Source organism: Schistocerca gregaria, chromosome 9 (assembly GCF_023897955.1).
Source record: "Schistocerca gregaria isolate iqSchGreg1 chromosome 9, iqSchGreg1.2, whole genome shotgun sequence".
In the NCBI taxonomy this organism is placed as follows: Eukaryota; Metazoa; Arthropoda; class Insecta; order Orthoptera; family Acrididae; genus Schistocerca; species Schistocerca gregaria.
The window spans coordinates 181,296,622-181,440,800 of NC_064928.1; the positions used below are offsets into that span (position 1 = coordinate 181,296,622).

Genomic DNA, 144,179 nt, shown 5'->3' on the forward strand with positions numbered 1-144,179 from the left:
TTTCGTTGATAAATTACTAGTTTTATGAATTTATTCATGGAAATGACGTTATTTCGAAATTTCCAGTTTCCCTGCGCCACCCTGTACCATTTATATCGAGTATTGATATTAAATTTTGCTGTAGTGCTGTTAATCAGTAAGACTTCATAACAGCAGATTCCAGTGGAAGATGCAATTCTCGTTAGTACTTACACGCCCAGCTGCGAGTTAACAGGTTTAGAAAAGCATTTTGTCTGCTGAGCTGAGCGAGCGAGCGAGTACAGGACTATCTTCGTGACGTACGAGCAGCGGCCTGCCTTTCTCGTGGGCCTCGCGTCGGACCATGTGACGTTTTCCACTGATTACCGGCCAGGATTTATGCTCCCGACACCATGTTTTACGCTTCTTTGCGTTGGTTGTCGTCACTAATGGTTTCGGTACAGCTGCTCGTCCACATCAGGATCCATATGAAACGTCCCCTTTGAAGAATTAAGAATGACTGTGCTGGTAAACTTCTAAGTTATTTCCAGAATGAGATTTTCACTCTGCAGCGGAGTGTGCGCTGATATGAAACTTCCTGGCAGATTAAAACTGTGTGCCGCACCGAGACTCGAACTCGCGACCTTTGCCTTTCGCGGGCAAGTGCTCTGCCAACTGAGCTACCCAAGCACGAATCACGCCCCGTCCTCACGGCTTTACTTCTGCCAGTACCTCGTCTCTTACCTTCCAAACTTCACAGAACTCTCCTGCGAACCTTGCAGAACTAGCACTCCTGCAGAGTGTAAATCTCATTCTGGAAACATCCCCCATGCTGTGGCTAAGCCATGTCTCCGCAATATTCTTTCTTTCAGGAGTGCTAGTTCTGCAAGGTTCGCAGGAGAGCTTTGTAAAGTTTGGAAGGTAGGAGACGAGGTACTGGCGGAAGTAAAGCTGTGAGGACGGGGCGTGAGTCGTGCTTGGGTAGCCCAGTTGGTAGAGCACTTGCCCGCGAAAAGCAAAGGTTCCGAGTTCGAGTCTCGGTCGGACACACAGTTTTAATCTGCCAGGAAGTTCTAAGTTATTTGATATTCACACAGCAGAGCAAAACTGAACGTACTCAGACATTTCTCTCTTTACTTACTCTGATCATCACTAAACTGACACACAAAATTTTAGCGCGACGCAATCTGACTTTCAATAATCCCTACAAAAGAATGGCCCTGACTAGCAATAATCTATACCTTTCATGAATCACTTATCTCACAAAAATCTTCGTTACTCGAACTACTGCAATACAGCGAGCGCCAGTACTGCCAGCTAAATAAGATTCTAACTACTGAAAGCACTGACTACAGATAGGTATATAGATAGCAAATTAAACATTTTGATAGATAACGAACAATGTATTTACCTTTATAGCGTTCAAAAGTCTTTATATATATATATATATATATATATATATATATATATATATATATATATATATATATATATATTCGTTACATCCATCTTCACAAATTTCCTTTTTCCGGCGGACACACGTCCAGATCGTCCGCTTATAGCAACCTCTCAAAACTCTGGCATCTCTCTCTCTCCCTACATCCACCACTGCTGGCGGCTCACCTCCAACTGCGCAACGCTACGCAGTGTTCACATCCAACAGCCCAACACTACACAAGCGAATATTCAACAACGAGTTCAACCAGCCACAGACCGCATATAGCGCAGTCAGCGATTTTCATACAGAGCGCTAAGTGGCGTTACCAACATAAAAACCTAAACAGCCTACTTACAATGGGAAGTGGCAGAAACGAGAAGAGCAATGAAGTTAACATCAGGAGTGGTGATCGCGAAGTAGATTAGTTTACGGAATTCTTCTTCCTAGGCAACAGAATAACCCATTGACGGATGGAGTAAAAAACATACTAATACCGGCAAAAAAGGCATTACTGGCCAAGAGACACTACTAGAGTCGAAAATAGGCCTTAATTTGAGCAAGAAATTTCTGAGAATGTATATTTGGAGCACAGTATTGTATGGTAGTGAAACATGGACTGTGGGAAAATCGGGGCAGAAGGGAAGAAGCATTTGCGGTGCTACAGACAAATGCTGAAAATTAGGTGGAGTGATTAGGTGAGGAATGAGGAGGTCCATAGAATCAGCAAGGAAAGGAATGTGTGGAAAACACTGACAAGAAGGAACAGGATGACAGGACATCGGTTAATACACCGGTTAAGCCACCGGTGTCTAACTTCCGTGGTACTAGAGGGAGCTGTAGATGGTAAAAGCTGTAGGGGAAAACAGAGATTCGAATACATCGAGTACATAATTGAGAACGCAAATGCTACTCTGATATGAAAAGGTTGGGACAGGAGAGGAATTCGTGACAGGCTGCATCAAATCAGTCAGTGGACTTATATGTTGTTGTGGTCTTCAGTCCTGAGACTGGTTTGATGCAGCTCTCCATGCTACTCTATCCCGTGCAAGCTCCTTCATCTCCCAGTACCTACTGAAACCTACATCCTTCTGAATCTGTTTAGTGTATTCATCTCTTGGTCTCCCTCTACTGTTTTTACCCTCCACGCTGCCCTCCAATGCTAAATTTCTGATCCCTTGATGCCTCAGAACATGTCCTACCAACCGATCCCTTCTTCTAGTCAAGTTGTGCCACAAACTCCTCTTCTCCTCAATTCTATTCAATACCTCCTCATTAGTTTTGTGATCTACCCATCTGATCTTCAGCATTCTTCTGTAGCACCACATTTCGAAAGCTTCTATTCTCTTCTTGTCCAAACTGTTTATCGTCCATGTTTCACTTCCATACTTGGCTACACTCCATACAAATACTTTCAGAAACGACTTCCTGTCACTTAAATCTATACTAGATGTTAACAAATTTCTCTTCTTCAGAAAGGCTTTCCTTGCCATTGCCAGTCTACATATTATATATACTCTCTACTTCAACCATCATCAGTTATTTTGCTCCCCAAATAGCAAAACTCCTTTACTACTTTAAGTGTCTCATTTCCTCCCGCAGCATCACCCGATTTAATTCGACTACATTCCATTATCCTCGTTTTTCTTTTGTTGATGTTCATCTTACACGCTCCTTTCAACACACTGTCCATTCCGTTCAACTGCTCTTGCAAGTGCTTTTCTGACAGAATTACAATGTCATCGGCGAACCTCAAAGTTTTTATTTCTTCTCCCTGGATTCTAATACCTACTCCGAATTTTTCTTTTGTTTCCTTTACTGCTTTGCTCAATATACAGATTGAATAACGTTGGGGATAGGCTACAACCCTGTCTCACTCCCTTGCCAACCACTGCTTCCCTCTCATGCCCTCGACTGCCATCTGGTTTCTGTACAAACTGTAAAATAGCCTTTCGCTCCCTGTGTTTTACCCCTGCCACCTTTAGAATTTGAAAGAGAGTATTCCAGGCAACATTGTCAAAAGATGGTAGACTCATAACTGAAGGGAAAAAAATGTACGGTGACATACGAATAGTCGTTTTTCCCTCGCTTTATTTGTGAGTTGGAAAAGGAAAAGGAATGGCTAGTTTTGGTGCAAATTACCCTTCGTCGCGCACCGTATGATGTCTTGCGGAGTATGTGTGTAGATGTAGATGTAGAAGCGGAAGCATGGCGAGTGAGTGTCTGCCCTCTCCCAGCAACGGGAGGGAACGCACATAAAATTTTCAGGTGCCACAGCCCCCCTCCTCCCCCCCTTCCCTCGGCCGCATTTGCACCTCTCCGCGCATCGAAGGGGAAGCGCAAATCTGTTCTTTATGCGGCGCCATATTGTATATATATGTAAAGCGCGCTAAAAACTATTTTATATGTATATCGCCGTGGCGGGAACGTGAAATGCGAGTTATATACGCGTGGGACGGGATTACGGCGCGCGGCGTTTTTTACTTCCTGTGGCCGCTCGCGCGCGCACACGCACACACACACACACACACACACACACACACACACACACACACACACGCATACTTAGGCGGCACGTACGTCCTCACACTCGGGACGCAGTATTTCGGCATCGGCTACGCGCCAGTGGCAGAACGCGATGCCCTGGTTTGCTACTTCCCGTGGGGGTTCCAAATCCTCTGCTGCTACAGATTCCTGACTGGCGTGCAGTCATAATCTTAACTCTCCAAAGGTGAGCGCCTATGCCACTTATTCTGCTTTTCGAGTTGCGATATAGTCACAGCAAAAATTCACGACGAACCTGGAACAGCTATTTTGTGGTCAAATAAGTAACGGGCATACAGGCGGGTGCCCGATATTTCGAGACGAGCACACCTTGCTACGAGGGGAGTTTGGAAAGTCCGCGCAAAAATAAAAACTACATACTTGTTTGGGGTAAACCTTTTTTATTTTACGACATAGTCTCCTTTTAGACTTATACACTTTCTCCAATGCTGTTGTAATTTCTTGATTCCTTCAGAATAATAGGAATTGTCCAAGTCTGCAAAATAGCTATTAGTTGCTGCAGTCACCTCCTCGTTTGAATAAAAATCTTTGTCTCGCAGCCATTTCTTCAAATTGGGGAGCAAATAGTAGTCCGAGAGAGCCAAGACTGGAGAATAGGGGTGGGATATGAAACGAGTTGGAATCCTATTTCTATTAATTTTGCGACCACAACTGCTGAGGTGTGTGCTGGTGCACTGTCGTGATGGAAAAAGACTTTTTTGCGGTCCAATCGCCGGCGTTTTTCTTGCAGCTCGGTTTTAAAACGGGCCAATAACGATGAATAATATGCACCTGTAGTAGTTTTACCCTTTTCCAGATAGTCAATGATCATCCCTTGCGAATTCCAAAAGACAGTCGCCATAACCTTTCCGGCCGAAGGAATGGTCTTCGTCTTTTTTGGTGCAGATTCTCCCTTTGTAACCCATCGCTTAGATTGTTGTTTAGTCTCAGGAATATAGTAATGTATCCGAAACGACGCTTAAAGTCCTGCGGATTTTTCCTGAATAGCTGCAAACCATCCTTGCAACAGTTTACACTATTCCGTTTCTGGTCAAGCGTAAGCAATCGCGCAACCAATCTTGCGGGTAGCTTTCTCATCTCCAAATGTTTATGCAAAATATTATGTACCCGTTCACTCGAAATGCCCACAGCACTAGCAATCTCACGCACCTTAACTCTTGTGTAATCCATCACCATACCATGGATTTTATCAATGATTCCTGGAGTCGTAACCTCCACAGGGCGTCCAGAACGTTCAGCATCACTTGTGCCCATATGGCCACTCTGAAAATTTTGAAACCACTTATAAATTGTTCTACTTGAACCTGCAGAGTCACCGAAATGTTTATCAAGCTTCACTTTAGTCACCTGAGGCGTTTTGCCTTTCATAAAGTAATGTTTAATCACCAGAAGAAATTCATTTTCGTCCATTTTTTTTTGACAATCACTTTATTTCCTTGATTCACAAGAATGCCAAACACAAAGAAGTAGACCAATGTGGCTGAAACTTGGAGTGTGTTCTTTCCATAGATGCTACTAATTAAACTTGACCTCGAAACCTGTCGGTGGTGCCATCTCTGGGACTTTGTACGCACTTTTCAAACGCCCCTCGTATATTCAAAGCAAAACTGCACCAAGGAGCAAGTTCGAATCCTGCCTCGAGCATGGATGTGTGTGATGTCCTTAGTTAGGTTTAAGTAGTTCTAAGTTCTAGGGAACTGATGACCACAGATGTTAAGTCCCATAGTGCTCAGAGCCATTTGAACCATTTTGCACCAAGAAAGCGCTGGGCAAGCGGATTTAAAACCTCGGTTTTCAGAAACACGGTTAAGTTTTCCAGTGGTTAATTTTGTTAGTTCTATTGAACAGGCTGCTTTTGAAGTGATTACAGGCGTTCCCTAAGGTTGTGCTACAGGCCTTCTGCTGTTCCTTATCTGTGTGAACGATGTAGGAGACAAACTGAGCAGTCGTCTTAGGTTGTTTGCAAACGACGCTGTCGTTTATCGTCTAGTAAGGCCATCAGAAGATCAAAACAAATTGCAAAACGATTCAGAAGAAATATCTGTATTGCGCGAAAATTGGCAATTGACCCTAAATAACGAAAAGTGTGAGGTCATCCACATGAGTGCCAAAAGGAATCGTTAAATTTCGGTCAAATCCAAAGGCCGTAAATTCAACTAAATTCCTCGGAACTATAATTACGAACAACTGAAATCAGAAACAGATACGGCCTTGCTGAAGTGGATACACCGGTTGCCGTCAGGTCACCGAAGTTAAGCGCTGTCCGGTGTGGCCGGCTCTTGGATGGGTCACCATCCAGGCCACCATGCGCTGTTGCCACTTTTTGGGGTGCACTCAGCTTCATGATACCAATTGAGGAGCTACTCGACCGAATAGTAGTGGCTCCGGTTAAACAAAAACCATCGTAACGACCGAGAGAGCGGTGTGCTGACCACACGCCCCTCCTATCCGCATCCTCCTCTGAGGATGACACGGCGGTCGGATGGGCCCGATTGGCCACTTGTGGCCTGACGACGGAGTGCTTCTTATATTTTTAAATCGGAAAGGACACGTAGAAAATATTGTGAGGCAAGGCAAACCAAAGACTGCGTTTTATTGACAGAACACTTAGACAACGTAATACAGCTGCTAAAGGGCCTCTCTACACTACGTTTGTCCCTCCTCTTTTGCAGTACTGCTGCGTGATTTAGGGTCCCTACTAGACAATGTTAACGGAGTAGATGGGGAAAGTTCAAAGAAGAGTAGCAAGGCACGTTTTACAGGGGAGAGAGTGTCACAGACATGATATAGGATTTAGAGTGGACATAATTAAAACAAAGGCATTTTTTGTAGCGGCGGCATCCTCTCACGAAATTTCAGTCACCAACATTCTCCTCCGAATGCGAAAATACTTTTTTGACGCCGGCGTGCATAGGGAGAAACGATCATCACAATAAAATAAGGGAAATCAGAGGTCGCACGGAAAGATACAGGTGGTTCGTTTTTTCCGCGCTCTGTTCGACATTGGAATAAGAGATAAATATTGTGAAGGTGGTTGAATGGAGCTTCTGTTAGGCACTTAAGTGTGATCTGAAGAGTATTCATTTAGATGTACATGTAGATGTAGAAACTACTTCCTGATGATGCAGAGGGTGTTAGGAGGGACGCATGTCGTGCGTTCACTGGGTACGTCCAGCCAAGAGTAACACCGCGGCAGCTGAGAGGGTTGCTTTGTGTTACGGATGATCCGGATGTTGTTATTTTACCAGCAGACAGCGGCAATGCTACTTTTGTTTTGTACAAGTAGGATTGCGACACTTCCTGGCTGATTAAAACTGTGTGCCGGACCGAGACTCGAACTCGGGACCTTTGCCTTTCGCAGGCAAGTGCTCTACCAACTGGGCTACCCAAGCACGACTCACGCCCCGTCCTCAAAGCTTTACTTCTGCCAGTACCTCGTCTCCTACCTTCCAAACTTCACAGAAGCTCTCCTGCGAACCTTGCAGAACTAGCACTCCTGAAAGAAAGGATATTGCGGGGACATGGCTTAGCCATAGCCTGGGGGATGTTTCCAGAATGAGATTTTCACTCTGCAGCGGAGTGTGCGCTGATATGAAACTTCCTGGCAGATTAAAACTGTTTGCCGGACGGAGACTCGAACTCGGGACTTGCGCCGTTAACTGGCAAGTGCTCTGCCAACTGAGCTACCCAAGCACGACTCACGGCCCGTCCTCACAGCTTTAGCTGTGGCTAAACCATGTCTCTGCAATGTCCTTTGTTCCAGGAGCGCTAGTTCTGCAAGGTTCTCAAGAGAGTTTCGGTAAAGTTTGGAAGGTAGGAGACGAGGTACTGGCAGAAGTAAAGCTGTGAGGACGGGGCGTGAGTCGTGCTTGGGTAGCTCAGTTGGTAGAGCACTTGTCCGCGAAAGTCAAGGTCCCGAGTTCGAGTCTCGGCGTGGCACACAGTTTCAATCTGCCAGGAAGTTTCATATCAGCGCACACTCCGCTGCAGAGTGAAAATCTCATTCTGGAAGCAGGATTACGTTCAAAAGACGCAGTGTTTGCTGTCTGATTCAGCGTATCGCAAGATCGGTGCATACACCACTGAAAGTGGCTGGAGAAAGACTAACAGCCTCCAGAAAAGTTCCGTATCACAGGAGACTATAGAGAGTCTCAGTTCTTGTACGGCTTTTCACCCTAAAAATTACGCTTCCCTTACGTCTCCAAGGAAGGTGTTCCTCATTGGTGCTCAGCCATACCGTGTAGCAGAACACCTTGCTACTGTGTTCAGTCCTATAGTAGGTCGGTTTGAACTCAGTATTACATACACGGCAGACTTTTTACTTAGATTAGAGCGAATGCGTTTGAATGTGATATTCTGGTCTCTCTCTTCACTCGGGTCCATCTGATTCGATAAGATTGACTGAGGTTAGTTTTTGTGCTGAATTAACGAACCTATTTCGATATGCGTTGGCTCCTCTTACTTTTCATTCAGCGACCAGTACTACGAGCTGACAGATGAAGTTGCGCCAAGTCCGTCGTCACCTATTGTTGCCAGTTTGTTTATGGAAGATATCGAGGAAGGTGCCTTCCGAGTCGGCAGCTGGAAACCTGCGCGATTTTTCAGGTATTTAGACGATACGTTTGTTGTTTTGCCCTATGGCAGTGAGAATTTGATCGGTTTTCTAGAGAAGCTGGATTCAGTCCATTGGAATATTCGTTTCACGACGACGGTGAAAAAGGATGGCCGTCTTCCTTTCCTTGGTGTGTTGGTCAGGAGGAAAGTGGATGGTACAATGGGGCATGCCGATGTTAGGAAGCTTGTTCACACTGACTTGTATCTTCAGGCTGACAATTGTCACAATCCTGTTCAACGTGGAGGGGTATTTCGTGGCTTGGTTCACATGACGCATGTCATTTCGAACCCTGAGAGTTTTTCAGCTGAGTTATCACATTACGAAGTCCTCTTCCGTCAGATTGCTTACAGTGAAATACGGATTAGAAGTGCGTTGCGCTATCGACCAAGTGTGTGCGAGGTGAGCGATGATAATACCGTGGTGGCTTCCAACTCTTTCTGCCTGGAACCGCGCTGCTGCTGTGGACGCAAGTTCGAATCCAGCCTCGCGCATGGATGTGCGTGATGTTCTTAGGCTAGTTGGGTTTAAGTAGTTCTAAGTTCTAGGGGACTGATGACCTCAGTTGTTGAGTCTCATAGTGCCTAGAGCCATTTGAACCATATGACAACTAGGGTCCATGGCTTCGTGGGACCTGCGCCACACTTGAACACTTTCATCTGTTCTTGACAACTGAAATGGGAAGTCTTCTGACCAGGCCACGGTTTTCCAGTCGTCTGGAGTCCAACTGAGATGCTCACCAGCCCAGGGAAGACGCTCCAGTCGATGTCGTGCTGTTAGCAATGGCACTCGCCTCGGTCGTCTGCTGCCATAGCCAGTTAACGGCCAGTTCCGCTACACTGACCTAACGGATACGTTCTTCGCACGTCCCACATTGATTTCTGCGGTTGTTTCACGGAATTTTGCGCGTATGTTAGCATTGGCCACCCTACGCAATCTCCGCTGCTCCCCGTCTTTAAATGCAAGCCGTCGGACACTGCGTTGGCCGTGATGAAAAGCAATGCCTGAGGTTTGGTATTCTCGGCATGCTCTTGACATCTACATCTACATCTACATCTACATCTACATCTACATCAGTACTCTGCAATTCACATTTAAGTGCTTGACAGAGTGTTCATCGAACCACAATCATACTGTCTCTCTACCATTGCACTCCCGAACAGCGCGCGGGAAAAACGAACACCTAAACCTTTCTGTTCGAGCTCTCATTTCTCTGATTTCTCTTATTTTATTTTGATGATCATTCCTACCTATGTAGGTAGGACTCAACAAAATATTTTCGCATTCGGAAGAGATAGTTGGTGACTGAAATTTCGTAAATAGATCTCGCTGCGACGAAAAACGTCTCTGCTTTAATGACTTCCATCCCAACTCGCGTATCATATCTGCCACACTCTTTCCCCTTTTACGTGATAATACAAAACGAGCTCCCCTTTCTTTGCATCCGTCAATCGCACCTGGTAAGGATCCCACAGCGCGCAGCAATATTCTAGCAGAGGACGAAGGAGTGTAGTGTTAGCTGTCTCTTTAGTGGACTTGTTGCATCTTCTGAGTGTCCTGCCAATGAAACGTAACCTTTGGCTCGCCTTCCCCACAATATTATCTATGCGGTCTTTACAACTGAAGTTGTTCGTAATTTTAACACCCAGGTACTTAGTTGAATTGACAGCCTTGAGAATTGTACTATTTATCGAGTAATCGAATTCCGACGGATTTCTTTTGGAACTCGTGTGGATCACCTCAGACTTTTCGTTATTTAGCGTCAACTGCCACCTGCCACACCATACAGCAATCTTTTCTAAATCGCTTTGCAACTGATACTGGTCTTCGTATGACCTTACTAGATGGTAAATTACAGCATCATCTGCGAACAACCTAAGAGAACTGTTCAGATTGTCACACAGGTCATTTCTATAGATCAGGAACAGCAGAGGTTCCAGGACGCTTCCCTGGGGAACACCTTATTTCACTTCAGTTATACTCGATGATTTGCCGTCTATTACTACGAACTGCGACCTTCCTGACAGGAAATCACGAATCCAGTTTCACAACTGAGAAGATACCCCATAGGCCCGCAGCTTGATTAGAAGTCGCTTGTGAGGAACGGTGTCAAAAGCTTTCCAGAAATCTAGATATACGGAATCAACTTGAGATCCCCTGTTGATAGCGGCCATTACTTCGTGCGAATAAAGAGCTAGCTGCGTTGCACAAGAACGATGTTTTCTGAAACCATGATTACATATCAATAGATCGTTCCCTTCGAGGTGAATACAATATATGCTCCAGAACCCTACTGCAAACCGACGTCAATGATATAGGTCTGTAGTTAAATGGATTTCGCCTACTACCCTTCTTAAACACTGGTGCGACCTGCGCAATTTTCCAATCTGTAGGTACAGATCTATCGGCGAGCGAGCGGTTGTATATGATTGCTAAGTAGGGAGCTATTGTATCAGCGTAATCTGAAAGGAACCTAATCGGTGTACAATCTTGAGCTGAAGACTTGCCCGTATCAAGCGATATGAGTTACTTCGCAACCCCTAAGGTATCTACTTCTAAGGAACTCATGCTAGCAGCTGTTCGTGTTTCAAATTCTGGAACATTCCATTCGTCTTCCCCGGTGAAGGAATTTCGGAAAACTGCGTTCAATAACTCCGCTTTAGCGGACAGCCGTCGGTAACAGCACCATCGGCACTGCGCAGCGAAGGTATTGACTGCGTCTTGCCGCTTGTGTACTTTACATACGACCAGAATTTCTTCGGATTTTTTACGAAATTTCGAGACAATGTTTCGTTGTGGAATCTATTAAAGGCATCTCGCATTGAAGTCCGTGCCAAATTTCGCGCGTCTGTAAATTTTAGCCAATCTTCGGTATTTCGCGTTCTTCTGAAGTTTGCTTGCTTTTTCCGTTGCCTCTGCAACAGCGTTCGGACCTTTTTTGTGTACCACGGGGGATCAGTTCCATCTCTTACCAGTTTATGAGGTATGAATCTCTCAATTGCTGTTTCTACTATATCTTTGAATTTGAGCCACATCTCATCTACATTTGCATAGTCAGTTCGGAAAGAATGGAGATTGTCTCTTAGGAAGGCTTCTAGTGACACTTTATCCGCTTTTTTAAATAAATTTATTTTGCGTTTTTTTCTGGCGGATTTGGAAGTATTGAGCCTAGGTACAATGACCTTGTGATCACTAATCCCTGTATCAGTCATGATGCTCTCTATTAGCTCTGGATTGTTTGTTGCTAAGAGGTCAAGTGTGGATCTCGGAACATTGACTTTCCTAACGAATTCCAAAGTGGAATGTCCCATGCATCTAGTTACAGCTAGTGTTGCGCGTTCAAAGTTTTAATTCCTGTCGTCCGGCCGTCATCGCGTCGGAAACTCTTTCACACGAATCAGCTTAGTACAAGTGACAGCACCGCCAATGCACACTGCCCTTTTATACCCTGTGTACGCGATACTACCTCCATCTGTGTATGGACATATCGATATCCCATGACTTTCGTCACCTCGGCGTAGATCTTCCTCCTCTCTTGTCTATTTGCTGTCGTCTGTGTAACCTTCAAATCAAAACATTTGTGAATATTTGTTTTTCCAAAATTAATAGAGTCCTCCAGTTTGCTAGTGTCAAATTCCACAGTGATGATGTTGACCGAGTGCTTGGTGTGTTGCAGGTTCCCTGACTGGTGAGTTCGAGCGCAACGTGCCGGGTCTGTGGGGTCGACGCTATGCCTGAACTCAGGACACCGGGGTGAGCAGCCGACACCTATAAGTGGACGCATTGTTGTCTGTGTGTGTGTGTGTGTGGTTTTCAGGCGCTAAACAGCGTGGTCATCAGCGCCCAAACGCATAGAAAAAACTAACACATGCTGTGAAGGGACGGAGACGGACAGCGAACAAGGAGAACGGCTAAAACACACAGACCTGACGCAGTTCAAAATCCTCACATACAGAGGCAAAACAAGAGGAGAAGAAACGCACTAAAAAGGAAAGGAAACACGAGGAAAAGAGAACAGAAATTGAAGTGAAACAAGTAGGTAATCGTGACTGAGGGCCTCTTACCTGAAACCTGGGTGAGCCAGTCACCCAGCAGCACATTAAAATCCTCTCTCTGAAATCCGAGGCAACAAATTGGACAGGACACAAAATCATAAGACCTTAACCACAGTCGTTGCGTCGTCTTGCAAAATAGAGGGCAAATCCGGTGGCAAAGAAGCCACCGCCCTCTGGTCAGAGAATAAAGGACAGTCAAGTAAAATGTGGCGGATAGTAATTTGGACGCCACAAGCACTGCAGATTGGGGGGTCCTCCCGCCGGAGTAAAAAACCGCGCGTTAAGGGACTGTGCCCGATGCGGAGGCGAGTCAGGAGAACCTCATCCCGCCTGCATGACTGGTGGGACGTACGCCATGGCCGCGTGGTGGCCTTGACCAGACGCAGCTTATTTCCACCGACTGTCAGCCACTCCTCTTCTCATTGACGCATAACACGAAAACGCAAAAGGGAAGTAACAGCATGGAGGGGGCGGCACATTCAACAACGTGAGAAAGGGAACATGCATCTTTGGCAGCCACATCCGCCAGTTGGTTTCCCCTAATACCCACGTGTCCCGGCACCCAGCAGAAAGAAACCTCCTTCCCCTGCCGTTGCAGGTGGAGTAGGGCATCGTGGATGTTCTGGACTACCGTATCCGCTGGGTACGAGTGTTGCACGGTCTGAAGGGTACTCAGGGAGTCAGAACAGATGAGAAACGTAAGACTGGGAACACATCTCATCTGCTCCAATGCCCTCAAGATCGCAAACAATTCGGCATCAAAGATGGTAAACGCTGCAGGAAGCCGTAACTTGACGACCCGATCAGGGAAAACAGCAGCACAACCAACAGAGTCCCCCTGTTTAGAGCCATTCGTGAATACTGGTACATGGTCGGGATGCTGGTTTAAAATATCGTAAAATAAGGAGGTGAAAACAAACGCAGGAGTGCAGCTCCTCCGGTACTCTGACAAGACTAAAAGGACGCTGGGCCTCTGGAGCAACCAGGGAGGCAGACAGGTAAAACCTTGGCGTTGGGGGGGCCACACGCTCCACACCAAGGGGCTCGAACAAATGCTTGGCACGAATCCCAAATGGTCTCGTTGCCCTGGGATGACTGGAAAAGAGACGTTCCATAGGCGGTCGGGCAACGGTAGGGTACGCAGGGGAGGTAGGACAGGCAAGGAAATGACACACCCGTCGCACCATGAGGAGTTTCCGCCGGATGGCGAGCGGCGGTTCCCCTGCCTCAGCACACAGGTGGGGATGGGACTGATACGGAAGGCACCAGTGGCCAGCCTGATACCCCATGCTTTTCTGATGACTTACGTAACATACGGCTTGCATACTAGGATAAGACAATTACTCCAGAATGAGATTTTCACTCTGCAGCGGAGTGTGCGCCGATATGAAACTTCCTGGCAGATTAAAACAGTGTGCCCGACCGAGACTCGAACTCGGGACCTTTGCCTTTCGCGGGCAAGTGCTCTACCAACTGAGCTAGCGAGGCACGACTCACGCCCGCTACTCACAGCTTTTCTTCTGCCAACACCTCGTCTCCTACTTTCCAAACTTTACAGAAGCTCTCCTGCGAACCATGCGTTCTGGAAACATCCCCCAGGCTGTGGCTAAGCCATGTTTTCGCAATATCCTTTCTTTCAGGAGTGCTAGTTCTGCATGGTTCGCAGGAGAGCTTCTGTAAAGTTTGTAAGCTAGGAGACGAGGTACCGGGCGTGAGTCGTGCTTCGATAGCTCAGTTGGCGGCGGTCAATTTAGCAATATCTCGGGTGCGTTGGCCGACGTACTAGCGCCCACTTCCATGCTGCCGTCAGTCAATGTGGGCCATATTTCACCGAAGCTGTCATATTTCAAGTATATATTTTTTTTTTGGGGGGGGGGGGGGGCTTAGCTATGTCAGAGATTCCTTCCCACCAACACGACTACCGACGACGCGGGATGTATACCAACTCTTACTGCGCCGGTGCCCCAGGAATACCCTGGAAAAGAAGTACCCAAACAAGAACTGGCGACAGATATGGCGCGTTATACGGAACGTTTACCTCCCAACGTCGGTATGCTCAACATGGTATGTGGTGGTAAATAGGAAGTTCGCAACGAGTCAACGGCGGCACGCGATTCATTTGGCAGACACTCCACTATGTTTAGGCTGCGCAACGGTGGACACTGATGAACATCGTTTAGCATGTAGTGGGACGGCTCCAGTGTGGCACTTGGCACAACAGATATTAGCGCTCCTGTTACGCTCCGCGCCTCACACAATTTCTTCAGACATACTTTTTTTCCCCCAAGAATCTTATTTTCCGGTCCAAAAAAAAAAAAAAAATGGTGGTGGGCTACGTGTATAACGAATCGCAAAAGGACAAAATGGATTTGTGGAATTTTCTCCTGGATGGACACACTAAGCTGCAACAGCATAAGAAATATAGGCCAGACTTCGCTAATTACTTGCGACTTGCATTTACCGACCCGCAGGCCAGATGGGGTGTGACGGGTAAGAAATGAGATAGACGAAGAAGCCGAGATAGATATCGATCACACTTACGGACCGTTAGTTAATTTCGACAAGACGACCCAGTTTTACACCAACGTCTGGAGAACGAGTCGATAGATGGCTCTCTTGCTCTATCGAACGTCGGGTCGTGAGCAGGTGTCGCCCCCGACACTAATTTCATTTCATTGCTGCAGGAGCATGTTTCTTTTGTATTTGTACTACCCGCAATGCTTTCATGTCTTTCATTTGGGCATTTTCAGTTTTATTCATTTCCTTAATTAATTAATTTTCTAATTAGCTACTATTTGTCAACATATGGACATTGTAGACACTATTTATGCGGTAGTAAGAGAAAATGTATGTCAGCATTAAAAAAAAAAAAAAGTTGGTAGAGCACTTGCCCGCGAAAGGCAAAGGTCCCGAGTTCGAGTCTCGGTCGGGCACACAGTTTTAATCTGCCAGGAAGTTCGAAGACAATTACTATTCTCAATGGAGTTATAAATTTTATTGCAATCAAATAGGAAACTTACAAGAATATCATTTTTCGACACACTCTCCTTGCCTTTCTAACGCACTTGGTCCATCGTTGTACAAACTTTCCGATGCCCTCGTAAAAGAAGGTTCTCGGTTGAGCTGCCAGCCAGGAATGCACCACTTCTCTCACTGCTTCGTTCGAGGCAAATCGAAGGCCCCTTAATGCCTGTTTGGGTGGACCAAACAAGTGATAGTCAGAAGGGGCGAGATCGGGACTGTATGGAGGATGATCCAGTACTTGAATGCTGAAAGTTTTAAACATGGCTGCTTGGTTCAGTGACCGTTTCTAAATTAAAATTGAAATAAATGAGCACTCGGTCACAATTATATTTATAGTCTTATTGACCAGATTTCAACTAGAGTCCGTTGCAACCTGTAGCTGTAGAGGTACGAGCACCCCATAGTGGCCTTCACGCATTCCTTTTTATATATTTTGTAACTTAAGCCAGTCTGGCCTGTTAATTATTTTATATGTGACATGTAAGTACTGCCTCTGCCTTTTATTATTAGTCAGTACTCACACTTTTCGTATAAAAAATGTCTTTTCCCATAAATTTGTAACTATGTTATAGGCAGTTGTAATTGTTTTAATTCTGATAAAGGTACTTTTAGAAGTGTTGAAACCTGGTCAATAAGACTATAAATACACTCCTGGAAATTGAAATAAGAACACCGTGAATTCATTGTCCCAGGAAGGGGAAACTTTATTGACACATTCCTGGGGTCAGATACATCACATGATCACACTGACAGAACCACAGGCACATAGACACAGGCAACAGAGCATGCACAATGTCGGCACTAGTACAGTGTATATCCACCTTTCGCAGCAATGCAGGCTGCTATTCTCCCATGGAGACGATCGTAGAGATGCTGGATGTAGTCCTGTGGAACAGCTTGCCTTGCCATTTCCACCTGGCGCCTCAGTTGGACCAGCGTTCGTGCTGGACGTGCAGACCGCCTGAGACGACGCTTCATCCAGTCCCAAACATGCTCAATGGGGGACAGATCCGGAGATCTTGCTGGCCAGGGTAGTTGACGTACACCTTCTAGAGCACGTTGGGTGGCACGGGATACATGCGGACGTGCATTGTCCTGTTGGAACAGCAAGTTCCCTTGCCGGTCTAGGAATGGTAGAACGATGGGTTCGATGACGGTTTGGATGTACCGTGCACTATTCAGTGTCCCCTCGACGATCACCAGAGGTGTACGGCCAGTGTAGGAGATCGCTCCCCACACCATGATGCCGGGTGTTGGCCCTGTGTGCCTCGGTCGTATGCAGTCCTGATTGTGGCGCTCACCTGCACGGCGCCAAACACGCATACGACCATCATTGGCACCAAGGCAGAAGCGACTCTCATCGCTGAAGACGACACGTCTCCATTCGTCCCTCCATTCACGCCTATCGCGACACCACTGGAGGCGGGCTGCAGGATGTTGGGGCGTAAGCGGAAGATGGCCTAACGGTGTGCGGGACCGTAGCCCAGCTTCATGGAGACGGTTGCGAATGGTCCTCGCCGATACCCCAGGAGCAACAGTGTCCCTAATTTGCTGGGAAGTGGCGGTGTGGTCCCCTACGGCACTGCGTAGGATCCTACGGTCTTGGCGTGCATCCGTGCGTCGCTGCGGTCCGGTCCCAGGTCGACGGCCATTTGAACCATTTGTTTCAATTTTAACTTGAAATCTGAATTTCTGGAGAGTTTCAGCAGTGTGGGCATCAGTATGCGGACGGGCGTTGTCGTCCAACAACAAAACACTTTTTTAACACCAATCCTCGGTGTTTGCTTCTCACTGTAACGTACATTGTTTATTGTTGTGCGCCTTTCCTCATAATGTTCCAGTACTGGACCTCGTGCGTTCCAAAAAACCATAAGCATCAGTTTTCCTGCAGACGGTTGGCTGTTGACCTTCCTCTTCCGCGACGAATTTGGATGTTTCCATTCTATTCTCTGCCGTTCACTCTTCGGCTCGTAATGATGGATCCGCTTCGTCACCAGTAATGATCCTGTCTAAGAAGTTGTCTCCTTCTTTGCCAAATGTTCTTCTGCAGATGTCCAAGCGCGTTTGTTAATGCAACTGTGTGAGTTGTTTTATGAAACCCAAGTCTGTTGTCGATGATTTCGTAGGCAGAACCGTGAGAAATTTGCAGGCGATGTGGCACTTCGTCAACAGTTAATCGTCTGTCTCATAGAATCATTTCACGTGAACGCTCAATGGCTTCTTCATTTGTGGCGGTAAATGGTTGTCCGGATCCTTCATCGGGGGTAACACTTGTGCGACCATTTCGGAACTTTTCAATCCACTCGTAGACACTCCGTCCTGGCAAAACAGTGTTCCCGTACTCTACCGAACGTTTTCGATGGATTTCGGCCCCTGATACGCTTTCCGCACACAAATAACGGATCACTGTACGTTGCTCTTCTTTGTTACTAATAGACAGCGGAGCAGCCATGACTAACAGCACGACAGCGATAGCGAAACTAGCTTACCAGCTTGAAAATTGCAAAGATATAACAACAAATAAACAAAGCATACATCATCAACGTATCGAGAGGTTGCAACAATGGAAAATTGTACTGAAATGCAGGAGGATCTGCAGCGAATTGACGCATGGTGCACGGAATGTCAATTGAATCTCAATGTAGACAAGTGTAATGTGATGCGTATACATAGAAAGAAAGGTCCCTTATCATTTAGCTACAAAATAGCAGGTCAGCAACTGGAAGCAGTTAATTCCATAAATTATCTGGGAGTACGCATTAGGAGTGATTTAAAATGGAATGATCATATAAAGTTGATCGTCGGTAAAGCAGATGCCAGACTGAGATTCGTTGGAAGAATCCTAAGGAAATGCAATCCGACAACAAAGGAAGTAGGTTACAGTACGCTTGTTCGCCCACTGCTTGAATACTGCTCAGCGGTGTGGGATCCGCGCCAGATGGGGTTGATGGAGAAGATAGAGAGTATCCAACGGAGAGCAGCGGGCTTCGTTACAGGATCATTTAGTAATCGCGAAAGGGTTACGGAGATGATAGATAAACTCCAGTGGAAGACTCTGCAGGAGAGACGCTCAGTAGCTCCGTACGGGCTTTTGTTAAAGTTTCGAGAACATACCTTCACCGAAGAGTCAAGCAGTATATTGCTCCCTCCTACGTCTATCTCGCGAAGAGACCATGAGGATAAAATCAGAGAGATTAGAGCCCACACAGAAGCATACCGACAATCCTTCTTTCCACGTACAATACGAGACTGGAATAGAAGGGAGAACCGATAGAGGTACTCAGGGTACCCTCCGCCACACACCGTCAGGTGGCTTGCGGAGTATGGATGTAGATGTAGATGTAGAACACGACAGTACCACCAAAATAGACTGAAATATAACTAAATTGCGTGTAGTAATTGACTTGGACTCGTATAACTTAAAAAAAAAAAGGTTCAAATGGCTCTGAGCACTATGCGACTTAACATCTCTGGTCATCAGTCGCCTAGAACTTAGAACTAATTAAACCGAACTGACCTAAGGATATCACACACATCCATGCCCGAGGCAGGATTCGAACCTGCGACCGTGGCAGTCGCGCGGTTCCGGACTGAGCGCCTAGAACCGCGAGACGTATAACTTCAGCTTCAGCAGCTGTTAACGCGGCGACCACCAATGCCGCTTTATACATAACAAAACTGTCCGCTCACAGAAAAGAGCAGTGAGTTGGTCCCACGGCTTGGATGTGTAGTTTATCTCAGGAATGTAATTGCTGTCCCACCAGCGCTATCAACACTGTATTCTACCACGCGCGCAACGTACAAGTTGATGGGGCGGTTAATGTTGTGGTCCTCATTCCAAAGACTTGTCTGACGCAGCTCTCCACGTTAGTGTATCCTGTGCGAGCTTCTTCACCTCTCCACCACTGCTGCAGTACACTACATTTCAACCTGCTTCCCATACTCAAGCGTTCGTCTCCATCTTCAATTTTTACCCCCAGTACTTCGCTGCATTACTAAATCGCCGATTGCTTGATGTCTCAGGATGTGCTCTACAAACCGATCACTTCTTTTAGTCGATGCAGTAACTCCTCATTAGTCGTCCTATCTACACACCTAATCTTCATCATTATTGTGTAGCACAACATCTCAAATCCCTCTATTTCCTTTCTTGTGTGAACTGTTTATCGTCCACCTTTCACTTGCTTACAAGGCAACACTACAGACAAAATTCCACAGTCTTCGTAGCATTTAAACAAATTTCTCTTTTTTTCATAATCGGTTTTCTTCGTAGTGACAATCCCTGATTAAGGTCGTCTGTACTGAGCTCACTGTCACTTATTTTCTTCCCCAAATAAAGAATCCCATCTACTACTAGTAGTGTCTCAGAGAAAAAACTTAAAACTGAAAAAAATTAACAAATCAAACAAATTAATGAAAGTAAAAAATATATGGGGTTGTCCAGAAAGTAACTTCAGATCGGTCGCGAAATGGAAACCACAGTGAAAACCAGAAACGTTTTATTTGTAACAGTTAGGTACACCTTCCGCCTACTTCTCTACATAGTCACCGCTCCAACTTCGAATGTTGTCGTAGTGTTGTATCAACTTTCCAATATCCTCGTCATAGGAAACAGCCGCCTGCGCTTTTGGCCAGTTATCTGCACTGGTCTGCAGCTCGTTTTCTCTGGAAAAATTTTGCCTTCATAGCCAACGGTTCTTGTGAGCAGGGATGAGACTCAAGGGGAGCCAATTACGGACTGTATTGTGGGTGATCAAACCCTTCTCATCGGAAACGCTGCTGCAGTAGCGTCTTCATTGCCCCTGCAGTGTGCGACCGAGAATTGGCACGAAGAAGGAACTGCTCGACAGTTGCGTTACGTGGGCTCCATGACACAGGCGAAATCTCTAACCAGGCCCTTACACTTGGTGGCAGACGCTATTTCCTACGCATCTTTACGTGCTCACTGTTCACTCAAAACTGAAAGCGACGCGACACGATCGACGGGCATACTAGATACACTGCCCCACACCTCTGTGCAAAGCTTTACCGGATTTTCCCAGTGGTTTCCATTTCGCAGCCGATCGGAACTTACTTTCTGGACAACCCTAGTATATCTAATATGGTCTGGTCAGAAAGTCATGTCACCCCCTTTTTTAAGTCATTATGTGTATCTATTTACACTCTTGGAAATTGAAATGAGAACACCGTGAATTCATTGTCCCAGGAAGGGGAAACTTTATTGACACATTCCTGGGGTCAGATACATCACATGATCACACTGACAGAACCACAGGCACATAGACACAGGCAACAGAGCATGCACAATGTCGGCACTAGTACAGTGTATGTCCACCTTTCGCAGCAATGCAGGCTGCTATTCTCCCATGGAGACGATCGTAGAGATGCTGGATGTAGTCCTGTGGAACGGCTTGCCATGCCATTTCCACCTGGCGCCTCAGTTGGACCAGCGTTCGTGCTGGACGTGCAGACCGCGTGAGACGACGCTTCATCTAGTCCCAAACATGCTCAATGGGGGACAGATCCGGAGATCTTGCGGGCCAGGGAAGTTGACTTACACCTTCTAGAGCACGTTGGGTGGCACGGGATACATGCGGACGTGCATTGTCCTGTTAGAACAGCAAGTTCCCTTGCCGGTCTAGGAATGGTAGAACGATGGGTTCGATGACGTTTTGGATGTACCGTGCACTATTCAGTGGCCCCTCGACGATCACCAGAGGTGTACGGCCAGTGTAGGAGATCGCTCCCCACACCATGATGCCGGGTGTTGGCCCTGTGTGCCTCGGTCGTATGCAGTCCTGATTGTGGCGCTCACCTGCACGGTGCCAAACACGCATACGACCATCATTGGCACCAAGGCAGAAGCGACTCTCATCGCTGAAGACGACACGTCTCCATTCGTCCCTCCATTCACGCCTGTCGCTACACCACTGGAGGCGGGCTGCACGATGTTGGGGCGTGAGCGGAAGATGGCCTAACGGTGTGCGGGACCGTAGCCCAGCTTCATGGAGACGGTTGCGAATGGTCCTCGCCGATACCCCAGGAGCAACAGTGTCCCTAATTTGCTGGGAAGTGGCGGTGCGGTCCCCTACGGCACTGCGTAGGATCCTACGGTATTGGCGTGCATCCGTGCGTCGCTGCGGTCCGGTCCCAGGTCGACGGGCACGTGCACATTCCGCCGACCACTGGCGACAACATCGATGTACTGTGGAGACCTCACGCCCCACGTGTTGAGCAATTCGGCGGTATGTCCACCCGGCCTCCCGCATGCCCACTATACGCCCTCGCTCAAAGTCCGTCAACTGCACATACGGTTCACGACCACGCTGTCGCGGCATGCTACCAGCGTTAAAGACTGCGATGGAGCTCCGTATGCCACGGCAAACTGGCTGACACTGACGGCGGCGGTGCACAAATGGTGCGCAGCTAGCGCCATTCGACGGCCAACACCGCGCTCCTCGTGTGTCCGCTGTGCCGTGCGTGTGATCATTGCTTGTACAGCCCTCTCGCAGTGTCCGGAGCAAGTATGGTGGGTCTGACACACCGGTGTCAATGTGTTCTTTTTTCCATTTCCAGGAGTGTATTTAATTATTTCTTTCTTTCGAACATGTCCTAGCAGATGTGTGAAAAATGTTGATACTTTACGCTCTGCTTGTTCGGTGATCCAGATTATCAGTGCCAACACCGGCCGAAATGCACGCGTTTAGCTCACGCAGGCCGGCGTGAGGAGGGAAGAACTATACTGATGTGAGATCTGGAACATGACAAGGAATAAGAATTCAGAAAGCGCATGTAATTATTTTGATACTTAACTTTAATCCATTAATGATGAACGTCGCTCTTGACGGTACATGATTCACAATATTATCTGTTCAGACTAGTAACTGAATATGGCGCCTTGCTAGTCGTAGCAAATGACGTAGCTGAAGGCTATGCTAAACTGTCGTGTCTGCAAATGAGAGCGTATGTAGACAGTGAACCATCGCTAGCAAAGTCGGCTGTACAACTGGGGCAAGTGCTAGTGTGTCTCTCTAGAATAGAGCTGCCGTGTGGCGGCGCTCGGTCTGCAATCACTGATAGTGGCGACACGCTGGTCCGACGTATACTAACGGACCGCGGCCAGTTTAAAGCTTACCACCTAGCAAGTGTGGTGTCTGGCGGTGACACCACAGCTGCTAAATTTGTTGTCGTGTTAATGGTCAACGTGCCATCGCTCCATCCAAAATGGATTCGCTTATGAAGAGTTTCTGTTGCCATCGCAGTATCGTTCGCTTTGGCGGGGCTTCTTTATGCGATAGTGACGCAAAATCGCGTAGCAAATCTCTTATGGCTTTACCGGCGTGTGCACGTTCATGAGCCCATGCACTTCCCAGAGCATGTTCTCCCGTACTGTAGGTACTTGAGTTCTCCATATGAAAAGAAAGAAAAGCTATATGGAGTATAAATACACTAATCAACCGGAACATTATGACCACCGACCTATTGTTGATACAAACCCGTTCAGGCGATAGGCGCTTCACCTGACAAGTAAAGACTGCTAGTTAGACTCACGCACGGTGCATGTAGCATCAGTGAGCCTGCTGTTCGTGTGTAGAATAGAGAGGGCGCCAGATCTACACTCCTGGAAATGGAAAAAAGAACACATTGACACCGGTGTGTCAGACCCACCATACTTGCTCCGGACACTGCGAAAGGGCTGTACAAGCAATGATCACACGCACGGCACGGCGGACACACAAGGATCCGCGGTGTTGGCCGTTGAATGGCGCCGCCGTCAGTGTCAGCCAGTTTGCCGTGGCATACGGAGCTCCATCGCAGTCTTTAACACTGGTACCATTCCGCGACAGCGTGGACGTGAACCGTATGTGCAGTTGACGGATCTTGAGCGAGGGCGTATAGTGGGCATGCGGGAGGCCGGGTGGACGTACCGCCGAATTGCTCAACACGTGGGGCGTGAGGTCTCCACAGTACATCGATGTTGTCGCCAGTGGTCGGCGGAAGGTGCACGTGCCCGTCGACCTGGGACCAGACTGCAACGACGCACGGATGCACGCCAAGACCGTAGGATCCTACGCAGTGCCGTAGGGGACCGCACCGCCACTTCCCAGCAAATTAGGGACACTGTTGCTCCTGGGGTATCGGCGAGGACCATTCTCAACCGTCTCCATGAAGCTGGGCTACGGTCCCGCACACCGTTAGGCCGTCTTCCGCTCACGCCCCAACATCGTGCAGCCCGCCTCCAGTAGTGTCGCGACAGGCGCGAATGGAGGAACGAATGGAGACGTGTCGTCTTCAGCGATGAGAGTCGCTTCTGCCTTGGTGCCAATGATGGTCGTATGCGTGTTTGGCGCCATGCAGGTGAGCGCCACAATCAGGACTGCATACGACCGAGGCACACAGAGCCAACACCCGGCATCATGGTGTGGGGAGCGATCTCCTACACTGGCCGTACACCTCTGGTGATCGTCGAGGGGACACTGAATAGTGCACGGTACATCCAAACCGTCATCGAACCCATCGTTCTACCATTCCTAGACCGGCAAGGGAACTTGCTGTTCCAACAGGACAATGCACGTCCGCATGTATCCCGTGCCACCCCAACGTGCTCTAGAAGGTGTAAGTCAACTACCCTGGCCCGCAAGATCTCCGGATCTGTCCCCCATTGAGCATGTTTGGGACTGGATGAAGCGTCGTCTCACGCGGTCTGCACGTCCAGCACGAACGCTGGTCCAACTGAGGCGCCAGGTGGAAATGGCATGGCAAGCCGTTCCACAGGACTACATCCAGCATCTCTACGATCGTCTCCATGGGAGAATAGCAGCCTGCATTGCTGCGAAAGGTGGATATACACTGTGTTAGTGCCGACATTGTGCATGCTCTGTTGCCTGTGTCTATGTGCCTGTGGTTCTGTCAGTGTGATCATGTGATGTATCTGACCCCAGGAATGTGTCAATAAAGTTTCCCCTTCCTGGGACAATGAATTCACGGTGTTCTTATTTCAATTTCCAGGAGTGTACATGAGTTTGACCGAGGGCAGATTGTGATGGCCCTGAGGCTGGGCACAAGTATTTCGGAAACTGCACGACTTGTCGGGTGTTGGAAGAGCCCTGTGATGAGTGTTTTCAACATGTGGCGAAACCAAGGTGAAACCGCGACCAGACGTCGTGAGGTTGGGCGGGCACCCCTCATTACAGATGTCAGACGTCGTAGGCTGGGCAGACTGGTCAAACAGGACAGGCGGCGAACTGTGGCGGAGCTGACATCAGACGCCAGGGGGGGAGGGGGGGGGGGGGGGTTGGACGTCAAACGGGCCGACGTGGAGCAGGAGAGGCACCACAGGACATTTTAATTTCCACTGTCCATACTTTCACAAGTAAATTCATAAAACTTTGTCAGCATGACCAGGAAGGATTCAGGATTCACACTCGTACCAGCGGAAGTGCAAAAACATAGCAAAATAACTTTTTTTACGTGTGAAATTTCATCATTTTTGCTGCATTTGTTGCTATAGGTACACTTTCCTTCATAAGTAAGAGATATTTTTCGATGAATTTTGCACAGCATACAAACCATACCTACAAGTGTCTGAAACTCTAGAATCTATTTAATTTGTGACAAAGTGAATGAGCCGCCGAAACGCTTTGTGCTAATAGCATATTAGTAACAAGTGGCTGTTGCAACACACATTAATTCATAAATTCAGATAATGTTGTGCCTCTTAGCATACCGTACAGGCACAGTAACCGAAATTTTCGCTACGTGCTACCTCTCCTAGTGCTGCCAGCTGTGTATTACCAAGTACACTACTGGCCATTAAAATTGCTACACCAAGAGGATGACGTGCTACAGACGCGAAATTTAACCGACAGGAAGAAGATGCTGTGATATGCAAATGATTAGCTTTTCAGAGCATTCACACAAGGTTGGCGCCGGTGGCGACACCTACAACGTGCTGACATGAGGAAAGTTTCCAACCGATTTCTCATACACAAACAGCAGTTGAATGGCGTTGCCTGCTGAAACGTTGTTGTGATGCATCGTGTAAGGAGGAGAAATGCGTACCATCACTTTGATAAAGGTCGAATTGTAGTCTATCGCGATTGCGGTTTATCGTATCGCTAACCAGCTGTTCGCGTTCGTCGAGATCCAATAACTGTTAGCACAATATGAAAACGTCTGGTCAATGGTGGCCGAGCAACTGGCTCGTCACAATACGCCAGTCACTACTCTCACTGAACTGCGGTATGATGTTGAAGCAGCATGAGCAGTCATCCAAGCTCTGTTTGACTCAATGCCCAGGCGTATCAACGCCGTTATTACGGCCAGAGGTGGTTGTTCTGGGTACTGATTTCGCAGGATCCATGCACCCAAACTGCGTGAAAATGTAATGACATGTCAGTTCTAGTATAATATATTTGTCCAATGAATACCCGTTTATCATCTGCATTTGTTCTTGGTGTAGCAATTTTAATGGCCAGTAGTGTATATGGCTGTGCGCCTTAAGACTTCGGGTATCGTGTGAGACTAGAGAAGGGTGCCGGTTTAACGAGAGCTGGCGTTAAGACAGGGACGGGGGGTGCGCGCAGGAAATTGGATTTAACGTCGTAAGGTTCGGCTAACAGCCGGGGAGGCGGTTTCGAATTCTCCGTCGTCGCTTAGTGGTCGGGGCGTCTCGGATACTGCTTTATGACACAAAGACAGAGGGAAGGGAAAGGGAAAGGGTTGCAGCGGAGTTTGCGCGCCCTCCCACGACAGGCGATGGCTGCCAGAGGAAGGCAGCACTCACTGGCTGTCGCCCCAGGGGGACCCGCCGTTCGCCGCGCCATGGCACAGTCGAGACTTCAGAGGGTGAAATAAGGGGTGTTACAGAGAGTAACGGGGATTCGCGCTTTTCTTACACAATCTTTATTTATTCATCAGCGTCAGCTTTGTCCCCTTCGCAGTAATCCCCACCCCCCACTCCCTCAGATATAATTGACTTGCGGCAGCGCATTTTCCAATCTAGGAAGCCCTTCTGGAACTCAGTTTCCTTTATAGTGTTCTGCGGCTTTAGTGATTGTTTTTATCTCATCAGTGATAGAAAAACGACATCACATCCCTTCACGGTTCTCTTCAGATTCTACATCTACATATATACTCCGCTAGCCACCAAGCGGTGTGTGGCGGAGGGCACAATTCGCACCAAAGTCATATTTCTCCCCCTCTGTTCCACTCGCGGATCGCGCGAGGGAATAACGACTGTCTGAGCGCCTCAGTACGAGCTCTAATTTCCATTAGCTTTGACGGGTGATCATTACGCTATTTTAAAGTTGGTGGTAATAATATATGCTCTACATCCTCGGCGAAGATCGTATTTCGGAGTTTAGTGAGCAGCCCCTTCCGTTTAGCGCGTCGTCTATCTGCAAGTGTAGTCCACTTCAAAATTTCTATGAGATTTGTAACGCTCTCGCGATGGCTCAATGTAGCAGTCACGAGTATTGCCGCTCTTCTTTGGACGTTCTCAATCTCTTGAATCAGACCCAACTGGTAAGGGTCCCATACAGACGAACAATAATCTAAGACTGGACGAACTAACGTATTGTAAGCTATTTCCTTTGTTGAAGGACTGCATCGCTTCAGGATTCTACCAATAAACCGCGATCTAGAGTTCGCCTTATCCGTTACTTATGTAGTCTGATCATTCCATTTGAGATCATTTCGAATAGTTACACGGAAATACTTGACTGATGTTACCGTTTCCAATGACTGATCATTTATTTTGTACTCGTACATTAATAGGGATTTTCGCCTTGTTATATGCAGTAGATTACACTTACAAATATTGATATATAACTGCCCGTCATTACACCACGTATTTATTTTCTGCAAATCCTCATTGATTTCTTCACAACTTTTGTGTGATACTACTTTCCTGTAGACGACAGCATCATAGGAAAACAGTCTAATGCCGCTGTCAGTACCATCAACCAGATCGTTTATGTAAACTGTAAAAAGCAGCGGACCTATTACGCTGCCCTGGAGCACACCTGAAGTTACGCTTGTTTCTGTTGAAGTCACCCCGTTCAGGACGACAAACTGCTCCCTGTCTGTCAGAAAACTTTCTATCGAACCGCATATGTCGTCGGATAGACAGTAAGCGCGCACTTTTTGGAGCAAGCGACAGTTCGGAACTGAGTCAAACGCCTTTCGAAAGTCGACAAATATGGCATCAACCTGGGAGCCGTTATCTAGAGCCTGTTGTATATCTAGCACAAATAGGGCCAGCTGTGTCTCGCATGATCGCAGTTTCCTAAAACGTACTGGTTTCTCCAGATGAGCTTAGCTGTGTCTAGCAAGTTAATTATGTTTGCACACAAAATTCATGATTCTACAACATATCGATGTCAGTGAAATTGGTCGGTAATTATATGCATCCGATTTTCTACCCTTTTTATAGATTTCTATGATCTGGGCCTTCTTCCAGTCCCGTGGAACTTTCCGCCATTCCAATGATCTCTGATAGATGATGGATAAGAATGGTGCTATATTTGTAGCATAGTCAACATATAATCTTACTGGGATACCGTCTGGGCCAGATGACTTCCTGGCGACTACGTATCTTAACTGTTTTATAATCCCAGATACACTAAACACTATGTCCGCCATCCTTTCGTTTGTTCGATAGTTGAAAGGGGGAATGGTGCTGCAGTCCTCTACCGTAAACGAGTTTTTGTAAGCAAGGTTTAGAATTTGGGCCTTCTGTTCATCATCAACAGTTACATTACCCGTACTGTCAGCAAGAGAAGGTATTGAATTATCTGTAGCGTTCATATATTTTACGTACGACCATAATTTTTTGGAGTTATTTTTAGAATCTGCAGATAAAATATTGCTTCCAAATTATTTAAAAGAATCTCTCATTGGCCTTCTGACAGCTGCTTTCATTTCGCGTAATTTGTTAGCGGGGCAGTGACTACGTTCAAAACGGCTGTGCAAAATTCTCTGCTTTCTCAGCAACATCCTAATATGTTTGCTGTACCAAGGCGGATCCTTTCCCTCCCCTACACTTTTGCTAGGCACATACTTCTCTAGTACATGGTGGACAATACCTTTCAATTCCGACCAAAGATGCTCAATAATTTTGTGTCCCGCGGTGAATGCTTGGAGCTGACTATGAAGATATTCATAAATGACACTTTCATTTCATTTACCAAACAAGAAAACTCTACGCTGTTTCTTTGGTTTTTCCTGCAACTTCCACTGACATAGAAGCCACAACGACATAACGGTCGCTAATACCTTCTTCTAGATAAACTTCCTCAAAAAGATCAGGTCTGTTTGTCGCCAAGATATCTAATATGTTCGCATCTCGAGTTGGTTTTCTAACCAACTGCTCAAGGTTGTATGTTGAGAGCGCTCCTAGAAATAGGAGAAAGAAGTCGCAGGGCACCAAATCCGACTAATATGGTGGCTGAGGCAACGAACCGGTTTTGTTTTTGGCAAAGAATCATGAACAAGCATTGATGTGTGAGAGGGAGCATCATCGTGACGCGGTTTTGCACGAGTGGTTTTGCGAGAATTTTGGCCGCTGTCTTCAGGTTGATTTATACAGACGGCGGATAACTTGCAGCTAGTATCCCTTATTGACCGCACGACCACAAGCCAGGTACTCATGATGCACTATCCCGCTGCACTCGGAGAAAACGGTGGAAAGAACCTTCACATGTTACCGAATTTTTTCCGGTCTTAGCTCTTCAGGTAGTTCCCGTTGTTACGACTAGCCTTTGTTTGGACGTCATACCCGCATACCCCCCCCCCCCCCCCCCCCTGCACATACACACACACACACACACACACACACACACACACACACACACACGGAAAAGTGGTAAAAAGTGGTTCAAATGGCTCTGAGCACTATGGGACAACTGCTGAAGTGATCAGTCCTCTAGAACTTACGTTAGTTACATTTAAGTAGTTCTAAGGACATCACACACATCCATGCCCGAGGCAAGGGTCCAACCTGCGACCGTAGCGGTCGCAAGGTTCGAGACTGTAGCGTCTAGATTTGCTCGGCCACCCCGGCCGGCCCGCAAAACCCATTTTTCATCTAAATTTATACCCCGCAAGCCACCCAACGGTGTGTTGCGGAGGGCACTTTACGTGACACTGTCATTTCCTCCCATTAATGTTCCGTCGCGTATGGTTTGCGGGAAGAACGGCTGCCGGAAAGCCTCCGTGCGCGCTCGTATCTCTCTCTAAACTTAAATTCGTGATCTCCTCGGGAGGTATAAGCAGGGGGAAGCAATATATTCGATACCTCATCCAGAAACGCACCCTCTAGAAACCTGGACAGCGAGCTGCACCGCGACGCAGAACGCCTCTCTTGCAGAGTCTGCCACATGAGTTTGCTAAACATCTCCGTAACGCTATCACGGTTACCAAATAACCCTGTGACGAAACGCGCCGCTGTTCTTTGGATCTTCTCTATCTCCTGCCAACCCGACCTGGTTCGGATCCCACACGAGCAATACTCGAGTATAGGTCGAACGAGTGTTTTGTAAGCCACCTCCTTTGTTGATGGACTACATTTTCTAAGGACTCTCCCAATGAATCTCAACCTGGCACCCGCCTTACCAACAATTAATTTTATATGATCATTCCACCTCAAATCGTTCCGTACTCATACTCCCAGATATGTTACAGAAGTAACTGCTACCAGTGTTTGTTCCTCTATCATATAATCATACAATAAAGTATGCTTCTTTCTATGTATGCGCAATACATTACATTTGTCTATGTTAAGGGTCAGTTGCTACTCCCTGCACCAAGTGCCTTCCGCTGAAAATCTTCCTGCATTTCGCTGCAATTTTCTAATGCTGCAACTTCTTTGTATACTACAGCATCATCCGCAAAAAACCGCATGGAACTTCCGACACTATCTACTATGTCATTTATATATATTGTGAAAAGCAATGGTCCCATAACACTCCCCTGTGGCACACCAGAGGTTACTTTAACATCTGTAGACGTCTTTCCATTGATAACAACATGCTGTGTTCTCTTTGGTAAATACTCTTCAATCAAGCCACACAGCTGGTCTGATATTCCGTAGGCTCTTACTTTTTTTTCGTCCCTTGCTATAACTTCTTCAGAAGTTGTAGATCGTTGTCGACTTGCCAGCAGTTCCTGAGTGATGTCTACGCCTCGTCGGGTTTGCTCGAAACTCAACGATTTCGAAACAAACATTGCTGCTGACGTTCCATCCCCGAAACATACTAAAAATTTCTTGGCATGAGCCTAAGGATATGCCGACTCATCACTCATCAATCCCTCTGAGGGTGATTCGGCGATTTTCCAGAACCATTTTCTTCGCTTCCTCCACATTCTCATCACTAATAGATGTACCAGGGCGTCGGTGGGCGGTCGTCTTCTTCAACGTCTTTCGACCCTCTTCGAAACTTTTTAACCAGTCTTAAACTCTTATCATACTCATAGTAGATTCGTCAAAAGCCACAGTCAACATTTCGAATGCGGTGATGCACTTGATTCCATTTTCCAAGCAAAATTTAATGCAGATACTTTGATCCATTTTTATCGAAAGTAAAAATTCGCCGAGAACGCGAAAACACACATAATCTTTCCGGCTGTCACCAATAAATTAAATACTCAAAACGTACACCAACAAGACAAAAAAAAATAAGTTTTATTGGAGATCGGTTGTATAATGCTTGCGAAATTGAAAAATAAACCCGTCATCTTTAGATAACGCCTTGTAGGTGCAAAGAGTCGACAGTTTCATAGAAAATGACACTTGATCAGTAAACGCGCGCGGCGTTAACTGCGCAAACTGATACGCGTGCTCCGTGTTCAAATATAAACTCATATTGGTTTTTTCCTTTCCGTTCTCTTGCGGAAGTACGTGGCATCAATACTGACAAAAGAAGCATTTAAAATCTTATTAAAACTATATTTTATTAAAACAAATCTTACATAATTTACAGTAACTGAAAATAAAAGAAAAACACACAAATTCCAGTATTTCAGTTTTTTGTTTGAATTTTGCTTTCATACTTCAGCAGCACCAATGCATTCCAGATAGGCAATGTCTACCATAAAAACACACAAAGCATAAAAATTCGGAGCGCCACAAGCAAAGCGCAAAGGCACATACGCCACAGTGACAGTTTTTTGTTTAAAGGCACCCTCGTTAACGTCGCTAAATACCTCGCGATCTGGCGGTAATTTGACCGTAAACCACTAAGCATTTTTTTGAAAGCTGCAATCTGAATAATTATTTGTCAGTTCGCGAAGTATTTTAGAACGTTACCAAGGTAGCTTTCTAACTAAAAAGTGTGACTGGTATACGTGCCTTTGCGCGTTGTTCATGGCGCTTCGAATGTTTGTGCTATGAATGTCTCTCTGATAGATATTATCCTCGGGAATGCGTTGGGGGAAATATAAAAGCAAACATCAGACCAAAAATTGAAATACCTCTACTATAATTTTTATGGTTTTCATTTTCAGTTACTTTTAATTATATAAGACTTGTAATGATAAAATCTAGTTTTAATAAGATTTGGAGTGCTTATTTTTTTTCTCAATGTTGATATGACTTACTTCCGTGGGGAAAAAAGAAAAACACGAGTTGCACTAATTAGAAATGACGGTCGTAATGGTCATGCTGCCAAGTCGCTCAATTTCAAGCGCCGAAGTACGGTCACAACTTTGACTACCATGTTCTCAGAAACTATTCGGTGTGGGACCTAAGCCAAAATAGATGTCCCATTATTTTCACTCTGCAACTTGTAACTGAGTCTGACAGCGACTTATGGCATGTTCCTTTGTCAGTTCACAGCTTGACCTACGGGAAATATGGGCTCTGCAGCGGACTTGTGACGTCATGCTAGTTGCCTTGTACGCCATACAGGCTGTTCAAAAACTCTCTCCGCAATGCATTATGATTGTTAGGCGCACGTGCCGTATGATTGTTCGCCTGCCTGGGTTACTTCCCTTCAAGTGGACTCTCCCAACATTCCACTGTTTCGTTTATCTCAGCCAGCGTCAGTAGTGCCGTTGGTGTGTGTCATTACGTGTTGACGTGAACGTTCAAGTTTAGTTCCTTTTTTCGTTTGTGTCGTTTTTGTCACGGTTGAAATGCTAACCATTGAAGAACGTGTGTTTTAAGTCGAACAAGTGTTCAAAGCTGATGGTAAATACAGAGTTTCAGCTCGTCAAACATTTAATTCAGTTTTCCTGGAGACAAAACTCCCACATCGTGATACTGTGTGAGATTTGATTAACAGATTCCGAAGTACGGGTTCAGTGACAGATATAGGGAGAAGTGGTCGTCCTAGCGTTTTGTCTGAGGATAAACTACTCGATATTTCTGATAAAATGTCCAAGTCAGTAAGAAAACTCCACCAGGAAATCGATATTAGTGTCGGAACGGCCCACACAGCTGTAAGGAAAAAGTTAGAACTTTTCCCATACAAAGCGAAGGTCGTGCAAGAACTGAAAAATACTGATCTTGGCAAGAGACTGCATTATTGTCAATGGTTAAAAATTTCGTTCAACAAAATGGAAACATTTTTTACTGATGAGGCGTGGTTTCATTTATCCGGGTAAATGAACTCTCAAATTATCGTATGTGGAGAACTGAAAATCCATTGTGTATTCATGAGGAACGACTTCATTCTGTGAAAATAGGAGCTTGGATTTCAATTTCTAGACGTTGGATAGTGGGTCCCATATTTTTCAACGAAACAATAAACACACAACGATACTAAAATGATATTCTGCGCCCATTCATAGGAGAACTTGTGTTAAGTGAAATACTGAACGGTTGTTTTCAACAAGATGGTGCAACCGCGCATGCAGCTACCGTTTCATTGTCAGTGCTTGCTGATGTTTTTGGTGATCGCATAATTTCACAGGGACTTTGGCCTCCACCACCGCCTGACCTAACACCACCTGACTTTTTCTCCTGGGATGCAGCGATAGCAACTGTCTATAAAAACCGTCCAAAGGCCATCGCTGGACTGAAAACTGCAATATCCACTTTCACTGCTTCTGCTACAAAGGAAATGTTAGAGCTTGTGTTTGGAAACATGAATACACGAATTGAATTGCATATTCAGCAACAGGGGGAAAAGTTTCAACATTTAACGTGAACATTTGTAAGTAAGAAAGAATATTCAATAAATTAATAACTTCTATTTCAGTGAGTTTCAGTTCGGTACATTCACTGTGGCATACGGCACGCGCGGCTAAAAATCATACGGCAATGCGGAGAGACTTTTTGAACACCTCGGCGACATCCAGGACCAGGCTGGAAATCAGTATCTCGATGGAAAAGAGCTAAACATGTCCTTAACTTTGTCCTCTGTTATCGAGAGTGTGACTACATTTAAACGCTCACCTACGATGTATTAAACTGGTGTGAAATGTGCTGACGGAAAAAAAAAAAAAAATCGCGTCACCAAGAAAAGGTGTGTGACATAACCGAAAGTGGATAGGCGTGTGCTGAAGGATGATGTCTATTCATATTTCGCTCACTTCCATCAGAGTGGGTGATACTCCAAAAAGGCTTGGGCGGAGTGTAGCCAATGTAGATGATTACTTTCAGCGGTGGTCATGGGAATGTATGGTCGCAAGTACACCGCGGTGCGCACGGCCGTGTAGCACTATCGAGATGGAAGACCATCGCGTTCGGCATGTAGCTCTAGCACACCGTACTGCATCTGCAGTTTGAGCAGCATTTGGCACCACAGTGACACAACGAACTGTTACAAACCGGTTACTTCAAAGACAGCTCCGAGCCGGACGCCCTGTAGCGTGCATTTCACTGGCATCAAATTACCGCATTTTCGGCTTCAGTGGCGTCAAGCGAGGGGTCGTTGCAGTGCACGGTGGAGAATGTTGTGTTTTCTGATGAAAGTTGGTTCTTGGTCGGTGCCAATGATGGCCGTCTTCTGGTTAGAAGGAGGCCAGTTTAGGGCCTGCAAACAAACTGTCTGCTTGCTACACACGCCGTACCTACATCTGTGGTCTGGGGTGCGATTTCGTGTGACAGCAGGACCACTTTCGTCGTAATTCCACCCACCTGGAATGCAAATTTGTACGTCAGTCTGGTGATTTGGCCTGTCGAGCTGTCATACATGAACAACATTCTAGGGGGTGTTTTCCAACAGGATAACGCTCAGCCACATACCGCTGTTGCAACCCAGAATGCTCTACAGAGTGTCGACATGTTGTCTTGGCCTGCTCGATCACCAGATCTGTCTCCAATCGAGCACATGTGGGACACCAGGGGACGACAACCTCAGCGTCATCCACGAACAGCATTATCCGTCCCTGAATTGACTGATCAAGTGCAACAGGCATGGAACTCCATTCCACAAAGTGACATTCGTCGCCTGTACAACACAACGCATGCAAGTTTGGATGCTTGGATTCAACATTTGGATTGGATTATCTCGCGCTTACAGTAACCTGTGATCTTGCAGTGTTAATCATTGAAAAATGTTGCCTAGACAAATGTATTCCTCAAATTTCATTACTATGCATTAATAATTTTTTTCAGTGGGATTTTTTTTCCGTGAGTGTAGTAACTAGCTCGCTCCAAAGACGGTCACTCCAACTACTGAGACCTATGGTGTCACGGGCAGTGACCTACGCCACAGGGCTCGTATAGTTTACAATATCCGAGGCGAGCTTTGCTGGAACATAAAAAAAGGCGTAATTATTAGTTAGTTATCGATCTTTATGTGTGGTTGGGAAGAAGTTCCTCATGGTTCATTTTTGCTGAGTCACACACAACTTTCAGTCCACAGTATTTATCAAGAATAACTTACACAAACAAAGACTTACGAAGATGTTTTTAGAAGTAGTCGACAAAGATAATGTTACAGGTCTTCCATACTGTGTGATATGATTTTATACAGAGGGTATTTATCTTAACAGTATGGATCATAATTTGCTTATATCTCTTTTACAACGCTGCTTGTTTCCATGTGTTACTATTTTTATTTAAGTGTCTTGTCAAAACATCTGAATAAATCTAGTGATTCACTTTTTAAGTTTTTCGTTTAACATTTTCTCTTCACATTTTCTGTAATGTCTCCATTTCTTCTAACAAATGATCTGTATTGTGAAGATAAATGTCTTTTGTATAAAGGCATATCACACAAAGGGGAAGATCTGAAACATTATCTTTGTCATCTAAAAACATCTTCGTAACTGTTTGTTTATGTAAGTTACTTTCGACAAATACTGTGCACTGAAAGTTGTGTGTGATGTTTAACACATGTGAGATTCTCCACAAATGGACCATAAGGAAACTGTAAGTACACGTTCTTCCAAATTTCGCCGCTAACTACATACAAAAATCGGTAAGTAGCTTAAAATTGCAGTAAAACCTTATGTAAAAATGGCATAGTGAAAAGAGAAAACACACTTGGAAATGGGGATCTTTTCCGAAAACGCGTCGTGCACAATACGAATAAAAGATGATTGTGAATGGTACCAGAAATGTTATTTATAAACAAAGCCATAGTTTTCACAGTCGCAGGGTTTCGCAAAACCATTTATAATGGACTGATTTTAAGATTTTCATTTGAATCACCCTCGTAGATCATGTCAGTATTTTGAATTTTTATAATTCGATTAATAATTATGCTTTTTCGTTATTATATTTATTTGGGCTCTGGCTTCCCAGCGATTTAGCCAAGTCAATAATCGTACAAAATCCTGAAACTAAATTTATTTTTGCTGCTCCAGGAAGAGTTATATAGGCAACCTGCATCTGGGACAGTTTCTTTTTCTCATCCGTTTAGTGATACTGCAGATAGTGAGGCCTGTCTGGTTGGGGTGTGCAAAGCATCCTCTGCCGTCCACCATCAGGCACTGGGTCGCCATCGACAGCAGGCGAGCTCGGTGCTGCTCGAAATATTTGCGTTCGCCGTCAGTCCTTCAAACCGGCCGGCAGGGCTCGCAGTTAACAGACAAACAAACTGCTGTGTGTGTGTGTGTGTGTGTGTGCCGGCTGTGTTTGCGTTCGTCACATCCAGCCCCGCCCAGACCCATTATCTCCTATGCATTTGCGCTTGCGAGTTATGACAGTAATTTACCGAAATGTACTGCCGAATGACAATCGGTCCCCGTGCACACGATATATCCTAATTAAATGTGAAAACCGACACGGCTGAAAGTATATGATAACAGAAGCAAATACAGCCCTGTAAATAATCATCCACAAACGAGCTGTTTGTGAGGTACCCGCGAATGTGTTTCTGCGAGAGCCCGCCGACTCCAGTACGAAATATGGTCCTCGTTACTACAAACGTATTTGAAATGTAAATTTTTCCATCGAATTCCCATCTAGGCTGCTGGGTCGAATCGTGATGGTGCAGAACGCCATCTGGTGGCGCATCGCACACATGACGCGGGGCGGAAACTGTACAGGAAATTGTACATGCAGAGGTGTACAAACTGTCCTTCCTGACTGCGTGCCCCTGTCTCAGCCGCAACCATTAAAGCAGCTCAGTCTGCCGCAGCGGAGGCAGAAGAGCACACATACGGTGAAGCACAGTTATTTAAAGCGGGGCCAGGTTGGGTTTCCGCAGGCCTGGCAAACTTCACCTGACAGCAGTCCGCCCCCGGTAGCTGAGTGACCACTCGCTTCGGCGGTACATACGGGGTGGTCCATTGATCGTGACCGGCCCAAATATCTCAAGAAATAAGCGACAAACGAAAAAAACTACAAAGAGCGAAACTTGTCTAGCTTGAAGGAGGAAACCAGATGGCGCTATGGTTGGCCCGCTAGATGGTGCTACCATAGGTCAAACGGATATCAACTGCGTTTTTTTAAAAATAGGAACCCCCATTTTTTATTACATATTCGTGTAGTACGTAAAGAAATATGAATATTTTAGTTCTACCACTTTTTTCGCTTTGTGATAGATGGCGCTGTAATAGTCACAAACATGTGGCTCACAATTTTAGACGAACAGTTGGTAAGAGGAAGTTTTTTTTAAACTTAAAATACAGAACGTATGTACGTTTGAACATTTTATTTCGGTTTTTCCAATGGTACATGTACCTTCCTCAACTTATCATTCCTGAGAACGCATGCTGTTACAGTGTGATTACCTGTAAATACCACATTAATGCAATAAATGCTCAAAATGATGTCAGTCAACCTCAGTGCATTTGGCAATACGTGTAATGACATTCCTCTCAACACCGAGTAGTTCGCCTTCCGTAATGTTCGCACATGCATTGACAATGCGCTCACGCATGTTGTCAGGCGTTGTCGGTGGATCACCATAGCGAATATCTTTAAACTTTCCCCACAGGAACAAATCCGGGGACGTCAGATCCCGTGAACGTGCGGGCCATGGTATGGTGCTTCGACGACCAATCCACCTGTCATGAAATATGCTATTCATTACCGTTTCAATCGCACGCGAGTTTTGTGCCGGAGATCCATCATGTCGGAAGTACTTCGCCATTCTGTCATGCAGTGAAACATCTTGTACTAACATCGGTAGGAAATCAGCTTATCTTGTACCATTTGGATTGCTATCGTAAAATGGCGCCCAATTACCCTTGCTCCCATAATGCCACACCATACAGTAACCCGCCAAGGTCGCTGAAGCGCCTAGAACCGCTCGGCCACACCCGCTGGCCATAAATCCGTAAGAGACCATTGGGTAGAGATCTCTTCTTAACAGCACGTTGCAAGGCATCCCAGATATGCTCAATATTGGGCAGTTTGGTAGACAGTGGACGTGTTTAAACTCAGAGATTCTCCCTGGAGTCACTACGTACCAATTCTGCACGTGCGGGATGTTGCCCAAATCCGTCTGAATGCACAATGGACATGAATGGATGCAGGTGATCAGATAAGACGTTTACGTACGTGTCACCTGTGAGAGTCGTATCTAGATGTAGCAGAGGTCCCATATCACTCCAAATGCACACGCCTCATACCATTACAGAGCCTCCACCAGATAGAGCATTCCCCTGCTGACAAACAGGGTCCGTAGAAATCCGTTCGCCGTGCAGCTCGACAGCTCAATATGCCCCCGATGTCCATCAGGCGTGCGTTCCGTCGACCTTTACACACGAAACCACACAAAATTCAGCTACTGCAAGCTTTTTTGTGAAGGTGAAAAACACCAACGAAATTGACAATATGGAGGATGACAGTTTTATTCCACGTTTAAGTGTTTCGTGACGAGGCAACATTCTATTTAAATGAAACCGCGCGGAGTGGCCACGCGGTTAGAGGCGCTATGTCACGGGTTGCGCGACCCCTCCCGCCGAAGGTTCGAGTCCTCCCTCGGGCATGTGTGTGTGTGTGTGTGTGTGTGTGTGTGTGTGTGGTTCTTAGCATAAGTTAGTTTCAGTTAGTTTAAGTACTGTGTAAGTATAGGGACCGATTACCTCAGGAGTTTTGCCCCTTAGGAATTCACACGCATTTGAACATTTAAATGGAAAGGAGAACCGTCATAATGTCAGAATATGGGGCACGAAACAACCACACGAAATTGTACAACATGATTGCGACTCTCCAAAATTTAATGTATTTTGTATAGTTTCATTGGAAAAAGATATATGGTCCGTTTTTGTTTGCCGAGAACACTGTTACAGGAAGCACATATCTCGATATGCTTGAGAACTTTGTTGCAGACTGATTGGAACGACTTCATTTACATACAAGATGGGGCACCGCTACACTGGCATCTGGAAGTGCGGGATTTTTAAATCAGAGGATTACTGGCCGATCGATCGGTCGCACTTGACCAAATTATTCAGCCTTACATTACTGGGATCCAAGGTCACCGGGCCTGACTGTATATGCTTATCTTTTGTGGGGGTTTATGAAAGTCTCTCTTTGTGTGCCTCCGTTACTAACAACAGTGAATGAACTGAGGCATCGCATGATAGCAGCTGTAACTCAAGACATGCTCGCTGCAGTGGGGGAATAATTTGAATACTGAATTAAACGTTCTCGGTTTTCAAGCCGCGTCAATTTGTGTGAAATCCTCGAGCTTTCGATTACCATCTCCGCCATCGTCGTCAGGAGTTCACTGACTGTGGGGGCTGCTACGGTTTCTCGCTTATATACGCATGATAACGTCATCACCAGCCAATCAGGTCGATCCGATGTGGCGCGCGCGCGTAAGTCTACCTGGGCAGCTGGCGGAGCTATTGGCCTTGGCAGCACCGGTGACGTCAGGTGTCGCCAGGGGGAGGCGACACGTTTGAAACTGCCGCTCCCGCGTCTCGCATCTGTCTCTGCTTTCTTTCCATGTCCAACGCCCGTCCCAATGCCCTCCTGAGCGTGTATCCCTGGTCTCTGTTGAAACTGTTGTTGTTTAAGCGATTCTCGGCCGCCTCCTTTATAACGGAGTCCCAATATGTAGATGCATGAGCCAACACTTTTGTATTTTCGAACTGTATTTTATGTCCGTTTTTGTAGGCAATGCTCCGCTATGGCCGACTTGTCAAGCTCCCTTTGTTTTATATGGCGCTTGAGCACAGTACAACGCTCCGCAACCGTGCGAATTGTCTGTCCAATGTACACGCTGCCACATCCACAGGGTACACCATACACACCGGACACTCCAAGAGCAATGCCGTCCTTAACAAGGCGCAACATATCTCGTATCTTGGGGTCGGGCCGGAACACTGATCTTAGCCAATGTTTCTGCAGCAGACTTCCTAATGCACTGATAGTTGCTCCACAGTATGGCAGGAATGCAGTCCGTTTGCCATTTTCTACTGACTCTCCAGGTGTCTTTCGTCGGCGGCCCTTGAAAGCGTTTGCGATGTTTCTTCTGCAGTATCCATTTTCCCCGAAAACACGTTTTAAGTTCTGCAATTCAGACTGTAGGTGGTCGTCGTCAGAGATAATCTTGGCTCTATGTACCAACGTACTCAGGACCGCTTTCTTGTGTAAAGGGTGGTGGAAGCTATTGGCATTCAAGTACCGATCAGTGTGTGTTGGTTTCCGGTACACTGAATGACCAAGCTAGCCTTCTGCTCAACCAAAACATCCAAGATTGGTAGCTTGCCGTGCTTCTTCATCTCGACAGTAAATGTAATGTTGGGATGGACACCATGCATGTGAGGGGCGAACTGCTGTAGTGTACCTTCACCAGGAGACCATATCAGGAAGGTGTCATCTACGTAGCGTAGAAAGCAAGACGGCTGTAATGTCACAGTTTGCAGAGCATGCTCCTCAGAGAGCCCCATGAAGAAATTTGCGACCCCATGGCGCCGGCCGCCATGGCAGAGCGGTTCTAGGGGCTTCAGTCCGGAATCGCGGGACCGCTATGGTCGCAGGTTCCAATCCCGCCTCAGGCATGGATGTGTGTGATGTCCTTAGGTTAGTTAGGTTTAAATAGTTCTAAGTTCTATAACAGTGATGACCTCAGATATCAAGCCCCACAGTGCTCAAAGCCATTTGAACCATTTTTGATCCCATGGCTGTGCCGTCCGTCATCTCATAATATTCATCACAGTACAAAAAGTACTTTGTCGTTAGGACATGACGGAACAACTTAACGATTCCAGATGGAAAATGTTGGCCCAGATACTGAATACTGCATTGGGATATGTTGTGCATCTCAAGGGGCATAATAAACACCAATGAAAAGGTACACTACTGGCCATTAAAATTACTACACCACAAAGATGACGTGTTACAGGCGCGAAATTTAACCGACAGGAAGAAGATGCTGTGATATGCAAATTATGAGCTTTTCAGAGCATTCACACAGGGTTGGCGCCGGTGGCGACAACTACAACGTGCTGAAATGAGGAAAGTTTCCAACCGATTTATCATACACAAACAGCAGTTGACCGGCGTTGCCTGGCGAAACATTGTTGTAATGCCTCATCTACGGAGGAGAAATGCGTACCATCACGATTACCACTTTGATAAAGGTCAGATTGTAGCCTATCGCGATTGCGGTTTTTCGTATCCCGACATTGCTGTTCGCACTGGTCGAGATCCAACGACTGTTAGCAGAATATGGAATCGGTGGGTTCAGGAGGATAATGCGGAACTCCGTGCTAGATTCTAACGGCCTCGTATCAACAGCAGTCGAGATGACAGGCATCTTATCCGCAAGGCTGTAACGGATTGTGGAGCCACGTCTCGATCCCTGAGTCAACAGATGGGGACGTTTGCAAGACAACAACCATCTGCACGAACAGTTCGACGACGTTTGCAGCAGCATGGACTATCAGCTCGGAGACCGTGGCTGCAGTTACCCTTGACGCTGCATCACAGACAGGAGCGCCTGCGATGGTGTACTCAACGACGAACCTGGGTGAGCGAATGGCAAAACGTCATTTTTTCGGACGAATCCAGATTCTGTTTACAGCATCATGATGGTCGCATCCGTGTTTGGCTACATTGCGGTGAAGGCACATTGGAAGCGTGTATTCGTCATCGCCATACTGGCGTATCATCCGGCGTAGTGGTATGGGCTGGCATTGGTTACACGTCTCGGCCACCTCTTCTTCGCATTGACGGCACTTTGAACAGTGGACGTTACATTTCAGATGTGTTACGACCAGTGGCTCTACCCTTTATTCGATCCCTGCGAAACCCTACATTTCAGCAGGATAATGCACGACCGCATGTTGCAGGTCCTCTACGGGCCTTTCTGGATACAGAAAATGTTAAGACTGCTGGCTGGTTCAAATGGCTCTGAGCACTATTCGACTTAACTGCTGAGGTCATCAGTCGCCTAGAACTTAGAACTTATTAAACCTAACTAACCTAAGGACATCACACCATGCATGGCCGAGGCAGGATTCGAACCTGCAACCGTAACGGTCACTCGGTTCCAGACTGTAGCGCCTAGAACCGCACGGCTACTCCGGCCGGCTTAGACTGCTCCCCTGGCCAGCACATTCTCCAGATCTCCCACCAATTGAAAACGTCTGGTCAATGGTGGCCGAGCAACTGGCTCATCACAATACGCCAGTCACTGCTCTTGATGAACTGTGGTATCGTGTTGAAGCTGCATGGGCAGCTGTACCTGTACACGCCATCCAAGCTCTGTTTGACTCAATGCCCAGGCGTATCAAGGTTCAAAAATGGTTCAAATGGCTCTGAGCACTACGGGACTTAACTGCTGAGGTCATCAGTCCCCTAGAACTTAGAACTACTTAAACCTAACTAACCTAAGCACATCACACACATCCATGCCCGAGGCCGGATTCGAACCTGCGACCGTAGCAGTCGCGCGGTTCCAGACTGTAGCGCCTAGAACCGCTCGGCCACTCGGGCCGGCCGTATCAAGGCCGTTATTACGGCCAGAGGTTATCGTTCTGGGTACTGATTTCTCAGGATCTGTGCACCCAAATTGAGTGAAAATGTAATCACATGTCAGTTATAGAATAATATATTTGTCCAATGAATACCCGTTTATCATCTGCATTTCTTCTTGGTGTAGCAATTTTAATGGCCAGTAGTGTATTAAAAGAAAAACTCTTTCAGCTTCCCGTTCATCGATAAACAAAATTCGTTGTATATGTTTATCAGTTTCAGAAATATAGACATGCCAGATGGGATGATTCTTTTTGATACACGCTGTAAAATAATAAGTAAAAACAAGGGCAAAGTGTTTGTTGCCCGACACCCAGTGGAGATCGCAGAGGCGCGACGTTAAGTCAGTGGCTGCGCGGTTCCGTTTGCTCTGGTGGCTCGCTTCGCTGGTTGGTTGGTTGGTGGGCTTCGTGACCGCAGAAGGACGTATTGTTTGCTTTGAAGAGGCCGCCACTCTTGCGATGCAAACTCATCAGGCCAGAGAAAAAGTGCGACATCTGCAGCGGCTCCTGAGACCGGGGGAACTTCATTTACAGATGACCTGAAAAACAAGGAAGAGAGAGAGGGAGAGAGAAAGGAAGACAGAAAGCAAGCAGAGGAGGTTTACCGTGGCGCCGCCCTGGCCGCCGGCTCTTGGCTCGGGGGCAGAGAACAAACTGGGCAGCGAACCGCCCCTCGTCGCGGACAAAACGCTGTAGATCTTTCTTGCCTGGGCACACACACGAAAAAAGTTGAGTCCGCAGCCGGAGACCGCATCGATAGCTCGAGGCGATATCGACTTCCGCTCGGTCGCGCGCCGACCGGAGCGGAAAAGTGCGAGGGCAGTATAGAGTTGTAGGAGGGGTGGAGGGGGAGGAGGAAGTGAGGGAGGGGGAGGAGCTGTCGGGAGAAAGTCGCGACACTGCCGCCATCAATATTCATACAGCGGGGGAGCGACGAGGCAGCTGGCGGAGGGTGATTAAGCAACGGCGGTCCGGCTCCAGGACTTGGCGCCGGCGCCTGATGCCTCCCTAACCAAAAATTGGAGAGTATTTCCGCTGATCGGCTTGGCTGTACTTGTGTCTTCGAGAACGTTCGAAATGCTGTTTTGACGTCCGTTTCAAGGTTCCCCATCGTCTACTAGTAACTAGTGAGCTGTTTCAGGACAATGGGACATTGAAGATTGTACCTTGGTAAATTAGAAGTCAATGAGTGACGCAACGGTGGTGAAAGCCCTCAGCAGGAGCGATATGTACAACTAACTTAGCGGCCGCTCCTTTGCTAGCGTAGTCTGTATGGCTCGCAGAGATATTTTTTTCCTTATTTAAGAGACTTTTTATGTTGTTCACAAATTGCAGCACCAATAACCGTTAATGGTAGCTGGAGTCCAATGTTTCTGTTAATCGTTCCTTTTGCGCTCTCGTGAAGACATTTCCATAGCAACTTTCATTCCCTAACAAATATTTCTTTATATGTAACCGCGAAGCAAACTGCCAATTTTCATAAATTTACCTTTAAAATTTTTTTGATGTAAGGGAATATTTTCTTAATAATTTTCATCGCTTACTGCACAACCTTACGGGTTAAATTTCCAGAAACACAAACAGGTATTTTTTTTATTCCGAACCGAGAAGTCAAATGCCAGTTGTCATAGAGGTAGCTTCACAAAATTTTCAGTAGTTCTTTCGTAATTATTGTTCTCAAAACAACTTTCACCCACCATTTTACCCCATTACTGGTTGAATATCCAAAAATGCCGAAACACATGTATTTTTATTTTATGAGGATAAACCAGATACCAGTTTTGTCAGCTCTAGCTTCAAAATTTCCTTAACAGCGGCCTACTTTGAAGAAGCCTTTCATCCCCTGTTTCTCCCCCTGACGAGTGCTATTTCGGACAGTTCCCTCTTAAACGATGCCTACAGTACAAGATGCGCACCAGCTTCAAACATCAGGTTTCTGTCGTTAGCTGTTTGGGCTGGGCGATAATGAGTCAGTGGACCAATCTCACCCAGTTTGATTCCGTTATGGGTTGAATTTCGAAAACCAGTGAAACACGCATTTTTTTATCTCTAACCGAGAATACAAACACCAGTGCTTTGGCAATGAAATACACACATAAAAAAAAACTTTTGCATCACCTCGGTTCCGAGAGTTCCGGTACCTGAACAGAAAATTGGAATAGAGATCAACATAAACATCATTTTTATTCCAGAATGAGATTTTCACTCGGCAGCGGAATGTGCGCTGATATGAAACTTCCTGGCAGATTAAAACTGTGTTCCCGACCCAGACTCGAACTCGGGACCTTTGCCTTTCGCGGGCAAGTGCTCTACCATCTGAGCTACCGGATCACGACTCACGCTCGGTACCCACAGCTTTACTTCTGCCAGTATCTCGTCTCCTACCTTCCAAACTTTACAGAAGCTCTCCTGCGAACCCTGCAGAACTAGCACTCCTGAAAGAAAGGATATTGCGGAGACATGGCTTAGCCACAGCCTGGGGGATGTTTCCAGAATGAGATTTTCACTCCGCAGCGGAGTGTGCGCTGATATGAAACTTCCTGGCAGATTAAAACTGTGTGCCCGACCCAGACTCGAACTCGGGACCTTTGCCTTTCGCGGCAAGTGCTCCACCATCTGAGCTACCGAAGCACGACTCACGCCCGGTACCCACAGCTTTACTTCTGCCAATATCTCGTCTCCTACCTTCCAAACTTTACAGAAGCTCTCCTGCGAACCCTGCAGAACTCCAGAAAGAAAGGGTTCGCAGGAGAGCTTCTGTAAAGTTTGGAAGGTAGGAGTCGAGATACTGGCAGCAGTAAAGCTGGTGTTATGTGGCAGGTACACATTCAGAGGAGTTCTGACAGGCTTGGTGCCCAGTGAGGTGGTCCTCCCGTCTGGTGGTCAGGTGTGGTTGACCACAAACGTGAGGCCGAGTATGACTGCACTTATGTTCCTTTGCAGGCTGACATAGGCCACTCTCACATCTGGATGCCCTACAAATCTGGACATTGCACGATTCGAGCCGCGGGCCAAATGGAGACCCACAGTAAGCATTCCGTCTGGAGGCCGCAAGTGGGCCATCGGAGCCATCCGACCGCCATGTCATCCTCAGATGAGGATGCAGATAGGAGGGGCGTGTGGTCAGCACACCGCTCTCCTGGTCGTTATGATGGTTTCCTTTGACTGGAGCCGCTACTATTCGGTCGAGTAGCCCCTCAATTGGCATCAAGAGGCTGAGTGCACCCTGAAAAAGGAAACAGGGCATGGTGGCCCGAATGGTCACCCATCCAAGTGCCGGCCACTCCCGACAGCGTTTAACTTCATTGATCTTACGGGAACTTGTGTATCCACTGTGGCAAGGCCGTTGCCGACCCACAGTAAGGGCACTTTGAAATTCTGTCAGATGCTGATAACGCTGTCTAATATGAGTGCACAGTATCTGCATGTCATTCACACTGACGTCTCAAAATCTGACACTGTTCACGGCTGTTGTATACCCTACCAGGTCCAGTAACAACAGAAAACCCGAACAACACCGATATACTGTGGCGACCGTTCTAGCTGTTCAGAGGAGTGAAACACTTATCATTGACGTACCTGCCAATGTATTCATGACGGGTACATCACGTATAATTTCCAAAAGTTACAAACTTTTAGATTCAAATACTACACAGTAGATTCCCACGAAAAATGTGCCAGGATTAACAAACACCTTGAATTTCAGTAAATGATGTCCTCTCTCACTAACCCAAGCATAACTGGAGGCAACTTGCTTACCTCTTATCTTGTAAAGCTGTAGCTGTCGCCCCAACTAGTTTCTTCTCCGCTGGGTGCAGGCTCTGATGCGTATCCACTTGAGTAAATAGTGCATAACGAGGTGGCAAAATGGAAATAATTCACTGCTATTAAAACTGAAATTACGGTGTATTGGGAGACCACTTTATTGTATTTCTATTTACAAATGCCAAAAAAATCAAGAAAAAGATTCAGAGAGCCAGTCTATCTATAATATTCATAATACGATTCCCGGTCATCAGTCATTAGTTCCCCAGCACCGCAGAAGTTCAGAACAATATTTCATTCGATCTTAGAATCAATACGAGGTCGCAAAAATTTGTTTTTCGAGGCAGATTTAACAAACTCTGTCTTTATGTGGAGTTGCACTTAACACACTTGTTCGTGTTGCCATCTCGAAAACCGAACGTACACTGCCTAGAATTAACACAGCGTTGCGTCAGCATGTGGTCGGAGGCAATTTTTCAACAGACTGCTCTGTCTTTACATGATACCAGATTTTATACACGGACTCATGAATTAGCCCCACGGAAACTGATCGTAGACTAAGAGTAGTAATCCGTATTAGCAATTTGTCGCCTGCCCCCTCAGCGTGCACTTGTGACTGGTCCATCATTTACATCAATAAGCAATGACAGTAACTAAAATTTATAATTAGCATTTCAAAAACGGTTCAAATGGCTCTAAGCACTATGGGACTTAACATCTGCGATAATCAGTTCCGTAGAACTTGTTGTTGTTGTGGTCTTCAGTCCTGAGACTGGTTTGATGCAGCTCTCCATGCTACTCTATCCTGTGCAAGCTTTTTCATCTCCCAGTACCTACTGCAACCCACATCCTTCTGAATCTGCTTAGTGTATTCATCTCTTGGTCTCCCTTTACGATTTTTACCGTCCACGCTCCCCTTCAATGCTAAACTGGTGCTCCCTTGATGCCCCAGAACATGTCCTACCAACCGATCTCTTCTTCTTGTCAAGTTGTGCCACAAACTCCTCTTCTCCCCAATTATATTCAGTACCTCCTCATTAGTTATGTGATCTACACATCTAATCTTCAGCATTCTTCTGTAGCATCACATTTCGAAAGCTTCTATTCTCTTCTTGTCCAAACTATTTATCGTCCATTCTTCACTTCGATACATGGCTACACTCCATACAAATACTTTTAGAAACGACTTCCTGACACATCTATACTCGATGTTAAAAACTTTCTCTTCTTCAGAAACACTTTCCTTGTCATTGCCAGTCTACATTTCATATCCCCTCTACTTCGACCATCATCAGTTATTTTGCTCCCCAAATAGCAAAACTCCTTTACTATTTTAAGTGTCTCATTTCCTAATCTAATTCCCTTAGCATCACCCGACTTAATTCGACTACATTCCATTATCCTCGTTTTGCTTTTGTTGATGTTGATCTTATATACTTCTTTCAAGACACTGTCCATTTCGTTCAACTGCTCTTCCAAGTCCTTTGCTGTCTCTGACAGAATTACAATGTCATCGGCGAACCTCAACATTTTTATTTCTTCTCCATGGATTTTAATACCTACTCCGAATTTTTCTTTTGTTTCCTTTACTGCTTGCTCAATATACAGATTGAATAACATCGGGGAGTGGCTACAACCCTGTCTTACTCCCTTCCCAACAACTTCTTCCCTTTCATGCCCCTCGACTCTTATAACTGCCATCTGGTTTCTTACAAATTGTAAATAGCCTTTCGCTCCCTATATTTTACCCCTGCCACCTTTAGAATTTGAAAGAGAGTATTCCAGTTAACATTGTCAAAATCTTTCTCTAAGTCTACAAATGCTAGAAACGCAGGTTTGCCTTTCCTTAATCTATTTTCTAAGATAATCTCCGACGTTCAGTTGCGTGTTGTAACAAACACAGGCCACAATCGGCGAGCAGCATCTGCAGGGACATGTTTACGATGACGACCGTGTTTACGAGTGTGGCTGTAGTGCACTGTTGTGGTTTGGTTTAGCAGTCGCAGTGTCCGCATGTAGCGCTTGCTGCTACTGTTATTCTGCATTCGTCTCCGCACGCAGACCAACTGTAGTACACCGTGTCACCGGACGTCTGTGATAGTGTAGTGTTGTAGAAACTGTGACCATGGTGTATTCGAACTCTGAAAAGGCGGAGATGATACAAATATATGGCGAGTGTCGATGAAATGCAGCTGAAGCCTGCAGGGTGTGTGCAGAACGGTACCCGGACAGAGAGCATCCAACGTGCCGCACAATGCAACCTGTATGCAACAGGTATGGTCGTAGCACGCAAACGGGTTCGTAACAGGCCCGTCACAGGAGAAGCGGGTGCAGATGGTGTGTTAGCTGCTGTTGCCAAGAACCCACACATGAGTACACGGAACATTGCGAGAGCCGGTGGACTGAGTCAAAGTAGTGTCACGCTCATACTGCATCGTCACCGCTTTCATCCGTTTCATGTGTCGCTACATCAGCAATTACATGGTGATGACTTTAATCATCGAGTGCAATTCTGTCAGTGGGCATTAACAGAGAATGCGTTGCAGTTGTACCTGTTTACCAATGAAGCGGGTTTCACAAACCACGGGGCAGTGAGTCTACGGAACATGCATTGCTGGTCCGTGGACAATCCTCGCTGGCTCAGACAGGTAGAGCGACAGCGACCGTGGACTGTAAATGTATGGTGCGGAATCATTGGCGACCACCTCTTTGGTCCTCACTTCGTTGCAGGGGCCCAAACAGCTGCAACATACATCGCGTTTCTACAGAATGATCTGCCAACGTTGCTCGGAAATGTCCCACTGGAAACGCGTCGACGTATGTGGTATCAGCATGATGGTGCACCTGCACATTCCGCAATTAACACAAGGCTGACCCTTGACAGGATGTTCGACGGGCGTTTCACAGGACGTGGAGGACGCATAAACTGGCCAGCCCGTTCTCCTGATCTTACACCTCTGGACTTCTTTCTGTGAGGTACGTTAAAGGAGAATGTGTACAGTGATGTGCCTACAACCGCAGAGGATAAGAAACAACCTATTATGGCAGCCTGCGGCGACATTACACCAGATGTACTGCGACGTGTACGACATTCATTAAGCCAGAGATTGCAATTGTGTGCAGAAAATGATGGCCACCACATTGAACATCTATTGGCCTGACATATCGGGACACACTCTATTTCACTCCGTAATTGAAAACGGAAACCACGTCTGTACGTGTACCTCACCCCTCATGGTAATGTACATGTGCGTCAGTGAAAAAGACCAATAAAAAGGTGTTAGCATGTGGACGTAATGTGCTGTTCCAGTCTCTTCTGTACCTAAGGTCCTTCATCGTTCCCTTTGGATCCCTACGTAGTTCGGTGCTCTCCGATACACACGATCGAACAGCGGAGGAGTGGTACTCAAGCGTCAACTTTAGTTTACAATATCTCCGGATGTAATTAACATTTTACAATGCAAAAAACGGCATTGATTACACATTTGTTTATATGTTCAGATGTGCTAACAAAACTAACGGGGTTCAATTTAAAAAAACGTAGGTTTGTGTTAAAAACATACTTCCGTGCATTTTTTATGGTTTGTATTAACCAATTACACTAGCCCCTCTCCTCACGTTCGGTCTGTGGAATCGATTCGTAAGTATTTGATGTGGTTTACGAAATATATCCAGCGGTAATGTTAGGTGACTCACTCTGTATATTATCTAGCTACATGTTTATAGACAGGCCCTCTACAGTCTCTATAGACAATCAATCGATTTTGTATACAAGGCTGTTCTCATCTTTACATTCATATTTAACCATTTTTTCTCCGTACTTCGCTTATTTTTGTCAGGCAGTGTCTTTCACTGGTTCGAGTGTGCTCTGCCGCCTACGTGGAAGCTATCAAACATTGTTGTTAGGTTCCTTGTTGCTGTTACCTGGTCTGAGCAGGTACGCTGTCAGCTATTACTCGCAATGACTAGGTCAACCCATGTGTGCCGTGGTGAGTCGCGCGTGGGTGTTAGTGCCGCTGGCTTTTACTGCCCGTCTCTTCCCGTGTCGCCGACCTGAGATGGAAGGAGTGAGAGGGGGGGGGGGTGGGGGGGAGGGGGGGGGGGAGCGGAACTGTCAGTCCAGAGCAGCCGCAGCCCGCACACACACGCAGCCGTATGCATCCAGCTGTGGCGACATCCAGCCCGCGTAGACATCCAGTTGGACCGCCTAAACCTCTCGTCCCGGCGTCGGCCAGGTAATTGCTGCGAGTGCGCTTTACGGCATCCTCACACGGGACGTGTTCCTCGACGTGAAGGGCACCGAAACGAGCCTTCCATCGTGCTCGGTGCACTCTCAGAAGCGAGCTGGTAGTCTTCACGGAACGTAACGTACCCCTTAACCATTTCAGACATTTTGATTCCGTTTGAAACCACCTACGATTTTATCATTGCGTGGCAAATGCACAGAAATTAAATGTGCAGCAACGTCCCCAGCAGCTGCTGCCCTGAAGATGCTGCACCATGAACTGCTTCAAATATTTCGAATATTAGCAGTTAGACGAGCAAACATAGGAGCCATTTTTGTACACAGCGCATGATTTTGTTATCAAATTGTGACTGAATTTGTCTCTATAAGGCACGTTTTGCGCACAGAATTAGGTATCGAAAACTGTCCTGTCCAAATGTATGCTCTGTGAATTGTTATTGTTAAATTTATCTATTAATTTTCATAGTTATTGTGGCTCTACCTTTCGAAAAGACTGCGGCTCTAAGTGTAACTTGACTAGCTGTGACATGTTGTCGTATTTCCATTTTCACACGATGTACTATCCCAGTATAAAGGAACGGGAAAATCTGGCGTGTGTTTGGGAGGGATTTCTTTTGATGCCGACTCTGACAGTAGCAGTGAAAGAGCAGATGATGCGGCAGCTGAAGACTCTGATCTCGAACGAAGAACCATTAGCAAAAGAATGTAAAACTCTTGTTGAAAAACATGCAACAGAAGCAAACTACCTACATCTACATCTGCACATATACTCCGCTAGCCACCAAGCGGTGTGTGGCGGAGGGCACAATTCGCGCCAAAGTCATATTCCTCCCCCCCCCCCCCTCCCCCCCCCCCCCCCCAGTTCCACACGCGGAACGCGCGAGGGAGAAAAGACTGAACGCCTCAGTACGAGCTCTAATTTCCCTTATCTTTGAGTGTTGATCATTGCACGATGTGAAAGTTGGTGTTAATAATATATGCTCTACATCCTCGGCGAAGATCGGATTTCCGAATTTAGTGAGCAGCCCCTTACCGCGTCGAATATCTGCAAGTGTGTCCCACTTCAAACGCTCTCGTGATTGCTAAAAGTACAAGTCACGAATCTTGCCGCTCTTCTTTGGACTTTCTCTTTCTCTTGAATCAGACCCAACTGGGAAGGGTCCCATACAGACGAACAATACTGTAAGACTGGACCAACTAACGTATTGTAAGCAATTTTCTTTGTTGAAGGACTGCATCGTTTCAGCATTTTACCAATAAACCGCAATCTAGAATTCGACTTGTCCGTTACTTGTGTAATCTGATCATTCAATTTGAGATCATTTCGAATAGTCACACCCAGGTACTTGACGGACGTTACCGTTTCCAAATACTGGGCGTTTATTTTTTGCTCGTACATTAATGGGGATTTTCGTCTTGTTATACGCAGTAGGTTACACTTACTAATATTGAGAGAGAACTGCCAGTCATTACACCACGCATTTATGTTCTTCAAATACTCATTGATTTGTTCACAACTAACGTGTGATACTACTTACCTGTAGAGTACGGAATCATCGGCAAACAGTCTAAGGCCGCTGTCAATACCATCAATCAGATCGTTTATGTAAAACGTAAAAAGCAGAGGACCTATTACGTTGCCCTGGGACACAGTAGCTCCATATGAAGCAACCCGCATATGTGTTCAGTTAATGTATGTAACACTTGTTTTTCACATTGTTTTGTCTCTGTGTATGTCTAATAATTTAATAGAAATAAGAAAATTAAAAAAACTGTAATATTTCGAGTCTGAAACGGTTAATGTGGTTCTCGACTGCAGCATTCTCCATTGGCAGTCGTCTGCTGTCTCTGGCGCACAGACCAGACAGGTTTCTCACAGAACCGGATGCCCGCAGTCCTTCAATTCCTGGCCCGTATTCCCTGTCACGTTGACAAAATTAGACAAATTCGCTGCTAAATTTAGACTGGTCTTATTTATACATAACATTGAATGATTCACAATATACTTACATTAAACTGATGAGAAATCCAGGGAATGTTTTAGAAAACGTGTTGTTGTTGTCTTCAGCCCGAAAACTGGTTTGACGCAGCTCTACAAGCTACTGTATTCTGCGTGAGCCTATTCATCTCCGAATAATTAGTGCAGCCTACTTATTTCTGAATCTACTTATTTTAGTCATGTCTTGGTGTCCCTCTACGATCTTCACTCCTCCACTTACCTCAAGTACTAAATTGGTGGTCCCTTGATGTCTACACCGCATACAAATACACTGAGAAAGGACTTCGTAACAGCTAAATCTATACTCGATGTTAACAAATTTCCCTTCTTCAAAACGATTTTCTTTGCATTGCCAGATTACATTTTACGTGCACTCTACTTCGCCCATCATCAGTTATTATGCTTCCCAAAACTCATCTACTACTTTAAGTGTCTCATTTCGTAATCTAATTCCATTAATATCTCCTGATTTAATTCGACTACATCCTATTATCCCCGTTTTGCTCATGTTGATGTTCATCTTATATCCTCCTTTCAAGACACTGTCCATTCCGTTGAACTGCTTTTCCAAGTCCTTTGCTGTCTCTGACAGAATTGCAGTCTCGTCGGCAAACGTCACAGTTTTTATTTCTTCTCCCTGGACTGTAGCTACACAAGTTTCGTTCTTTGTAGTTTTTTCATTTACCGCTTATGTCGTGACATATTTGGCCCGGTCACGATCAATGGACCACCCTGTATAGATGTAGACGCAGATTAATTAAAATAGGTTCTGAAGGCAGGACGCGAGCTGACAAAGTTATAACTCTCGCGTAGTGATACGCTACACCTCGTTTGACGGAGTTTACTTACGTCTGTGTCTTTGCTCTTATGATGTGCTAGAAGCTTTAACAGCCGATATGTCACCATCTGACATTTAACTGTAAGACGGAGAAAGAAAAATAGCGCATTTTCGATGATACGTCAAAGTCCCGGTACCTTGAAATGACGCACGAAGTTTACAGTTACTGAAAGCACCTAATACGGACTCCAGTTGCAATTGCGTTACAATGTATCGCTTCTGCGTTACAATGTTGTGCTTCTGCACCTACATCTTTTGTCCGTACTTACCGTGTACTCCTTTCAGGACATGTGGGAAAGGTGAGTGGAGATAAGGCCCCGTATGACATCTATGAAGCCTGCCCGGAAAGTAACAGACGTTCTGAATAAAAAAATTAACAATATGGAAAAACCAAATTTTGTTTTATACATTATAAAGGTTCATTTTTAAGCTATGTTTCCACGTTCATCATTGAGATTGAGGGCGTTTACGATATCGTGACACAAGTTTTTCAGTACAGTCTCTGTAGAAATCTGCCGCCAGATCACTGGTTCATACCGGCATGCAGTTTGGTGTCAGTATTAAAGCGCTGCGTGGGCGAGCCATGCTTTCATTGCTGGGAGTAGGTCAGAGCCAAATCCGGGCTGTTGGGTGGATGATCAGACACCTCCCACCCGAACCCCGTAGGAGCTCTCGAGTACGTTTGGCCGTATGTTGGCCTGCGCCTGCGTTGTCGTGGGAAAAAAAAAAAACGTTTTGCGCCAAGTTTTCGCCGACACATGTTTTATATCGACCACCTTAACTTTGTCAGTGGTTGACAATACCTCTCCGAGTTAATTATTTTTCCACGTTCAAGGAAATATATGAGAATCACTCCCTTAAGAGTGCCAAAACACAGTAGCCATGATCTTTCTTGCTGACAGCGTTTGCAAACAGCTGCTTGGATTCCATCGAATTGCTTCTTGTTTCGCAAATGACGTGCTTCTCTCAAGTCTCGTCTCCAATTACGATATGATCTATCACTTTGTTAACATTTTTCTTGTATTCTTCGGTGAAGGTCAGTTCTGCAGCCAGTCTCTATTTTCTAGTGACCTTCCGATACCATTTTGGAACTCACCAAGCAAAAAATTTGAGGTAACCGAGCTTCTCCGCCACAGTTTCATGCACAAAACTCCATGGCATGTGGGGAAAACGTTGCGGAAGTTCCGTAATCGTGAAACGACGATTTTCACGAATTTTATCGTTGACTTACATCAGCAGTTCGTCAGTCACAAAGCTAGGAGTACCTCAGCGGTCCTATCGTGAACGTTGATACTGCCGGTTTTAAAATCAATGCACCACTGCTTCACTCCGTTTTCACTGTTAATTCTTTTCCGTACTAAGCACAAATGTCGCTGTAAATTCAATTGGTTTGCAGTTTTTTTGTCAACGAAAAACTGATCACAGAACGTAAGTCACAAGTGGCGGGGTTTTCTATTGAAGCGCACATTTCAACACGTCACAGAAAGCGAAGTAGGAGAGTCACAGATCACACGCTGCCGTCGATGGACGTCGGAACGTTATGCCACCAAGATGGTGTCTGTAGGCATTAGACCAAAACGTCTGTTGCTTTTTGGACAGACCTCGTAATTTCCCAACATTTCTCGTCGTGATCATTTCGCGAGGCGTCTGCGGGTGGGAGAAATATGTTACCCGACTCTTTTCGGACCGGAACCTGACGGAATTTCAACAGTAAACCTGAAACTTCCTGGCAGATTAAAACTGTGTGCCCGACCGAGACTCGAACTCGGGACCTTTGCATTTCGCGGGCAAGTGCTCTACCATCTGAGCTACCCATGCACGACTCACGTCCCGTCCTCACAGCTGTACTTCCGCCAGTATCTCGTCTCCTACCTTCCAAACTTTACAGAAGCTCTCTTGCGAACCTTGCAGCACTAGCGCTCCTAGAAGGAAGGATATTGCAGAGACATGGCTTAGCCACAGCCTGGGGGATGTTTCCAGAATGAGGTACTGCCAGAATTGAAGCTGTGAGGACGGGTCGTGAGTCGCGCTTTGGTAGCTGAGATACAATATACATAAATGACCTTGTGGATGACATCGGAAGTTCACTGAGGCTTTTTGCGGATGATGCTGTAGTATATCGAGAGGTTGTAACAATGGAAAATTGTACTGAAATGCAGGAGGAGCTGCAACGAATTGACGCATGGTGCAGGGAATGCCAATTGAATCTCAATGCAGACAAGTGTAATGTGCTGCGAATACATAGAAAGAAATGTTCCTTATCATTTAGCTACAATATAGCAGGTCAGCAACTGGAAGCAGTTATTTCCATACATTATCTGGGAGTACGCATTAGGAGTGATTTAAAATGGAATGATCATATAAAGTTGATCGTCGGTAAAGCAGATGCCAGACTGAGACTCATTGGAAGAGTCGTAAGGAAATGCAATCCGAAAACAAAGGAAGTAGGTTACAGTACGCTTGTTCGCCCACTACTTGAATACTCCTCACCAGTGTGGGATCCGTACCAGATAGAGCTGATAGAAGAGATAGAGAAGATCCAAAGGAGAGCAGCGCGCTTCGTTACAGGATCATTTAGTAATCGCGAAAGCGTTACGGAGACGATAGATAAACTCCAGTGGAAGACTTTGCAGGAGAGACGCTCAGTAGCTCGGTACGGGCTTTTGTTGAAGTTTCGAGAACATACCTTCACCGAGGAGTCAAGCAGTATATTGCTCCCTCCTACGTATATCTCGTGAAGAGACCATGGGGATAAAATTAGAGAGATTAGAGCCCACACAGGGGCATACCGACAATCCTTCTTTCCACGAAAAATACGAGAGTGGAATAGAAGGGAGAACCGATAGACGTACTCAAGGTACCCTCCGCCACACACCGTCAGGTGGCTTGATGAGTATAGATGTAGTTGTAGGTGTAGAGCAATTGCTCGTGAAAGGAAAAGGTCCCGAGTCCGAGTCTCTGTCCGGCACACAGTTTTAATCTGCCAAGAAGTTTCATATCAGAAACGACCCCGTGACGAAATGCGCAGCCTTTGTTGCGTCTTCTCTGTCCCTTGTATACTCCTACTGTGTAAGGATCCCAGAACACAAAAGAATTGGACCAACAAGTGTTTTGTAAGCCACTCGTATGGTCACTCCTCGGTATTGTATGGCTATTATTCTGTCCAGTAAATTGCCCACTTCAGTGTAATAGAATCGACCTCCGTAGCCGAGGGCGCCAACACGCGCTCGCTAAGCGGGTCTAAGGCTTCCATTCAGTCTGGTGTGGCAGTTGACGATAGCAAAATGAAAGCCGGAGTTTTAAATTTCACGTTCAAGCAATCGTTCAGACATGAGAATCGTACAGACATGCCGTAATTTGACCATCGGACAGACTCCCGTATAGACAACATAGTTATAAGCATCCCTGGCATAGAGGAGCGACTTAGGTCTGCATGTAATACCAATTCGATTTTGTAAAGTGACTCTTATCGTTCTGGCCCCTTACCTACATTGAATTTCTTGTTAATCTGACGGCCAGCACTAAGTCCCAAGCGACTGGAAAAAGCGCAAATGACTCCAGTATATGAGAAGGGTAAATCGAACGGATCCGCTGCAGAGTCCTTGACCATATTCTCAGTTCGAATGTAATAAATTTTCTTGACACTGAGAAACTTACGTCCACGAATCAACATGGTTTATGAAACCATGACTCGTGGGAAACTCAGCTTGATCTTTTCTCACATGATACAGTGAGAACTATGGATGAAGGACAACAGGCTGATTCCATAATTCTAGATTTCCGGAAGGCATCTGACACGGTACTCCACTGCAGGCTGTTAACGAAGGTACGGGCATATGGAGTAAGTTGAGAGACGGCGGAGATTCGAGTCCTCCCTCGGGCATGGGTGTGTGTATTTGTCCTTAGGATAATTTAGGTTAAGTAGTGTGTAAGCTTAGGGACTGATGACCTCAGCAGTTAATTCCCATAAGATTTCATACACATTTGAACAAAGTTACAGATATGTGAGTGCCTCGAAGACTTCGTAAGTAACAGAACCCAGTATGTTCTCCTCGACGGCGAGTGTTCAGCAGAGACAAGGGCGTTGTCAGGAGTGCCCCAGGGAAGTGTGATAAGACCGCTGTTTTTCTGTATACACCGCTACGGTCGCAGGTTCGAATCCTGCCTCGGGCATGGATGTGTGTGATGTCCTTAGGTTAGTTAGGTTCAAGTAGTTCTAAGTTCTAGGGGACTGATGACCTCAGATGTTGAGTCCCATAGTGCTCAGAGCCATTTTCTATATAAACATAAATGATTTGGCGGACAAGGTGGGCAGCAATCTGCCGCTGTTTGCTGATGAAGCTGTGGTATACGGTAAGGAGTCGTAGCTGAGTGACACTAGGAAGGTACAAGACGAGAGACAAAGTTGTTAGTTGGTTTGATGAATGGCAGTTAGCACTAAATGTGGAAAAAGTTAATGCGGATGAGTAAGAAGATGAAACCTGTAATGTTCAGATACAGTATCCCTAGTGTCCTGCTTGACACAATTAAGTCGTTTAAATGTCTGGGCGTATCGTTGCAAAGCGACATGAGATGGAACCAGAATGTCAGAACTGTGGTGGGGAAGCCTAATGGTCGGCTTCGATTTCTTAGGAGAATTTTAGGAAAAGTCGTTCACCTGTAAGGGAGACCGCATATAGGACGGCGGTGCGAGTACTGCTGGAGTGTTTTGGATCCGTACCAGGTCGGATTGAAGGAAGACATCGCAGTAATTCGCGGGCCATGTGACTGAATTTGCGATTTCCTGTCAGAGAAGTCACTGATCGTAGTGATTGACGGAAAGTCATCGAGTAAAACAGAAGTGATTTCTGGCGTCCCCCGAGGTAGTGTTATAGTCCCTTTGCTGTTCCTTATCTATATAAACGATTTGGGAGACAATCTGAGCAGCAGTCGTAGGTTGTTTGCAGATGACGCTGTCGTTTATCTACTAGTAAACTCATGAGAAGATCAAAACAAATTGAAAAAAATTTAGAAAAGACATCTGTATGCGGAGAAAGTTGGCAATTTACCCTAAATAACGAAAAGTGTGAGTTTATCCACATGAGTGCTAAAAGGAGTCCGTTAAACTTCGTTTACACGACAAATCAATCATATCTAAAGGCTGTAAATCCAACTAAACATGTAGGATTTACAATTACGCACAACTTAAATTGGGAAGAGCACAAAAAAGTGTTGTGAGGAAGGCGAAACAAAGACTACGATTTATTGGCAGAGCACTTCCTACTAGAGAGACTGCGTACACTACACTTTTCTGTCCTCTTTTGAAGTATTGCTGCGCGGTTTGGCATCCTTACTGGATAGTGTTAAACTTCAAAGAAGAGCAGCACGTTTTGCATTATAGCGAAATAGTGGAGAGAGAGTGTCACTGAAATGATACAGAGATAGGGATGGACATCATTAAAAAAAAAAAGGCGTTTCTTGTTGTGGCGGGATCTTCTCACGAAATTTCAGTCACCAACTTTCTCCTCCGAACTCGAAAATATTTTGTTGACGCCGACCTACATAGGGAGAAACGATCACCATGATAAAATAAAGGAAATCAGAGCTCGTACGAAAAGATATAGCTGTTCGTTCTTTTCGCGCGTTATACGACATTGGAATAACAGAGTATCGTGAAGGCACTTAAATATGACTAGCAGAGTATCCATGTAGATGCAGATGCAGATGTAGATGTAGATATAGACGGGCTGCTAGATTCATCACTGGTAGGTTCGAACAACTCATAAGTTTTACGGAGATGTTTTGCTGCGCGGCTTGGCATCCTTCCCTAGAGGGAAGGCGACGTTATTTTTGAGAAATGCTATTGAGAAAATTTAGAGAGCCGGCATTTGAAGCTGACTGCCGAACGATTCTACTGCCGGCAGCACACATTGCGCTTAAGGATGGCGAAGGTAAGATACGAGAAATTAGTCCTAGTACAGAGGCATATAGACAGTCGATTTTCCCTCGCTCTATTTGCGAGTAGAACAGGAAAGGAAATGACAAGTAGTCAAGCACCGTACGGTGGGCTGTAGAGTATCTATGAAGATGTAGTAGATGTAGACGTAAGACTCCTGATCACCTGCCTTTGCGGCAGTTTCGTGGAATTCAAAACACTCTGCGACAGGGGAGGGCAACCTTTGAGCCTACCTGGGCCACACTGGAAGAAGACGTGTAGTCTCACTGCGCATGTAATGCCCTCAACAATAAATGCTGAGAAAAAAAGGCGCGGCGTCGGATATATATCCATTGGGGATATATATCCAGGGTGGTCCATTGATAGTGACCGGGCCAAATATCTTTCGAAATAAACATTAAATGAAAAAACTACAAAGAACGAAACTGGTCTAGCTTGAAGGGGGAAACCAGATGGCTCTATGGTTGGCTCGCTAGATAGCGCTGCCATAGATCATACGGATATCAACTGCGTTTTTTTAAAAATAGGAATCTCCATTTTTTTATTACATTTTCGTGTAGTACGTAAAGAAATATGAATGTTTTAGTTGAACCACTTTTTTTCGCTTTGTGATAGATGGCGCTGTAATAGTCTCAAACGTATAAGTACGTGGCATAACGTAACATTCCGCCAGTGCGGACGGTATTTGATTCGTGATATATTAGCCGTGTTAAAATGGATCGTTTACCAATTGCGGAAAAGGTCGATATCGTGTTGATGTATGGCTCTTGTGATCAAAATTCCCAACGGGCGTGTGCTATGTATGCTGCTCGATATCCTGGACGGCATCATCCAAGTGTCCGGGCCATACGCCGGAGACTTAAGTTATTTAAGGAAACAGGAAGTGTTCAGCCACATGTGAAACGTCAACCACGACCTGCAACAAATGATGATGCTCAAGTAGGTGTTTTAGCAGCTGTCGCGGCTAATCCGCATATGAGTAGCAGACAAATTGCGCGAGAATCGGTAATCTCAAAATCGTCAGTGTTGAGAATGCTACATCAATATCGATTGCACCCGTACCATATTTCTATGCACCAGGAATTGCATGGTCACGACTTTGAACGTCGTGTACAGTTCTGCCACTGAGCACAAGATAAATTACCGGACGATGACAGATTTTTTGCACGCGTTCTATTTAGCAACGAAGCGACATTCACCAACAGCGGTAACGTAAACCGGCATAATATGCGCTACTGGGCAACGGAAACTCCACGATGGTTGCGACAAGTGGAACATCAGCGACCTTGGTGGGTTTGGCCCCCACTTTATCCATGGCAATCTAAATGGTGCAATGTATGCTGATTTCGTACGTAATGTTCTACCGATGTTACTAAAAGATGTTTCACTGCATGACAGAATGGCGATGTACTGCCAACATGATGGATGTCCGGCACATAACTCGCGTGCGGTTGAAGCAGTATTGAATAGTATATTTGATGACAGGTGGATTGGTCGTCGAAGCACCATACCAAGGCCCGCACGTTCACCCGATCTGACGTCCCCGGATTTCTTTCTGTACGGAAAGTTAAAGGATATTTGCTGGCGTGATCCACCGACGACGCCTGGCAACATGCGTCAGCGCATTGTCAATGCATGTGCTAACATTAAGGAAGGCGAACTACTCGGTGTTGAGAGGAATGTCATTACACGTATTGCCAAATGCACTGAGGTTGACGGACATCATTTTGAGCATTTATTGCATTAATGTGGTATTTAGAGGTAATCACGCTGTAACAGCATGCGTTCTCAGAAGTGATCAGTTCAGAAAGTTAGATGTATTACATTGGAACAACCGAAATAAAATGTTCAAATATACCTACGTTCTGTATTTGAATTTAGAAAATCTACTTGTTACCAACTGTTCGTGTAAAATTGTGAACCATATGTTTGTGACTATTACAGCGCCATCTATCACAAAGCGAAGAAAGTGGTCCAACTAAAGCATTCATATTTCTTTACGTACTACACGAAAATGTAATAAAAATGGGGATTCCTATTTTAAAAAAACGAGGTTGATATCCGATCGACTTATGGCAGCGCCACTTAGCGGGCCAACCGTAGTGCCATCTGGTTTCCCCCTTCAAGATAGACGAGTTTCGTTCCTTGTAGTTTTTGCGTTTGACGCTTATTTGGCGCGGTTACTATCAATGGACCACCGTGTAAAGGCGTTCCCGACCTCAGCGCCGTATTCTGCCTGTTTAGGTATCTGCCGACCTCTGTGTCCGAGAGGTTCTAGGCGCTTAAGTCCGGAACCGGGCTACTGCTAAGGTCGCAGGTTCGAATCCTGCCTCGGGCATGGATGTGTGTGATGTCCTTAGGTTAGTTAGGTTTAAGTAGTTCTAAGTTCTTTGGCGCAACAGTGTAATTTACGTAAGCAGAGCGGAAGACTTGAAATTTAATGATTTTTAAACTCTTAATTAAAAAAAAACTGGTATTTTGTGAGACTACTGACCTACAATGTTTTTTAAATTATAATCATTCACAGTAACAACAATAGAAACCATTTTTATAAGAAAGAAAAATAGTGTATTAAGAATTCAAACTGCAGTTGGATATGTTCTGGTGACTGTTAAATAAGACATAATCGCTAAATTTGTAACTAAAACCACTCAGTATTTCTAAAATTACAGACTGTAACTATAAACAATTCGCACCGAACCGAACAAGTGGCTGTACCGAAACCTGACCACCTGTTGTCGGAAAATCGGCAGCATGACCGATCGGTAACAGGTCTCAGGAGGTTACAGGACAGCAGTTTCGGATAGAGAACCGAAAATGACGTCACTACCGAGGCTAAACTGCTGCACCGATCGGTACGAGCCGTGCAGAACGGGGCTCCTGGACCTCGAGCAGGTGGGAGGACCGGCCTGCCGAACGGGACTCCCGCTGGCCGCTGGACCGTCAGCGGCGGGCGGCCTTGGAGCGGGTCTGAGGCGGTGGCGGTCACCACCACTCTGGCCGGCAGGCGCGATCACGCACGGCGGGTCACGCGCCTCGCATCCTGCGTGGCGCTGCAGGCCAGGATGCGCGGTGCGTGCAGTCTCGTGCGTGTGTCCGTTGCGCGGCCGTCAACTTGCGTAGCCGCCTGCTGGGTGCAGTCGCGAGAAGAGAGCGTGTGACCCCATCTGCCGGTGTACCAGAGACTCGGGAACCCCTTCTTGTTATTATTTATCCGATATGCTGCGTGGATTTATTTACCAAGTTCTCTCCATATAAAACAGGGCCGCCACGGCGTCCACGTGTGCAGCGTGTGCGGGTTGCGTGTGCGCTGATGCCCGACTTGGCTCTCGGCTTTGCTCGGCCCTTATCGGAAGAATTCGGAACAGCGCGACATTTCATTTACCATTGCGGCGCGGCAATTATAGGTCGGCGCAACTCTTTCATTTTTCGGCAGAATCATGGGGTAGCTGTGCCTACTCTTCGCTATTCGTTAGTGGCACGAAGAACGTTCACAGATCCACTGGCTGTTTACACAAAAAGAGGCAGCTAGCGGTCTATCGTCACGAAGCTTTAAAAGTTAATGGGAATGAGAAGGATCAGACAATTCTAATCCATAACGGGGAGTAAATCGGGATAGAATCGAGATACAGCAAAATGTGTTAAACAAAAGTTGTAGGTGTCAAAGACGCATTGCTACTCTTGGCCGTCACCGTGATTTGGAGGTTAAAGTGATTTTCCTTAGAAATGGGAACCGTAATATTTCATTTAAAATTGAATACATTGGAAAACTTTACGTATAAAGTGACTAGCTTAGCGCCTGCTTGTTCGCTCGTGTAGGCTGTGTGACCTGCAGATATTGTTTTTATTTAATCGGTTTTTTACGTTTTCAATAAATTGCAAAACCAAAGCTTTTCATCCTAATTAAGGCCATATAAACATGATCTTTACCGAATGTACTTCAGACGAATGGAAAAACTGATAGAAGCCGACCTCGGCGAAGATCAGTTTGGATTCCGCAGAAGTATTGGAACACGTGAGGCAATACTGACCCTACGACTTATCTTAGAAAATAGATTAAAGAAAGGCAAACCTACATTTCTAGCATTTGTAGATCCAGAGAAAGCTTTTGACAATGCTGACTGGAATACTTTATTTCAAATTCTAAAGGTGGCAGGGGTAAAATACAAGGAGCGAAAGGCTATTTACAATTTGTGCAGAAACCAGATGGCAGTTACAACAGTCGAGGGACATGAAAGGGAAGCCGTGGTTGGGAAGGCAGTGAGAAAGGGTTGTAGCCTCTCCCCGATGTTATTCAATCTGTATATTGAGCAAGCAGTAAAGGAAACAAAAGAAAAAATCCGGAGTAGGTATTAAAATCCATGGAGAAGAAATAAAAATGTTGAGGTTCGCCGATGACATTGTAATTCTGTCAGGGACAGCAAAGGACTTGGAAGAGCAGTTGAACGAAATTGACAGTGTCTTGAAAGGAGGATATAAGATGAACATCAACAAAAGCAAAACGAGGATAATGGAATGTAGTCGAATTAAGTCGGGTGATGCTGAGGGAATTAGCTTAGGAAATGATACACTTAAAGTAGTAAAGGAGTTTTGCTATTTGGGGAGCAAAATAACTGATGATGGTCGAAGTAGAGAGGATATAAAATGCAGACTGGCAGTGGCAAGGAAAGTGTTTCTGAAGAAGAGAAATTTGTTAACATCGAGTATAGATTTAAGTGTCAGGAAGTCATTTCTGAAAGTATTTGTATGGAGTGTAGCCATGTATGGAAGTGAAACATGTACGATAAATAGTTTGGACAAGAAGAGAATAGAAGCTTTCGAAATGTGGTGCTACAGAAGAATGCTGAAGATTAGATGGGTAGATCACATAACTAATGAGGAAGTATTGAATAGAATTGGGAGAAGGGGAGTTTGTGGCACAACTTGACAAGAAGAAGGGACCGGTTGGTAGGACATATTCTGAGGCATCAAGGGATCACCAATTTAGTATTGGAGGGCAGCGTGGAGGGTAAAAATCGTAGATGGAGACCAAGAGATGAATACACTAAGCAGATTCGGAAGGATGTGGGTTGCAGTAAGTACTGGGAGATGAAGGAGCATGCACAGGACAGAGTAGCGTGGAGAGCTGCATCAAACCAGTCTCAGGACTGAAGACCACAACACTACTTCTGACCAAAGAGCGAGTCTGGTAGATGGAGTCCAAAGTTTTTGTTAATCATGCCTTTTGCGTTCTTATGGAGATATTTCCATAGCAAGTTTATCCCCTAAAAATATTTCTTTACACCACACCAAGAAGTGAAATATTCATGTTCATAAATTTAGTTCAGATTTCTTTAATGTAACGAAATATGTAGTTAAAAATTTTCGTTCCCCATTGTTCTTCCTTAAGAGCGGATTTTCAGACACACTGAAACACGTTTTTTTGTTTTTTTTCCTAACCGAGAAGTCAAATACCAATATTGTCATACATATAGCCTTAAAATCCTTTAATGTTCTTTGGTAATTATTTATTTTCAAAAAACTTTGCACCCTCTGTTTTGCCCCCTTAGTGGTTCAATTTTCAGACTACTGAAACGCATGTTTTTTATTTCTTGACTAAGAAACCAAATACCCGTTTTCATAGTTCTAGCTTCAAAATTCCCTTAATGAGGCATACTTTCAAAAAGACTTTCATCCCCTATTTCACCTCCTTAGGAGCGAAATTTTGGACAGTTTCGTCTTAAACGATGCCTACAGTTTAAGAGTCATAACCTCTCCAAATTGCAGATTTCTATCCTTAGTGGTTTGGTCTGGGCGACGACGAGTCATTGAATCAGAGTGACCATATTTCACCGCCGTGGGGCTTGAATTTCCAAAAACAGTGAAACCCGTAATTTTCATCCCTTACGGAGAAGCCAAACACCAATTTTCAGAGGTTTAGCCTTAGAAATGATTTCATAATAAAATATTTTCATAAGAAATCTCATGCCCTATTTCATCCCCTTAGGGGTTCAGTTTCCAAGCACACTGAAACATGTATTATTTTATTTGTAACCAAGAAGTCAAATACCAGTTTTCATAGATGGATGTTTAAAAATACTTCAGCAGTTTTTAATATTGATATATTTTCAAAAACTAGCTTTTACCCGCTATTTCACCCCCTTAGGTTTGGAATTTCGAAAATACCTTCGTAAACGACGCCTTCAGTATAACATCCACATCATCTCCAATTTTCAAGATTCTAACCGTAGTGGTTTGGGGTCAGCGATGATGAGTGAGTCAGTCACTCAGCCAAGACAATGCCTTTCATACAAAGATAACATTATTCTACGTCGTGGTAAGGTTCAATGAAGGCCAAATAAGCAAATATGTTTTTAGTTCTAGTAGGGGCTAACTCGGATTAGAGGAGGGATGCAGCAAAATTTTGTGACGATGCAAGTTGGAAGGGGCATAGGGGGTCACATATCTTAAAGATAGTTATAGAAGAACATTCGAAGATTGAGTTTTGTTTGATGAAAATCCGTATTTGTGACGTTTATTTTGGAAAGAGCGAACAGAGATTTGAACTTTTAAGTTATAATTAACGTGATTATTGGCAAAAAATCACAACGTAAATACAACAAATACCATTGATTTACAATTCGGTGAATGAGTCCCCTCACCTCTCATTCCTCGATTGCCCCTTCCAATTTGTATCTATCATTGTATTTTGCTGTATTCCCCCTCTGCTCCGAGTTAATTCCTACTATAACTGTCATTGAACCTAGCCATGACCTTCAATAATGAATCATTTTACGTGTAAAATTTGCCTCTCTTTTCAAGTCTGAGTTCACATATTAGGGTTCCCATTTTAAATAATCACTTTAACCTGCAAACCACCTTGAAAATCACGTTCAAGCTCACGTCCATTAATAACAGTGCATGACTCTCTTTGCCACCCACAGGTTTTACCGGAAGCATTTTACTGTATATCACTTCTATCTAGAGATTTTCCACATTGTGGATTAAAATGGTCCACCCTGTATATTATGCAGTCACAAAAGTCACGGGTACTGCTTATTTGCTACGAAACGACATTACTATAGCACGCAGAAAGAATTTAAAGATTTGGTTGACAATGAAAGAGTAGCAAATTACAATGTTCGACAGGCGAGGTTCATTATTCTGAAAATGAAATTACTGAAGTCGCACGCATTATTCCACTATCAGTAACAATAGTTTTAGATGGTACTGAAAGAAAAGTGTGGAGAATTAGTATATTACTGAAAAGTGCGTTGGTTAAGCCAAACGGTACACGTGGAACGATTTTTCGATTTAGAACTCGCTGTTGTTGAATTTATGAAGCGAAAAGTGAATTTATGAAGCGAAAAGGAGTGCAGGAACGAAAATTAAAGAACATCCGGAGTGTGTTGCAGATCTCGCATTTTAAGTAGACTTGACTGCCTGCTTCCCATAGTAAGACACTACAAGGTGAGAAACAACTTCTTTGTGATTCCCCTGCAGGTCATTGACGTCATAGACGCTCTCGCGTCGTGGGTGGTTGCCGATTTACACGCAGGCACTATAGGCGCAAGTGCACCGAGGGGTCAGTTTTGACCAGAAAGTCGGTCGTGTAAAATTTACAGAGAAAATGATCTCGATAGGTGAACTGCGGATACTGGAATACACGGTAGAGGCCACGAGGCCAATGCGCAGTAGCAAGCCGTACTGGTGACGTCAGAGTGAACCCAAGCAGCACTCAGTAGCCCACAACTGCCGCAACGTATTGTCTGGCAGTTGCGTTATCGAGCGAAAAGAAGGTTGTTCACAGCAATGCGAATTTTTATTAGTGACTAGCGACTGAGTACAGAGCCACGCTATAATTATCAATATATTGAGAGATCTTTTTAGAGTAAGTTTTTAAGTGTAAAAATGATTTGCTGTGCGATCACCAGCAGTACTAACAACAGCAGGCAAGCAACTAAGCTAGGAATTAAGTTTCTTATAATGGTTGAAATGGCTCTGAGCGCCATGGGACTTAACATCTGAGGTCATCCGTCCCCTAGAACTTAGAACTACTTAAACCTAAGGACATCACACAAATCCATGCCCGAGGTAAGATTCGAACCTGCGACCGTAGCGGTCTTGCGGTTCCAGACTGAAGCGCGTAGAACTGCTCGGCCAGAATGGCTGGCTAAGTTTATTATATTTCCTAAAAACAACGTGACAAAAGGAAAATGGTTAAACGCTTGTAAACGTTCAGATTCGTGTTCAGCTGAAAATGCTCGTGTCTGCTCAATACGTTTCGAATTGAAAAGTGAGCTGTTAAATATTCCTTCAAAGCGTAAATTGTCGCTGTCCAACTCTAAACCTACCATCCTCAGGTGGTAATTTGGGCATATTAATGAGCCTAATAAAGAGGGAAATATTCGGGCCGAAAAACGAAAAAGTAGGAGATATTTGACAGTTAAATATATTACGAACTAACGAAGAAATTACTACTAGACAAAACGTTAACCGCGAAAACAAACCCTGCTGTAAATGCGACAGTGCGTGCTTACACCAAGAGTTAGAAGTTATGGAAGCACAAATAAAAGACAGAAGGCAAAAGAATGCAGATTTACAGGATCGTCTCTCTCGATGTAGCTCTGAGTTACTGATATTGAAACATGTTCAAAATTCCTGCTCTTGCTACGTTCAATATGAGACTGAGGGCTCTTTTACTGTCAACCGCAAGTGGTTGTTAATGGACAGTGTACTAAGTGGCCATCTGAAGATATTCCCAAGGCTGGGGCTTTACGTTGCTGATCTTGTAAAGCGTTATGTTTTGTCAGGACATTGCTGTAATGCGTTTCATAAGGACACGCACTTTCGTCGGAATGAAAGATATCAACAAGGCAAAAAAGTGCAAAAGTAGTAAGCGAACTCGCAGTGAACAAAGACGAAAACTGAATGAGTTGTAACATAACTTTCCAGAAGAGAAAAAGAAAGCCGGCCGCTGTGGCCGAGTGGCTCTAGGCGCTTGAGTCTGGAACCACGCGGCTGCTACGGTCGCAGGTTCATCCTGCCTCGGGCATAGATGTGTGTGATGTTAGATTTACGCAGTTGTAGGGTACTGATGACCTCAGATGTTAACTCCCATAGTGCTTAGAGACATTTTAACCATGTGAAAGAAAATATATCCTTTTAATACAGTTAAAAAGTTTTAAATGGCGTAATAGGGGGATTTCTCTACGTAACTGGACCCAAAAGTTTTTGCGTCGGCATGCTATGTTGCGGAAAACAATCGTGACACAGACAACTTCTTCCGTAACCTCGAGCTTCGACATACACAAAGAGCAAGTCTGTGTATTCCGAAAACGTGCACCGAACCATGTTTACTATATCGGAGACACACTGGCATTGGATAGGTCTCACAGAAAGGCAGGTGCCCGTCTAACGTAGTACACTTCATCCCGTCTGCCCTGCTGCAGTCCAGGACAAGCAACTCTGAGACTTTTGTGTTTACCTCAGCAGACATGGGCCCGTCACACATCTGAATTGAAACCGGCGTAGAACGCAAACGGTACGTTTCCAGACGTGGGTTCCTGTTCAAAATATTATGTGTTTATTGTGTGTTAAGTCCGCTGTTCGTGGTCTCGCGGTATCGTTCTCGCTACCCGGCACGGGGTCACTGGTTCGAATCCCGGTGGGGTCAGGGAATTTCCGTTCCTCGAGATGACTGCGTGTTGTTGTGTCTTCATCATCATCATTCACCTCCATTACGGTCGGAGGAAGGCAATGGCAGACCACCTCCACTAGTACCTTATCTAGTATGGCAGTGCGGGTCTCCCGCTTCGTTTCCCTAAGCTCTGTCACGGAGTATGGGCCTTCATCCTCTCTTATGTATTAAACTGGGACTTAGAAACGAGGAATAGGCTTCATCCTGCTGTAGCCTTGAGTGGTTCTCAACCTCACTACAGGCCACAGCAGTCCACCCACCCCACCGCCGCCCCACACTGAACCCAGAGTTATTGTGCGGTTCGGCTCGCAGTCGATCACCTCCCCCTCGCCCTCACCGGGAGCGTCTTATACCAGACGAGTGTAACCCAACACCAAATGTTTGCCTGGTAGAGTAATTATGGTTTACGCGTACATGTCGACAGTGTTTGGGCGCCGGCCGCGGTGGTCTCGCGGTTCTAGGCACGCAGTTCGGAAGCGTGCGACTGCTACGGTCGTAGGTTCGAATCCTGCCTCGGGCATGGATGTGTGTGATGTCCTTACGTTAGTTAGGTTTAAGTAGTTCTAATTCTAGGCGACTGATGACCACAGCTGTTAAGTCCCATAGTGCTCAGAGCCATTTGAACCATTTTGAAGTGTTTGGGCAGCAACCGCCGACATAGTATAACTAAGGCGGAATAAGGGTGACCATCCTGCATTCGCCGAGTCAGCAGGAAAACCGCCTAAAAACCATCCACAGGCTGGCCGGCACACCGGACCTCGACACTAATCGCCGGGCGGATTGGTGCCGGGGACCGGCACGGCTTCCCAGTCGGGAAGCAGCGCGTCAGACTGCGCGGCTAGCTGGGCAGGCCAAATACTATGTAGTTACTCTCTGCAAGTCGTCGAAGTTTCGAACAGTGTATGTAAGTTACAAGAGCGTGGTACAGAAGAGAGATGCTGTCTCCATTGATATTTTGCTGTATGCCTTGCGGATTTTGGACAATCATCTCTAGAACCCTGGCGGTACTTAAACTTCTAGGACTTGCAGAGTGAGTACTTAATATTTTTCCCACCCAGTTATCCGTGGGTCAAATGCACGGCTTTCCGGATTGGAAAGGAGCGCCTGGTCCCCGGCACGTATCCACCCGGCGGACTCGTGTTGAGGTCCAGTGAGCCGGCCAGTCTGTGGATGGTTTTTAGGCGGTTTTCCATCTGCCTCGGCGAATGCCGGCTGGTTCCCCTTATTCTGCCTCAGCTACGCTATGTCGACGATTGTGCGCAAACAAATTCTCCGCGTACGTGTACACCACCATTACTCTACCGCGCCTCTCTGTCGTTTCTACGCCCCCGGAATAGGTAATATACAATACCTAATATTTTGAATAACAACGTATGTTCGGAAATGTACAATTTCCGTGTAGCAGCCGTCTGAAAACATGTTTGCTAAGTAGATCTGCACCAGAGTAGTCGTGGTCGGGGGAGGGGGGTTGGTGCTCAGTCTGATTGGCAGATGTCCTTCGACGGCTGTCGTAGGCCTGACACCTGGTTCGAGCCTCATCCATATATCTGTGAGCGTTAGAGGTTGTATGGAGTGTCCGAGGTAGTATGAATGTAATTTCGGATCATCCGCAAGAGAACAGATGGTGCTGGAAGACACTACTGGCCATTAAAATTGCCACACCAAGAACAAATGCAGATGATAAATGGGTATTCAATGGACAAATATATTATACTAGAACGGACATGTGATTACAGTTTCACTCAGTTTGGCTGCATAGATCCTGAGAAAACAGTACACAGAACAACCACCACTGGTCGTAATAACGGCCTTGACACGCCTGGACATTGAGTCAAACAGAGCTGCCGATGCAACTTCAACACGGTACCACAATTCATCAAGAGTAGTGGATGGCGTATTGTGATGAGCCAGTTGCTCGGACACCATTGACCAGACGTTCTCAATTGGTGAGAGATCTGGAGAATGTGCTGCACAGGACACGAGTCGAACATTTTCTGTGTCCAGAAACACCCGTAAAGGACCTGCAACATGCGGTCGTGCATTATCCTGCTGAAATGTAGGGTTTCGCAGGGATCGAATGAAGGGTAGAGCAACGGGTCGTAACACATCTGAAATGTAACGTCCACTGTTCAAAGTGCCGTCAATGTCAACGAGAGGTGACCGAGACGTGTAACCAATGGCACCCCATACTATCACGCCAGGTGATACGCCAGTATGGCGATGACGAATACACGCTTCCAATGTGCGTTCACCGCAATGTCGCCAAACACGGATGCGACCATCGTGATGTTGTAAACAGAACCTGGATTCTTCCGAAAAAATGACGTTTTGCCATTCGTGCACCCAGGTTCGTCGTTGAGTACACCATCGCAGGCGCTCCTGTCTGTGATGCAGCGTCAAGGCTAACCGCAGCCATGGTCTTCGAGCTGATAGTCCATGCTGCTGCAAACTTCGTCGAACTGTTGGTGCAGATGGTTGTTGTCTTGCAAACGTCCCCATCTGTTACGTCAGGGCTCGAGACGTGGCTGCACGATCCGTTACAGCCATGCGGATAAGATGCCTGTCATCTCGATTACTAGTGATACGAGGCCGTTGGGATCCCTCCTGAACCCACCTATTCTTTACTCTGCTAATCGTCATTGGATCTCGACCAACGCGAGCAGATGTCGCGATACGATAAACCGCAATCACGATAGGCTACAATCCGACCTTTATCAACGTCGGAAACGAGCCTTCTTACAGGAGGCATCACAACAACGTTTCACCAAACAACGCCGGTCAACTGCTGTTTGTGTATGAGAAATCGGTTGGAAACTTTCCTCATGTCAGCACGTTGTAGGTGTCGCCACCGGAGCTAACCTTTTCTTATTTCTCTGAAATCTAATCATTTGCATATCACAGGATCTTCTTCCTGTAGGTTAAATTTCGCGTCTGTAGCACGTCATCTTCTTGATGTAGCAATTTTAATGGCCAGTAGTGTAACTTCCATTCAACGCGAAATTGCTGGTGTGCTCTTTCACGGGTTATCTTGAAGATGATGCAGTACTGCCTGTTCCAATTCGGGTGTGAGTAATTTCCATTAAGCAACACAATCACACCTCCTGACGGTGAAGGTACCCCTTTCTCGAAGCCGTTGCGTAATTGTAGCGATAAGTGTACGCGATGGAGTCTTGTGCGTAACGATTCTGATAGAGGCGAAGATCCGCTCTTCCATTAACGTGAGTTGTGCCATACGGAATGATCGTGTTGGTGTATTGTGCAAACGTGAACCCAACCGTGTTGCTCTAACACAGACACGTGAATGAAGCTCGAACCAGGTCAGAGAGGTAGGATTCACGTCAAATATCACTAGATCCGATGATGCACCTCACACCATGGCTACGCCGTGGCATATCTACCTAATAAACAACCGAGCGAGGTAGCGCAGTAGTTAGCACACTGGACTCGCATTCGGGAGGACGACGGTTCAATCCCGCGTCCGGCCATCCTGATTTAGGTTTTCCGTGATTTCCCTAAATCGCTCCAGGCAAATGCCGGGGTGGTTCCTTTGGAAGGGCACGGCCGACTTCCTTCGCCATCCTTCCCTAATCCGATGAAACCGATGACCTCTCAGTTTGGTCTCTTCCCCCAAACAACCCAAACTACCTAGTAAACATGTTTTGAAACTGCTGTAGCACGGAAAAGGTACTGTAGCACAGGAAACTTGTGTTGCTGCTATTTAAAAAAAAATTAAAAAAGCAGTTGTAAGTTGCACAGTGTTCTTTATTATCTCAAGAACGACGCGTTTCGCCCGGATACTGCATCATCAGGTTATCTGAAAATAGAAGAGGACGATGACATCACAATAGATCCGGCGTGCTCATAGCCTGAACTACTATAAAAGTAAAATAAGCATCAGAAACCGACTGAATAATATTACGTAGAGAAACGTAACGAAATTCACGTTAAAAAATCAGGAGTTTTTCTGCCAGAAAGCACCAGGCAAGAACTTCCACAGGGAGTGAGTACATTGAAAATGTTATGCACCCACTCCCCTCTACAGCCTCTAGAAGTTTATAGATGTAGCTGCAGATCGAGCTCTAGCTGGGCAGCTGCCTCTGTTTCCCACGGACGCTCCTGCCGTTTTTTCCTGCGACAACATTGTTACCGCACATATTTACCATTCCTCCGCCGCAGCACTAAATTGTAAATGGAAATTTATCTGCACGCGGCGCCACCGGCAGCATTTATTATTTACAGCCGTTTTTCGTTTTGTTCCGCACGTGCTGCGTGCGCTGCCCGCTTTTTATATAATATTTATTTTTCCGCAAGCCGGGCGAAATCCGGCCAGCTGTTGGCCAGAGGCCGGTAATTTATTCGGCTCCCAGTCGCTCCCTTCCTCCCTCCCACCGTCTCTGTCTCGTGTTTTACCGGTCAGGTCGATACGGGCCCCCTCTGTGTTTGCTCGCGCTTTTCGCGGCGTTCATTGGCAGCTAACGCGCTGCGCGCTGCAAGTGCGTGCCAAGTGGCGCGCGAAAAGCGATTAATAGGGGGCGCGTGTGGTCTCTGTGGTGCTGCGTGGGAGGGGGGAAGCGAACCTGGTCGTTAGCAGCTGCCCGCATGTGGTCACACACACACACACAGCGGACCCACCCTGCTAAAGCGTGGCCAGTAGCGCACGACAAACCTCGCTACACCAGCCAGCCGGGGCGGCGATCACTGCGTAGCCGAATCTATCTCAACAGTTGCCGCCTCTTAGTGCCGACTTTCATGATCCAACTGCATTGTCTACATCTACATCGACAACCATACTCCGCAAGCCACCTGACGGTGTGTGTCGGAGGGTACCTTGAGTACCTCTATCGGTTCTCCCTTCTATTCCAGTCTCGTATTGTTCGTGGAAAGAGAGATTGTCTGTATGCCTCTGTATGGGCTCTAATCTCTCTGATTTTATCCTCATGGTCTCTGCGAGATATACGTAGGAAGGAGCAATATACTGCTTGACTCTCGGTCAAGGTATATTCTCGAAACGTAAACAAAAGCACGTACCGAGCTACTAAGCGTCTCTCTTGCAGAGTCTTCCACTGGAATTTATCTGTCATTTCCGTAACGCTTTCGCTATTACTACATGATCCTATAACGAAGCGCGCTGACTACTCGAGACAAGTGGATCTGGCGTTTCAGTTCTGTACCCAATCTCATCTTAGGTATGGTGGCCGTCGCTGAAGCAACGGGTTTTCTGTTATAGCTTTCTTCCACACCAGTTTACCCTGACCGACAAAACTACTCAAAATAACCGGCTTATGAAATAACCGATTTCCAGTTTTCTTTTCCTATCATTTCATGTAATAAATGTAAAAATGGAACAAAGATTTAAAATACAGGTTAACTCTTACGTAGAAGATAACAGCAACCAGCCACTTTTTACAGTGCTATTTATCTATTTAAATAGCGCCGTTAGCGGTTTCGAACCGACAGGTTTATCTTCAGACGGCTATTATACGAAACAACAAGTTTACTGTTACCAGTCACCGTTTTATTTATTTCCACGACGCGTTTCAAAGCTTTAAACCTCCATCATAAGGTGAATTTACATTAGTTAGTATGACGTTTTGTGTGTGTGTTGTGTTACGATTTTTTGGGGGGAACTTGTGGCACTGCCTAGTGGAGAAACAAGACACTATTTCAGAACATGGTTTTAGGTTTCTTGTGACAAAAAATTAAACTGATATCTAACGGTAAACATAAAATAAGTACAATTGGTCACAGGTTCCTTTCGCTATCGTAACACATGACATGTATACTGTCATATTTGTAAACAAATATGGGTCTGGAATGTGCAAGGTCCGTATAGCACAAGAGAAGACGTAATCGCAAAGTACAAAGAATATGTATCGTAAGAACATTATTACAGAATTCTATATAAAACGGTGACTGGTAGCAGTAAACTTGTTGTTTCATTTAATGTTAACAACACTCACGGTAAAGCCTAACCTAAAATGTTCGCATGTGTAGTTCAGACGGCCAGTTCACGTTTTACTTTAGCTTTAGCCTTTTGTTTTCCCAGCTGATAAAATTGCTTTGGCGTGGTGCTGCCGACGAAAAAATGGAGATATACATCCATTTGATAAAACTTCTAATTGTGGAATAGGTGCCTTATATTACGTGCATATACACTCCTGGAAATTGAAATAAGAACACCGTGAATTCATTGTCCCAGGAAGGGGAAACTTTATTGAGACATTCCTGGGGTCAGATACATCACATGATCACACTGACAGAACCACAGGCACATAGACACAGGCAACAGAGCATGCACAGTGTCGGCATTAGTACAGTGTATATCCACCTTTCGCAGCAATGCAGGCTGCTATTCTCCCATGGAGACGATCGTAGAGATGCTGGATGTAGTCCTGTGGAACGGCTTGCCATGCCATTTCCACCTGGCGCCTCAGTTGGACCAGCGTTCGTGCTGGACGTGCAGACCGCGTGAGACGACGCTTCATCCAGTCCCAAACATGCTCAATGGGGGACAGATCCGGAGATCTTGCTGGCCAGGGTAGTTGACTTACACCTTCTAGAGCACGTTGGGGTGGCACGGGATACATGCGGACGTGCATTGTCCTGTTGGAACAGCAAGTTCCCTTGCCGGTCTAGGAATGGTAGAACGATGGGTTCGATGACGATTTGGATGTACCGTGCACTATTCAGTGTCCCCTCGACGATCACCAGAGGTGTACGGCCTGTGTAGGAGATCGCTCCCCACACCATGATGCCGGGTGTTGGCCCTGTGTGCCTCGGTCGTATGCAGTCCTGATTGTGGCGCTCACCTGCACAGCGCCAAACACGCATACGACCATCATTGGCACCAAGGCAGAAGCGACTGTCATCGCTGAAGACGACACGTCTGCATTCGTCCCTCCATTCACGCCTGTCGCGACACCACTGGAGGCGGGCTGCACGATGTTGGGGCGTGAGCGGAAGACGGCCTAACGGTGTGCGGGACCGTAGCCCAGCTTCATGGAGACGGTTGCGAATGGTCCTCGCCGATACCCCAGGAGCAACAGTGTCCCTAATTTGCTGGGAAGTGGCGGTGCGGTCCCCTACGGCACTGCGTAGGATCCTACGGTCTTGGCGTGCATCCGTGCGTCGCTGCGGTCCGGTCCCAGGTCGACGGGCACGTGCACCTTCCGCCGACCACTGGCGACAACATCGATGTACTGTGGAGACCTCACGCCCCACGTGTTGAGCAATTCGGCGGTACGTCCACCCGGCCTCCCGCATGCCCACTATACGCCCTCGCTCAAAGTCCGTCAACTGCACATACGGTTCACGTCCACGCTGTCGCGGCATGCTACCAGTGTTAAAGACTGCGATGGAGCTCCGTATGCCACGGCAAACTGGCTGACACTGACGGCGGCGGTGCACAAATGCTGCGCAGCTAGCGCCATTCGACGGCCAACACCGCGGTTCCTGGTGTGTCCGCTGTGCCGTGCGTGTGATCATTGCTTGTACAGCCCTCTCGCAGTGTCCGGAGCAAGTATGGTGGGTCTGACACACCGGTGTCAATGTGTTCTTTTTTCCATTTCCAGGAGTGTATATCCATAAAAAAAATTTATCATACAGGTTTTCGCTGCTGCAAGATCATGAGCAGTCTGCAGTAGAACATAGCGGCGCGGATTTTTCATCGGCACCATCACCCCAAGGAAATATCATCAGTTGTGAAGACAAAGCTAATGTAAAACGTGAACTAGCCGTCTGAAGACGAGTCTGTCGGTTCTAAACCGGTAACGGTGCTATTTAGATAAATAAATAGCAGTGTAACAAGTGGCTGGTTGCGGTTACCGTCTATTAAAAGTTAACCTATATTTTGAATAGAGCCACGGGCTGAAAATGTCGGTTTTTGACAAAAAGCTTTAAAGAAATTGGAAATTTGTGGTAAGGTCTTATGGGACCAAACTGATTAGGTCATCGGTCCCTAAGCTTACACACTACTTAATCTAACTTACGCTAAGGACAACACTCTCACCCATGCCCGAGGGAGGACTCGAACCTCCGATGGGGCAGCCCTAGACCGCTCGGCTACTCCGCGCGGCGCAAAATAGGTTAAAGACTGAAAAATATTGACTCCTTCAATTTAAAGATACACAGAATCAGAATATTAAATTGAATAGGCAAATTAGTCCGTCCATTGTTGGCTGGTTTTCTCTAAAAGTGGCGGAATACTACAAAAAAATCGCGAGTATTCTCCTACTGATTGCAATTTTTTGAAACTCTGCTGAAACTCGTGTTGTAATCGAGAATCACACCACTATTTGCGCATTACGCAATAGTCAGTGCTAAAGGCTGAGAACAGATGTTGAAGAACTCCGTTTGTCCTATTAATTTGTATGCTTCCAAGGGCTGCAAGCGGCATTTTGTCTAAACACAGACAGCGGATCAGTTACTTTCTATTTTTATTGTACATTATGAATGAATTGTTACCTCTTTAATTTATTACTGTTGCCACAATTTCATTTCCCTTCCATTACTGCGTAGAAATGGGAGCCAATCTTTAATCTTTTAAAGCGAATATAGCAATGCACTTCATTGCTACGTCTCTTCGAAAGCATATTTCCATACCAGGGCTGGAGCCATTCTGCGGTACAGCACACGTCTGGTGACAACAGCGAGAAACTAACCTACAGACCAGCAGGGGACAAGTCGTGCGTGCCTCAAGCCACGACACACGGCAGCTATGCACTGAAGAGCCAAAGAAACTGGTACAGACATGCGTATTCAAATACAGAGATATGCAAACAGGCAGAATACGGCGCTGCGGTCGGCAACACCTGTATAAGACAACAAGTGTCTGGCGTAGTTGTTAGACTGGTTGTTGCTGCTACAATGGCAGGTTATTAAGATTTAAGTGAGTTTGAACGTGGTGTTATAGTCAGCGAACGAGCGATGGGACACAGCATCTCCGAGATAGTGACGAAGTGGTGATTTTCCCTTACGACTATTTCTCGAGAGTACCGTGAATATCAGGAATCCTGTAAAACATCAAATCTCCGACGTCGCTGTGGCGGAAGAACATCCTGCAAGGATGGGACCAATGACAACTGAAGAGAATCGTTCAGCGTGACAGGAGTCCAACCCTTCCGCAAATTGCTACAGATTTACGTGCTGGGTCATTAATAAGTATCAGCGTACGAACCGTTCAACGGAACGTTATCGATTGCGCTTTCGGAGCCGAAGGCCCACTCGTGTACCCTTGATGACTGCCCAACACGAAGCTTTACGCATCGCGCGCGCCCGTCAAACCGACATTCGACTGTTGATGACTGGAAACATGTTGCGTGGCCGTGCTGGTCTCATTTCAAGTTGCATCGAGCGGATGGGCGTGTACGGGTATGGAGGCAACATTATGATTCCATGGACTCTGCATGTGAGCGGGGGACGGTTCAATCTGGTGGAGGCTCTGTAGTGGTGGGGGGCGTGTGCACGTGGAGCGATATGGGACCCCTGATACCTCTAGATACGTCTGTGAGAGGTGACGCGCACGTAAGATCCTGCATACATCCATGTCCATTGTGCATTCCTACGGACTTGGGCAATTCCAGCAGGACAATGCGACACCCATAAGGTCCAGAATTGCTGCAGAGTGGCTCCAGTAGCACTCTTCTGAGTTTAGACAATTTCGCTAGCCACCAAACTCACCAGGCATGAACATTATTGAGCAAATCTGGGATGCCTTGCAACGTGCTGTTCAGAAGATATCTCCACCCCGTCGTACTCTTACGGATTTATGGACAGGCCTGCAGGATTCATGGTGTCAGTTCTCACCAGCTCTACTTCTCACATTAGTAGAGTCCGTGCTACGTCATGTTGCGGCACTTCTGCGTGCTCGCAGGGGCTCTACACGATATTAGGAAGGTGTACCAGTTTCTTCGGTTCTTCAGTGTATTTTCAGCAGTGCTGAACCAATTCTTACGCAGTGTGCTTTGTGTTCGTTTCTGTTGGCATTGTTATTAAAACAGCAATATCTTTTTTTCCAATTTTCTAAAATAACGTGATATTCCAATCAAACGCAAATTTTACGGATAAAAATCACTTCTTTTATAGAAAAGGTTATTTAAAGAATAAAAATTTTAGCATTGCTGTTATATCTAATCGGTATTTCGGTTTTTTACTCCGTTAAAAAAATAATACACACATCTTATAGCCAAGACTGAATAAATACCGAAAATCCCGGTTACTCACAACTAAAATATCGGTATCGCCTTTAACTTGTCAGTTTTACCCATCCCGATCTCGCCTGCTGCGAGTGGTCATTTTCGTTCACACTTCAGCGCGAAAATTGCGTGTGTTTTTGACAGCTGTCTGCTTTGCCGTGTTGCCACTGGGGAAAGTCAGGTTACGAGGGATCATCCATTTTACGAGACAATTGAAGTGCAGGGTGCCCATAAATTATCTTTACAAATGAAGAGTTTAATAACTATACAGCTACACTAGACAGTACAAATGGTTTTCAAAATGTGATAAAATAGCTCAAAAAGTTTTGTTTCCTTATGCACACACGTTGATATGTGCACCCTTGCTGAGACGAATAATGTCTAGTCGAGATTGCATATCGCTCTACGTACGATTCAAGATCTCCACGATGACATGCTGAAATCAATTGGGAATGTGTGCTTTCAACTTCTGGAGGTCTCCAACCTTGGTTCGGTATATCAGATCGTTTACAAAACAAATCGTTTCAAAAAGTCATTGTGTGCGTCTGTCTTGCCTAGCATGTTCACTGTAAACTGTTCGCGCGGAGGTTTGTCCGTTGGCTTTGATGCGTGGAGCAGCTGCGCCTTGTCGGGATATAGCCGTAACCTCTTATGGAAGAAATTGTCCACTTAGAAGGAAGGTCAGTGTTGGCCGTAATATTGATGGTTTGTTGATAGCAAAATCGATTTTCAATCACATAGTGATTATCTTCAGTGCTGTGGTGTACAAATTAAACTCATAGGCACTGGTATCAAGTTATTATCAGTAACCAAAGTAAGTTAATTTCAGTTAGATTAAGTGGTGTATAGGCTTAGGGACGGATGATCTCTGCAATTTGGTCCCATAAGACCTTACCACAAATTTCCATTCCAATTGTTGATTCGGGCAAAAGGAGGTTGGACGCGGTGTTTGGAGCCTTCCCATGAATTTAGTCACCTCAGTGTATCGTAAGGTATCTTAGCGGTCACCGAGCGAGGTGGCGCAGTGGCTAGCACACCGAACTCGCATTCGGGAGGACGACGGTTCAATGCCGCGTCCAGACATCCTGATTTAGGTTTTCCGTGATTTCCCTAAATCGCTCCAGGCAAATGCTGGGATGGTTCCTTTGGAAGGGCACGGCCGATTTCCTTCCCCGTCCTTCCCTAATCCGATGAGACCGATGACCTCGCTGTCTGGTCTCTTCCCCCAACACAACACAACGCTAGCGGTCAGTCGGTGGACCCAAATATGTGCCGCCGCCGACGTACTGTCCCTCCCCAACCCAAAAACTTTTATGAAACGTCCCCTTAGAAAAATTATACATGACTGTGCTTAAAGTGACACACAATATTTTTTTTTAGCGCAACGCAATCTGACTTTCAATAATCCCTACAAAAGAATGGCCCTGACTAACATTAAGCTATACCTTTCACAAATCACTTACCTCACAAAAATCTTGGTTACTCGAACTACTGCAATACAGCGAGCGCCACTACTGCCAGCTAAATAAAAGATTCAAACCACTGAAGGCACTAACTACTGATAGGCATAGTTAGCACGTTCAGATCATCCGCTCTCAAAAATCCGCCATTTCACTTCCCCATATCCACCACTGCTGGCAGCTCACCTCCAACTGCGCAACGCTACGCGCTGTTAACATCCAGGAGCCAAGCACTACAATGGCAGACAACAATGCAAACTAGCCACAGACTGCACACAGCACAGCCAGTGATTTTCATACAGAGCGCTACGTGGCGGTGGCGTTACCAATATAAGAACCTAAACAGCCTACTTACACTTTTTTCCGTTGACTCGCTACAGAATAAGTGCATTTCGTTTGGTTTCTTTGTATCTGTAGCCCACTGCACTGAAAATATCTTCACAACAGTGCGAATGTCGATAATGCGTCTTGTTTCGGAAGAAACATTCTTTGTACCCTCACGCTACCTGCAGCTGACAAGAGTAGTGGCCACTTTGTTGTTCGCTCTCAAGGTTGCATTCAATACCGCTCGTGTCGGTCTCGCGCTGGTTTCTCCGGCAGTGATCGCTGTATGTTATCAACGACACACAGCAGTACGGACAGGTTCGCTGATGACGGGTTGTCGGATATGCACTGAGGCGACAAACGTCATGGGACAGAGATACGCACGTATACAGATGGCGGTAGTACTGCGTATACGAGGTGTAAAAGGTCAGTGCTTTGGCGGCGCTGATGTGCTCCAACGTTCGCGTGTGTCATCTGTCATCTCTGTGCGTGTCCACGTGTCTGAACATTTTTATTTTGGACTCTGCGCCCGCGAACGGCTCCGTGCGCTTTAATTTTGTATGTCTACGTTTGTATATCCACCATGTCTGTTCTGCGATTTTCTTCTTTTGTATCACTAGTTTTATCTGTGGCCGAAGAGCGGCGTAGGATGCCGCTGCTGGCCTACCTGAATCAGGTGTGAAATTAACAATGAAGGAAAAAAAAGCGTAGCTGTCATTTCTACTCAGGTGATTAGCGTGAAACGGTGTCCGACGTAATTATGGCCGCATGATGATTGATGTGTTATTCCTTTCGACACATCGAAATTAAACACATAACCAGTTTATAGTTGCCATACACTTCTTTATTACAAACATATGCTCTTAATGAAATTAACAGTAACGACGATTATAATAAAAGGCACCTGCCCTACAGAACCAGCAGCAGGACTCAGATTAAAGCATTAATCCATTTGTCCGATAGACGCAGATCTTTTGACTAATTAAAAGAATGTTCATAAAACCAGCATTAATCAAATTTAACTGACATTAGTGAATCACACAAGCCTTTTAAACACGCTTCATGTGGAAACTGGCTTTCACATAACTCATATGAAATTCTAAAACTGCTTCCAGCAACTAAGACATCTTCCATGGACTGATCTCAAGCAATTCTAACAAACTAAAAGTATTATCAGATTAATACACTCAACTAGGCTTCTCTTTAGTACTACTTACAGGTACGAGGTTCACATTTCATCCCCAGAATATAAATAGCATATTAAATAGTCGTAAAATGGGGCCGTTTCAATTTTAAAAACTCGTGATGGGCGCGATCAGATCGAAAGGTTCTAACAGACACAGGAGATTCACGGACCAGAAGGTGAAGTTGAACTATACTCAACTTTGACTTACAATTAAGCTTCCGGAAAAACACAACGCTCCACCGGGAAGATGAAATTGCAAGACACTAACAACGTAACCACAGACACCGATCCAGGTCCTTAAATTTCACTCTTCCACCGTGATACTCCGATCGGAGTTTGCTCGCGTCGAGCACCGCCAATTATCTGAAACATAAAGACATCAGCGGCACACAACATTCTGGCGCATCAGATACACAAATCATATCTGCCCAACTGGTTGTAAATAAATCTTTAATTGTACACGGCACGAAATGAACCCAAGCAGAACCCAACCTACTTGACCACACTTGCCCAGTAACGGATCTTAAAATTTGATTAGTCAATTCTCTACAACAAGCAAATGAAATTATAACATAGAAAAAGGAAATAGGTAAAATTATTTCGGCCCGCTCTCGAACGCCAGGCACAGACTTACGCACTACTTGTCAGCTCACGCAGGCTGGTGCGAGGAGGGAAGAACTATACTGACATGAGGTCTGGAACATGACAAGGAATTAGAATTCAGAAAGCGGACGTAATTAGTTTGATACTAAACTTTAATCCATTAATGATGAACGTCGCTCTTGACGGTACACGATTCACAATATTATCTGTTCAGAATAGTAACTGAATATGGCACCTTGCTAGGTCGTAGCAAATGACGTAGCTGAAGGCTGTGCTGAACTGTCGTGTCTGCAAATGAGAGCGTATGTAGAAAGTCAACCATCGTTAGCAAAGTCGGCTGTACAACTGGGGCGAGTGCTAGGCAGTCTCTCTAGACTAGACCTGCCATGTGGCGGCGCTCGGTCTGCAATCACCGATAGTGGCGACACACGGGTCCGACGTATACTAACGGATCGCGGCCGATTTAAAGGCTACCACCTAGCAAGTGTGGTGTCTGGCGGTGACACCACAATTGTCACTCCCTTAAATGCCGTCAACATATCAGACGGCCAGACCATATACAGTGACAAGTAACTGAAACAATCAAAATAGTTTTCAGTGCACTTGGCTATTCAATTAGATTGAACAGAACCCACCAAGGAACGATTCGACGACTCCAATTCTACCACTTTGAGTAACATGTAACAGACGCGAAGCAAATCTGTTTTTCAAATCTCAAGGAAATCCTGATCGCCGTCGGCACCTGATCTCCATTCCAATGGCTACAACCGCCGCAGCAGCTGCCCAGGCTGCCTACCGACTCGGCCACTCGCCACGCTACTTACATCCACAGCGCCACACGTCACTGTCGCACACACAGCTGATACCCGAACTCAAACCCCCTGCAGAGCGGATGCGCCGCAGTTAGCCATCCGCCAAAGATGCGAAGAAGACAAGCAGGCATCGAAAATCGACTTACAACGATCGGGATAGCAATCAATGGAGACTGGCGCCAGCAGTGCACTTGCTTTCAACACGGGACTGTAGCTGGAGCTAGACGCATGGGACGTTCCATTTCGTAAAGAGTTAGGGAAGTCAGTATTCCGAGATCCACAGCATCAAAGACTGTGCCCGAGAAAACAAAATTTCAGGCATCAACTCTCACCACGGACAAGGCAGCGGCCGACGGCCTTCACTTAACGACCGAGAGCAGCGGCCAACGCGTAGTGTTGTTAGTGCTAACAGACAAGCAACACAGCGTGAAATACACTCATGCTCATAAATTAAGAATAATGCTGACACATGGTGGGACAACGCTCTGAACGCTCTGGTGGGCTGTTTGCGGGTTTGAATCACCTCGGGGTATGACCATGCGGTGCATTTGACCTACAGTCGTCGCACGGTGGCGCTGGCAGCAGTCCACATATGCAGAGGTGTGTTGAAGCATGTCAGAGTACGGTGCAGCGAGTAAGTGTGCAGACATTTTCAGACGTGCTAATGGTGCCTGTGTGTTGAAAATGGCTGAAAGAACACATATTGAGGACGTTATGACAGGTAGAATATTAGGGCGACTGGAGGCTGGTCAAACACAGCAGGTCGTAGCACGGGCCCTCCGTGTGACACAAAGAACGATCTCAACATTAGGGCAACGATTACAGCAGACAGGAAAAGTGTCCAGCATCTACAGTACGGGACGTCGCCAGTGAACAGCACCAGAAGAAGACCGATATCTCACCATCAGTGCCCGCAGGTAGCCTTGCTCGGGATCTTACTGCAGCCACTGAAACAGTTGTCTCTAGACACACAGTCTACAGACGACTGAACAGACGGGTCTATTCATCCGGAGACCTGCAAGGTGCATTCCTCTGAGCCCTGTCACACAGGAGAGCCCGTGAGGCCTGGTGTCAAGAACACAGTACATGGTCATTGGTACAGTGGTCCCAGGTTATGTTCACGGACGAGTCCAGGTATAGTCTGAACAGTGATTCTCGCCGGATTTTCATCTGGAGTGAACCAGGAACCAGATACCAACCCATTAATGTCGTTGAAAGGAACCTGTATGGAGGTCGTGATCTGATGGTGTAGAGTGGGATTATGAATGGTGCACTTACACCCTTCATGTGTTTGACAGAGCAACTGTAACAGGTCAGGTGTATCGGGACGTCATTTTGCACCAGTATGTCCGCCTTTTCAGGGGTGAAGTGGGTCCCATCTTCCTCCTGATGGATGATAACGCACGGCCCCACCGTGCTGCCATCGCGGAAGAGTACCGTGAAACAGAAGATATCAGGCAAATGGAGTGGCCTGCCTGTTCTCCAGGGCTAAACCCCATCGAGCACGTCTGGGATTCTCTCGGTTGATGTATCGCTGCACGTCTTCAAAGCGCTACGTTACTTCAGGAACTCCGACAGGCAATGGTGCAAGAATGGGAGGCTATGCCCCAGCAGCTGCTCGAACACCTGATCCAGAGTATGCCAACCCGTTGCGCGTCCTGCGTACGTGTGCATGGCGATCATATCCCATACTGATGTCGTGGTACATGCGCAGGAAACAGTGGCGTTTTGTAGCACATGTGATTCGGGACGGTTTTTTCAACTTATCACCAATAGCGTGGACTTACAGATGTGTGTCATGTGTGTTCCCTATGTGCCTATGCTATCAGCGCCAGTTTTTTTGTAGTGCCCCGTTGTGTGGCACCACATTCTGCAATTATGCTTAATTTATGAGCATGAGTGTAGTAGCAGAAATGATAGTGGACGTACTACGAACATGGCCGAAGCGAGTGCCTTTGCTAAGAGCAAGACGTCGCCAGCAGCGCCTCTCCTGGGCTCGTGACCGTATTGGTTGGATCCTAGACGACTGGGAAATCGTGGCCTGGTCGGATGAGCCACGATTTCAGTTGCTAAGAGCTGATGGTAGGGTTCGAGTGTGGCGCAGGTACCACTAAGCCATGGACCTAAGTTGTTAAGAAGTTCGTATTTGATCCATAATGGAATGGGCTTTGTTCACATGGTATAGACTGGATCCTCTGGTCCAAGTGAACCGATCACTGACTGGAAGTGGTTATGATCGGCTACATGGAGAACATTTGAAGCTATTCATAGAGTTCTCATGTTCCCACGACATGTCATCGGGCACCAAGCGTTAGCGATTGGTTTGAAGAACATTCTGGGCAATTCGAGCGAATGATTTGGCGACCCAGATCACCTGATATGGATCCCATCGATCATTTACGAGAGGCCAGTCCGTACGCAAAACCCTGCTCTGGAAAAACTCCGCAACTATAGAAGCAGCATGGCTCAATATTACTTTCTGCAGGGGACTGCCAACGACTTGTCGAATGCATGCTACTTGGAGTTGCAGCGCTACGTCGGGGAAGAGTGGGTCCTACACAGTATTAGGAGCCATCCCCATTACTTCTGTAATCCTCAGTGTACACCTCGTGTGTGGGTTCACTCACGGATGTGGAACAAATGTGCAACGCCGCTATGCTCGAGTATCTCCACAGTGCCGGCAACATCACCACAGGACACAGGAGGGTTATTGGATTACTCTCGGTTTTGTGTTGTACGGTTTGGTGTTTGCATATTACACGCTTCATCACTGTTGAGAAGGCAGTTTCACAGTAACGGAAGCAAATGTGGTAACAAACCGAATAAACCGTGATTACTCTAACCACTCACCGAAGACCACGGCCCTCTGACATAAAAATACTTGGAAAATATCTCTGAAGAACCTCTGAAATTTGGGCAGAGTTGGACTTCGCCTTGCAGAGGGTTTCAGACGTGCATACAGAATGCCCTGCCGTCGCCTTCGGCCTCGGCGTAGCAAAACTGAGACCGCATGACGTCAGATTACTCCAGTGAAAAGCTTCAGTTCGAAAATTACTTCGCGGCTGCGACACGCGTCTCGATCTCGCGGATATCTTGCGGACAGCTGAATTGGGGTTTTCCTCTCCATTGTACACATGACGCTGACAATAGGCCCTTTGTTTCGCTCTCTATTGTCTGCCCAGGTGTCTCCAATAGCACCGGACACGCCTCGCTAGACGAGGCACTCCTTCACGCTGTCAGTTTGGCCGGTATTCCTCACACTGTGCACAAGTTACGGCAGTCACCTCCGCTACTGGCTGGTGGCAAATATCTGTGGTCAAATTTGTTGTGTTATGGTATTGTTGACGTTATACTAAGAGTTTCGTGGTAGCTATTGGTATCATGTCTATCTTGGCTGCTATAATTCGTCCTCTATGCTGTCAATAGCAGCTCATCCTCATTCCTATATCCTTATTTGTTATTAGCATTAAATTACTGAGAGGGGTGGGGGGTGGGGAGACTGAACTGATAGGGTATAGATTACAAGAGTGCGCTCTGGAAATATGTTGGAAAAATTAGAATCAGAAACCACCTTTTAAACCATTCTGGATGCCTCAGACCCCTAATCCGACTCAATTTAAGCCCGGATTAAAACATATTTTGCGATTACTGAGTATTACACAAGTCAGTCATGTAAAACTTGCGCTGCAAATATTGCAAAAGTCCTACTGATGTGCAGTTTTCACATAATGGATTGCAGTGAGGGACTCGTGTTGTTAACCAATAACGGATTGTGATAATACGAGGGTATTGGCAAGTAGCGTGCACTCAGCTCTTGTGAGGCAGACTGAGAAGCTACTTGACTGAGAAGTAGCCGCTACGGCCTCGTAAACTGACATACGGCTGGGAGAGCGGTGTGCTGACCACATGCCCTTTCATATCCGAATCCAATAACGCCTGTGGGCTGAGGATGACACGGCGGCCGGTCGGTACCGTTGGGTCTTCATGGCCTGTTCGTGCGGAGTTTGGTTTAGTTCATCTGATTAGGGCCATCAGGCCGTCTGTTACCACGGACCAGGGTTTCACACATACAGTATATATTACATCACAGTTACCTAAAAAAATAACAGTTGTAGCATCACAGCTAGTATTAAAATGATTTGAGTGTCTAGAGTGGCGGTGTGATTAAATTATACTGACTATAAACTAACTGGTGTTACTTGTACTACTGCAGCTGCAACCATTAACAGTGTTAATAATAATAATAATAACAATGAAACTTCCTGGCAGATTAAAACTGTATGCCCGACCGAGACTCGAACTCGGGACCTTTGCCTTTCGCGGGCAAGTGCTCTACCAACTGAGCTACCGAGGCACGACTCACGCCCGCTACTCACAGCTTTACTTCTGCCAGTATCTCGTCTCCTACCTTCCAAACTTTACAGAAGCTCTTCTGCGAACCTTGCAGAACTAGCACACCTGAAAGAAAGTATATAGCGGAGACATGGCTTAGCCACAGCCTGGGGATTGTTTCCAGAATGATATTTTCACTCTGCAGCGGAGATGGCAGAGCACTTGCCCGCGAAAGGCAAAGGTCCCTAGTTCGAGTCTCGGTCGGTCACACGGTTTTAATCTGCCAGGAAGTTTCAGCGCACACTCCGCTGCAGAGTGAAAATCTCGTTCTGGGAATAATAATAATGATAATAATAATAAAACCCGTGGAGGCCCGGGAAAAGAATAGGCCTCCGGTATGTTCTGCCAGTGTTAAAAGTCGACGAAAAGAACAAACCACTAATAGAGCTAATCCCCACTTTTAGTGTGATTAGTTGGTTCAGGACAGAACTAATGAAGCCTCGGACAAGCGCCGTCATGGTCGGGGACGACGCTTGAACCCTATGCCCGTCCACAATGGTAACGACACTGCTAGCCACATGGAAAATGATTTAAATCCAAATAGAGGTGTTTTGCAGCATATGCTTACTGCAACCACTCTAGAAGGAAAACAAAGACAGAGGATGAGATGGTCAGATGAAGTTAAGCCACATCTCATGTTCTGTTACTACCAAGCAACAAACTTAGGAACCAACACAACTGGATACAGATCACAAGTATACACAACATTTATTACCAGATACCCAGAATTAAAATTTTTAACAGAACAACTAGCTGATCAGATCCGTGTAATAATAAAAGATAACAGAATACCCCAGTCAGAATCAGAAAACATCAAACAACAAGTACAACAATTACTCGAAGAAAATAATGTGCAACCAGAAGAAGAAAATACAGTAATGGACTCAAACATCCCAGAGCAAACAAACAAAGAACAACACGGATCAATTAAACAATCAGAGGAAAATGCAATCTTAAGACAGCCACCAGAATAGGCACAAATAGAACACGAAGTGACACACATGTTAGATATAGAAGAAAAATTTCAGTTGACATATACAGGATACAAAGACACAAATACAGACATTAGACCATTCTTGCATAGACCATCAAATAACCCACAAGTCGAAACAACAATAACAACTATCAACACAATCATACACAACAAAATAAATGAAAACTCAACTATGGAAGAGTTACAATTACTGGTTTATATAGGAGCACTCACTACACTAAATATACACACTAGGCAGAGATCAGAACCAACCAACACACAGAAGAAAACCACAAAATCAGCATGGCAACACAGGCTACAGATCAGAATAGAAAAACTGAGAAAAGACATCGGACAGCTAACACAATTTATAAGAAATGAAATGTCAGAAAAAAAACGAGAAAGGTTATGTAAAATCTCACATCAAGAAGCGATAGAGCAATTAGATGAAAAAAAGCAGAAATTAAAAGCATTGGCCAAACGACTTGGAAGATACAAAAAAAAGTGAAAATAGAAGGAAACAAAACCAAACATTCAACACAAACCAAAAGAAATTTTACCAGACAATGGATAACACACACATTAAAATACACAATCCACCAACCATAACAGACATGGAACACTTCTGGAGCAACATATGGCCAAACCCAGTACAACATAACAGAGATGCACAGTGGATACAAGCAGAGACAGACACATACAAGATGATACCACAAATGCCTGAAGTGATAATTTTGCAACATGAAGTCAGCCAAGCAATTAATTCTACTCACAACTGGAAAGCCCCTGGAAGAGATAAAATAGCAAATTTCTGGCTATAGAAGTTCACCTCAACACATTCACATCTAACTAAATTATTTAACAGTTACATTGCAGACCCATACACATTCCCTGATACACTTACACATGGAATAACTTATCTGAAGCCTAAAGATCAAGGAGACACAGCAAACTCAGCTAAATATCGCCCCATAACATGCCTACCAACATTATACAAAATATTAACTACAGTCATTACACAGAAATTAATGACACAAACAACACAGAACAAAATTATAAATGAAGAACAAAAAGGCTGTTGCAAAGGAGCACGAGGATGTAAAGAGCAACTGATAATAGATGCAGAGGTGACATATCAAGCTAGAACTAAACAAAGGTCGCTACACTACGCATACATTGATTACCAAAAAGCTTTTGATAGTGTACCCCACTCATGGTTACTAAAAATATTGGAAATATACAAAGTAGATCCTAAATTGATACAGTTCCAAAACTTAGTAATGAAAAATTGGAAAACCACACTTAATATCCAAACAAATTCAAATAATATCACATCACAACCAATACAAATTAAGCGTGGAATATACCAAGGAGACTCATTAAGTCCTTTCTGGTTCTACCTTGCTCTGAACCCACTATCTAACATGCTAAATAATACAAATTATGTATACAATATTACTGGAACACACCCACACAAAATCACACATTTGCTATACATGGATGATCTAAAACTACTGGCAGCAACAAATCAACAACTCAACCACTTACTAAAGATAACAGAAGTATTCAGCAATGATATAAATATGGCTTTTGGAACAGACAAATGTAAGAAAAATAGCATAGTCAAGGGAAAACACACTAAACAAGAAGATTACATATTGGGTAACCACGGCTACTGCATAGAAGCGATGGAAAAAACAGATGCCTATAAATATCTAGGATACAGACAAAAAATAGGAATAGATAATACAAATATTAAAGAAGAACTAAAAGAAAAATAGAGACAAAGACTAACAAAAATACTGAAAACAGAATTGACAGCAAGAAACAAGACAAAAGCTATAAATACTTATGCTATACCAATATTGACCTACTCATTTGGAGTAGTGAAATGGAGTAACACAGACCTAGAAATACTCAATACACTTACACGATCACAATGCCACAAATATAGAATACATCACATACATTCGGCAACAGAAAGATTAACATTAAGCAGAAAGGAAGAAGGAAGGGGATTTATCAACATAAAAAACCTACATTATGGACAGGTAGACAATTTTTAGAAAATTCTTTCTAGAACGAGTAGAAACTAGCAAAATACACAAAGCAATCACTCATATAAATACATCGGCTACATCACTGCAATTTGATAACCACTTCTTCAACCCTTTAGATCACATAACATCAACAGATACGAAGAAAGTAAACTGGAAAAAGAAAACACTGCATGGCAAGCACCTGTATCATCTAACACAGCCACACATCGATCAAGACGCTTCCAACACAGGGCTAAGAAAAGGCAATATATAAAGTGAGACAGAAGGATTCATGATTGCAATACAGGATCAAACAATAAAGAACAGATATTACAGCAAGCATATTATTAAACATCCCAATACCACAACAGATAAATGCAGACTTTGCAAACAACATATAGAAACAGTAGATCACATCACAAGCGGATGTACAATACTAGCAAATACAGAATACCCCAGAAGACATGACAATGTAGCAAAAATAATACATCAACAGCTTGCCTTACAACATAAACTTATAAAACAACACGTTCCCACATACAAGTATGCACCACAAAATGTACTGGAGAATAATTACAAATTATACTGGAAAACAGCCGGCCGTTGTAGCCGTGCGGTTCTAGGCCCGTCAGTCTGGAACCGCGTGACCGCTACGGTCACAGGTTCGAATCCTGCCTCGGGCATGGATGTGTGTGATGTCCTTAGGTTAGTTAGGTTTAAGTAGTTCTAAGTTCTAGGGGACTGATGACCACAGATGTTATGTCCCATAGTGCTCAGAGCCATTTGAACCATTTTTATACTGGAACAGAACCATTATAACAGACAAAACAACGTCACATAATAAACCTGACATCATACTCACCAATAAAAAGAAGAAATTAACACAACTAATTGAAATATCCATACCCAATACAAAAATATACAAAAGAAAACAGGAGAAAAAATTGAAAAATACATCCAACTGGCTGAGGAAGTCAAGGACATGAGGCATCAGGATAATGTTGACATTATACCAATTATACTATCAACTACAGGAGTCATACCATACAATATCCACCAGTACATCAACGCAATACAGCTACATCCAAACTTATATATACAACTACAGAAATCTGTAATTTTTAATACATGTTCAATTACCCGAAAATTCCTAAATGCAATATAACATATACCGTAGAGTTAAAAGGAAGTCACGCTTGATCAAGGTCCGCGTCACTTTCCATTTTTGACCAGACAAAATGTCTGAGAAAAGAAAGAAAGAAGAATAATAATAATTACAGTAAGTGTGAAATTAATAACAATAATAACAGTGGCAGATAAAAGAAGAATTTACAGGTCTACAAAATATATGGTTTCTAACCTAGCGAGTTTTGGGAAATGGTAATTTAAGGAGATTACTTTGTTGAGAATACTGGGAAATAAGGAAGACCTGGTTGGAATGAGGTATGTGCAAGTCTAACGAGTGCATACAGGGACAATGGTAATGTTATTGTTGTTTTAGTAGATATGTCTTCTTAAGCTGGAGATGTTATTTAGTTCTCTAATATAATGCGGGAAGTTTTTGCAGAGTCGGCTCCCTGCCACAGAGAAAGCCTTCGAGAAAGTGGCTGAACGATGGAGTGGGACAGAAAGGATTTCGCTCTGATGGGAACAGGTGTTCCTGCCGTGTTGTTCAGACCACAGCGTTAAGGTCGGGGAGAGGTATGAGGGACAGTGTTAAATCATAAGACAGTGAACAAGACAGAGGTTATGGAAATCTCTGCGCTTGTCTGCACACAGCCAGGGTAGCTATGCGTCTGATGGTGAAATGTGATTGAAGAGTCGAACATCACAGATTTAACGAACACAGGGATTCATTACCAGTTCCAGGTGTCGTGAGATATCCTGAGAAATACCTTGAAGGATAACATCGCTGTAAGTATAGGTGCTTGTGCCAAGTTCATTTTCAGGTCTAGAGGAAAGAGCTTTTCATATTTTTGTAGGGCTTGGAGAGATGCTGAAGCCTTCTAGAGCATTACGTTACATGCTCAGTCCAGTTTTCATCTAATATTACTGCTAGACTCTTTGCTGAAAGAGAGAAGTTGATATTTATCCCATTTGGGGTTAAAGACGGTAGGAATTCCCGATATTTCGTGCAAATGAGCCTAGAATGACCAAGCAGTACGGCTTCGGTTTTGGATGGGTTGTGCTTAACCCTATATCCTGTGCGCATTTTCCTAGTGCATACATGTCGGTGTTGAGATTCTAGCTAGCTGTCTTCAGGTTTATAGAATTTGCATGGATGTCATCGACGTACATGTGGTATTTGCAGGACAAGCCTGGTGGTACATCATTTACGTACATCGAAAAGGAGAATTTTAGTACATCCTTTGTCTTCCTCAGACCTTTGAGCAGATTTGTCCATGCAGATGTATGGCGAACCACAGTGTGACGTGGACTTCGAACCATTTTGCACATCTTATAAGACGCTAAGGAATTGGTAAGTGCCGAAAAAAAATTCTGGAATTGACATAGGGTCGGGCCCCACAGTCCAGCACGTAACCACCTTGCCACTCTGTAACTGTTCTGGACGTTTGGGGTGTCGCACTGTCCTGCTGGAATTGCCCGAGTCCGTCGGAATGCACACTGGACGTGAATGGATGCAGGTGATCAGACAGGACACTTATGTACGAGTCACCTGTCAGAGTCGTATCTAGACATATCAGAGGTCCCATACCAGAGCAACTGCACACGCCCTACACCATTACAGAGCCTGTACCAGCTTGAACAGTCTCCTGCTAACATGCAGGGTCCATGGCTTCAAGAGGTTGTCTCCATACCCGTACACGTCCATCCGCTCGATACAATTTGAAACGAGACTGACCCGACCAGGCAACACGTTTCCAGTCATCAACATTCCAATGTCGCTGTTGACGGGCCCAAACGAGGCTTAAAGATTTGTATCGTGCAGTCATCTAGGATACACGAAAGGGTGTTCGCCAGCGAAAGCCCTTATCGATGATGTTCCGTTGAATGGTTCGCACGCTGACACTTGTTGATAGCTCAGGATTGAAATGTGCAGCAATTTGCGGAAGGGTTGCACTTCTGTTGCGTTGAACGGTTCCCTTCAGTCGTCTTTAGTCCCGTTCTTGCAACATCTTTTACCGGCAGCAGCGATGTCGGAGTTTTGATGTTCTAGCAGATTTCTGATATTCACGGTACACTTGTGAAATGGTCGTACGGGAAAGTCCCCACTTCATCGTACGTCGTACGGGAAAGTCCCCACTTCATCGTACTTTGGGATACTGTGTCCCATCGCTCATACGGCGACTATAACACAACGTGCAAATTCACTTACATCTTCATAACCTGCCATTGCAGCAGTAGTAACTGATCTAACAACTGCGCCAGACACTTTCTTGTTTTATATTGGCGCTGCCAATCGCATCGCCGTGTTCTGCCTGTTTACTAATCTGTGTATTTGAATACGCACGCCTACACCTGTTTTTTTGGCGATTCAGTGTAAATCCGAGTATTTGCGTCCCGTCATCTACCTACCTCAAAATATACACACTCTTGGCAACTGTTATACATGTCTTAATTCACAATGGCTCGAAGCAGTACGGGACTTAACATCTGAGGTCATCAGTCCCCTAGACTTAGAACTACTTAAACCTAACTAACCTAAGGAGAGCACACACATCCATGCCCGAGGCAGGATTCGAACCTGCGACCGTAGCAGCAGCACGGTTCCGAACTGAAGAGCCTAGAACCGCTCGGCCACCGCGGCCAGCTAAGCTTAAGGTTTCGCACAATTAAGACAGCCGGCTGCTGTGGCCGAACGGTTCTAGGCTCTTCAGTCTCGAACCGCGTGACTTCTACGGTCGCAGGTTCGAATTCTGCCTCGGCCATGGATGTGTGTGCTGTCCTTAGGCTAGTTAAGTTTAAATAGTTCTAAGTTCTAGGGGACTGATGGTCTCAGATGTTAAGTCTCATAGTGCTCAGAGCCATTTGAACCTTAAGCTTAAGATTATAGTAAGATTGTGAAAGCATAAAAAATAAAATTCGATGTATAATTATTGTAATATTGGACGATAGATATCAGTTTTTTGTGTAGATCCTGCAAGCCTTTAAATAGGTAAACAGCAACTAGAACTCGGTGGTATAGACGAGGTTCCTCATTACGTCAGGTGTAACTCCTCTCACCGCCGTGTTTCTGTTCCTCTGTTGCAGGAGCTGTACGAGACAGCTCCAAGCTTCGAGGGCAACTGTCTCCATCAGCAGCTGTCGACTCAAGAGCCCGTGAGGACCTGAGGACGTGTCTCGTCAGTGGAAACGCTCGCCATCCGCCCGTCTACGCCGGCCGTTCCTGTCGGATGCGCGGCGACTTACTCGGGCCCCAACCCCCGCCTCGCTTGATTGATGTCGCCGCTGACAAAGTAGATGCCTCCGCCTGACGCAGACCGTAGCGCGAGCGAGTAGGAAAAGAACAGACTGAAGAAGAAAAAGAAGAAGAGGAGGAGGAGATTTGGGCAGAGGAAGAGTGCTGCGCGTTAAATATTCCGGCGCCGGGAGGCGGCGATTACTCTCGCCGGAGTGAGGGACTGAGACATCAGGACAAGCTCTAAGTTACACCCGGGCCAGATTTTCGCGACGGAATTAATTTCTTCTTTCCTCCCGCCCTGCCACGCCGGTGACGCAAATGAGCGCACAGCGCCGGCTCGTCAGCCCTCGGAGCCATCTGGCGGTCTGAGGTGGACTCTCATCTCGCTGACAGATTGCCCCCGCCCCCTCCCAGTCTATTGGCGCACAGCTTTCCGGGAGTCTTCCGTACTTCCGAGAGGCCCACTCGGGAGGGACTCTCGCCCCCACCTCCGAAAAGTGCAGCGACTGCCTCCTCACGATTTAATCCCATTTCCCCAGCCTGAGGACACCGGTCCACCCGAAGTGCCATTCCCTGGCTCGAGAAGGACGGTCTGACAGACTTGCATTATTAATCTTCAGCCCGAAGTACACGTCACCCGTCTCTTGCAATCAGTCCTTCGTGATTCTTTGACTCTTAACGCCCAGTAGCGGCACGTCAGTTCTACCAGCTGGAGAAGTTCCTTCGCTCGCTACTCGGCTCTCCTCTGCGCCCCATTTCTCCATTTTAAGGGCGGCTTACAAGCATTTCTCTCATTTTGGAGAGCCACTGTGCAGTCGGTACTGTACATTGTAGAACTTCCCATCTGTCACATGGGATACAGCCCTCTATCCTCGACAGTGTTCATCTGATAACTGTCATTCCTATAACATCATTTCTGAGTCTGCACCGGATTTCATGCCCAGCCAGTACGTTTTGGAGTACTGCAGCGTTTAGTACCTGTCGGAAGTTTTCTACGCGCTCCCGTTGTCCACCACTCACTGTCAAGTGGTTTCTTACATAGTACGCTTTACTGTGAGACTGACTATTGGTTGGCATCCTTGCACCAGGGAGCCAAGTTTCTGAATGGGTGCAGTAACTGGCGGAGACTAGGGAGCGAGTATAGTGCAATGACTGTGCGACAGCTCCAGAGGGAGAAGAGGAAGAAGGTCCATCTCGCAGTAGCCCGGTCCCTTACTGCTGACAGCCTGACCACACCTGTCGCAAATTTTGCTAAACGGAAAATTAGGCACACGGAGAAATGCCAGTTATTTTAGGAGAGCAGTGTGTGTTCTGCAAGGTCGGGACGTGGTGATTCCGATATCCGTTTCGCAACAGCATTCCACCCATTACACTGCTACTGTCTCTGCAAGGTCACGAGGTGGTGATTCCGACATTCGTTTCCCGACACCATTCCTCCCGTTACACTGCTACTGTCTCTACTCTGGGAAAGGATCTCGTGAGGGGTACGTGTGTGTGACTGTACTAGTGATGGATCATCGTGGGAAGACAGTGCCACAGTGACGTGTGAAAGGATACTCTTTCTTCAGAACCTAGACCCGAAGTGTACAGGTATCGGTAAGACGGCTGACTGAGGTTTGGTGAGTGTGCTTAGTGGCTGTGAAGGGTCAGAGTGTAGTGGTGACTGAAGAGTCGTAGTAGGTGACCTCTTGGGAGCAGTGCGATAGGATAGGAGTGCAGCTCGGCTGTAGGACAGTAGCGGGAGTGTGGGTGTGCCGGGAGAGGAGTTAGTTTCGGCCCGGGGATGGACCCGCGTGGAACGCCTCCGTAGGCAGCCATGGCGGAGGACCGCCGGCGCCTGTCGCAGACGCTGGACCCGCTGGCGCGCCTCGCCGAGCTGACGGTGGGCGGCGGGGGCGGCTCCGCCTCCGGCTCGGCCCCCGGCTCCGCCCCCGCGTCGCCGCGCCTGCTGCCGCGCCGCTCGCGCCTCCGCGCCGGCTCGCCGCCCCCGCAGCCGCCGCCGCGGCCGCACCACCTGCACCACCACCAGCACCACCAGCAGCACCACCACCACCACCCGCTGCTGCAGCAGATGTCGCTGCCTCTGCCGCTGTCCGTGAGTACCGCCACACTCTGCCTGCCTCATACGCTACTGGCCAGTAAAATTGCTACACCAAGAAGAAATGCAGATGATAAACTGGTATTCTTTGGACAACTATATTATACTAGAACTGAGATGTGATTACATTTTCACGCAGTTTAGGTGCATGCATACTAAGAAATCAGTACCCAGAACAACCACCTCTGGCCGTAATAACGGTCTTGATACACCTGGGCATTGACTCAAACAGAGCTTGGACGGCGTGTACAGGTAGAGCTGCCCATGCAGCTTCAACACGATACCATAGTTCGTCAAGAGTAGTGACTGGCGTATTGTGACGAGGAAGTTGCTCGGCCACCATTGACAAGACGTTTTCAGTTGGTGAGAGATCTGGAGAATCTGCTGGCCAGCTTTCAGTATCCAGAAAGGCCCGTACAGGACCTGTAATATGCGGTCGTGCATTATCCTGCTGAAATGTAACGTCCACTATTCAGAGTGCTGTCAATGCGAACAAGAGGTGACCGAGACGTGTAACCAATGGCACCCCATAACATCACACCGCCAGTATGGCGAAGACGAATAAACGCTTCCAATGTGCGTTCACCGCGATGTCGTCAAACACGGATGCGACCATCGTGATGGTATAAACAGCACCTGGATTCATCCGAAAAAATGACGTTTTGTCATTGGCGCACCCAGGCTCGTCGTTGAGTACACCATCGCAGGCGCTCCTGTCTGTGATGCAGCGTCAAGGGTTACCGCAGCCGTGGTCTCCGAGCTGATAGTCCATGCTGCTGCCAACGTCGTCGAACTCCTCGTGCAGATGTTTGTTGTCTTGCAAACGTCCCAATCTCTTGACTCAGGGATCGAGACGTGGCTGCACGATCCGTTATTGCCATGTCGATAAGATGGTCATCTCGAGTGCTAGTGATACGAGGCCGTTGGGATCCATCACGGCGTTCCGTATTACCCTCCTGAACCCAACGATTCCATTTTCTGCTAACAGTAATTGGATCCAGAACAACGCGAGCAGCAATGGCGCGATACGATAAACCGCAATCGTGATAGACTACAATCCGAGCGTTATCAAAGTCGGAAACGTGATGGTACGCATTTCTCCTCCTTACACGAGGCATCACAACAACGTTTCGCCAGGCAACGCCGGTCAACTACTGTTTGTGTATGAGAAATTGGTTGGTAACTTTCCTCATGTCAGCACGTTGTAGGTGTCGCCAACGGCGTCAACCTTGTAGGAATGCTCTGAAAAGCTAATCATTTGCATATCACAGCATCTTCTTACTGTCGGTTAAATTTCGCGTCTGTAGCACGTCATCTTCGTGGTGTAGCAATTTTAATGGCCAGTAGTGTAGACAGCTGTCCAGCCACTGTCCTTGTCCACGTCCCCCTGTCCTGGGGTTCCTGCCTCGTTTGCTGAGTCGTCAGCGCCTCCTGCTGCCGTGCAGAGTGCTGGGATTCGATTCCCGGCTGGATCTGAGATTCTTCTCCTCACAGGGACTGAGTGTTTTGTTGTCCTGATCATCACTTCATCATCAACGGACCGAAAATCGCCAGTGTGACGTCAACCGAAAAGGCTTGCAACTCCGCGGCTGAATTTCTCTAGGTGTGCACTCCCAGCCATCAGTGCCATACTGTCGTTCCGTTCCATTCTGTCTTTCCCTGTTCCGTCTCTTGTTTTCTGGGATAAACACTGGCGTCTCAAGATACGGCCTAAAAGTTTATTCTTGTTTTTCTTTATGATGTATAAAGCTTTCCGGTTTCCCCAGTTCTGCTCAGCACCTTCTGGTTTCTCGAGCCATCATCCCATTTTGACGTACGACCCCTTCAATTAGCCACCTAAATACAGATATTCACGTTTAGCTGTCCCAGATTCCACCCACCAATGCCTCTAACTCATATTACGATCACTTGCACCGCCAGTCTTACTACAGAAGGTTCGCCTCGTGAGACAACGTGAATCACGATTCCATAGCAACCAATAGGATAGGCGAACTGCAGGGATATCAACTTACTTCTATATTTTATTTTATGACCTTCATGGGACCACTATAATCGGTTATACAAAGGTTTATGCAGGTTGTTGTTGCAACAATAATTCAATAAGACAGTTCACAAGTACAAGGATGTAATGGAAATGCCGTGTGGCTAGGGTCTCCCGTCGGGTAGACCGGTCGCCTGGTGCAAGTCTTTTGAGATGTCGCCACTTCGGCGACTTGCGTGTCGATGGGGATGAAATGATGATGATAAGGACAACACAACATCCAGTTCCTGGGCGGAGAAAATCTCCGATCCAGCCCGGAATCGAACGCGGGCCGTTAGGTATTACATTCTGTCACGCTGACCACTCACGTACCTGGGGCGGACGATACAAGGATGATTATAATTTATTATTATGTGAAGGGTGTTTTGCGCTTCTTTCTGCCCAATACTCCTTCATTATTTCACATATTTTCTTTCTTTCTTCGTATTAGCTCACTCTTTCTGTAACTCTTTTATTGATCTTCGTTTTTACTCTAATTCGCGTGTCTTGCAGGATTCTGGTTTTCTCTGTTTTGTTTTTAAGCCGTCTACTGCAGTTTCCAGTTCTCTTGTATCTTTCTTAATTTCTGTGATGCATTTAATGTTGCTCTTGCTATTCCACAATCGTCCCATTATTTCCTTCCAATTTTTTTCCGGGTGTTCTAATCAGATGGCTAAAGAACTAGATATTATATTTCTTCCTGACCGTCCTCATTGCTGGTTCTATTCTCTTGTATAACGTTTCATGTGATGCTGTTCTCCAATTCTCATTTATTTGATATTGTTTATTTATGCATGTCTTAATTATTCTTCTTCCTATCTTTGGTATTTTGTCAATTTCTGTTGTATTAGTTATTTTGAAGATGGTTTCAACTGCGTAAGTTATTTCTGGTTGAGTAAATGTTTTACAATTTTTAACTTTGCATCTATGGATAGGTTTTTTGTTGTTGTATGTGTTGTTAGTAATGTAATTTGCTTTGTTCAGTTTTTTAATTTTTTATTCTACAGTATTTTGCCATGATTGTTTCTCATTTAGATTGTAAGTTACGATCTCACCGAAATATTTAAATTTTTCAACAATTTTCATTTCTTGTTCTCTTATTGTAATTATCTCTGCAAGGAGTGGGTCAGTTAGCATAGTCTCTTCAAATGAGATTCTGAGGCCAGTTTTCTGTGCTACTCTTAGGATTTTACTGTCAGTAGGCGCAGTCCCATTTAAAAATTTGTAACTGTTGAAATACCTGCACTGCTGTCAAAATCTCAAAAACTGTATATTGGGTGCAAATACGCGTCCTTGCCTTAAATACAGTTGTTTGAAAACTGCATATAGGTAGCGCCTTCCATGCCCGCAACATTTGGGGTGCAAATGTTACATGATTCACCCTGTGTAGGATTTGACCGATCTTTTCCTCGATCTTGAGCCCGCATAGCAATTTTCTCTTTTTGTTGAGCGCCGCCGTGGCTATCAGCATTGTCGATTTCGTGTTGGTTCTCCGCTGTAATATTTCCAAAGTGCTCGAATTTTGCAATCTGCTCTGGGCTTTGACCGTATATCGGGATTTTGGACTTCTGCCCATTTGATGCTTTTTGTTGTATTATTATTGTTGTTGTTGTGATCTTCAGTCCTGAGACTGGTTCGATGCAGCTCTCCATGCCTCTCTATCCTGTGCAAACTCCTTCATCTCCCAGTACATACTGCAACCTATATCCTTCTGAATCTGCTTGTGTATTCATCTCTTGGTCTCTCTCTACGATTTTTATCCTCCACACTGCCCTTCAATGCTAAATTTGTGATTCCTTGATGCCTCAGAACATGTCCTACCAACCGATCCCTTCAACTAGTCAAGTTGTGCCACAAATTTCTCTTCTCCCCAATCCTATTCAATACCTCCTCTTTAGTTACGTGATCTACCCATCTAATCTTCAGAATTCTTCTGTAGCACCACATTTCGAAAGCTTCTATTCTCTTCTTGTCCAAACTATTTATCGTCCATGTTTCACTTTCGTACATGGGTACACTCCATACAAATACCTTCAGAAACGACTTCCTGACACTTAAATCTATACTCGATGTTAACAAATTTCTCTTCTTCAGAAACGCTTTCCTCGCTATTGCCAGTCTACATTTTATATCCTAACTATTTCGACCATCATCAATTATTTTGCTCCCCAAATAGCAAAACTCCTTTACTACTTTCAGTGTCTCATTTCCTAATCTAATTCCCTCAGCATCACCCGACTTAATTAGACTACATTCCATTATCCTCGTTTTGCTTTTGTTGACGTTCATCTTATATCCTTCTTTCAAGACACTGTCCATTCCGTTCAACTGCTCTTCTAGGTCCTTTGCTATCTCTGACAGAATTACAATGTGATCGGCGAACCTCAAAGTTTTTATTTTTTCTCCCTGAATTTTTTTGGCTACTACGAACTTTTCTTTTGTTTCCTTTATTGCTGTCTCAATATACAGATTGAATAACATCGGGGAGAGGCTACAACCCTGTCTCAGTCCCTTCCCCACCACTGCTTCCCTTTCATGTCCCTCGACTCTTATAACTGCCATCTGGTTTCTGTATAAATTGTAAATAGTCTTTCGCTCCCTGTATTTTACCCCTGCCACCTTTAGAATTTGAAAGAGAGTATTTCAGTCAACATTGTGAAAAGCTTTGTCTAAGTCTACAAATGCTAGAGACGTAGGTTTGCCTTTCCTGAACCTTTCTTCTAAGATAAGTCGTAAGATCAGTATTACCTCAAGTGTTCCAACATTTCTACGGAATCCAAACTGATCTTCCCCGAGGTCGGCTTCTATCGGTTTTTCCATTCGTCTGTAAAGAATTCGCGTTAGTATTTTTCAGAAGTGACGAATTAAACTTACAGTTCGGTAATTTTCACACCTGTCAACACCTGCTTTCTTTGGGATTGTAATTATTATATTCTTCTTGAAGTCTGAGGGTATTTCGCCTGTCTCATACATCTTGCTCACCAGATGACAGAGTTTTGTCAGGACTGGCTCTCCCAAGGCCGTCAGTAGTTCCAATGGAATGTTGTCTACTCCGGGGTCCTTGTTTCGACTCAGGTCTTTCAGTGCTCTGTCAAACTCTTCACGCAGTATCGTATCTCCCGTTTCATCTTCATCTACATCCTCTTCCATTTCCATAATATTGTCCTCAAGTACAGCGCCCTTGTATAGACCCTCTATATACTCCTTCCACCTTTCTGCTTTCCCTTCTTTGCTTAGAACTGGGTTTCCATCTGAGCTCTTGATATTCATACAAGTGGCTCTTTTCTCCAAAGGTCTCTTTAATTTTCCTGTACGTAAAATCTATCTTACCCCTTGTGAGATAAGCCTCTAAATCCTTACATTTGTCCTCTAGCCATGCCTGCTTAGACATTTTGCACTTCCTGTCGATCTCATTTTTGAGACGTTTGTATTCCTTTTTGCTTGCTTCATTTACTGCATTTTTATATTTTCTCCTTTCATCAATTAAATTCAATATTTCTTCTGTTACCCAAGGACTTCTACTAGCCCTCGTCTTTTTACCTACTTGATCCTCTGCTGCCTTTACTACTTCATCCCTCATTCTTCTTCTACTGTACTTCTTTCCCCCACTGCTGTCAATTGTTCCCTTATGCTCTCCGTGAAACTCTGCACAACCTCTGGTTTAGTCAGTTTATCCATGTCCCATCTCCTTAAATTCCCACCTTTTTGCAGTTTCTTCAATTTTAAACTGCAGTTCATAACCAATAGATTGTGGTCAGAGCCTACATCTGCCCCTGGAAATCTCTTACAATTTAAAACCTGGGTCCCAAATCTCTGTCTGACCATTATATAACCTGTCTGATACCTTTTAATATCTCCGGGATTCTTCCACGTATATAACATTCTTTTATGATTCTGCGACCAAGTGTTAGCTATCATTAAGTTATGCTCTGTGCAAAATTCTACCAGGCGGCTTCCTCTTTCATTTCTTAGCCCCAATCCATATTCACCTACTACGTTTCCTTCTCTCCCTTTTCATACTCTCGAATTCCAGTCACCCATGACTATTAAATTTTTCATTATATTTTAAATTCCAGTCTTAAGGTCCCATACTCCGAGGAGGGTAGGGGACGATGAGGGAGACCCGCACCGCCGACTAGGCAAGGTCCTAGCGGAGGTGGTTTGAACTTACCTGTTCTCTGGTGCCTGCGAGAATCATTTCCGAATTGCAAAAAAAAGTGCAAGATGCTTGGAAAAAGCTATTCCAGTTATTTGGCACGTTTATGATCGTTTTCGTGCGAGAAAATGCTGCTGCTATGCCGCCAGAGGGAGGCAGAGTCCGCACAGGGTACGATGGCCGATGTGCGGCAACCAGTTTTCTACCACAGCGCTGGACGCGTTCATTCGCTTATTCCTAAGGGGAGGCCGACATTGTTTGCCCCCTTTCGGCCGGTTGGCTACGAGCCGTCAGTATCATAATGACGTGCCCATCGTTCCGTTAATGGTCATTATTATTGTTAAACTTGCTCTTAAATAAGACACTATGCAAAATTAGAAAAGTTTGCAATGATATGTACGGTTCGCTAAGATTTTACGTTTGCGGCATATTACGTAATATGTTATCGCATATGAAATGTAGATGACATACTGAAATTTTCTTTAGACTTGTGTGGAGGTGTGTCTGATGTGAAGGTCGATGTCATGACCTCACACAAATGCAGAATGCTTTTCGATTGGTACCCCAGGGATTTGCAGTGGGATGATAGAGGGTAGCACGAGTGGGGTGGTTGTAGGAATCTGGAACATTCTATAATAATTAGTACTGGAATACTTCAGGAAATAACTTTTACTTAACTTTGTCCTGCGACTGCACTCCAGGAACATAACTAATAACAACTATCTTTTGTGAATACAAATGACTTTTTTTTTTTGTCATCAGTCTACTGACTGGTTTGATGCGGCCCGCCACGAATTCCTTTCCTGTGCTAACCTCTTCATCTCAGAGTAGCACTTGCAACCTACGTCCTCAATTATTTGCTTGACGTATTCCAATATCTGCCTTCCTCTACAGTTTTTGCCCTCTACAGCTCCCTCTAGTACCATGGAAGTCATTCCCTCATGTCTTAGCAGATGTCCTATCATCCTGCCCCTTCTCCTTATCAGTGTTTTCCACATATTCCTTTCCTCTCCGATTCTGCGTAGAACCTCCTCATTCCTTACCTTATCAGTCCACCTAATTTTCAACATTCGTCTATAGCACCACATCTCAAATTCTTCGATTCTCTTCTGTTACGGTTTTCCCACAGTCCATGTTTCACTACCATACAATGCTGTACTCCAGACGTACATCCTCAGAAATTTCTTCCTCAAATTAAGGCCGGTATTTGATATTAGTAGACTTCTCTTGGCCAGAAATGCCTTTTTTGCCATAGCGAGTCTGCTTTTGATGTCCTCCTTGCTCCGTCCGTCATTGGTTATTTTACTGCCTAGGTAGCAGAATGACTCATTAACAAACATTAATTGGATTATTCAACAAGCAAGATAACACAATTCTGGTATTACGTGCGCAATACATGCGCGAACTAGAGGCTGCGAACCTATCGAGCTGAAGGCTATTCTAATCTGGCTTCGCTCACGACCTGTAGCTGACTCGGCTGGTGCGATTTGCAGGTCTATGTCCGTGCTACACGGCGGCCCTGCAAGCGCCAGCGAGTACAGAAAGGTTGCAAGTGCTGGACCGCTATCGATTATTGCAAACTCTAGCGTGGTGTCCAACGTTGATACCACAGTGTCTCCATCACCAATCTAGAGAAAATAAATTGTATGTAGCACATACATATGCGATCCCCCGCGCCTCCGTTAAAGCCAGAAAGAAATACCCACAATATTCTACATATTTCATAGATGATTTGAAATATCGAAATGAGACTTTTGCATATGACAACACACAGAGAGGAGAGTATTTTGCCATAAGATGAATAGGCACAACTTCAATAGCTATCGTGTTATTCCACAAATTACAGACTTTTTCGATGAAGGGATGTAATAATTTAGGGCTGACGATAGCTGGTGAAATGAGAAATGCTCCAGATGTTGGAACAACATAAGTGAAGACATTGTATGTTTATTTTTGTATCAAGGATGTGCTTCATGGTAAGCTATTGACTTTATTTTTCCCTCACTTTCTCATTTAATAAACCTAATATACCACTGTTTCCGAATTCTCTCGGAATTTCGTCTGCACAACATGCTATAAGGTGACATCGCGTACTCTTTTCCGTGTTTTGGCAAAAGAAGCAGATTTTAAGAGGGCAACAAGTGAAACATAGTTTTGCACAAAATTCGCCCCTCATGACGGTTCTCTGAAACTAATGAACGTTTAACAAGCCAGGCCAAAATAAATCGCTGTTTTTCTGATTTTCAGCTGAATTGCTTTTAGATACTAAGCAAAGCAGAGGTGACAAATGTCTTTGGATAGTCAGCATACGGACGTGGGTGTGCAGAGATTTCACTTAATATTTGCAAAAAATGTCAGCATAGGTTTTAGTTTAGATGCGAGCTTTTCCTCCAGCGCATGGCATTTCCCCCTACAGCGCCTGCCTGCAACCCCCACCACTACCCCTTTCCCAATGCGTGCTATGCCGATTGTGCATTTTCTGCCACAGCTATGTGCACTGTGAGTATGGATTGCTGCGGCTGTTTGCGCACCCTCCACTGTGAGATGTGTGCCCCATTTTGTCTTCATTTGTTGTCATGAACTCCCTGTCGCCTCACTTGTCAGTAAAATCAACTTGTTCTTGAAGGTGCTTTTCTTTCTGGCAGTGGTGTACAGGGTGAATCACCTAGAACTTGCACCGCAAAAATAGCGCAAATGAAAATTGCCATTGATGTGTGGGTTTCACAGAATGGATCGGTAGTCAGGGTTTCATAGTGTTATCCAATAGTGTTGTAGTAGAAAGGGTGTTTTTTGTGCAAACATGTACTTTTTACGTGAAAAAATGCCTATTGATATTATCAAACTAAAATAGAGTAGATTAGAATGTCAGTGGTCTTTTCTGCAGGTTTCTACTGCGAGTCGTTTACGAAATATCATATTTTTCAAAAATTTCCACACCATCACTTGTTTTTCTCGCTCAACCTGCGTAGTTGCCAGGTAAGACGTTGTTTGCTTAGAGTGCACTTGTGTGTTCCTTGAGTGCATTGTGTCTTGCTACTCAGAGTGTGACTGTGCAAGCGATAGGTTGTGGGTTTACGATGGGATGTACCAATGCAGACAAAACGGGCATGCTCATGGTGTTTGGAGAGTGTACAGAGAATGGAGTTAGTTCTTATAAAGTGTGTGCAGCAAGATACCCCATTAGACGCCAAAGATCTGGGCAATTATTTATCAAATGGTTCTAATAGCTCTGAGCACTATGCGACTTAACTTCTGAGGTCATCAGTCGCCTAGAACTTAGAATTAATTAAACCTAACTAACCTAAGGACATGACACACATCCATGCCCGAGGCAGGATTCGAACCTGCGACCGTCACGGTCGCTCGGTTCCAGACTGTAGCGCCTAGAACCGCACGGCCACTTCAGCTGGTCAATTATTTATCAGCCTCTTTAACCAGTTACTTGAAAATGGCAGTATAACACCTAGACAACGTAACAGAAGCAAAGAAATGACGGCAGAAGAGGGGGGAATTTAATGTTCTTGCCGCTGTTGCAGTTGATCCGCACATTAGCTCTCACGCAATCGGTCCAGGAAAAGGCACGTGTCAAGCAAGTGACCTGCACATTCTCCATTGACATAAGTTCCACCCCTGTCACATCTCTCTCCATCAAGAGCTGGATAAAATAATTATGAGAATCATGTTAGCTTCTTTACATGGGCATTAAGACAGGGTACTCCAGATGTATCACATATCTTGTTTAGTGACGAAGCCACGTTTACTAATAACGGCCAGGTAAATGGCCGAAATATGCAGTATTGGTCTGTTGACCTGTTGGCTTCGTCACATGGAATGTCAGTGTCCGTGGAGTATAAACGTATGCAGTGGGACAGTGAACCATCAACTTATATGCTCGTGCCTCATAGGTGGAACATTGAATGCACACAAGTACTTCAGCCTCCTAACAGAGCTTCTTTCGCGGGTGCTGGGTGTTCCTCTGCAGACTCTGCGGAACCAGTGTGAACCGTGATTTATTTTCAAAGAATGTTCTTAAGAATTTATTTTATTTACTAGCGATTCATCAATAGCATTAACACATTTAATCACACTATGTAAGCATGGAAGTAGTTGCCAGGGAGTAACTGATGAAAACATAACCAAATTCCTTTTAACAAATCGGAATTTTATTCACTTTAATGGTGCCTAAAAGAATTTTCTAAAAGAACCTTTTTTAAAATTATAATCAGAAAGCAACCTCTAAATATCAAAGTTACAATTTATTCAGAGGCAGAAAGAAACAAGTTTTGACTGTATGAGCATTCGGGCAGGAAACCTTGCCGCTTCCTGTTGACACGGCCATAGTTACGACCGCTCAGAACAGCCTCTGAAAGACTACACTGGAGCAAATCTGCAACACACCAGATTACTTTAAACTAAGAGTTTTAACAATTTACACAAGCACACAAACTATGCATCCCCGTAGGAGGGATGGAAATGGCACAAAACAGTAAGAATTAAAATATTAACCTTGCCACCGAAGGTACAACTTGATTTTAACTTTTAAGAAAAGTCTTTCGGTGAAAGAGTGGCAACTTTATATACTAAAATGATCATTCAAATAAAAGCCCATAAAATGCAATCTTATATAAAATTCTACAAGATTGGCCCAACGATAGTTAAGATGCTCTACAGTACACAGATACCGCCTCTCAAGATCATAGGCAATAATATGAAAGTTTCCAAAGATCAAAACATATTTCAGGTATTAGGCCGTTACACTCCAAGCAATAAATTCATTAACACACCAGATCCGACAAACATGACAGAGGCAGCTACTAATGTACGGTAGATTGATAGGGAGATTACCGAACAACCCGAACCGCAGGTTGCTCTAACCCGCTCCTACTCCACAAGGGAAAAACGGACCACCCAATTCATAAATAACCACCTTCCCGCGGGTGGGAAAACGGAGAAGAATGGTGGGACCAGCAAAACGGCTGGTGACCTCACAAGAAAACAAGTAGAATTTAATAAGAGTAAATCAAACAACGTATCACCAATCACTTAACTTCTAATAAACTGTGATTTCTCGAGAAGAGTTGGTGCAGCACCCTCAAATCCGAACCGTCCGCTGCCAGCCGCTTCAACGGACGCAGGAAGGCGCGCCGATCTCCCGTCTCACGGCGTCGCAGCTCGCACCGGCTAGACTGATGTCATGGGTTGACTCCTGTTGCTCTCGTGTCGACCGCGAAGCCACTACCTCTCGCTGTACGCCGCGGCCCACTGGACTCACGTGGCGACCTCACATGCGCCGACGCTGAAGACGGACAAGTGATCTCGTGTCTCAGTGCGCGACCGACCAACCGATCGATGCAACCGCCAGTGACCGTTGCCTCAGCGAACCCGAGCAGACTGGCAGCCTAATGAGCAGACTCAGGTGCAGGACTAAGCCCCGACCGGGCGACCACTATACTTCGAACGACAGACAGACACTAACTGTCTAACAAACGCGGAGGAGAGACAGACTAGCAAGCTGGGAACGAGAGACTGACCTCACTGGCGAGGCCAACGCCATGCCCTTATATGCCCGTGAACAGGCAACCTTTCCCCTTTCCCACCAGAGGGAGACACCAAAGCTGCGATTGCCACAGCGGCGCCACCGCCAGAAACGGAGGGCGACTGCTTCACACTACGCGCTGCGGCGAGCCCTTCAAAACAGCAATTTTCACCTCGGCTCACAGTGGTACCAACATGATGGCTGTCCAGACCACACTGCACGAGGTAGTACAGCATGTCTTCACGAATTGTTTCCAAGTCGTTGAGCTGGACGTAGAGGATCTGTGCCACGGCTGGCCCAGTCTCTGTATTTAACTCCAGTAAAACTTTTTTCTGTCTAGAAGGGCACACCAGCAAGACCCAATGATACACATCGATGTATTCCTGCAGTGTGCTTGGACGTCTTTGCTGAAATCCTAGCACGTGTGCAACAGTCATTCTGTACCAAACGGGAAGCGTGAATTGCCTCTGGCGTTGGTCGTTTAGAAAGCAACCTGTGCTGGCCAGTTTCCTTGTTACTGGTGAGAATCCGCATAGCTAACGTACTCACCTGTGTTTTCTGTAGCATATGGTACTACTGATATTGTACGTCAATGTGGGAACTTTTCAAAATACTATATCTCGTAAACCACTCGCGCTAGAATCCTGCAAAGAAGGCCACTGACATTCTAATTTAGCCTACTTTTAGTTTTTTAGTATCAAGAGGCATTGTCCCATTTAAAAGCGTGAGTTTTCACAAAAAAATACACTTTGTAGGCGCTATTAGAATCTATTGGCTGGCTCCTGACTACGAATCCGTTCCGTGAAATTTGTACATCAATAGCACTTTCCATTTCCGCAGTATTTGCGATGCAGGTTTTAGGTGATTCAGCCCGTATAAATAAATGAAGCAGATAGTCGTCAGATAAGCAGGATGCGTAACGTAAGTTTACTTCTTACAAGTGCTGATTGAAACTTTGGCGGTCGTGTCGGCCGCTGCCCCGGCGGCTCTTGTCCGTGTGTTGTCATGGAATACTGTTCATCGCATTCAGCAGATCACGTGGTTCTTCTTCAATTTCACTCAGGATAGCAATGACCTCACCGCATCGAGTAATTGACATCCTTTCATCCTCATCTTTAATTCCTCTCCTCAAGCATTCTTTTAATTCCATCATTTTTCTTCGGTGTACAGCTTGAACAATAGCGGGAGGGGGGGAGGGGATAGACTACACTTCCTTCTTACACCCTTTTTAATGGGAGCATTTCGTTCTTGGTTGTCCACTCTTATTATTCGCTCCCGACTCTTGTACATATTGTGCAGTATGCGATAAATAGTAACTGGACACCCCATGAAACGTACCTTTTTAATACAAGGTGCATTGTGCTTCCAGCTACTACAAGGTACTCCATATCGATGACCTCAGTAGTCATCGTGAGAGAGCAGAATGGGGCGCTCCCCGGAACTCACGGACTTCGAAAATGGTCAGGTGATTTGATGTCACTTGTTTCATACGTCAGTACGCGAGATTTCCACGCTCCTAAACATCCCTAGGTCCACTGTTCCCGATGAGATAGTGAAGTGGAAACGTGAAGGGACACGTACAGCACTAAAGCGCACAGACCGACGTCATCTGTTGACTGGCAGAGACCGCCTACAGTTGAAGAGGGGTCGTAGCGTGTAATAGGCAGACATCTATCCAGACCATTACACAGGAATTCAAAACTGCATCAGGATCCACTGCAAGTACTATGACAGTTAGGGGGGAGGTGAGAAAACTTGGACTTCATGGTCGAGCGGCTGCTCATAAGCCACACATCACGCCGGTAAATGTCAAAAGACGCCTCGCTTGGTGTAAGGAGCGTAAACATTGGACGATTGAACAGTGCAAAAACGTTGTGTGGACTGACGAATCACGGTACACAATGTGGCGATCCGATGGCAGGGTATGGGTATGGGGAATGCCTGATGAACGCCATCTGCCAGCGTGTGTAGTGCCAACAATAAAATTCGGAGGCGGTGGTCTTACGGTGTGGTCGTGTATTTCATGCAGGGGGCTTCCACCCCTTGTTGTTTTGCGTGGCACTGTCACAACACAGGCCTACGCTGATGTTTTAAGCACCTTTTTGCTTCCCACTGTTGAAGAGCAATTCGGGGATGGCGATTGCACCTTTCAACACGATCGAGCACCTGCTTATAATGCACGGTCTGTGACGGAGTGGTTACACGACAAGAACATCCCTGTAATGGACTGGCCTACACAGAGTCCTGACCTGAATCCCACAGAACACTTTTGGGATGTTTTGGAACGCCAACTTCGTGCCAAGCCTCACCGACCGACATCGATACCTCTCCCCAGTGTAGCACTCCGTGAAGAATGGGCTGCCATTTCCCAAGAAACCTTCCAGCACCTGATTGAACATTTGCCTGCGATAGTGGATACTGTCATCAAGACTAAGGGTGGGCCAACAAGTAATGTCTCTTTCTGCTGTAAGTTATATGAGGATTCTATTAAGTTCGTGAATTTTCATAAAACCTCGTAAGAAACAATTACAAACAAGCAATATTATATTTGCAGGTTGCCAAATTAAACTATAAATTCTGATTGAAAACGAGCGCCAGGCTCCCTATAAATAATATCAGGTGCCTTAGCGTAATAAAATTTATGCAAACAGGTACCTGACCTATAATAAATTGTGTCACTGAAAATAGTCACTTTATGATAAAATAAATCTTGTGATTGATGCTAATTAATTTTGATAGTATTTTTAAATAAGTTCTTCTGCTCCGGCGTCGTCGCATGTCCTGTGCAAATAAAAAGTTTAAATGCTCCGCGCAGTGGCAGCCAACTTTCTCGGTCAAAGATGATCGCAGCTAGTTCCGCAGCAGCTGCAAAAAATGCTACACAAACTCTTGCGTTTTAACAAATGTGGTGTGGGTTCCTTAAATGATTACTCTGCACTCCAGATTAGCGTATTATATTTTGGTAACTCTTTTACACATCAGTTATGTTCTAGTAAATAAACGAGAGCAAGACAAAAGCTGTCGCAATACAATCGTAAACAAACAATAGCTAAGACACAAAAAGACACCAGAAGACGACAAAGTTCATTGTCTTCCAGTCCTTTTATAATATAACAAAGATTATAGTGTTTAGTTCTTTAGTTCACACATATGATCTTATATAACGGAGAATAATGTCTTTATTCTACTATCAGAATCGATAAATTGTCTTTAAAGGCATTTCGTCACTTTGTCCGTATCACAATTATGGATTAAATTTGACACAACTTTACGCATGTATAGTTCTTTTGACGTTATTTATATTGTTCATGTCAAATATATGGAAATGGACACTATAAACACCATATTGAATTCCATCATTACCGATGGAGGGCGCCACGAACTTGTAAGTCGTTTCCAGCCAGGTGTCCGGATATTTTTGATCGCATAGTGCATGCTACCCACCTCCCCCTACAGCTTGCCACTATTTTTCTCAGAATTACATTGTCGAGCGCGTTTTAGAGGTCGACAAATCGCATGAATGTGTCTCGATTTTTCTTTAGCCTTGCTTCCATTATGAACTGCAACGTCAGAATTGTCTCTGTGGTGCCTTTACCTTTCCTAAAGCCAAACTGATCGTCGTCTAACATATCCTGAATTTTCCTTTACATTCTTCTTCAGCAATTTGCATGCATGAGCTGTTATCAACTCGTGCTATCTTCGGAATCGTGTGGATGATGCATTTCCGAAAGTCAGATAGTATGTCGGCAGACTTGTATTTCTACACAGCATCGTAAATAGTCGTTTTGTTGTCACTTCCGCCAATGATTTTAGAAATTTTGATGGAATGTTATCTATCCATTCTGCCTTATTCGATCTTAGGCCCTCCAAAGCTGTCTTAAATTCTATTATTGGATCCCCTATATCTTCTACATAGACTCCTGTTTCCTGTTCTATGATATCGTCAGAGAAGCCTTCCCCCTCATAGACGTCTTTAATGTACACTACTGGCCATTAAAATTACTACACCAAGAAGAAATGCAGATGATAAACTGGTATTCATTGGACCAATATACTACACTAGAACTGACATGTGATTACATTTTCACGCAATTTGGGTGCATAGATTCTGAGATCTCTGGCCGTAATAATGGCCTTGATAGGGCTGGGCATTGAGTCAAACAGAGCTTGGATGGTGTGTACAGGTACAGTTTCCCTTGCAGCTTCAACACTATACCACAGTTCTTCAAGAGTATTGACTGGCGTATTGCGACGAGCCAGTTGCTCGGCCACCATTGACCAGACGTTCTGAATCGGTGAAAGATCTGGAGAATGTGCTGGCCAGGGCAGCAGTCGGACATTTTCTGTATCCAGAAAGGACGGTACAGGACCTGGTAGATGCGGTCGTGCAGTATCCTGCTGAAATGTAGGTTTTCGCAGGAATCGAATGAAGGGTAGAGCCACGGGTCGTAACACATCTGAAATGTAACGTCCACTGTTCAAAGTGCCGTCTATGCTAACGAGAGGTGACGGAGACGTGTAACCAATGGCACCCCATACCATCACGCCGGGCCATACGCCAGTATGGCGATGACGAATACACGCTTCCAATGTGCGTTTACCGCGATGTCGCCGAACACGGATCCGACCATCATGATGCTGTAAACAGAACTTGGATTCATCCGGAAAAATTACGTTTTCCCATTCGTGCACCCAGGTTCGTCTTTGAGTACACCATCGCAGGCGCTCCTGTCTGTGATGCAGCGTCAAGGGTAACCGCAGCCACGGTCACCGAGCTGATAGTCCATGCTGTTGCAAACGTCGTCGAACTCTTCGTGCAGATGGTTGTTGTCTTGCAAACGTCTCCATCTGTTGACTCAGGGATCGAGACGTGGCTGCACGATCCGTTACAGCCATTCGGATAAGATGCCTGTCAGTGATACGAAGCCGTTGGGATCCAGTACGGCGTTCCGTATTACCCTCCTGAACCCTTCGATTGCATATTCTGCTAAGAGTCATTGGATCTCGACCAACGCGAGCAGCAATGTGGCGATACGGTAAACCGCAATCGCGATAGCCTACAATCCAACCTTTATCAAAGTCGGAAACGTGCTGGTATGCATTTCTCCTGCTTACACGAGGCATCACAATAACGTTTCACCAGGCAACGCCGGTCAAGTGCTGTTTGTGTATGAGAATTCGGTTGGAAACTTTCCTCATGTCTGTCCGCAGCTCGTTGTCGTCGCTTCCCGCGCCCGGGCTCCCGGGTTCGATTGCCGGCGGGGTCAGGGATTTTCTCTACCTCATGATGGCTGGGTGTTGTGTGCTGTACTTAGGTTAGTTAGGTTTAAGTAGTTCTACGTTCTAGGGGACTGATGACAATGGATGTTAAGTCCCATAGTGCTCAGTGCCTTTTTTTTTCCTCAGTTCAGCACGTTGTAGGTGTCGCCACCGGCGCCAACCTTTCGTGAATGCTCTGAAAAGCTAATCATTTTCATATCACATCATCTTCTTCCTGTCGATTAAATTTCACCTCTGTAGCACGTCATCTTCGTGGTGTAGCAGTTTTAATGGCCAGTAGTGTACTCTCTCCACCTATCCGTTCGTTCTGTATAAGAAGTCGCTCCATTGCCAGTAGGGAGTAACTAGATAAGAAACCCGCTGGTCTTTGTGTACTAGTGTGTACGGCGCCTTACTTGTTGGGTGACGCGGCGCCTCTTACCCGCCACAGGCGTCGCCGCCTCCGCCGCCGGCGCCGTCGACGTCTGCGCAGCACGCGACCGCCAGCATGGCGGCGTCGCTGTTCGCCGAGCTGCTGGAGGCGGAGCCGGCGGCGGCGCCGCGCTGGGGGCTGGGGGGCGGCCTGGAGGCGGCCGGGGGCGGCCTGCTGCTGCACCACCACCAGCACCAACACCAGCACCACCCGCACCACCAGGCGGCCGCCGCTGGAGCCAGCTGGCAGGAGCGCTGCCTGGAGCTGCAGCTGGAGCTGCACCGCTGCCGCGCCGACGCCGACCGCGTGCGCCACGCCCTCAGCGACCAGGTGGGTGCAACTAGCTAACGTCAGCCCTGTGGAACGTCCAGGGAGCAGTAACGACAACCGTATAGCGGAGCTGCTGAGCCGCAGTCACGCACAACAAAACTTCCTGGCAGATTATAACTGAGTGCCGGGCCGAGACTCGAACTCGGGACCTTTGCCTCCGCAATATCCTTTCTTCCAGGAGTGCTAGTTCTGCATGGTCCGCAGGAGAGCTTCTGTGAAGTTTGGAAGGTAGGAGACGAGGTATTGGCAGAAGTAAAGCTGTGAGGACAGGGCGTGAGTCGTGCTTGGGTAGCTCAGTCGGTAGAGCACTTGCCCGCGTAAGGCAAGTCTCGGCCTGGCACACAGTTTCAATCTGCCAGAAAATTTCTTATCAGCGCACACTCCGCTGCAGAGTGAAAATCTCATTCTGGAACAAAATGACTGTCAAACATAGCGGTCTAAACCGCCATGCACGGTTCGCGCAGCTCCCCCGTCACAGGTTCGAGTCCTCCCTCAACTACATCTACATACATACTCCGCAATCCACCATACGCTGCGTGGCGGAGGGTACCTCGTACTACAACTAGCTCTTCTCTCCCTGTTCCACTCAAAAACAGAACGAGGGAAAAATGACTGCCTATATGCCTCTGTACGAGCCCTAATCTCTCTTATCTTATCTTTGTGGTCTCTCCGCGAAATATAAGTTGGAGGCATTAAAATTGTACTGCAGTCAGCCTCAAATGCTGGTTCTCTAAATTTCCTCAATAGCGATTCACGAAAAGAAGGCGTCCTTTCCTCCAGAGACTCAAACCCGAGTTCCTGAAGCATTTCTGTAACACTCTCGAGATGATCAAACCTACCAGTAACAAATCTAGCAGCCCGCCTCCGAATTGATTCTATGTCCTCCCTCAATCCGACCTGATAGGGAACCCAAACACTCGAGCAGTACTCAAGAATAGGTCGTATTAGTGTTTTATAAGCGGTCTCCTTTTCAGATGAACCACATCTTCCCAAAATTCTACCAATGAACCGAAGACGATTGTCCGCCTTCCCCACAAGTGCCACTACATGCTTGTCCCACTTCATATCGTTCCGCAATATTACGCCCAAATATTTAATCGACGTGACTGTGTCAAGGGTTGCACTACTAATGGAGTATTCAAACATTACGGGATCCTTTTTGCAATTCATCCGCATTAATTTACATTTATCTATATCTAGAGTTAGCTGCTTTACACCAATCACAAATCCTGTCCAAGTCATCTTGTATCCTCCTACAGTCACTCAACGGCGACACCTCCCCGTACACCACAGCATCATCAGCAAACAGCCGCACACTGCTATCCACCCTATCCAAAAGATCATTTATGTAGCTAGATAACAACAGCGGACCTATCACTCTTCCCTGCGGCACTCCAGATGATACCCTCACTTCCGATGAACACTCACTATCGACGACAACGTACTGGGTTCTATTACTTAAGAAGCGTGGAGGTGTGTGTATGCTGTCCTTAACGTAAGTTAGTTTTAAGTTAGATTAAGTAGCGTGTAAGGCTAGGGAAAGATGACCTCTGCAGTTTGGTCCCATAGGAACTACCACAACCAAAGCTTTCGGCCGAACAGGCCTTGATTAGAGTATACACTCAAGCGCCAAAGAAACTCGTATAGACATGCATATTCGATTACAAAGATACGTAATCAGACCGAATACGGGGTTGCGGCCGGCCAAACCTACTAGGGTAATCCCAAAAGTAAGGTCTGCTATTTTTTTATAAGTTGTAAGTAGGCTGTTTAGGTTTATGTTGGTAACGCCACATAGCGCTCTGTATGAAAATCACTGACTGTGCTGTGTGAAGTCTGTAGCTGGTTGGACTTATTGTTGGAATATTCGCTATTGTAGTGTTGGGCAGTTGTATGTGAACAGCGCGTAGCGTTGCGCAGTTGGAGGTGAGCCGCCAGCAGTGGTGGATGTGGGGAGAGAGATGGCAGAGTTTTGAGAGCGGACGATTGTTTGTTCTCTGTCAAAATCTGTCATTTGCTAACTATGCCTATCAGTAGTTAGTGCCTTCAGTAGTTAGAATCTTTTATTTAGCTGGCAGTATTGGCGCTCGCTGTATTGCAGTAGTTCGAGAAACGAAGACTTTCGTGAGGTAAGTGATTCATCAAAGGTATAGGTTATTGTTAGTCAGGGCCATTCTTTTGTAAAGATGATTGAAAGTCAGATTGCGTTGCGCTAAAAATATTGTGTGTCAGTTTAGTGTTGATTAGAACAAGAAAAGAGAGAATTGTGTGAGTACGTTCAGTCCTGTTCAGCTGTTTGAAAATCAAATAACGTGAGGGGTTTATCAGCACAGTAATTCATAAATTTTTCGAAGAGGAGATTTCAAAGTACATAGACGTGTTTATTTCTACAATGGTTTACATCAGTTTACAGCTTGAACATTTAGCTAATTTTCTACATAGTCACCATTTCTGTTGATGCATTTTTGTAGACGCTGTGGCATTTTTTTGTATGCCCATGTCATACCAGCTCGCCGCCATACTGTTCAGAAAGTTATGAACCTCTTCTTTCACCTCGTCTTCGGAGCTGAATCGCTTTCCGGCCAAATTGTCTTTTAACTCAGGGAACAGGTGATAGTCACTGGGCGCCAAGTCAGGACTACAGGGTGGGTCATAAATGTTCCACTGAAACTGTTGCAGGAGAGCAACGGTTTGCCGAGCGATGTGTGGGCGAGCGTTGTCTGGAGAATGTGTACGCCCTTCTCAACATTCCTCTTCTCCGGTTCTGAATTGCCCGTTTGCGTTTTTTTACGAATCTCACAGTACCTGTCAACGTTAATTGTGGTCCCAGTGATTCAGCACCGACGACGAGGTGAAAGAAGAGGTTTATAACTTTCTGAACAGCATGGCGGCGAGCTGGTATGACATGGGCATACAAAAAAATGCCACAGCGTCTACAAAAATGCACCGACAGAAATGGTAATTATCTGGAAAAATATCTAAATGTTCAAGCTGTAAACTGATGTAAACCATTGTAGAAATAAACAGGTCTATGTACTTATAAAAAAAACAGGAGACTTTACTTTTGAGATTACCCTCATATACACTCCTGGAAATTGAAATAAGAACACTGTGAATTCATTGTCCCAGGAAGGGGAAACTTTATTGACACATTCCTGGGGTCAGATACATCACATGATCACACTGACAGAACCACAGGCACATAGACACAGGCAACAGAGCATGCACAATATCGGCACTAGTACAGTGTATATCCACCTTTCGCAGCAATGCGGGCTGCTATTCTCCCATGGAGATGATCGTAGAGATGCTGGATGTAGTCCTGTGGAACGGCTTGCCATGCCATTTCCACCTGGCGCCTCAGTTGGACCATCGTTCGTGCTGGTCGTGCAGACCGCGTGAGACGACGCTTCATCCAGTCCCAAACATGCTCAATGGGGGACAGATCCGGAGATCTTGCTGGCCAGGGTAGTTGACTTACACCTTCTAGAGCACGTTGGGTGGCACGGGATACATGCAGACGTGCATTGTCCTGTTGGAACAGCAAGTTCCCTTGCCGGTCTAGGAATGGTAGAACGATGGGTTCGATGACGGTTTGGATGTACCGTGCACTATTCAGTGTCCCCTCGACGATCACCAGAGGTGTACGGCCAGTGTAGGAGATCGCTCCCCACACCATGATGTCGGGTGTTGGCCCTGTGTGCCTCGGTCATATGCAGTCCTGATTGTGGCGCTCACCTGCGCGGCGCCAAACACGCATACGACCATCATTGGCACCAAGGCAGAAGCGACTCTCATCGCTGAAGACGACACGTTTCCATTCGTCCCTCCATTCACGCCTGTCGCGACACCACTGGAGGCGGGCTGCACGATGTTGGGGCGTGAGCGGAAGACGGCTTAAGGTGTGCGGGACCGTAGCCCAGCTTCATGGAGACGGTTGCGAATGGTCCTCGCCGATACCCCAGGAGCAACAGTGTCCCTAATTTGCTGGGAAGTGGCGGTGCGGTCCCCTACGGCACTGCGTAGGATCCCACGGTCTTGGCGTGCATCCGTGCGTCGCTGCGATCCGGTCCCAGGTCGACGGACACGTGCACCTTCCGCCGACCACTGGCGACAACATCGATGTACTGTGGAGACCTCACGCCCCACGTGTTGAGCAATTCGCCGGTACGAATACCCGGCCTCCCGCATGCCCACTATACGCCCTCGGTCAAAGTCCGTCAACTGCACATACGGTTCACGTCCACGCTGTCGCGGCATGCTACCAGTGTTAAAGACTGCGATGGAGCTCCGTATGCCACGGCAAACTGGCTGACACTGACGGCGGCGGTGCACAAATGCTGCGCAGCTAGCGCCATTCGACGGCCAACACCGCGGTTCCTGGTGTGTCCGCTGTGCCGTGCGTGTGATCATTGCTTGTACAGCCCTCTCGCAGTGTCCGGAGCAAGTATGGTGGGTCTGACACACCGGTGTCAATGTGTTCTTTTTTCCATTTTCAGGAGTGTATAAGAGAAGTGTCTAGCGCAGTTGTTATATCCGTTACTGCTGCTACAATCATCACAGCTGTTGTCATCCTGGAAATCGTGAAGACGGTGAAAAGAATGTTACGTCGTGTTTCGTGTTCACAGTAATGTGAATCAACGGGCCCAACACGTGGCACGGAAGACAATCGCAGACCATCGCGCAACAAATTTTGCGTGCGCTACACCCTCCGCACACTGCAAGCCTAATGCCTCACTAAGCAGTCATTGCACTCGATGCGTCGCTTATTTTGAAAAGAAGGTGGAACCGCAATATACAGCTCTGCTCAGCTACCGTCCAGTTGCCGTGTCATTTGTCCCACTGAAGACGTCGTGCTTTACGTGCTCATGTAACCAAATGCCCATTGCACGCAGTACTCTTCCCATTAGTTTCCTTGCAGTCTGGTTGACGTGGAGCTGACTTAGCTGAGAGCAAAAGACTTCCGTCTGGTTTTAAACTGACTGTACTTGACCACTTGTGACATTCATGTGCGGTTGCTCGTTTAGGATCTTTTTATGACCTCTGTTGTTACAGCATATTACGGGCCAGTGAACAGTACAAGATTCATCGCAGATTCATCGCAAAGTCCATATTGCTACACCAGCAAATCGATAAACTTCGTTCAGAGTGTGTTCATGGCCACGTGCAAACAGACACTGTTCCTATTCAGAGATTATTGGGGATTGATTAAATTGACCAAAAATGTCAATTTTCGATTTATCTTTCATTTGTTAGTACAACTCGCGGACAATCAGTTCTCAAAGTTCCAGTGTTGAAATCGCCTCCGAAGTTCCTGAAAATTAATTAAAAGTGTAACGTCGCGTATCTGCCACGCCCATGTTTTGACGCAGCACTTCAATACGAGCTCAGTGAACAACGATTCTGTGTATTGCTTCCAACCAGACGTGTGCGGGGTACATCTAGAAGGTCGTGATACGTACTCTTTGGTTTTATAGATCATCTTTGGCCGATCCTGCACTTCTCAAAAAGGGTGTTCTTGGGAAAACCCAGAATCTAAATGAGTCTCTAAATACACTCATATGGAAACGATGCCCTAAAAACACATTTCCTTCTGCTGAAGTTGTCAAAATTGCAACTTATGATGCAGTTATTGTATTTAATGATGGGAACGTCGGGAGGATGAAGGTATTAGAAAGAATGGGCTTCAAGACAGGAAATTTTACTCAAGACATCCCGAGAAAAATAGATCTACAGTCCGTCTCTGCAACTGACAAGTTAGTTGAAGGCCTGGTAAAGGAAAAAAGACAGGAAACAAGAAACCAGAAGAGAATCCTTGAAGGGAAAGACGACCCAGAGTACAAATGTGGTGCCTTCTGAAGAAGTAAGGACAAAAGTTGGGTTGAACTTCAAAGTGCATTTCCTGAAAAGTTTGTTTTTTAAAGTTTATGTACCTTTTCCTCAGATTCTATGAATGCTAGAATTATGAAATTTTGTACACATATTTCTGTAAACCAAATAAACGTTGTATCAAGAGAAAATTTCGAAATTTTGATTGCAAGCTGGGATATGGGGCAAAGTGATTGGAATTTTGCATGAAGTTAAAATTGTACTTGTGGAATTATAATTAAAAAATTATGAAAATTCTCCTATGTGACCTATTCCAAAAACCTCACGACAGAACCTTAGAACATATAAAGAGATGAAACATAGAATTTTTTGTAGAAATTATAATATGTGACCAAGCAATAGAAGAATGGACCAATGCCAAGAAAAACTTCAATAGTCAGAAGACATCAGAAAAATGGCAACAATTTCGAGTAATGCGAAAAAAAATCAAAAACTATTCGGGGGTGGGGGGGGGGGGGGGGGAAAGAAATTATGACAAACGGCGACTAGATGAGATAGAACAAGACTTTAAGAAGAACAACACTAGGAATTTTTAAAGCACATATTACAGGAAAGCAGCCACCCAATCTTTGCTTCAATAAACGGATGGTTCACTATAAACTAACACGAAGAATAACTGCCAAATCGTCGCAGACTATTTCAACAAACTTCTCAACTGCGAAAGACCTACAGAGGATATTCACTACCAGATGTCTACACCAAATCCCGACGCTAAACCACCAACCATCAACGAAATAGTAGAAATTACCAAGACACTGAAAAATAATAGAGCCCCAGGAGAAGATAGAATTATTGCAGAACTATGGAAACTAAATGATGAAAGATTAACAGGAAAAATCCACAAAATCATAGTAAACATTTGAGAAACAGAGCAGATCCCTTCTGAATGGAAATGCGCACTCATCCATCCACTCCACAAAAAAGGGGACAAAACTGAACCAAATAATTACAGGGGTATCTCACTCGTGTCGGACACACATAAAATCCTATCAAAAATTCTCATGAATAGATTAGAAGAATAAGCTGGCCCACAAATAGGAGAATACCTGGCTGGTTTTCACAAGGGACGATCATGCATAGAACAGATCTGGAATCTGAATATGACTCTCCAGATAAGAAACACCCGAAACACAGTGGTCACTTTTGTAGATTTTAAAAAGGCCTACGACTCAATAGACAGAGTAGCGCTCTGCAACACGCTGGAAGCATTCAGCATTGACAGAAAGACAAGAGCAATCAGTCGGCAAACATTAACTGACACAGTCTCAAAGGTTAAGTTTATGACGGATATCTCTGAAATCCAAACTGGAGTGCGACAGGGTGACGGACTTTCACCATTACTCTTTACATTCTTGAAAAAATTATCAGGACATGTGAAAAAGAAGTCAAAGGAATCCAAATTAGCATTAAAAAAGATAATAGCTTCAATGTGAAGTGTTTAGCTTTTGCAGATGACCTTGCAATCCTCACAAATAATAGAAAAGAAGCCACTAACGCCATAGAGAAGTTACACGAAATTGCACAAAGAACTGGCCTGCAAATCTCGTATGAGAAAACCCAGTACATAGAAAGAGTGCCACAAGACAAATTTCATATTGTGACAACCCATGCGAAAATCGTACAAGTACCACATTTTAAGTACCTGGGAGAAATCATCCAGCCCTCAGGGATCAACCTAAAGGCCAATGAGGAAAGAATAAAAAAAACTACAGAAAGCATATGAAGTCAGGTGGAACTATCATAATAAAAAGTCCATATCCATTAACGCAAAAATTGAGGCGCTACAGCACTGTGTACTTCCAGAGGCAATGTATGCATCTGAAACAACACAAATAGGTGGGCAGAAAATAGAGAAACAAACAAAAAGGAAAATTCTCAGGAAAATTTTTGGCCCGACACAAGAGTAAGGAATCTGGAAGAAGAGACCAACATCAGAATTATATAAATACACAGACAAGATTACGGATACAATAAGGAAAAGAAGAATGCAGTTCTATGGACATATCCACAGGGTGATTGAAAACAGAATTTCAAAGCGAATTCTTAAAGTCATCAACTCAGGCAGGGAAAAAACAAAATCGATAAAAGAAGTTGAAGAGGACCTCAGACAAGCACACATAACAGTAAACGGTGCACAAAATAGAACTGAATTCAGGAACATCACCAAAAAACATAAATTTGACACCACAACACAGAAGAGACCAGGATGCAAATGGACAGCGGAGCGAAAGAAACAACACAGTGAACACATGAAGAAAATTTGGGCTGAGAAAAAAGCATAAACAATCATCATAAAGGAATTCAAGTTCAAACGCTCTCTTAAATGGGAATAATCTAAAATAATAATAATAACAATAAAGGATTTTATATGTGAATGTGTTACTTTCATGTAAAGCGGGTACAAAATTTCATTGCCACATCTCCAAAACTGTGGATTTACTCTATTTTTGAAATAGTGTGTGTTTTTCACCAACGTCCCCCCTTAAAGTAACATTACATAGCTGCTGCAGGTGTGCAATATTGTGTACCACTTCATACACAATGGTAAGGAGAGGTGGGCTAAAGAGTGGGGCGGCAACTGTCGTAGGAAAGCTGAACAGGAGCAGAAACGATTAGTCAACAAATTAACACAACAAACAGAAGTAATTAACTTGTATTTCTCCAAGCATATAAAGACTCATTACAAGTAATGCAGCAAGAAACAGAGCGCAGCTATCGCGAAACCAACAAGGAAGAGGCTCGCTGTAAGCCATGAATGGTGGTGTCGTATCAAAGCAGCTCACAGCATGAGCGGGTGATGGGCTGCCGCCGGCTCTTCTATATCGCGAAGGCAGAGGACGCTCGTGGTACAGAGCCACTGGCACTGCGACTCAGTGAGCACGCACCATTGGGTCTGCCAGATTCTGCACGACAGCAACGGAATGGATGGTTTCTGTCACGTGCTGATAGTGATCACTGACGCCTGTGGGGTGGCATTGTTCTGATAGAAATAGGAGTAAAAATGTTCATATTCTGATATCAGAGTTGGGTTTTCTGTGGAAGCTAAAACTGCAATTTTTCTCTTCCAAAATGGCCTATAAAGCAAAGCACGCCAAACAATCAAGGCACATAATTACTGCGGGACCATTAAGAAATTGCACTGCGCAATACAGAACAAGCGACGAGGCTTACTGTCAAAAGGTGTGGTTTTTTTCCCACGATAATGCCCGACCTCACAAGGCGAATGTGACCAAACAACTATTACGGAAATCTCACTGGGACGCATTTGATCATCCTCGTAGAGCCCGGATCTCCCTCCTAGCGACTTTCATCTCTTCTTACACCTAAAATCTGTCCTTGGTGTTCAACACTTCAACGATGATGAGCTGAAAGAACATGTTACCACACGGCTGAATACATAGGCGGCAACCTTCTATGAAGAGGCATGCAAAAACTTGTGCCACGCTGTGACGAGTACCGACAAAATTTCGGAAGCTATGTAGAAAAGTAGTTTAACTGTTGTAGATTTTTGTACAATAGTATTTTTTCTTTATCTGTACACGTATATTTTGTATAACCAAACGGAACTTAATTTGCGGACGTACCTCGTAAGACAAAGACAATGGCTTTCAAAGAAAAGAGACCATGATCGAAAATAATAATAAATGAGGAAACTTTAGAAAAATATAGGACTCAGTTCTCTAGGCTGTGATGTTAGTTTTTACTATGACAAAGATACTGACAAGAAACTTAATGATTATCAAGCTGCGTGCGGAGCAGTAGGAAGAACTTTGGGAAGGAAAACAAAGAAAGAACCATATATGAAAATTTATAATGTTCTGGCTCTACCTGTACTTGTATATGGTTCCAAATATGAACAATTAGACAAAAAGAAAACTCTTATACAAGCAGTAGAGATTATAACATCCCTACCACAACAAAGGCCAAAAATTAATTACGATTGTAGTGTTGTTCACGCTGCTAAATACTGCATTTTCGGGCAACAACAAAGTTATATTATGTGGCAGGTGTCATTAGAGCACAGTTAATAAAGTCATTTCATGAAATAATGGATAAACTAGGCACTCAACTTTTCGTGTTTCCCACGCTGGTCTCGTTGTGAACTCATGGCTCAATCGTCGAAAATCTAGGTAGCGAGGATTCCAAGCTCGGATGCGAAGAGGCCTAGGTGTTATTATGCGATATTCAAAAGTTTTATAGATATGTTTCGTAAACCATTCTTGAAGATTAAACTTTTGCAAGTGAAGACAGTGGTGATGTAAAAAAGTAATCAGCACTCCGAATTTAAGTTACACTTCTTTTTTATTACTTTTGTTGCAATATCACTGCACAATATAAAACATACTTGAAAATATCTTCCTCACTGTTAAAGTTCACATTTCATAAACTGACTACAATATGCGTCTTTTCAACATGAAGACCATGACTTGACACTCTAATAACCGCTTACGCGCCCGAAAATCAGAGTTACAAGTACGTCAAAGATCATAGTGACAAAATAAAGAATACAAATAAGAATAATATCATTGCAATATAAACATATCGATGTATCAAAGTACCTCTACATTAATTAAATCAAATTTGAATGTTGTCACAGATATATGTTAATTATTTTACAGAAACACAGTATAATATTGCTGGTATCGAGAGGTTGAGGTTGAGGTGAGGTGCCGTAATGGTTACGTAATTCAAGTACCATTGCAAGATGAAGTTGATAAGTTACATAAGAGGCTGTAATAAAATGGATAAAATAATGAATGAACCTGTAAGATTAGGAATGAAAATCTTTTCAGTTAATGACAAGGTGGAATAGAACTAAATGGAATTATGTTGATAGAATGACATAAAACAGATTACCAAAAAAGATAATGACTTACCATAGGCCTCACACGGGAAGAGTGGATGTAGGGACAACAGAGAATGGATTAGGTGATCACAACATCTAATCCTTGGAAGGAGATGATGATGATGACTAGAATAACAATTAGATATTTTCTTCTCATAAACCAGTGTTGCTGAAGCGGGTGCAGTACGAGCACTGTACCCCACATTTTGTGCACCGCTACGGGCCCACACCCTGTGTATCTATGCGTGTGTTGCCGTACAGACAGATGTGTGCGCGGCGTGTTTCTCTGCTAGAGACGCGTGGAGCTGTCATCTTGGTTGAACAGGTTCGGCGTCACGTTGATCCGAGTGTGGGATCGTCCCTGACGTATCGGCAGAGAGCGGGAGGTGCGGTGGTGTGAGCGCGTACCCCTGCAGGTAGGCAGCCCACAATGCGGCGCTGGAGTGCGGGTCGCGGGGCGGCAGGCGCGGCCGCTGCATATTGATCGGCTGCTAGTGTAGCCGTGGGTGGCGACTCGGCTGAAGCGCCGAGCTGCTGATTACCGTCTCAGTACGGACGCGGCGCCGTGTCGTTAAACTGGCTGTACCGTACCACGCCACACCACAGGCAGCCCTTGCGGAGCTGGGTTGGCGGACACGTCGGGACCGAATCACACGTGTCGCCTGTGCGCAGATTTTCATCTGCTGTGCCAGACTAGTCTCCTCAGTGTCAGCCTAGACGCACACACACACACACACACACACACACACACACACACACACACAGACACACACACACGTAGAAAAAAAGACAGAGGGGAGAGAGGGAGAGAGAGAGAGAGAGAGAGGAGAGAGAGAGAGAGAGAGAGAGAGAGAGAGAGGAGGTGGAGGAGGAGGAGGCAATTAGTGTTCAACGTCCCGTCGTCAACGAGTTCATCGGAGAACAAGCTCGGATTAGGGAAGGATGGAAAGGAAATCGGCCATGTCTTTAACACACGAACCATAGCGGCGTTTGCCTGAACCGATTTAGGGAAGTCACGGAAAACTTAAGTCCGGATAGCCGGACGCGGGTTCGAACCATTGTCTTCCCGAATACGAGTCCAGTGTGCCAACTATCGCGCCACCTGTCTCGGTGTGTGTGTGTGTGTGTGTGTGTCAACATCTACATTTATGCTCCTGAAGCCAAAGCCACCCAACGGTGTGTGGCGGAGGGCACTTTACGTGCCACTGTCGTTACCCCCCTTTCCTGTTCTAGTCGCGTATGGTTCGCGGGCAGAACGACTTCCGGAAAGCCTCAGTGCGCGCTCGAATCTCTTTAATTTTACATTCGTGGTCTCCTCGAGAGGTATAAGTAGGGGGAAGCAATATATTCGATGCTTCATCCAGAAACGCACCCTCTCGAAACCTGGACAGCAAGCTACACCGCGATGCAGAGCGCGTCTCTTACACAGTCTGCCACTTGAGATTGCTAAACATCTCTGTAACGTTATCACGCTTACCAACTAACCCTGTGACGAAACGCGCCCCTCTTATTTGGATCTTCTGTATCTTCTCTGTCAACCCGACCTGGTACGGATCCCAGACTGATGAACAATACTCAAGTATAGGTCGAACGAGTGTTTTGTAAGCCACCTCCTCTGTTGGTGGACTACATTTTCTAAGGACTCTTCCAATGAATCTGAACCTGGCACCCGCCTTACCAACAATTAATTTTATATGATCATTCCACTTCAAATCGTTTCGTACGCATACTCCCAGATATTTTACAGAAGTAACTGCTACCAGTGTTTGTTCCGCTATCATATAATCATACAATAAAGGATACTTCTTTCTATGTATTCGCAGTACATTACATTTGTCTATGATAAGGGTCAGTTGCCACTTCCTGCACCAAGTGCCTATCCGCTGCAGATCTTCCTGCATTTCCCTGCAATTTTCTAATGCTGCAACTTATCTGTATACTACAGCATCATCCGCAAAAACCCGCATGGAACTTCCGACACTATCTACTAGGTCATATATGTTTATGTTTGGGTTTGTGCATTTGTGTGTGTGTGTGTGTGTGTGTGTGTGTGTGTGTGCGTGTGTGTGTGTGAGTGTGTGTGTGTGTGAGAGAGAGAGAGAGAGAGAGAGAGAGAGAGAGAGAGAGAGAGAGAGAGAGAGTATACGTAGGCGTCGTCAGCAACCATCTTTCCGGAGTCCTGAAATTAACAGGGATAACTACATACATCAGAAAGCAAAAACTTACACACAAACCTGTCTCCAGCTGTTTGAGTCGAAGGACATGAAAGGGCGCTCTACGAGAAGGAACCGTGACACAGATGTTGTTATGTATGAGGCGGAACTATGGGCCTCATGGAAAAAGGGTGACCTGGCTGTCACGCAATTTGACTCTTAGTCTGATCACAAGGGGTGGCCATTATTGCACGCGTTGATCACGTAGGCTGACGTGAGGATCAATGAACTATACTTGATGGGGTGTATCTTGAACATCTTAGGTGGTTAGAAGTTAGTAGAGAGGAATACAATTAAATACTTGACTTTAATTTAGCATCAGCGGTGAACGTCGATCTTGACTTTGTACAATAATATTTACAAGCGCAGTTATAGACGGAACTGCGAATACTGCTTCACAGTTCTGATAGCTTCACACATATAGATCAATTGTCAATGCAATAAACTGTATGTGGCGCCTGGCTAGGTCGTAGCTACTTAGCTGAAGGGTATGCTAACTAGCCTCTCTGAAAATGAGATCTCTGAAGCTATAACGAGTGAACAATTCCTATCAAAGTCTGCTGTAGAACTGGCCAGTGCGCCAGCTTGTCTCGTAAGACCAGCCGAGTGGCGGTCTGCTAGCGTCGACAGTGGGGACTCGCGGGTCCGATGTGTACTGACGGACCGCGGCCGATTTGAAGCCTACGACCTAGCCAGTGTGGAGCCTTGCGGTGATACCACAGATGTAGCCACTCGCAGTGTTATTTAATCGGTGCACAAAGTAAACAGAAAAAGGATACCAACAAAAAATTGTTGTTGTTGTTGTTGTCTTCAGTCCTGAGACTAGTTTGATGCAGCTCTCCATGCTACTCTATCCTGTGCAAGCTGCTTCATCTCCCAGTACCTACTGCAACCTACATCCTTCTGAATCTGCTTAGTGTACTCATCTCTCGGTCTCCCTCTACGATTTTTACCCTCCACGCTGCCCTCCAATGCTAAATTTGTGATCCCTTGATGCCTCAAAACATGTCCTACCAACCGATCCCTTCTTCTAGTCAAGTTGTGCCACAAACTTCTCTTCTCCCCAATCCTGTTCAGTACCTCCTCATTAGTTACGTGATCTATCCACCTTATCTTCAGTATTCTTCTGTAGCACCACATTTCGAAAGCTTCTATTCTCTTCTTGTCCAAACTAGTTATCGTCCATGTTTCACTTCCATACATGGCTACACTCCAAACAAATACTTTCAGAAACGACTTCCTGATACATAAATCTATACTCGATGTTAACAAATTTCTCTTCTGCAGAAACGCTTTCCTTGCCATTGCCAGTCTACATTTTATATCCTCTCTACTTCGACCATCATCAGTTATTTTACTTCCTAAATAGCAAAACTCCTTTACTACTTTAAGTGTCTCATTTCCTAATCTAATTCCCTCAGCATCACCCGATTTAATTTGACTACATTCCATTATCCTCGTTTTGCTTTTGTTAATGTTCATCTTATATCCTCCTTTCAAGACATTGTCCATTCCGTTCAACTGCTCTTCCAAGTCCTTTCCCGTCTCTGACAGAATTACAATGTCATCGGCGAACCTCAAAGTTTTTACTTCGTCTCCATGAATTTTAATACCTACTCCAAATTTTTCTTTTGTTTCCTTTACTGCTTGCTCAATATACAGATTGAATAACATCGGGGAGAGGCTACAACCCTGTCTCACTCCTTTCCCAACCACTGCTTCCCTTTCATGCCCCTCGACTCTTATTACTGCCATCTGGTTTCTGTACGAATTATAAATAGCCTTTCGCTCCCTGTATTTTACCCCTGCCACCTTTAGAATTTGAAAAAGAGTATTCCAGTCAACATTGTCAAAAGCTTTCTCTAAGTCTACAAATGCTAGAAACGTAGGTTTGCCTTTTCTTAATCTTTCTTCTAAGATAAGTCGTAAGGTCAGTATTGCCTCACGTGTTCCAACATTTCGACGGAATCCAAACTGATCCTCCCCGAGGTCTGCATCTACCAGTTTTTCCATTCGTCTGTAAAGAATTCGCGTTAGTATTTTGCAGCCGTGGCTTATTAAACTGATAGTTCGGTAATTTTCACATCTGTCAGCACCTGCTTTCTTTGGGATTGGAATTATTATATTCTTCTTGAAGTCTGAAGGTATTTCGCCTGTCTCATACATCTTGCTCACCAGCTGGTAGAGTTTTGTCATGACTGGCTCTCCCAAGGCCGTCAGTAGTTCTAATGGAATGTTGTCTACTCCGGGGGCCTTGTTTCGACTCAGGTCTTTCAGTGCTCTGTCAAACTCTTCACGCAGTATCGTATCTCCCATTTCGTCTTCATCTACATCCTCTTCTATTTCCATAATATTGTCCTCAAGTACATCGCCCTTGTATAAACCTTCTATATACTCCTTCCACCTTTCTGTCTTCCCTTCTTTGCTTAGAACTGGGCTGCCATCTGAGCTCTTGATATTCATACACGTGGTTCTCTTCTCTCCAAAGGTCTCTTTAATTTTCCTGTAGGCAGTATCTATCTTACCCCTAGTGAGATAAGCTTCTAAATCCTTACATTTGTCCTCTAGCCATCCCTGTTTAGCCATTTTGCACTTCCTGTCGATCTCATTTTTGAGACGTTTGTATTCCTTTTTGCCTGCTTCATTTACTGCATTTTTATATTTTCTCCTTTCATCAATTAAATTCAATATTTCTTCTGTTACCCAAGGATTTCTAGCAGCCATCGTCTTTGTACCTACTTTATCCTCTGCTGCCTTCACTACTACATCCCTCAGAGCTACCCATTCTTCTTCTACTGTATTTCTTTCCCCTATTCCTGTCAATTGTTGCCTTATGCTCTCTCTGAAACTCTGTACAACCTCTGGTTCTTTCAGTTTATCCAGGTCCCATCTCCTTAATTTCCCACATTTTTGCAATTTCTTCAGTTTTAATCTACAGGTCATAACCAATAGATTGTGGTCAGAGTCCACATCTGCCCCTGGAAATGTCTTACAACTTAAAACCTGGTTCCTAAATCTCTGTCTTACCATTATATAATCTATCTGATACCTTTTAGTATCTCCAGGGTTCTTCCACGTATACAACCTTCTTTCATGATTCTTAAACCAAGTGTTAGCTATGATTAAGTTGTGCTCTGTGCAAAATTCTACTAGGCGGCTTCCTCTTTCATTTCTTAGCCCCAATCCATATTCACCTACTATGTTTCCTTCTCTCCCTTTTCCTACACTCGAATTCCAGTCACCCATTACTATTAAATTTTCGTCTCCCTTCACTATCTGAATAATTTCTTTTATTTCATCGTACATTTCTTCAATGTCTTCATCATCTGCAGAGCTAGTTGGCATATAAACTTGTACTACTGTAGTAGGTGTGGGCTTCGTATCTATCTTGGCCACAATAATGCGTTCACTATGCTGTTTGTAGTAGCTTACCCGCATTCCTATTTTCCTATTCATTATTAAACCTACTCCTGCATTACCCCTATTTGATTTTGTGTTTATAACCCTGTAGTCACCTGACCAGAAGTCTTGTTCCTCCTGCCACCGAACTTCACTAATTCCCACTATATCTAACTTTAACCTATCCATTTCCCTTTTTAAATTTTCTAACCTACCTGCCCGATTAAGGGATCTGACATTCCACGCTCCGATCCGTAGAACGCCAGTTTTCTTTCTCCTGATAATGACATCCTCCTGAGTAGTCCCCGCCCGGAGATCCGAATGGGGGACTATTTTACCTCCGGAATATTTTATCCAAGAGGATGCCATCATCATTTAATCATACAGTAAAGCTGCATGTCCGCGGGAAAAATTACGGCTGTAGTTTCCCCTTGCTTTCAGCCGTTCGCAGTACCAGCACAGCAAGGCCGTTTTGGTTAATGTTGCAAGGCCAGATCAGTCAATCATCCAGACTGTTGCCCCTGCAACTACTGAAAAGGCTGCTGCCCCTCTTCAGGAACCACACGTTTGTCTGGCCTCTCAACAGATACCCCTCCGTTGTGGTTGCACCTACGGTACGGCCATCTGTATCGCTGAGGCCCGCAAGCCTCCCCACCAACGGCAAGGTCCATGGTTCATGGGGGAAGAACAAAAAATTAGGAAACGAAATTAAAGTTGGGAGGGGGTAATCCAAACGTTAACACTTGCTTATGAGACTGTAATTCTGTCAGAGAGGTCAAGGTACGAGGGAAGAGCGGAAAGGAACGCACAAAAATTTTTTTCTCCCCAGTTATTGCAGCTAGAATGTTGAAATTTCAGGACGATATAGTTTGAAGTTTGCGCTACAGAGGATATTTTGTTTACACATGCAGCCCTAACGAGAGAGTCCTCAACTACGAAACAAACATAGCGCGCAAGTTACTGTCGTCAACTTTTGGAAACCAGCGAAGTGTTCGATACTTGTGGGCCAAACGGCATAAATCGAGTGAAATTCTCAGAGACATGCGTTTCGTGTGTAGAGACGACTGTAGGGAGCGTAACAGTGTCTGCAGGTGGTGTGCTTTCTTCCAAGAGAGCCACGCGAACCTTAATGATTCGCCACGCTTCGGGCGGGCGGTAACAGCTCCAACCGCAAAGACTGCCATTGAGGCAACAATTTTGAAAGACTGGAATGTGCGACTGTGAACCTAACTGCACCAGTTCAACATTTCTTACGGTGCAGTGTACGATATTGTTCATGACACGCTGAAAGTTCGTAAGGTTAGTGCTCTCTGGGTGCCTATGAACCTGACAGACAACCGCACGGGCCAGCGAATTTTGAACATTTCTCGAATGTCGAAGATGTCGATTTTTTGAAGTGTAATACATAGATCGCATAGATGGTTGATCTCTGAACCTTGAGTACGCTCCTTTTCTGTCGTCCTCCGATGTACGTGGTAAGTGATTAGCAGCTAATATTGAGCCATCAGCAGCTAATATTTGTCGTAACTGTTTACAAGACAGAAAAAGAGCCTTACTGAAGATGGAACTTGCGACCTCGCACTCAAGGGGTTCCTTGCAAGTATTCGTGAAACTAGGAAAGCATGCATGTAGCCCGATGAGCACTGCTGTTGTCATCCTGGAAATCGTGAAGATGGTGAAAAGAATGTCAGGTCGTGTTTCGTGTTCACGGTAACGTGAATCAACAGGCCCAACACGTGGCATGGAAGACAGTCCCAGATCATCGCACGACAACCTTTGCGTGAGCTACACCCTCCACACACTGCAAGCCTAATGCCTCACTAGGTCGAACTGAAGGGAGAGATCGATGCAATTCAGAGGCGGGCTGCTAGATTTGTTACCGGTAGGTACGAACAACATTCAGGTATTTATGGAGATGCTTCGGGAACTGAAAACCGAATCACTGGAGGGAAGCCGACATTATTTTCGAGAAAGACGATTGAGAAAATGTAGAGAACCGGCATTTAAAGCTGACTGCCTAACGATTCTATTGTCTCTAGCATATATTAGGCGTAAGGGCCGCGGAGATTTCGAGATATTACGGCTCGTACGAAGGCATATAAATAGTCGTTTTCCCTCCATCTATTTACGAGTGGAACTGGAAACGAAATGGCTTGTAATGGTGTAGGGTACCCTCCGCCAGGCGCCGTTCGGTGGCTTGCCGAGTATCTCTGGAGATGTAGATGTAGCTTACAAGCGCGGATTACTTAACGCGTTACGCCGCAGTAGGGCGTGACTTTCTGAAAGGAATCGTCACTGCTGACGAGTCGTGGGCGTACCGCTACACGCCGGGAACCAAGCTGGCCCCCATGGAGTGGAAACATACTGGGTCCCCAGCACGGAAACAAATCAAAGTGAGTCAGTCTCCTAGGAAAGTGCTTGTGACAGTGTCCTGGGATACCCATGCTGTGTTATTGGTGGACTATGCTGAACACGCGCGAAAAAATCGAACACCTATATCTTTCACTGCGAGTTGTGATTTCCCTTATTTTGTTACGATGTTCGTCCTTATTTTGTTACGATGGTCGTTTCTCCCCATTTAGATCGGCGTCAACAAAATATTTTTGCATTCTGTGGATAAAGTTGGTGATTGAAATTCTTTGAGAAGATTCCGCAGCAACGAGAAAACGCCTTTGTTTCAATGGTTCCCACACCAAACCCTGCATCATGTCGGTGAAACTCTCTTCCGCGTTTCTCGATAAAACAATACGTGCTGCCCTTCTTTGAATTTTCTCGATGTACTCCGTGAACTCTGTCTGGTAAGGATCCCATACCGCACAGGAGTATTCTAAAAGAGGACGGACACGCGTAGTGCAGGCAGTCTTTTTAGTAAATCTGTTGCAACTCCTTCTCCACAATATTTTCTATGTATTCTTTCCAAAGAAAAAAAAATGGCTCTGAGCACTATGGGACTTAACTTCTGAGGTCATCAGTCCCGTAAAACTTAGAACTACTTAAATCTAACTAACCTAAGGACATCACACACATCCACGCCCGAGGCAGGATTCGAATCTGCGAGCAGTGCTCTACAGAATTACGTTACAGTTTACCTTATCTGAAGTATCGACAGTGCTTAAATAGTTTACATATATTTTAAGGAGTTTAATGAATCGGGTATTAACATATGTAGCTTAATTATGTGTTATAACCAGTTTTGTTCAATTTCGCGTTTTCTTCCAAAACTGCTCCCGTTATGAAAGTGCTCCTATACGTAGAATGTGCTATTTGTCGCTGATAACAAATCTCTTCATTAATTTAGGTGTTATTACGTAAACTACAGTCTGCTTTCAGAGCGTTCTTCAAAAATCTGTGTGTCAAACTGAACTAGTATGTAAATACTTGGTCAAGTGCAGAATTTGCTTAGACTACCTCGTAAAGATTACACGTCATTTCGTTTCACAAAATCGTTGTAGTGTCGTTCACAAACTTTGCTCCGCCGCCATCTTACCTCACCGAACGCCAGGCCGGAGTAAAAGATGCGCCTTTGCAAGTCTAGTAATGTATATCTGTGTTCGTTGGCAACGCGGCGTTAAATGTGGCGTCGGCGCTGTGTGTAGCGTACTGAAATCGTCGGTACGGACGTAGCTACTGCCGCATACACGAAGATTTTATACAGGGTGTTAAAAAAAGGTACGGCCAAACTTTCAGGAAACATTCCTCACACACAAAGAAAGAAAATATGTTATGTGGACATGTGTCCGGAAACGCTTACTTTCCATGTTAGAGCTCATTTTATTACTTCTCTACAAATCACATTAATCATGGAATGGAAACACACAGCAACAGAACGTACCAGCGTGACTTCAACCACTTTGTTACAGGAAATGTTCATAATGTCCTCCATTAGCGAGGATACATGCATCCACCCTCCGTCGCATGGAATCCCTGATGCGCTGATGCAGCCCTGGAGAATGGCGTATTGTATCACAGCCGTCCACAATACGAGCACGAAGAGTCTCTACATTTGGTACCGGGGTTGCGTAGACAAGAACTTTCAAATGCCCCCATAAATGAAAGTCAAGAGGGTTGAGGTCAGGAGTGCGTGGAGGCCATGGAATTGATCCGCCTCTACCAATCCATCGGACACCGAATCTGTTGTTGAGAAGCGTACGACTGAAATGTGCAGGAGCTGCATCGTGCATGAACCACATGTTGTGTCGTACTTGTAAAGGCACATGTTCTAGCAGCACAGGTAGAGTATCCCGTATGAAATCATGATAATGTGCTCCATTGAGCGTAGCTGGAAGAACATGGGGCCCAATCAAGACATCACCAACAATGCCTGCCCAAACGTTACAGAAAATCTGTGTTGATGACGTGATTGCACAATTGCGTGCGGATTCTCGTCTGCCCACACATGTTGATTGTGAAAATTTACAATTTGATCACGTTGGAATAAAGCCTCATCCGTAAAGAGAACATTTGCACTGAAATGAGGATTGACGCATTGTACCCGTATAGGCCAATCAGCTGCTGATAGTGCCTGCCACACGCTGTACATGCTACGGAAACAACTGGTTCTCCCAAAAGCACTCTCCATACAGTGACGTGGTCAACGATACCTTGTACAGCAGCAACTTCTCTGGCGCTGACATTAGGGTTATCGTCAACTGCACGAAGAATTGCCTCGTCCATTGCAGGTGCCCTCGTCTTTCTAGGTCTTCCCCAGTCGCGAGTCATAGGCTGGAATGTTCCGTGCTCCCTAAGACGCCGATCAATTGCTTCGAACGTCTTCCTGTCGGGACACCTTCGTTCTGGAAATCTGTCTCGATACAAACGTACCGCGCCACGGATATTGCCCGGGCTAATCCATACATCAAATGGGCATCTGCCAACTCCGCATTTGTAAACATTGCACTGACTGCAAAACCACGTTCTCGATGAACACTAACTTGTTGATGCTACGTACTGATGTGCTTGATGCTAGTACTGTAGAGCAATGAGTCGCATGTCAACACAAGCACCGAAGTCAACATTACCTTCCTTCAATTGGGCCAACTGGCGGTGAATCGAGGAAGTGCAGTACATACTGACGAAACTAAAATGAGCTCTAACATGGAAATTAAGAGTTTCCGGACACATGTCCACATAATATCTTTTCTTTATTCGTGAGTGAGGAATGTTTCCTGAAAGTTTGGTCGTACCTTTTTGTAACACCCTGTATACATTCCAGAAACGCAGAGATCGAGGCTGTGTTTTACTGGCCACAGTACCGCTCCGATTTTATTGGGTGGTCGAAATGTGGACTGAGTAGCAGGACTCTGCCCTATTTTATTCGTTGTGTTCGATATAGTTCCCGACCGCCATACACAAAAGCACCAGACAGCCTTTTAGTGCGACGATGGTGGCATAGCTTGAGATTTACGAACAAAGCTGACGCGACAAGGAATCCGAGAAACATTTATTCACGTCCCGTTTACATTGAGCAGACATTGTGGCTGGAAACTGCACATGGCGGTGTGTGCGGGGGATGTTACAAAGCTGGTGGCGAGCGCACAGAATCAACAGAGCAGGGACAGCCACTCCGAAAACCCGTGCACGGCAAGTGGCGCGCGGCTTCATTCAGACGCGAACAAATACTGAGTCATTCCACAAACATGAAAGGGAGAAAAAATGAACTGGTATTAACAAATGCGAATTCACCTCTGTTCCCAGGAAAATAGCAACAGAGAAGAACTTCTAAATTGAGTTTGCGGCGTTGTTCAATAATTTCTGAATAGTAACAGTTTGGCGCGCTATGTGTCGTCGCTAAGGTCATAACCTACTCTACTACATCCACATCTACATCCATACTCCGCAAGCCACCTGACGGTGTGTGGCGGAGGGTGCCTTGAGTACCTCTATTGATTCTCCCTTCTATTCCAGTCTCGTATTGTTCGTCGAAAAAAGGATTGTCGGTATGCTTCTGTGTGGGCTCTAATCTCTCTGATTTTATCCTCATGGTTTCTTCGCGAGATATACGTAGGAGGGAGCAATATAGTGCTTGAGTCTTCGGTGAAGGTATGTTCTCGAAACCTTAACAAAAGCCCGTACCGAGCTACTGAGCGTCTCTCCTGCAGAGTCTTTCACTGGAGTTTATCTATCATCTCCGTAACGCTTTCGCGATTGCTACATGATCCTGTAACGAAGCGCGCAGCTCTCCGTTGGATATTCTTCAAACGAATATCAGTCTGGCATCTGCTTTACCGACGATCAACTTTATATGATCATTCCATCTTAAATCACTCCTATCGCGTACTCCCAGATAATTTATGGGATTAACTGCTTCCAGTTGCTGACCTGCTGTATTGTAGCTAAATGATAAGGGATCTTTCTTTCTATGTATTCGCAGCACATTACACTTGTCTACATTGAGATTCAATTGTCATTCCCTGCACCATGCGTCAATTCGCTGCAGATCCTCCTGCATTTCAGTACAATTTTCCATTGTTACAACCTCTCGATATAGCACAGCATCATCTGCAAAAAGCCTCAGGTCAGGTCATTTATGTATATTGTGAACAGCAACGGTCCTATGACACTCCCCTGCGGCACACCTGAAATCACTCTTACTTCGGAAGACTTCTCTCCATTGAGAATGACATGCTGCGTTCTGTTGTCTAGGAACTCTTCAACCCACAAACCTGAAAGGGAGGAGAAATGAACTGGTATTAACAATTGATCATTAAAAAAAAAAAAGTCTCTGAGCACTATGGGACTTAACATCTATGGTCATCAGTCCCCTAGAACTTAGAACTACATAAAGTAACTAACCTAAGGACAGCACACACATCCATGCCCGAAGCAGGATTCTAACCTGCGATCGTAGCGGTCACGCGGTTCCAGACTGAAGCGCCAGAACCGCACGGCCACACCGGCCGGCTAATTGATCATTCACCTCTGTCCCACAGGAAAATAGCAACGGAGGAGAACGTGTACACCGTGTTCCGTTACTTTGTATTCCGCCCTGCTGCACGATTTGACATATGTAGGGATTTTGACGCGTCTGAAATACATACAAAGTGTAGCCTCGGTAATCTACGGAGTGGGGCACATAAGACCGGCCCGAACCGGACTGCGAACGCGCTTGAGTAACATTACTAGCTTGTCAGTTTCTTTGCCACCTTCAAAGAGCAGTAGCGTGTAAGTAGTTCATACGGAAAGTAGTCGCTATAAACCGTGTACTTCACTGTCATGCTGTACTCCATTCAAGAACGTGTGTTCATTGTTGAAGAGTATGTGCGGTCTGAATCCATTAAAGTCGTTCGTCACAATTTTCATGAAAAGTTTCCTGAATGTAATATTCCTGAAAAATCGACAATTCAGGATCTAGTGGGAAAGTGGCGTTCGACAGGCAGTGTTGTTACACTATTGGCCATTAAAATTGCTACAGGAAGTAGAAATGTGGATGAGAAACCGGTATTCATTGGACAAATATATTATACTTGAACTGACATATGATTACATTTTCACGCAATTTCGGTGCATAGATCCTGAGAAATCAGTATCCAGAACAACCACCTCTGGCCGTAATAACGGCCTTGACACGCCTGGGCATTGAGTCAAACAGAGCTTGGATGGCGTGTACAGGTACAGCTGCCCATGCAGCTTCGACACGATACCACAGTTCATCAAGAGTAGTGGCTGGCGTATTGCGACGAGCCAGTTGCTCGGCCACCATTGACCAGACGTTCTGAATCGGTGAAAGATCTGGAGAATGTGCTGGCCAGGGCAGCAGTCGAACATATTCTGTATCCAGTAAGGCTCGTACTGGACCTGCAACATTCGGTCGTGGATTATCCTGCTTAAATGTAGGGTTTTGGCAAGGATCGAGTTAAGGGTAGAGCCACGGGTCGTAACACATCTGAAATGTAACGTCCACTGTTCAAAATGCCGTCAATGCGAACACCGAGGTAACAGACGTGTAACCAATGGCACCCCCATACCATCACGCTGGGGGACACGCCAGTATGGCGATGACGAATACACGCTTCCAATGTGCGTTCACCGCGATGTCGCCAAACACGGATGCGACCATCATGATGCTGTAAACAGAACCGGGATTCATCCGAAAAAATGACGTTTTGCCATTCGTTCACCCAGGTCCGTCATGAATGCACCATCGCTGGCTCTCCTGTCTGTGATGCAGCGTCAAGGGTAACCGCTCCCGTGGTCTCCGAGCTGATAGTCCATGCTGCTGCAAACGTCGTCGAACTGTTCGTTCAGATGGTTGTTGTCTTGTAACCTCCACATCTGTTGACTCAGGGATCGAGACGTGGCTGCACGATCCGTTACAGCGATGCAGATAAGATGCCTGCCATCTCGACTGCTAGTGATACGAGGCCGTTGGGATCCAGCACAGAGTTCCGTGTTAGCTTCCTGAAGCGACCGATTCGATATTCTGCTAACAGTCATTGGATCTCGACCAACGCGAGCAGCAATGTCGCGATACGATAAACCGCAATCGCGATAGGCTACGATCCGACCTTTATCAAAGTCGGAAACGTGCTGGCACGCTGGTCTCCTCCTTACACGAGGGATCACAACAACGTTTCACCAGGCAACACCGGTCAACTGCTGTTTGTGTATGTGAAATCGGTTGGAAACTTTCCTCATGTCAGCACTTTGTAGGTTGCGCCACCGGCGCCAACCTTGTGTGAATGCTGTGAAAAGCTAATCGTTTGCATATCGCGGCATCTTCTTCCCGTCGGTTAAATTTCGCGTCTGTAGCATCTTCGTGCTGTAGCAATTTTAATGGCCAGTAGTGTAATTCAAAGAGAAGTAAGGCGCCGACTGTACGTACACCTGAAGTTCTGGCAAACGTGACGGCACACACTGAAAGAAGTCCCTACAAGTCAACACGACGATTATCACAGGAATGTGGAATATCTTGCAGGTCATTTCAACGCATCCTCCGTGGGTTAAAAATGAAACCTTACTGTCTTGAGTGTTGTTCAGAAAATAAAAGAAACGGACAAGGGTAAGCGTACACATTACTGTAATTGGTTGCTGGAAAATGTCCTGGGGGACGTCTTTATCCGTTCCTTCTTTTTTCGACGGATGAAGCTTGGTTTCATCTGTCGGGTTAAGTTAATTCACAAAACACGACACTGGGCTACAGAGCTTCTCCATGACATACTACAGAAGCTGTTACACGATTTAAAAATTGGTATATGGTGTGCTGTATCTGGTAACAGAATTATCGGGACTTTCTTCTTCAACAAAACAGTCAACACATATGTTTACTTGTAACTCTACAATGAATTTTCGGCAGTGTTAACCCCAAACGAAAAGTGATGTGCATATTTCCAGCAAGATGCGGCGACTTGTCATACGTCTGATTTGTCCTTAGCTCGCATGCATACTGATTTTACAGAAGAGAGGACCATTAGTAAGGGCTTGTGACCACCCCGCTCTCGCGACTTGTCATCATGTGACTTTTACCTCTGGGGATTTCTAAAGGCTAGGGTCTACCACAACAATCCCGGAACACTTGACACATTAAAGAAATAACATATGTGCAGAAATTTCGAACATTCCTCGAACAGTACTGAAAAGTGTTTTCCTTAACGCGCGCACAACTTTGCTTGGATGTTGGCGGAGAACATTTTGAAAACAGACTTTAAATTCCTTTCTGAAATACGCTTATTAAACTAATAAAAGTAAATCTGTTACTTAAACTGTTAATGACACAGTTAATAATGAAACTGTGCAATAAAAATATAAGAAAGCGATGATGTACGTTGATTTTCTTCATTCGTATTCCTTTCAGCGCAGGGGCCGGTTCTATAAGAGCCACTCTGTATAAATACACTCCTGGAAATGGAAAAAAGAACACATTGACACCGGCGTGTCAGACCCACCATACTTGCTCCGGACGCTGCGAGAGGGCTGTACAAGCAATGATCACACGCACGGCACAGCGGACACACCAGGAACCGCGGTGTTGGCCGTCGAATGGCGTAAGCTGCGCAGCATTTGTGCACCGCCGCCGTCAGTGTCAGCCAGTTTGCCGTGGCATACGGAGCTCCATCGCAGTCTTTAACACTGGTAGCATGCCGCGACAGCGTGGACGTGAACCGTATGTGCAGGTGACGGACTTTGAGCGAGGGCGTATAGTGGGCATGCGGGAGGCCGGGTGGACGTACTGCCGAACTGCTCAACATGTGGGGCGTGAGGTCTCCACAGTACATCGATGTTGTCGCCAGTGGTCGGCGGAAGGTGCACGTGCCCGTTGACCTGCGACCGGACCGCAGCGACGCACGGATGCACGCCAAGACCGTAGGATCCTACGCAGTGCCGTAGGGTACCGCACCGCCACTTCCCAGCAAATTAGGGACACTGTTGCTCCTGGGGTATCGGCGAGGACCATTCGCAACCGTCTCCATGAAGCTGGGCTACGGTTCCGCACACCGTTAGGCCGTCTTCTGCTCACGCCCCAACATCGTGCAGCCCGCCTCCAGTGGTGTCGCGACAGGCGTGAATGGAGGGACGAATGGAGATGTGTCGTCTTGAGCGACGAGAGTCGCTTTTGCCTTGATGCCATTGATGGTCGTATGCGTGTTTGGCGCCGTGCAGGTGAGCGCCACAATCAGGACTGCATACGACCGAGGCACACAGGGCCAACACCCGGCATTATGGTGTGGGGAGCGATCTCCTACACTGGCCGTACACCTCTGGTGATCGTCGAGGGGACACAGAATAGTGCACGGTACATCCAAACCGTCATCGAACCCATCGTTCTACCATTCCTAGACCGACAAGGGAACTTGCTGTTCCAACAGGACAATCCACGTCCGCATGTAGCCCGTGCCACCCAACGTGCTCTAGAAGGTGTAAGTCAACTACCCTGGCCAGCAAGATCTCCGGATCTGTCCCCCATTGAGCATGTTTGGGACTGGATGAAGCGTCGTCTCACGCGGTCTGCACGTCCAGCACGAACGCTGGTCCAACTGAGGCGCCAGGTGGAAATGGCATGGCAAGCCGTTCCACAGGACTATATCCAGCATCTCTACGATCGTCTCCATGGGAGAATAGCAGCCTGCATTGCTGCGAAAGGTGGATATACACTGTACTAGTGCCGACATTGTGCATGCTCTGTTGCCTGTGTCTATGTGCCTGTGGTTCTGTCAGTGTGATCATGGGATGTATCTGACCCCAGGAATTTGTCAATAAAGTTTCCCCTTCCTGAGACAAGGAATTCACTGTGTTCTTATTTCAATTTCCAGGAGTGATACTAAGCAAACATGGGTTGTTTAACAGAGAAAAGTAAAATCAATGTAAAATAAAGTAGATAATACAACCCTTCAGAAGGACATTTCTAGATAAAATGCAAAACTTAAATCGGTAGTACATTGCTGAAATACAGTGATGTGGACTAGTGTAAAATACGAGGAGTCTTGGGCATACAAAAACGATACACAAAGATTATTCTGCATTATTGGATTTAAAAGTAAACAACATCACAGCAAAAAATGGTTCAAATGGCTCTGAGCCATTGGACTATGGGACTCAACTTCTGTGGTCATCAGTCCCCTAGAACTTAGAACTCCTTAAACCTAACTAACCTAGGGACATCACACACATCCATACCCTAGGCAGGATTCGAACCTGCGACCTTAGCGGTCTCGCGGCTCCAGACTGTAGCGCCTAGAACCGCACGGCCACTCCGGTCGGCTCATGAGAGCATTTGAAGGACTTATTCCAATAGTGGTGCAAGTCCATTAACTACTGCCTATAATGCTTCTGAAATTAATGATCCAAACAAACAGAAAGAAAGGTTCATCTCTAGCAAGAAGCCATATGCTTGGCTATTTCTGGTATCCGAAATGCAGATTTTTCAGCTCTCATTTAACTTTAGGACTCTGTATCTCAAAATGAACAAAAATGGACTTGTACCACTATTGAAATATTGTTTCTTGAACAATTGTGACGTAGCATAGGCTGCTGGACTGTGACGTACACATTCTGGCCAAATCGTCATAGATAACGCGAATTGCGTGATATGCTCCGTATTCCGCACATACACTCCTGGAAATTGAAATAAGAATATCATGAATTCATTGTCCCAGGAAGGGGAAACTTTATTGACACATTCCTGGGGTCAGATACATCACATGATCACACTGACAGAACCACAGGCACATATACACAGGCAACAGAGCATGCACAATGTCGGCACTAGTACAGT

The 144,179-nt window shown here is 45.5% G+C and overlaps 1 protein-coding gene and 1 non-coding gene across 2 annotated transcripts; one reads left to right on the forward strand and one right to left on the reverse strand.

Annotated features, from left to right (window-relative positions):
- Positions 1-12,243: 12,243 nt before the first annotated feature.
- Positions 12,244-115,642, forward strand: LOC126291490 (uncharacterized). The gene is made up of 3 exons (XM_049984998.1): positions 12,244-12,323; positions 95,642-97,887; positions 115,313-115,642. The coding sequence occupies exons 2-3, from the start codon at positions 97,609-97,611 to the stop codon at positions 115,640-115,642; spliced, it is 609 nt and encodes a 202-aa protein (XP_049840955.1). The 5' UTR covers positions 12,244-12,323; positions 95,642-97,608.
- Positions 88,306-88,380, reverse strand: Trnas-cga (transfer RNA serine (anticodon CGA)). Its single transcript has one exon. It is a non-coding gene; the product is annotated as a tRNA-Ser (tRNA).
- Positions 115,643-144,179: the final 28,537 nt, after the last annotated feature.

Bases quoted from the DNA above. Each gene is read 5' to 3' on its own strand.
- LOC126291490 (XM_049984998.1), top strand. From the start codon at position 97,609: ATGGCGGAGGACCGCCGGCGCCTGTCGCAGACGCTGGACCCGCTGGCG. The intron at 97,888-115,312 runs GTGAGTACCGCC...TACCCGCCACAG, and splicing joins CGCTGCCTCTGCCGCTGTCC to GCGTCGCCGCCTCCGCCGCC.